General features: G+C 37.8%; 6 protein-coding genes across 7 annotated transcripts in view; 5 read left to right on the top strand and 1 right to left on the bottom strand.

The window, feature by feature from the left end:
- The window catches only part of cdk4 (cyclin-dependent kinase 4), a 20,488-nt gene extending 5,598 nt beyond the window's left edge, over positions 1-14,890 (bottom strand). Inside the window, exons 1-5 of the mRNA XM_038303519.1 lie at positions 14,689-14,890; positions 3,162-3,396; positions 2,939-3,074; positions 2,663-2,830; positions 311-420 (exon numbers count right to left, since the gene is read on the bottom strand). Coding sequence (XP_038159447.1) covers positions 311-420; positions 2,663-2,830; positions 2,939-3,074; positions 3,162-3,391 — 644 coding nt within the window. The 5' untranslated portion in view covers positions 3,392-3,396; positions 14,689-14,890. The remainder of the gene's footprint in view (positions 1-310; positions 421-2,662; positions 2,831-2,938; positions 3,075-3,161; positions 3,397-14,688) is intronic.
- A 10,263-nt stretch (positions 14,891-25,153) lies between these two features.
- Positions 25,154-33,526, top strand: LOC119795480 (E3 ubiquitin-protein ligase MARCHF9-like). Its single transcript, XM_038303509.1, has 4 exons — positions 25,154-26,611; positions 32,072-32,227; positions 32,416-32,608; positions 32,977-33,526. Exons 1-4 carry the CDS (start codon positions 26,255-26,257, stop codon positions 33,294-33,296), a joined length of 1,026 nt encoding a protein of 341 aa, XP_038159437.1. The 5' UTR covers positions 25,154-26,254; the 3' UTR covers positions 33,297-33,526.
- A 1,994-nt stretch (positions 33,527-35,520) lies between these two features.
- Positions 35,521-48,482, top strand: mettl1 (methyltransferase like 1). Its single transcript, XM_038303540.1, has 6 exons — positions 35,521-35,728; positions 37,245-37,372; positions 37,480-37,664; positions 44,174-44,287; positions 46,935-47,036; positions 47,605-48,482. The coding sequence occupies exons 1-6, from the start codon at positions 35,646-35,648 to the stop codon at positions 47,719-47,721; spliced, it is 729 nt and encodes a 242-aa protein (XP_038159468.1). The 5' UTR covers positions 35,521-35,645; the 3' UTR covers positions 47,722-48,482.
- A 13,339-nt stretch (positions 48,483-61,821) lies between these two features.
- LOC119795482 (25-hydroxyvitamin D-1 alpha hydroxylase, mitochondrial) lies at positions 61,822-81,328 on the top strand. 2 transcript variants are annotated; one of them, XM_038303511.1, is made up of 10 exons: positions 61,822-62,194; positions 70,924-71,243; positions 74,282-74,472; positions 75,359-75,549; positions 75,732-75,932; positions 76,376-76,539; positions 76,632-76,798; positions 76,890-76,971; positions 78,223-78,420; positions 80,401-81,328. In XM_038303511.1, the coding sequence occupies exons 2-10, from the start codon at positions 71,016-71,018 to the stop codon at positions 80,512-80,514; spliced, it is 1,536 nt and encodes a 511-aa protein (XP_038159439.1). In that variant the 5' UTR covers positions 61,822-62,194; positions 70,924-71,015; the 3' UTR covers positions 80,515-81,328. The 2 variants fall into 2 exon arrangements, with proteins under 2 accessions (XP_038159439.1, XP_038159438.1); XM_038303510.1 differs by having other exon boundaries at positions 70,755-71,243.
- A 2,881-nt stretch (positions 81,329-84,209) lies between these two features.
- Positions 84,210-96,203, top strand: mcrs1 (microspherule protein 1). The gene is made up of 14 exons (XM_038303541.1): positions 84,210-84,374; positions 85,925-86,090; positions 86,184-86,322; positions 86,418-86,582; positions 86,713-86,822; positions 86,918-87,026; positions 91,349-91,487; positions 91,643-91,718; positions 91,804-91,832; positions 92,442-92,534; positions 94,234-94,316; positions 94,392-94,479; positions 94,628-94,755; positions 95,854-96,203. The coding sequence occupies exons 2-14, from the start codon at positions 85,936-85,938 to the stop codon at positions 95,938-95,940; spliced, it is 1,401 nt and encodes a 466-aa protein (XP_038159469.1). The 5' UTR covers positions 84,210-84,374; positions 85,925-85,935; the 3' UTR covers positions 95,941-96,203.
- Positions 96,204-102,909: 6,706 nt separating this feature from the next.
- On the top strand, positions 102,910-111,141 carry suox (sulfite oxidase). The gene is made up of 4 exons (XM_038303535.1): positions 102,910-103,141; positions 103,329-103,500; positions 105,495-105,764; positions 106,740-111,141. The coding sequence occupies exons 1-4, from the start codon at positions 103,059-103,061 to the stop codon at positions 107,949-107,951; spliced, it is 1,737 nt and encodes a 578-aa protein (XP_038159463.1). The 5' UTR covers positions 102,910-103,058; the 3' UTR covers positions 107,952-111,141.
- The last annotated feature ends 886 nt before the right edge of the window (positions 111,142-112,027 follow it).

Genomic DNA, 112,027 nt, shown 5'->3' with positions numbered 1-112,027 from the left:
TTTTACACAGAAAGCACAACTTGTTTTGTTATTTGACTGCCATTTAAAATTCGGACACAATATTAATGTGAAACAACTTTAAATAAATCATCTCCTATGATCAGGCCACACAGATGATCAGATGCTATGCAGTTTTCACAGGTGATCCAAATTTTCCATTTCTTTTTAGCAAGCCTGAGCAGCCTCTAAAATAAATGAGCTATGTTTTAAATGATCAAAAAAGAGGACAAACAGGTCCTTCTGAGATAAAAATGATGAACGATTAGATTCTACCAAACTAAAGAACACAATTAATTCACAGGTTACTCACATGCGTCGAAACATCTCAGCAAAGATGCAGCCGGTGCTCCAAATATCAACAGGGGTCGCATAAGAAGACTGCAGCAGGACTTCTGGAGGGCGGTACCACAGAGTCACTACCTAAAAGACATGGAGCCCAGAAACAATGAGCAGGACTGTTTCCACACTCACTCTGCTGGATATCCAAGCATGAACTACAAACGAGAAACTATTTAAATGCTCGACATTAAAGCTGTGATTTATAAGCAATGATTTTTGAAAGTGTAGCGCCAAATTCTTTACTTTGGAGGCATCTTTATTTTCTAATGTATACATATCACTTTTTACAAGAAAATCAGTTTTAATATTACACTGCCAATCATCGGCTGGTAGGTTTCCACATGTAAGCATGCTAAAATGCTGAGGGTTGCAGTTGATTGCAGCGCTACCTAGCAGAGCTGCTGATTTGGCTGTCAACTGTCATTTGTCATCATGTGAAAGAAACATGAGCAACATGTGACACTCGATTTGATTTGTTCCAGTAATCAGAGTAATGCACACATCAAACATCCTGTGTGATAGATATATATAGGAATGTAAATGTATTTTTTCCCCATATAGTTGAGTCGCAGGCCTCAACTCTAAGCTTAACGCTCTGCAGACAGAGACTGTTTAACCAACCCATCTGGAAATTTGATAGTATGTATAAATGTGATACATGCACATAGTTGCATGCAGGAATAAAATTCGAAAATGGGTGGGCTTTATTGTATTGTTTATCATTGTCGTGATACATTTCCACTCAAAACTATTTTGATTTATTGTCTAAACAATAACCAATTTTTAAAAAGTTAAGAGTGAATTTTTTTTTCTTTTGCTAATTAAATATATGTTTAATGTTCTTTATTGATCTAAATAACACTTCTTTATGTAAAAAGTATCTTAAAGAAGCATTTTTAAGTGTTTGTAAATTACCCAAAAACAACCTCAAATAATTAATGAAGTGTTTTTAATCACCAATTTAATCACTATCATGAAAGTACCAAAGAAATATGTGGAATAACATTTTAAAGCCGTTACAACCTACCCTAATCTATACAAGATACATTTTATCACAATTAACCTCTGTGTAGCATCTTTTTTTATTCCATAATTAAAACTATATAATTTAGCCAACTTTCCCCATAAACATTTATTAATAAATCCAAGAAAACTTAAATGTACAGCAGATGAAAGCAGCAGTAAATATTACATCTTTCTAGACCTCAAGACATGAAAGGAAGAGAAGAATTACTTTATTCTTATTATATGGACTACAATGAGATTAAAAGCCACCAATATTAGTGTAAAGGTAGAATAGAGAAATATTACCAATATATGAAATATATACATTGGAAACATGTGGACATTGGTGCAAAGTTCAGTTTCTTTAGAAATATTTGCTGTTTATTTTGATATAGCATAAATATACATTGCACATAAATGTATATATATACTGATAGACAATATCAGGGATTGGAACATTGCATATGGTTAAGGACTGCAGAAAGAAAAAATCAGAGCATGTCAGAGTTCAGAATGGTTAGAGCTTTTAGAAAAAAAGCTGTTCTTGATACTGTTTGTCCTCATCCTAATTTCCTTCTAACGCTTTGCTGGGGGCAATGGTTCAAACAGATCAGCGCCAAGGTGGGAGCAGTCTTTACTGATTGCATTGGGTCTGTTGAGGCAGCGGGACTCGTAAACGTCCACCAGAGAGGGGAGAGGGTGGACGATGATCTAGGTTGCTGGATCCACTAATGAATCAGCAAACAATTGCATGTATCGGCTGATATGGATACAAGAAAAAACAAGAACTAAAAACGCTAATGCTGTTTGTTTATTTTTGTTCAAACATCAGGCGGCTGATATATTGATCTGTCTCTAGTCAGTTTCCTGTCACACTTACCCTTTGATAACATATATTATAATGAAAGATATATGATCCTATAGTCGGTATACAGATGACCAAAACAGGCAGAGATCAAAGGTAGACATGTAGTACAAAAAGAGCATCTGAGGAGACGGTAATGAAACCAATAAGGTAAAACACAAACGGCAACAGGTCGTAGCTTCCTAACTGAGGTCTGTGATTTGGGGGCTGCAGACTAGGGTTGCCCCGCTTTCAAATGGGCTGGGGACACTTCCCAGCTATACATAATTATTGCAACACCCATGCTACAGAGACTGAATCTGGAGTACATCTAACTATGAGAAGGAAGGGTGAAATAAACCAAGCAGACAAGCTGAAGAAAAGAATGCAATCGTAGTCACAACTGAACATTACAAAAGGTTTGAAAACAAAACATATCTGTAAAGAAAAAGAAAGAGTGTAGGATCTGCTTACCACAGGAGTGAGAGCCATGTGGCAGCTGTAGATCTTGGCGAGGCCGAAGTCAGCCAGCTTCACCTGACCCTGGCTAGTCACTAGAATATTCTCAGGTTTCAGGTCTCTGTGCATCACATGGTTAGAGTGAAGAAACGCCAGGCCAGACAGCAATTGCCTCATTAAGTCCTGCAAAAATAACCAGGTCTTAGTGCAGTGCAAGTGAGAGGTGGGGATATTTTTTAAAGGGTTTTGAACTTTCAGTAAAGTTTAATTATGGTGTCTGGCAGTTCTCACTTTAATACGGTCAGCAGATAATCCAGGAGCTGGAGCTTTCGCTAAATACGTCTTCAGGTCTTGGTCCACATGCTCAAACACTAGGGTGACTTTCGTTTCCTGGTCCGACCTCTGAGTGGCGCATACGTCCATTAGCCTGATATACACAAAGAAGATATGTTTCCTATAAGAGCTGATTACAGTATTTACAAAAAACAACAGGATTATTCAGCAGCAGATTTACCTGACCACGTTGGGGTGATCAAACTGCTCCATCCGTTTCAAAAGAGCCACCTCTCTAACTGTGGACACCGGGAGGCCATTTTGGTCCGTCTGCACACGAACGTTCTTCAGAGCAACAAATTTCCCGCTCTCCGTATCGCGGGCCTTGTACACGGTCCCATAGGCACCCCCACCAATTTCTGCCACGGGCTCATACTGGACGCTGGTGCAGTTGGCCATCATCACGTTCATACAGACTGTAAGACAAAGGATCATTTAATATCAACAACCTGAAATAAAAATTCTGTTCATTAAAAAAAAAAAAAAAATTTTTTTGCTTTTCTTGGATGTGATCTGGAGGTAAAATTAGAATTCCAAGTTAACTGGAAAGTCTTCTGACTCCGGAAGACTGGTATCTCACCAAACCTGAAAGCTGCTGCGTATACAGAACATAGTAGGTGAATTTAATTTACCTTTTTCTAATACTTATTTCAAAATATTGCATCGGAAGAGTTTGATGGAAATGGCAAAATTCGAAAACTTAAAAAAAAAAAAAAAAAAATTTTTAAATAAGGTGATTTATTGCTTTTGCAAAAAAAGGATAAATTTAGAAAAAGGGAGGTGGAAATTCTTTTTTGAATCAGCTTTGACATAGCAAACCTTTACCTGACATGACTGATCAGCTGTTTTTGCTGTCAGCATCTTTCTGGATGTTCCCATTGTGCACGTAGACATGGCTGGAAGCAGCATTGCCATTACTAAGTGACATGTTGACGTAAGAACAACTTGATTAAAACCTTCCTCCATTACTGATCTGTGGTCAGAGAGGCTACATTGCAGCACCTACTTCCTGCTTATTGAGCCGTGACATGTTGACGGCAATGTATGACAAGATTAGGTTTTGCGGTGCTTGGTTAATTTGGTTTAATTTGCTTTTTCAATCCATAGGCGGAGTTTCACTGGTATTTCCAAGAGAAATAAACACAGGGAAGAGACATGCAGAGACATGCTGAAGCAGAAACATGAGTCCACATTCTAGGTCTTATTTACACTGTTTAATGGTGACAGGTATGCAGAATGCACTTTATTTGGTTCCATTTGTAAATATAAATACTGGATAAACTACTCAGGTTATCACCTAAACAGCACTGATTTAGCTGAACTGCATGGTGGAGCTGCCTTAACTTCTCTGCTGTGTGCCGAAAGCAAGGATTTGATGATTGATAAGTGGAGGACATCATGAAAATCAGCTGTAAAGAGACATACTATTAATAAGCATGGTAGATGGGGATGTATTTTGTGTGTTAATGCCCTTTATGGGGCCAAGTTCTTACATTCCTAAGAGAACAAGAACCACCCGTCTATTAACACAAATTACAATGTGAAGTCTCTCCAACTGCTGGTTGTTAGATTACACTAAAACAGAGAGATACATGATAATTGCATAAGCTGGTCAGTCTTTTATTGAGTTTTACATTTATCCTCATTGGGTTGCTAGGTTGCTGTTTTTTTACGAAGAAAAAAAGAAGGAAATGTTTGCTTATTGATACATCATAAGTCAATAAGATCAATCAGCTTTATATTTAGCAATTAATTGATCATTTGCATCCCAAATTGCTAAATATTTTAAAGGTACAAACTGCAAAGAAATACAACATTTTTATTAGTATTGTTAATAGTTGGAGTCCGTTCACAAGTTCACAACCAGAAACAACAACATGAACAATTGTGAAGTCAGCACCAGGTGAGAGTTAAGACTAATACACTTTAAAAAAAGAACAAAAATGTTTTACCATCCCAGTAGAAGAGATAAGCAATGTTTCCCGCCAAAGCACAAGGGGGAGCCTATTCGAGAACTCGCCAGAACTTCGGCGGATGGTCACGAGAACTTTGTTTTGGGAGAGACCTTGGCATCTTTATATAATTTATCTGAGGCATCGTACAATTGGTTGTACTTCCAAACCTCCTCGATTAATCTTTCGTCATAGTTGTCCATTGTAGTTGTTCCTCAGTCTTTAAAAATGCCGCACCCCGACACCTGATCGAGAAGGACAACCACACAGACAGCCGGAAAGGAATACCAAGGACCATCGCAGCTGCTTGTTGTCTGCGTACTTCCACTTGAGGTCTGCGTGGGTTTGTGACTGTCCGACATATAGTCAGGATTGTTTTGAGGTGCGCAATGACGGTTGCAGAACCGCTGCACAGAGACAGATTTGACGGTTGTAGAGGCTATGCATCAGAAGCATATATTGGTCTTTAGCCTTGATAGCCTCAGTCAGCTATCCTCAGTGCTCCTCCCCTCTCCTCTTGAGCTGCCTTCTTTCCCCAGCAGGCTCCTCCAACCTAACACTCTGGTTCCTTAACACCAGAAGAGCTGGTCTCTCTCAGCCGCTGTTCTCATACTGATTCCCCACTGTTTCTGTCAAAGTTCAGAATGCTGTCTCCTCTTCTACTATGACTAAAATAAACAAGTGTAGGAGAAAGAGAAAATCTTGATGAGATGACTGTGCTACTGCTTGGTTGGAAAGAAAACCAACAGCCACATGGCCCTTTCAGGAACCGGTTTGACACCCCTTTATTAAACCGCCTGCTACATAGAAAAATTTTTTTTTTTCTTGGAATCTCGATAAGGACTTTAATTTGTTTGCTTGCTATCAAAATACTGCACTACCTGAAGCGGCAGAGGCGTTTTTCTGAAATTTAAAGAGCATTAAAGCAGGAAAGACAGTGGGGGTGGGGGGGTAGTTTGAACACGTGATTCTTGGTGCTAGATGGGTGGGTCAGAGTATTTCAAAAATGTTGATGCTAGAGGTCACCGGACAATGTGCTAACTTGTTTTTGATGTCCAAGGGGTAACTGTAGCTCAAATGGGTCAGTGTTAAAACCAAGGTATGAGGAACAGCATCAGTGACTGAGAAATGGAGAAAACCCAGGAGCAAAAGGTCACACTAGTTTACAAACCAGTCGGCTTCAATTCCCACAGACCTAAAACCAGGTGGCAACACACTAGAAAAACGACCGCTGGTCTGGGTCTACTGTGTCCATCTTAATTCCCTTCCTTTCTTATGTCCTTTTTTTTCACTGTTATTACCATTAATAAATATTCTTCCCATCTTCCTGTTGTCTCGCTGTGCTCTTGCTGTGACACCCACATATTTTTGATAAAGCCGGTTACAGCATTATCAAAGCCTCTTCTTGCCGTTTGAGCAACAGTCATCTTCTTCCCTGGAGTTTTTTTCTACAATGCGATGATAGTGGCTAATTTATGAGCCAAATCACAAGATACCTGTAGATCTCTACATTCCCTCGCCATCAGGAGCTGCTGCTCGCTCTCCATGTTTTCCTTGATGATCTGAAATTGTATCCGCACGGGGGGAGTGGAAGCCCAAAATGGCGTAATTTCTCGCGGACGTGTCAAGCATAAACCAAGCGTAAGAATTTCAAGCAAACGTGGAATCATGGATCCAGCATTGTTTTACTTTAATGGTATGGGTAGGAGAATGCATAATTTCACAATGCTCAGTTAATCCTCAACTTCTTTCTTGGGGGTTAAAAGCTCATATGTGATTAGATGGAGAGAGAGACACAATGATGTTTAGCAAACAAATGTGGGTATTTCATCATTCAATTTTTGTCAAGGAGCAATATTTCCTCTGTCCAACCAGTTTAGTGGCGTTATGGCTCATTCTCACCCATTCATGCCCCATCCGCCTAGTCCAGGAGGACACAAGATGAATCCTGCATTAGTCAGCCTGCTTTACAATAAGTGATGCTTAAATAATAATAATGCTTAAAAAAAAAAGCCAACATACCTATGAATGTGAGACCCAAGGTTTGAACCTGTTGTTCAGAGCTTTGTATCTCACCTAATCACCGACAACAGTCATGCTGCTGCGTTAAAGAGTCACTGATAAAGACCAATCCACGTAACCAGTAACACCGAGCCTTTCAAGGGATCTTATCTTCTAACAAATTATGACCCAATGTGACACTGTGCAAAAAAAGGGATAAATTTATAAAACTTCAGCAGAAAATTTGCAGGAGACGTTCCAGGGGTGATTTGCTTCATTCTAAGATAACCGACTGCTTTCCATCACTCCCCTCTGCACAGCGATGCCATGTTCAGTCTTCAGGACATGAAGCACTGTGCAAACATGTTGAGCTATTGTGCTTATTATATTTCATTTATTTAGCTCCCAGGGAGCTGTACTAACTTGTAAGCACTGGTAGCCACCTAAGTATTTCAAGAGTTTTGAGATATATCTTTTTTTTTTGGCTTCTTTTTACTTTGTTTCTTTTTCCCTCTTCTTTTTCTGTGGAGTCCTGCAGTTTCTACATGTTTCAAAACATTTCCAGCCTCAATATTTCAGGCCTTTATTTCCATTTTAAAGTTTGAAACCAAAAAACTAAAAAAAAAAAACCTCAGTGGAGTTTTGGATTTTGCATGACAGGTCAGCAAAAAAATATCTAAATCACAGGAGAGAGAAATAAAGGATATTAAGGGATAGAGGAAAGGGTGAATTGAGAGAAGGGAAGGATGTAGGACATGACAAAGAAGACAAGGACATAGGGAATCAAAGAAGGGCCCAAGGAAGGAGCAAGGGCAAGAAAGGTGGAATAAAAGAAAGAAGGACACAGGGAAGGGTAAACAGTAGGACTGCAACTAATGATTATTTTGCTAATAGATTAATCTGTCAGTTGTTTTTCTGATTAATCGATTAATAATCGGATAGCCAAATGTTCCTTAGGAAGACTTTTTACAAAGATAAAACGGGTGAAATTTCCACTTGAGATAGAGCATATTGACAATTATTATTGTTTTTAATCTTAAATGTAAAATTTGTATAGGTTTTTACAATCTCGGTATAATTGCTGCTCTAAGTGGGTCGCTCCATCAGATAATGGCATGTTTTAGAGTCTCTATACAGTTAACGATTAATCGATTACTGAATTAGTTGCCGATTATTTCAATAATCGATTAATCACAATAAATCCGACCAAGTAAACAGAAAAAAAAAATGTGTGGTTAAATCCTAATACATCGTTTTTTTTACTTCCTCCTTGTGTTCTCAGCTCCTATCCCTTTACCTTTTGCGGGATTGGGACAACAGCTTTCCAGAAAACTAAACAGTTACAAGAAACCAATGAAAAGTATCTCCTGGTGGCAGATAGGAATGCCAGGAGGTCTCTATGCTAAATGAACCAGCAATAGAAAGCATCATGCTTCCTTTTTCTATCCCACTCCTTATTGCCAGCACTATTTGGAAAGCACTTAATCACTGTAACCACTAACACACTTCAGCTTTGGCTAAACAGACCTTACAATCTGAACTATTCAGAAGCAGCAAGAGTTGAAGGAGATGATGAAGATAATGAAGAAAAGACGGACATTGGATAAAAGGAAGGAATGGAACGAGAAACAAACAAGGAAGATTAGGAATAACAGTCATGAGTGCTTCTGAAAGAACATAAAGAGAGGAAGGACTGAACAATGGACACGAGAAGACAAACAATCAGAAAGAAGGAATGATATAAAGGAAAGAACAATCCAAGAATAACATTTAGACAATGACAAACTCTGGAAAAGCAAATATTTTCTGTACTTATCGAGGGATTAAAACCACCACAATTAAATGAAGTAGACTGTATAGGACTGAAAGCTGCTCTGATGCAGCTCTTTAATTTTTCATAGAACAGATTTTGCAGCTTAGAATAATGACGGTACAGATATTGGACAAATACAACCTCCAAACAAATCTTACATGCTTTAATTACTCTTTTGTAGTGTGAAATATTAGCATACTTGATCAAGTAACAATACTCGAACAGAGAAAAATAATCAAGACCAACTGCTATGAGAACAACTGACCCATTTACAATTAACCAGTAAGTTACATAGAGTAAAAAGAACTGGATAGAAGTGGAGTGTTCCCTCCAGCATGCTAATATTGGAAGTTTTAGATGCCAGGTGACATATTTTTTTGGTTGATGTTGAATCGTTTTCTGGTATCATTGCTGTATCGGGACATCCATAGTAGGAACCCTGTCCTTCTTCCTGAATGATGTTACTGCACAGTGTATAAACTTTAAAATATTAGTTAGCAGTCACACAAAAATTGAGATGTACAGCTCCAAATTAAAAATGTATAACAGGTAAAAAATATGAAAAAAGTCACATTATGCCCAAATAATTCATAACAGGTTTACAAGGACAAGGAAACCAAAAACAGTCCAACATCAAACTAAACATCAATCAAAAGAATGACCTCCAGGAACCCAGATCCATCGACCAGGATCAAGACCACAGCAAAAACAGGCAGGCTCGTCCGACTAAAGACCGCCCCCTCAAAACAAAAACCCAGTGCCAGTTAAATTTTGAAACGGTCTGTGTTTCAGAACCACAAGAACATGCAAGGATTTTTATTATGCATATTTGCATGCTAAAGATAATATCTGGAAACCACAAAGTAAACTCTTGGGTTCACAGGAAGACAAACTTAGTGAGGACACCACATATCTTCCTCTTACGCAAGGAAAGTCGTGTCAGACTTGTCTTCAGTGCAGATTCAGACTGAATTCCTGTTTCTCTGCAAAATGCTAAAAAGGCATAAATCCCCCTGCAGTTAAGCCCTGAGCATATTTGTTTCCCTTAAATGTCTGAAGCCAACTATTCTTCCTGCTCTGAGGCGATATTAGTGTCCAGTAATGACACAGAATTTGTGAAGGAGCTCAACATGATGGCGATAGATATGCATATTAAAGATATTGTTCTGATGCAATGTCAAGGATTTTTGCTATTGGTGTTAAGCAGAGTTTGAACATTTTCCAGCATGCCGTTCAAAAGTCCCACCCCTTTTCCACCGTTTTATACTTTGTGACATGTTAATCTCAATTTCTATCAGAAATCAGGTTTCTGGGTTGAACCAATGTAACTGAAAATCAAAATTTTACAGGGTAATGAATAGTTGTGAACTCAACTGAAAGTGAGAAAAAGACGAGACCTGAAAGCATCTCCGTTTGAAAAAACTATGTTTTGGTGATTTTAGTTTCTTTTTGTTGCTGTGGGGGCAGTCCCTGGTACACCTCAGGCATCCCCCCCAGAAGTGATGTCTGGGCAGAGGGAAGTCTGGGCTCCTTCTGCAGAGACTGCTGCCCTTATGACCCAGTGCCCTAATGAAGCAGAAGAAGTTTGATGCATTAAATAATTTGAAAACTTTATTGTCAGATAATCTCTCATGACAAACCGTTTTTAATAATTGGGCAACGAGCTCCACAATGTAGAAAGCTACCATCATGACCATTTTACAGCTTTCTCAATTTATACCTAAAAGGTATAGAGGAGGATGTTCTTTTTTCGGGTGGATCATCAAAGTGGTCCTCCTAATTGTCAATTATTCTGGTGATATCTTTACGTAAGGACGCCCTACGTGCCACTGAGCGACTTGCCCACGACGGTCAGGACCCGGACCTCACAATTCCTGATTTGGACGTGGTCGTAAGGCTGATCGCTCCTCGTAACCCCCTGTACAAGACTCATGACGCACAATCACGCTGAAAGTCTGGCCGATGGAAAGATTCTTGCACAACTGGAAAATCACCCTGAAAATCACAGTGTACACCTGGCTTTACCAGTGGCGAGTCGGCCATAGTGGAAAAATTGCAAATCTTCTTTTGGAAAGCAAGCTTGTAGGAGCAATTAAAACAGTAACTTTTAAACGGAGCGTGCACGTGGAGCAATGGGCTTGTGCACTTTTATGCGTTTAATAGGTGTTCCCTCTCAGCAGCGAGTACAGGCTGGTGCATGTTTTGTTTTTTTTATGTGGAGAGAACTTCAGACCCAAAGTACATTCAGGAAAATAGGTTAAAAGCTTATACCCCTTTCCCACGGGCAAAAAAAAAACATGTTCCAAACCAGGAACTCGGCAAGTGACCCGGGTTAAAATCGCCTTCTAACATTCAGCTCTGATTGGCGTACAGAAGGAACATCAGAAATTTACGTGATACCATTGAGTGCAATGTACAGACGTCAACACGCTGCATGGGTCGCCTCTGATCTAACAAGCTGAAACAACTCTGTTTACATTTATTAAAGATGGTGCAGCTCTGGTAAGAGAGATTCAGAGGGACAAAAGAACGAAATGATAAAGAACACCTACTACTAACTGGCTCCCTTTCATGCTTCTCTACATTGTTTACTTCCCTGATTTCTGTCACATTGGTGACATCATCAAGTTAATCCAGCGTGATTGCGTCACCAGACATGCAGCAGTGGTTGGGCCACATCCCATGCGACTTGCATGCAAGCGGGGAATCAGACCCAGCTTTTTTTGCCAATGGGAAGGTAGCTAAATGCCGATTGTTAGGTCAACCCATGTTTGAAAAATCCCACATTAATGAAGTGATATTAGAGGCAAAGAGGCTTCATAAATGCATCAGCGGTGAACTACTGAGGTGTCATCTGCTCCTCAAACCATGTTTTAGATGTAAAGGGTCAGATAAAAATGCTATTGTAGAGAAACAGTTTAAAATATTTCAGATATTCTTTTAAAAAAACATAGAAAAAATGTTTCTAAAGAAATGCTGCAGTTAGTAGAAATTTCTAATTGTAACTATGAATTTGAGGTAAAATTTTTTTGAAAGCTTCTGATTACTGATCGTTGAAAGTAAACACTTTACAGTTCATTTGAATACTACATTTTATTTTGTTTCTGGACACTCCCTAGATGTTAAATGGAATAAAATTAAGGAAATTAATGTTGATAATAAAATAGTTATATCCTGTTACTACTGAAATTTTTAAAGAAAGGAAGCCAATAAACATTTGCATAGTGAAATGCTTTGTTATGAAAAACTCAGCGGGATATTGAAGCACTACAGAATCGTTTGGTCCCGTTTTCTAAAAAAGGTAAAGGTGTGTCAGAAATAGCTTGATCAGGTGATAATATTCTCTTCAGTGTTATTAGTTTAACTGTAAGCTGGTAACAGTATAAATGGTTAACAAAAAAACCTCAACAAAATGAGAACAATAACGATCTTAAACTAACTTAACTGGCTGAAGCAAAGGCTTACAGAGAGGAGAAATAACATGATCTTAATGCATTTCCTGAGGCAAATACTAAAAGATATGCAGCTTATATTTACTAGCATAAAACACAATCTTTTAAAGATGTTTAAACATAAATACTGCTCCCTGCATCATCGTCTGCCTTGGTTGTTGTTTTTCTTGTCGTTTCTTCATAGAAAGACCCAGAATAGTGACTTTTGTCGGGTATTATTGGCGTTTAGGTCGGATGAATGCGACCTTGCCGTTCAGACACAGATCGCATTTGAAAAGATAAGATTCGTATCGGATTACGGACCACATTGCCAAGTGGCATCGGTGGCGTTGCAAAAAATCGGATCTATGTTGCCATGAAGACCACCATGAAAAGATCAGATCCAGGTCGCAGGTTGGCCAAAATATCGGATTTGGTTCACTTCAGGCTGCGGTGTGAACGTAGCCTAAAACGATTCCACTTAAAGGAGAAGTTCGGTTTTTAACACTTTTAGCCCATTTTCTGTAGTGTCCAGGATGAAATCGAATGATCGACACCAAAATTTTGACAATTGCTCCTGTCTCTGCTTTTTGGCTCATTTAGAATCACCCCCTGGCTGCTTCAGAACGGCTTCCATTGTGCATGTCCGATAATGTCCTTAAAACAACCTTAAACGTTCTTTTTTTTTAATATGCTACTCACCGGGTCGTCAGCGCTGTTCAATGACGTTCCAAAAAAAGTTTCGTAAAGAAAAAACGTTCCTGTAGTGTTTTATTTAGCATTTTGTAAATCCCATTGAGTTCTGTTGGAATAGTCAATATTCCGCTGCCACCGGAAACGGAAATGGGGCCTGTTTACACAGTTGTAGTCTTTTCGCTTCACTGTGTACTCCGACGTCGAGAATCAAGAATCCACCTTTCGTATTCCATTTTCAGAGTTTTTTAAAGTGTTTAACAGAGACGTTAGCACCTCGACGTCGGAGTACACAGAGTGAAGCGAAAAGACTACAACTGTGTAAACAGGCCCCATTTCCGTTTCCGGTGGCAGGGGAATATTGACTATTCCAACAGAACTCAATGGGATTTACAAAATGCTAAATAAAACACTACAGGAACGTTTTTTCTTCACGAAACTTTTTTTGGAACGTCATTGAACATTGCGACCCGGTGAGTAGCATATTTTAAAAAAAGAACGTTTAAGGTTGTTTTAAGGACATTATCGGACATGCTCTATGGTAGCCATTCTAAAGCAGCCAGGGGTTGATTCTAAATGAGCCAAAAAGCAGAGACAGGACCAATTGTCAAAATTTTGGTGTCGATCATTCGATTTCATCCTGGACACTACAGAAAATGGGCTAAAAGTGTTAAAAACCGAACTTCTCCTTTAAGGAGTTCTGGATAGAGCATATTGACAGATGGAAAAAAAAAATTTCTCATCTTAAATGCAAAATGTTTATATTTTATTTTACAATTTTTCATTTAATTACTGCTTTAAGTGGGTCGCTCTGTCAGCTAAAGGCATATTTAACAATCTCTATACTCCACTTAAAGATTAATCGATTACTAAACTAGTTGACGATTATTTCAATTATCAATTTATCACGATTAATCGTCTCAGCCCTAGAAAGAGCGAAGTCATATGAGACGTAAGTTGATTTTTGTATGATTTGGTGGAAACAGGCATTCATACATTACTGTAGAGCAGCTTGGTTTAAATGGTAAGTAAAATCACTGTCAACACAAATGGAGCATGGAATAAAAAAAAAAGTAAATAATAATAAACTACAATGGATAATGACCCATCTTTTATCATAATAGCAGGAAGAATAATCTAATTTTCTATTAGTAAATATATGCATATCAAATTTGGGAGATAACCAGTAAATTACACTTTAAGCTCAGAGGCCAACTCATGTTAAGAATAGATCAATAAAAGCTACTTTTGAGTAAAATCAAAGAACATAAAACAATTGTTTAGTTTTCTCTCCTCGTTTATCTGCTTTCTGTGGGGATGTTCATGACTTCTACCTTGAAAACACCTCCAGGTTTCCTGTTGCTGAGCTCAGATCAGATTAGCAGCAACATCTGGAAGTTTTCACCCAGCTGATTACCAAAGCTGCAGCTGCTGATCACAGCGAGGCAGGACAGCAGCGGTATTGATCCTCCGATAGACGGAAGCTGTTTCACAGAGTTTCCTGGCAAATGAGAAGCAGGCCCCGGAGTGACGCTGTGGGGCCAGAGGGGCGGCCGCAGGCAGCGTGGGCTCCGCTGGGCCAGTGCAGACACGTGGTGCTGCTCCATGGCGCTCCTTTGTTAATTAATCTGAAGAAAAGTGAAGCAACAGCAGGCCGCGCACACTTTCACCTGAAACATGTGGCCTGACGTGGCGAAGCAAAGAGCCGCTCAGCCTTGCAGACAGAGGAGGCAGAGCACCGACTGAAACTTTTATTCCCCCGCAGAATAACCCCCCCTGCTGCACTGACACACATAATGACCCGGAGACAGAACTTACCGAGCGGTTCTCCTTCAGCTCAGGGAGCGGGACATACTCCGGGCTCTGCCACGTATTGATCTGGAAGAGGAGCGGGTGAGCTGGGCAGGTGGGCTCCAGGTTCCTCTGCTGATCAGAGGCCAACCGACCGATATGTTTCAGCCCCTCCACCGCTGCTCTCTATCGCTGCTCTTCGCTTTGCTTCTGGCAACTCAGCGTGGAGGCGGAGCCAAACACAAGGAGGAAAAAAGTTTCAAGTTGAGCTTCGATATCTCTCAAAAACAAAAAGGGGAAAACAAAGAAATATTTTTTTAATTTCCCCTTTCTACGGAGGACGATTAGGGCCACTAAAGAAAGATAGTTAAAGTTGCATAACAGTATAATATGAGAAAAAAGTCAGAATTCGGAATTTAATCTCAGAATTCTGACTTTTTTTTACTCAGAATTCTAACTTTTTAATCTCAGAATTCTGACTTTTTTTCTCAGAATTCTGACTTTTTTTTCTCAGAATTCTAACTTTATTCTCAGAATTCTGTCTTTTTTCACACAATTCCAACTTTTTTTCCTCAGAATTCTAACTTTAATCTCAGAATTCTGCCTGTTTTTCTCAGAATTCTACCTTTTTTTCTCAGAATTCTGACTTGAATCTCAGAATTCTGACTTTAATCACAGAAGTTTGATTTTAACCTCAGAATTCTGACAGAATTTTAAGAAAAAAGTCAGAATTCTGAGGTTAAAGTCAGAATTGCAAGAAAAAAAGTTGTAAATCAGAATTCTGAGATTAAAGTCAGAATTCTTACTTTTTTCTCATATACGGAAAAATTTTTTAAAATCAGTTAACTTTTTTTATTTTTTCAGTGGCCCTAATCCTCTTCCGTACCTTTACCCTTACTTAAAAGGTAAAAATATACAGTATGGCGTGTAGTTTAAGATTCAGAGGTCATCAGGATCATGTTGATTATCATAGATTCAATGTCTCAAGACATGCTAGACGCAAACTAACAGGTTTGACCTTCAAAGCCATCATTTTAACTTGCAGTCTTTCAAATGAAATACATGCATTTGACCAACTTTTGAAAATGCAACTTTGATTTTTGTCATCAAGAAACAATAAGAAACAAAGTCGTCATTACATTTAAGATCCTAATATGAGATTTCAAAGCATAACTATGAGACACAAGGCCATAGTTCCAATTTAATTTATAAATGATTAAGGATAAAAAGGAGGGGGGAAAAAAGGAAAAAAAATAATTAATGGCAAAAAATTATACTTCCACATCCATGCTTCAAAGATTAGGTTGTTTTATTATTATTTTTTTTCTGAAATGATTTATTTGGTTTATTTGCTTTGTTGTAAATATCCATCTGTCTGTTCTGCTTCCCTCCCCTTGATGAAGTGAATCTGCTGCTGTGTCTACAATGAACTCTGTTATAATTGTATTTTAATGTATTTTTATTACATCACTGTGTGTGAGCAAGCCAAAGCAAATTTATGCCATCATTTTGTAGACGATACATTTTCTTTTCTATTTTTTCCATTATAAAAAAAATACTTCCTCTGTTCTAGTCTCATTACAATTTAGTTTCAGATTCGTCCATCCAGTGGCAGTTCTAGATCAAATTTACCAGGACCAGTGTTTTTTTAAAGGGAACAGAAAAAAAGTACCGGTAAAAGAAAACAGGGAAAGAGTGGATTGTTTAGCTTTGAAGTTAGCCACAAAGCCAAGGTTCCAGACTCCTACTTCACATTTCCTATTAAAAACAGCATAAATACAGCTTGCATTCTAGAGAATTTCTCTTATTTAAAATACAGATTATTTGTGTCTATTTTATGTTGAAGGAATCTCAACTCAGCTTCAAGAAGGCACCTTTAATTATTAACAAGGCTGCAGAAGATGATGTCCAAACATAGGGAAAATAGTCTGTGAATGGTAAATGTGTTGTTTTTTTTATTTAGTAAAATACCCCTCAGTGTTAATTGTTGTCCTATAAATGTGTTGTTGGTTTTCAAAGCGTCTGCAGCTTCTGCCCCACCACTCATATGATCACTGAAATACATGAATGGAAGACTTGTGGTTTTCTATAAATAATCTCCCAGTTGGACAGTCTTAGTTTAAGTGCTCTGTGTCCTCACAAATCCATTAGTCTTTTGGAGCTTTTATGGTTCCTTCTCCAGTCATGGCTCATGCATCTGAGCTCCTGCTGCATGCTGGAGGGCAGAACAGAAGACAATGTGAAGGACCCTTTGAGACTGTAGTACAGTAGACCTTTCCCACAGTATTTTAACTTGTGAAAGGAAGCGACCAGTTATCAATAACAGCTCTGTCTGCCATGTGGCCCCTTTATTCAGTGTTTAAAAACATAACCGGCATATAAACCCTCAGGTGTGTTTTATTGAGAGGGATTTCTCAATAAATCTCTTCTCTTCTCCTCTTTTTTATTATTGAAATATCCAATAGAGAACCACATCACCAATAAAGCAGGCTATTCCTCCCAATTCCACAGTGAAATATTTTACATATTTCTAAGGTGAAAAGAGCTGAAATATGGCTGCTGTTTGACCTAAAGAGCCATGCCTTTTAATAAAAATGTTACTTCAGGTTTCGTGAGGAAATATTTGCAATACTAAATATTAATTATTAACATTTCTGAATGTTTAATAAAATATCAAAGGGTAGCTTTGAAGCAATATATTGGTTTTTGATTTCATGTTTGTAGCGCAATGCATTGGAACCCTGCACTGCCAATTGTATATTTTCCCAATTGAGTAGTTTATGTGAAAACCCTTTATTAAAAAAACTCACTTCTTTTAAAAACTCTTCACATACTTTGTTAAAAATTGTGAAATGTGAAAACATTTTGTACCTACCTCGGATGGACCAGCACCTCAACAGTTGATGACTTGATAGAAAATCAGCCGGATTTCCTTAGGTTAAAAACTTTTAACTAATCTGACTGCATAATATGATTAAATTGTCTCTGTAGAATGTCTTAAAATAACATGTGTTGGAAACTGGCACTACAAAAATAAACTGAATAGAATTGAGTTATTATGGATAGAAATTAAACTGGAACATTGTTTTTTCCAAATAAACAATATCAACATTCACAGTGAAGAGAAGAGTTAGGACACAATATTCTCTGTTAGCTGGCATTGCCCCCTCTGGCTGAAATAACTTGAGAGATACTTCTATTCATCTACAACTCTTTGAATTCCATGCGGAGCATATAGAGAGGGATCTTTTTACAGTATTTGCCGAAATCCAGAAGTATGCTTATTCTCTTATCTTTTATTTTCAAACTACCCTCAGGAATGTCTGTTTTGATTAGGTCTGATGACAGAAGTATGTCGACAATGTGTCTGATGAACCATATCTGAATTTATTTCTTCATATGATCTTGGGCCTTTATTTTATCATCCATCCATCCATCCATCCATCCATCCATCCATCCATCCATCCATCCATCCATCCATCCATCCTATCCGGGGTCGGGTCATGAGGGTAGCAGCTTCAATAGGGTGGCCCCGATGTCCATCCCCCGAGGCAGCTCCTCCAGGGGAACCCCAATGCGCTCCCAGGCCAGCCAGGAAATGTAGTCCCTCCAGTGTGTCCTGGGTCTTCCTCTGGGTCTTCTCTCGATTGGACGTGCCTGGAACACCCCAGCAGGGGGACGTCCAAGAGACATCCTACCCAAATGCCTCTATGTCACTGCAATTAACTTTTCTCTTTTTATTCTCATTTAATTATCTTTCCAGTGTGATATGCTATATAAATACATTTACCTTGCTATTGGTTGTGATTTTGTGCTGATGAAATACATTGCATTGATGTAAATTGCTGACTGAACAGAAGAGACATTTTTATTGAGGATTATTGATTCCAAGATATCACTTCTTCCTTCATTTCTCTAATGCTGAGCTTTGGAGATGATTTTTTAATTCCCTCAGCATTCTGCTCAATGCATGTAGAGGCAAGATTAATATGGGTCCTCATTCAACTTAATGCCCAGTGGCTGATAGAATTAGGCCTCTCTGTCACATTATAATGTGTTTTTATACAAGAAAAACAGAAAATCTTAGTTTTCTAATTATAAATGTATGGAACACTTTCTGATCAACCTTAAACCTAAATAATAATAAAATAAAATAATGTTAAAAGATAACATCACATTTGTTGCAATTATGGTAGTAAGTTTGAATTACCATGAAAATAATTAGAGTGATTTAAATCATGCATGATATATATGATGCTAAATTAATACTGGAAATAGAAGGAAAGCTATGAAAGTGTCTTTCTCATGTATTAGCAGAACAGAGATGTTTTAGATGTCTATGTTTTATCTATGCTAGATTACAGACTATTTAACTGGAAAACATATAGAAAGGTGATTCTGTTAAAAATGAATGACTTATTTTAGTTGTGAGAAGAGGAAACCATTTAACACTGTTATAAAACTGCCTGTCATAGCGTCTCCCTCTGGACTGCTGCTATTGCTGCAGCAGAGGTTCATTAGAGCCAGCAGGGCCCACAGATCAATAATTAACAGCACCTCGGATTAAAGCTCACATCAGTGGTTTCTGGGTGTCCACTGCAGTCATATCTCACTATCATTCTGACTCCATCACTGCAGAAGAACACCAAGATGAAGGGAGGAGAAACACAATTCAAGCTTTTACTCTAATTAATTAACCTGAAAGGAACATTTTAATGCTAAGCACCATGGCAACATTAGAAATAACTGGCAATCCCACCGAGCTCTACTAGTGAGAATTGAGAGCAACATTAAACAGCTTAACCTTCATGATGCCATGCATTTTAATTGTTTCACTGTTGAATGTTTTGAATATTCTGTATTTAAAGGGGAAAACTGTTTTTTTTTTTTTTTTTTTTTACATTGCCCCTTGATTTTACATTATTACATCATGTTCTACTCACCCATATGAAGCTTGTGTCATTTGGAGCTGTTCTGATGATATTCAATTTTGTAATATCCAAGTAACGTCTGATGAGCAGTTTAGTTTGTGCCTTCAAGTCGTTGCACATAGGAAGACTAGGAAGACATTATTTGGATATAACCTAACGGAATATCTTTAGAACAGCTTTAAATGACACAAAACTCATATGGGGGAGTAGAACATGATGTAATAACATAAAATCAAGAAACCAATGTAAAAAAAATGGTGTTTCCCTTTAAGATAAGTAAAATTGTTTACTGACACATGCAAACTGTTTCTGCTGATGGTGCTCTTCACAGCAGACTAACCGCCCCTGGATCTTCTGTTGTCTTACTGACTGTCCACACCTCCCTCTTCACACTCCTTCTTTCCTATCTGTTCTTTATTTGACAGATTGGAACAATGTGTCATCATTGACCACAGCTAGAAAAAAAAGTTCAGTTTTGAATGGCTCCTCTTTTTCTGTTTTTTTGTTGTTTTTTGTTCTTTCTGCATTTAATAAAGTCACGGTCAGAAGTTTGTGAATGTCCATAAATATTTTAAGCCTTTTTAGACTTTATTTGACAAGTTTCTATAGGTGCCCTGCCACAGAATGGCGACCTGTCCAGGTGTGCCCTGCCTCTCGCCTGTAGACTGCCGGAGATAGGCACCGACCCCAACGTGATCCTGACAAGGACTGAGCGGGAGAAAATGGATGGATGGATGTTTCTATTGGACACTGAAGAAGGACTATTGAGTTTCTGTTGTCTTTCTTTTCTGTTTCCATAGAAAGTATTCCTGGCACAGTTATACTGTTAATCTGCATCCCTCTCTCAGATAGAGTCTAAGATGAAATTATTGCTGCCAACTGTGTGCCTTTTTCTCTTCAATCTTATGAAAAGTACGCCAGGTTCACTGGTTCTATACCTACCTTCTGTCCTTTCAACCTTCATTTGGTTCAAGCAGTTAGTCTCTCAAGGTGATTGTAAACCTTGTAAAGGTTTCATCTGATTTAAATTGAGTTTTTCATCACAGCATGTAGAAATTGCTGCAAAGTCATTAACATAATGCAGTGAGCTGGGCGTGCCCAAAACCCCTACATATTTACAATATTAAAGAACCAGAATTCTGTAGAAGTGATCAGATGTGAATGTAGTTGTTTTGTGGCGATTCAATAGATTTGAACTGAAATTAATCCAAACCAGGTTGTTTCTAACTGGATGTGGTTTTCGTTTGGTTGTCGGCGGTAAAATAGTAAATGGTCTGTTTTTGTATAGTGCTTCATTAAGTCCAAGGATGCCTAAAGCTCTATGCAATACAGCAAAAACTATGCTGTAATAACTCTGCATTTGATAAAGCAGATAAAGGTTACTTCACAATACAATCAGATGACAATTTTAGAAAGTAGGGTTTACAAATCTATATTCTTTAGGGCTTTTTGAACATTTTGTACTGCATACGGTGCAACAGTAAAAATTGCAACAGTGTACTTTGGTGCTTCTGAATTAGGTTTCCCAGATGTAGAGTTAGTAGAATCAAACAAGGAGTCAAAAGTGATAAATGCTCATTTAAAAAAAATTTAAATCATGGCCTTATCTCCAATAATAATTAGATGTTTCACACACAAAAAGTGACTTCATGACTTTCCAAAACTTCCTGGCATCATAACATTTTTTTAGAGGTGGCAGACAAATAATATTCAGAATTTTTTTTTTATAATATCCAATAGTTCAGAGAAGCACAACCTCTTCTCTATTCCCCGTTATAGGGGCATGTTTACAAATATTAAAAAAAAAAAAAAAGAAAAACTGTTATAATGGCCAATGCTGGCCCCTCTTCTGGGATTAACTCAATTCTGCTCCAATCAAAATTATAATTACCGTATGAAAAAATCCCCTGCTGATCTAAAGAAAAAAAAATGTTATTCCTCTTAGAGATGACTCATGGCTGTGACTTAGGGACCTTGGTATTTATTTAAATTAAGACACAATAGCCCTTTATTTTATTATTTATGAAAGTAGGCAGACAGGAAAGGAGATTGGAGACAGGGGGAAGACATACAACGGAAGTCTGGCTGGCGATGGCTGTGGCAAGGACCAAAGCCTCTGTACACAGGCTGCATGCTCAACCCCTACACCACTGCCTCGCGCTGGACCTTGGTATTAATTAAAACAGAATCAATGAAGTAGTCACTTAAATTCCTAAGTAAAAACGGGTGAAAATATGTTAGAAACATTGGTAACAATTAGGTTGATAAGACTCGACGAAATCTAAAACATGTTACACTTGGTCGAGTGGATTGCAGATTCACAAAAAGATTTTTAATCCTCTTTTTTTTTGTCTGGATAAGAGTTGAGACAAAGATTATAAATATTGTCAAAATGAGGTTCTTTGTAATTTCCAAGTTTAGACCTGCAAGCTCCTACCGCTTACAGGCTCATGGAAATATAGTTTAAATACAAAGATTGCCTCTTTCATTTGGTGGGTCAGTGTGATAGACATATCCATCAGTTTTACTGATTGTGTCCATTTTGTTAAAGAAGGTTTCAGATATGTTCGTATTCATTAAATGAACCCACATTTGAACCAAATCCATTTTGACAACAGGCTACAAATATTAAAACAATGGCTTAAAATCTGTTGGTGATAAACGATTTTGAAGCTCAGGGTTGTCTTCTGGCATTAGAATCAAAGTCTTGTGATAAATGACCTGGAAATTGTGCAACATCATCCGTAAGTAGTGTTCAGCCAAAAAAAACAAAAAAACTTGTTATACTCACAAAATTGGGTGATCAATTTATTGCTGCTTTGTGCAAAGATAATACAAAAAGCATAGTAAGAAAAAAATGTTGGACTTGGCTAGTGAGATAATTAGATAATTTGCCAGGAGCCAAAGCTGCAACCTAAGCCTGGGTCCTGGGTCTGTTGGTTAACTAGTTGTTTCTAATCAAAAAAATTAACAACCAAATGGGTAGTGTTGGAAAGTTGGCATCCTGGAATCGCTGCTAGATCAGGCATCCTCAATTCTAGCCCTTGGGGGCCAGTTCTCTGCACCTTTTAGACGAGTCTATCTGAGATAAATAGTCAGGTCCTTAGCACGACTCCAAATAACCTGTCTGCATACTGAGGAGGTAATTAAGCCTTTTGATTCAGTTCTGTGAAAATAGAGACATGTTAAAAAGGAGAAGCACACCAGAGCTCGAGGGGAGGAGTTGTGGAAGGTAGCACTCTGGATCCAGCAGACCCCTGACCCTATAAAGCTGCTCGTCGCTCCATTAGAAATGTGTTATAAATAAAGGACAAATTTCAATTTAATGTATAACTGTAATGGAAAAAATGATGATTAAATTGTGCTTTTGCTAATTATAAATGTCTGGATTTTAAAGCAGACAAAATTTTAAGAATTCACATTGCATATTTGGTCCAAAATTACCACCGTGCATCCTGTTTCTCCACATGAATAATCAACAACGCTCCTCCCTCTGCTTATTAATGGAAAAGAAGAAATAGCATAATATTTAAAATGTGCATTTTTTAAATCTTTAAATTCCTCCTTAAATGCGCCCTTTTACATACTACAATTTAAATACTGTCATTCACCCCATAAAGTGCGCTTTTTACATAGCGTTCCTTTTGTCGATTATGTCTTAAGTAAAAACTAAAGGTACTGTAAATCATTACAGAAATTATAATCTTACTCAGATCAGAGAAGTTGCTTAGAGTTCCAGAAGGCAGCTGCTAACACACCGGGCTCAAATCTCATGAAATGGCATTGAATCACAGTTAGAAAAGCATTTTATACAACTCCAGTGTGCCACAGACTCACACATCATCAAGAATAATCCTTACATTTCTGTAGACAAACTTGGCAATAGTAGTCAGTAAAATATCTGTGGTTTTAAGTTTGTAAAAGTGTGTATGTATCACTGTTTTAAATTTTTTTTTTTAAACTCTTAAAAAATTAAGCAACATTACGTGAATTGTTTAATTAAAGCAGACATTTTCTGAAATGGTTCCTTATTTAAGAATTGTTTCTTTTTCAGTGTCTATATTCTATTAATCTTTTTAGTATTCAGTTAACTGTCTTTTAGTGTGTTTTGATGTGTCCTGCAGAATTTCAGCCCACATACACATTGAAAATGAGATATTGAACTTAACACGGATTAACTCCAGTTGAATAAAATAAACAAACAAAGATTTTAAAAATTGCATGCTTCCATTTGAAAATAGGAGTTTCCACCACAGAGGACAGTCCAGTGCCTTTTCCTTATACTCTTGAATTGGGCTTTGCTTCACAATTCTCTCAAGATTGGTTATCTCTGTTTGTGCAAGTTTTTATACCACACTTTTTCCTCCACCTCAACTTTCCATTAACTTTCCATTTCCATCCGTTTCAAGTAGTTTTACTTAGACAAGCTTGTTTTAAACAAATACGTACAGTTGAGGCACACTTTCTTCTTTTTTGCAATGAAGACTTGTTGGATTAATGTTGTTATCCATCTGCTGAGTCTGCCCTGTCATTTGGCAGCTGAGAGAAAATACAGTAAACAGTATACAGCTTTTTAACCTATCTATACATATCATACACATCAGGCATACATATCATTTTGTAAGTTTTATAACTTTAAGAATATTAAATCTGTTTTTATGATCATGGGTAATGTGGACCAGTTACTCAGTACTTGATATCTATTTTACCAGAAATTTTTTTCACTCTAAAAATATGATGAAGTAGTGCTACTTTTACTTAAAAAAATGTGGTTGTTCTATGCACCTCTTCAAAACATTTACATAATATTATCATGAATTTAAATGCCTTAACTTGTGTGACTTCAGGTGCTTATTTCCAGGTACTTAGAGATTCACTTCCATACAGAAAGCCTATATTCTTATCTTCAGCTACCACAGTATACATGTCAGATTAAACAGTACTGCTTATACTTTAGCGATGGTACCAAGGTGTTACTTTATTGTATCTCTTATGCTATATCCATTAGTTGTGCTGTTCTTTTCACATCTCTTTGCAGGTGATGAAGCAGACTGAAGATGTTTTATTGTTATCTCCCTTTAATCTCCTCTCTCTTTAATCTTTTCTCCTTTTTTCTGTTTTTCCTTTCCTGTTCTACTTACATTGCAGTGTCCATATAATCTGTAAAACTCCCTGCATAATTATAATAAAGCAATTTATATGCATAAAACAAGCAGAACACTATGGCAATAGCCCTACTGCTCCACTTGTGAAAGCAAAATCTGTTGGGCTCTTTTTTGGCATCAAGATAATTATTCTTATTGCAACATACACTGTTAGGGAAAAAAATGGGTGATCTATCCACCTCTGCAAAACATTTACATAATTTTAGAATACATTTAAATGCTTTGATATGTACAACTTGTGCGTTTTTAAATATATTTTATGAGAATTGCATTTTTTTTTTCTCTTGGGGATGAGATAGTCCCAATGCTGGGTTAACCCTTGGTACGGATTGCTCCGCTAATGTATCCGATCAGCGGTTAAATGAACACGTGGCGCACACGTCACGTGAATATCAGCACCCTGGACAGCGGCTCCAGCACCGCCCACAGACGGCAGGGCGACGGCCGCCTCAGAGAAACACCGCGGGCTTCTTAGATGAGGAGGAAGTTGATGTTTGGAGAATAACATCCCAGTGTCTACATCTTTAAGGATCCGGATCGAGGAACCGACTCAGATACGGATTCCAGGGAGTTCCCTCTGAAGAAGCACTTTATTGCTGCGGGCCTGAGATGATGTGCTGAGGATGGTGCTCGGCTGCTTTTGCCAAGCCAGCATGGACGGCTGCTGCTGCTGCTGCATGATTTCTGCACATTTTGTGTGTGGAGGAATCCTCCATCTCACCACTATTCTCTGGTCACGGCGCATGGGAGGTTGGGGGAAGAGTTGACGCAAAACTGATATGCGATGCTCAATCAGAGCTTGGAAGAAAACGAAACCACATATAATTGAATTTGAAACAATCAAAATAAAACTTTATGGTGTGGAGCTCATTCCGGAGGACAATGTGTGGGACAAAGCCTGCAGAGACAGCCAGGAAATGATGAATGGCTCAGCGGAGAAACAAAGGACTCCAACATGCTGCCTACCTCCTCTGTTGTGGACTAAAAAAAACTAACATAAATGGCTTCAGTCAGTCAATCGACCCTCCTTTGAGACCCATGTTGATTTTTTATCATACAGGGGGAGCATATTTTGAGGGAAACACATTGGACAGCTCCTAATTTTCATTACCATTTAAAACGTCCATTGAGCCCTTCTGGACCTTTCTATTTAGACTTTAATGGGCTCAGGGCTCTTGTTTTCAAGCCCTGTAATTGAATCCTGATAGAAAACGCCTCCATTCATAGAGAAAAACAACAAGCCCTCCTCATTGGTCAGATTGGAGTGCACATGCTATAACAACAGGATATGCAAACAGCCATGGGCTGATCCAACAGCCTATCATCTTTCGAGCATGCCTTTAAGATCCGGATTTGTAGTGTTGCTGCTATTTTTTTAATTCATCAAAATGTGAACACTTTAAGAAGACCAGTTCTATAGTAGCAGTAGTTATATTAACAGTTATGATGTTTTGGAGGAAAAACAAGGCTGTGCCTGTGCTGTGAAGCTGCTGAGACATGTTGAAGTATTGTCTTCAACTTGTTTTCAATGAACTCAAAGTGTTGCTGCTGATGCACTCAGAATCAAGCGGGAGGGCTGACCCGGTCACAGGTACAGACCCACAGCAAAACAGGATGAGAGGGTGTACCATTGGAGGCTGTGGTTGGCCCCAGATGAGCTGCTCCCACCAGGATGATGAAGAGGAGTACTACGGGTCAGCGCCCCGGCCACGTAGCCTGGCCTTTGAGGACAAAGAAGGAGCCAAATCCCAGGGAGGACAAGAAGGAGTTCTGGATATGTCCTCCCTACCAAGCCTATCTGAGAGTGGGCTGCAAGGACAGCAGTGTCGGATCTGCTTCCAGGGGCCAGAAAAGGTGAACTTTTATGCTTAAACATGGCAGGGATTGGTACAGCCAAGTGGGGAATGATAGTTTTTGCCTTAATCAGGAAAAAATTTTCTCCACATGGAAAATTTTTAATTAACAATAAGGGATTTACTTTTATAAGGAATATTAAACATTTTTTTATTCTATTACAAAGAAAAGCTGACACACACATATTCATGTGTGTTCTTACCCTTCTAATCTGATACTCCTTAAAATAAAATAAAGTCCACTTGTCTGTTGTTTAACCTCAGTATAAATCCAGCTGTTTCGTAAAGGCCTCATAGATTTGTTAAAGATAAAGCCATAAATAGGTTACGGTAATAAAACAGAATTCATAACATTAAATGTCTGGCAGACGACTGTCTAAACGATGATCTTGATGATATAGAGATCCAACAAATACCTATCCATGATCTTGAGTTATTGGTCTGTAGCGACCCCTGTAGTATACCCCGATTTCAAGGCAAAGTTATGCACTGACTAAGATAAAACCAAAACTGAGTGATCTAATAATAGTTTCAGGTAGACAAAGGGCATCTGTTAAGAATAGACTGAGGAGAAATTGCAGCATGATAGAGACCAACACAAAGCAGCTCAGAGCTGTTAAACTAAAAAAAAAGAAAGATAGGATAGGATAGGATAAGATTTTTCAGCCTCTAATATGTTTCTCAAGGATATCAATGCTTAAAATACACCCATATTCCTATTTTGTATTTTTTTTCTCAACAGTGCATACTCTGCTCCACGATCTGATCATTATTTTGAAAATGATGTAACATTTTCCTTTCACCACCTTCACATCACTCACACACACCAACATATCAAATAATGTAGAATTTGTGTCTACAACTGAAAAATATGGAAGAGTTCAAAGGTCAAACAATATATATGCATTTAGGAGGTGCTGTGTGTTTAGAAAGAGCTTTTCTAATTCATCAGAATCCCAAGCTGCCAGCAGGGGGGGACCCAAGAGCTCTGGACTTCCAGCAATGAATATTTAGAAATCAAAACCTCCTACCTTTGGTCAATTTTGTCTGCTAAAGTCTCCTTAAAGGTGTCTTATTTCTACACATATATAGAAAACCAGAACTGCCAAATTAAAAAAATTATTATTCTACTATATTAGTAAAAAAATATAAACAGAACCGAGCAAGAAAACTAAATACTATCTTGCATTGAAAACAATATTAATAGTTGATAATCAGACTTTAACCTTGCTAGTTTTCTGTTTGAGCTGAACTGTGTAACAAAGAAAAAAAGCCAATCAGCAAATGAAATGAATTGGCTTATCTGTTAATATCATTTATTTATTTTAAGAAAATAATATTACAAGATAAACATTTGTTAAACAAAGAGGATGAACTTATTAGAGTTAAACGGAGTGATGGGTTGTATATATCAGTAAATAAGTCGTGGATTATTTGCTTGTAGGTGTAATTGTGCCATCAAATCTTTAAACTGTTTTCAGTGACCACAGAGAGACGTCACAAGTAACAGTTGTGGCATCTTCATGTAGCATCTTGATGCACAGGAGCCATAAGTGTAAATACAGCAGGTGGAAGTATACAAATCTTTTAAATACCAATTCTACAAAGTGCTGGTCTGAAACGGAACTAAACTCTTAAAGAAACCTGCAGGCGTCAGAAAGTTTTTGTTTCCCCTCCAGATATGAAAGAAATCAAAGACCTCTCACATCCCCTGAAGTCAGACAGCGAACAGAGCTGTCAGACTCAGAGCCTCCAGGGAGCTGAATGATTAAAAAAACCAGACAATTAATACTCTAGATGTTTTGGTTTTTTGATTTCCCTAGAGGCCTGGGGTAAATCATCACAAGGTAAGGCTGAATACATCCAGACGTAGACATTTAGCTGCAGATGGATCTTAAACATCTCATAAAGACACCTATTTAACGGATGTGTGAATATCTGTTTCCCAGGGTGCAAATATTACTAGTTTTCAGTCATTGTGAAATTAATTTTGTTTGAGCTTAAACTAGGTCATTCTAATACATTATTGTATTTTTTGTTTTAACATTCAGTTGTAACTCAGCTGATGACCTCCAGCAGGTTTTCTTCCAGTAATGCCCCTCAGCTACACCCATCTTCCCCATCCACCGTGACCAGCTTGCTGTTTTCAGTTGCTGCTAAAAACAGGATCTTTACAGCATAATACTGCCACTGTAATACTGTAATATTACTCTTGCAACATATGGCTTATGGTCATATCTTCCACCTCAGCTACAATTCTCTGCAGCTCTTCCAGAGCTGCAACACACTACTTCTCTGATTAATACTCGTCCCACTCAGCCTATCATCAATACCCTACATATTCCTTAGACAGCTTTTCATGCCTATGTCATTTTCTTTTGTAACCTTTTTTTTTGTCACTGTCAAAGCAAGGCAATCTTATTTGTATAGCAAATTTCAGTACATGGACAATTTAAGTGCTTTACATGAATTAGATAATAAAATAGAAGAAAGGTAAAAGCAGTATAAAAGCAAAGACATAAAAAAAAACAATTGGACTACAAAAAAGCTGAATAAAAGCAAGTAAAAAGTATATATATCTATATATATTTGCTTTTACATACACCTGTAATAATATTAATATCCTGTATAGCACTTCTTGATAGATGCAAACCACATTTCGTTGCTTTGTCCTCGTGACAGTGCAATGACAATAAAGTTGAATTCTATTCTATTCTATTCTATTCTACTCTATACAAAAAGCAAGAACAAAACAGCAGGTTTGGAAATCTAGAGCTCGTTTCCAGCTCCAAAGATCCTACCCTGAGTGGATTAGGGTTACCCTAAGATATTGTACACAAAAAGAAATAAATTGTCTGGTTATAATTGTTCACCATCCTATAAAACTACTAATAAAAGACCTTATGTGATTTTCTTAGTGTAACAGATATTAAACTAAAAGCCCCAGTTTATAAAAGCATCAGAAAACAATGAAGAAATATGCTCTAAAATAAGATGCCACTGCCTTTTATTAAGACATTTGCATACAGCTTGATACTGTGATGTGCTGAAGAGTTACAGTTTATATTTGTATAACTTAATTATTTTTCTTTTTTTTGTACTAAGCACATGTCTCTGGAAATCATAATCTGTTTCATCTCCATCAGAAAATTAGAGCAACAAAACGTCTGCAGCTGTCAAAAGTATAAAAAAAACAAATCCTGTTCAAAGTAGTTAAAAGAAGCTGCACTAGACGGGAAGGAAAGTGTCAAAGAAAAGAAGTGGAGTCAACAATATCTAAGGGTTTTGAAAATAGATGCTGGAGTTACTGGATCCTGCTCATCACTCACGAAGATAATTTATTACTGTGAGTAATGGCACAGAATAACGCAGGTGTATTAAATGCAGGATGAAACTGTAGTTCACTTTCCCAAGCCGATTTGTATCCGTCCAACTAAATCAAATGTTCCAGTGAAACAGAGTCACTGAACACAGACTGAAAGAAAAAAATGAGGCAGCTGGATGTTAAAAACCCTGATTGAATGGAATCAGAACTGAATCAGCTTTATTGACTGTGTGCACAAACAGACATTTGGCTTCAAATGCCCACATCATACAGACATAACATATTAACTCTGGAGACAAAAAAAAAACAGAGTGTGTGTGGATATGTATATACATTTAGCTTTTATTAATAGAAAAGAAGAAATGAAAAACAGAGGAAGCAGCCTGAGGGAAGAAGATGACTTAATGAAGCCTGTTTTTTTTTTTTTCTAATAGTGTTTTGTTTGTCTGACCTTTAGGTAAACGTCTAAGCAGTCTGTTTCATATGGCAAATGGACACATCTCCACCATCACCAGTACCCATGTGTTAAACCTTAAAGCATGCAATTGTTGTTTTTAAGGTTGTAACTGTTTTTATTATTTCAATTTTTCTATTGATGAGTTTCTTCATAACTTTTTTTTCTCCATTTATAAACACATTTCACAACTAACCAAGGTCCACAGCTGGTAAATGTCCGTAATACCGTCCACTGGGTTCGTTATGAATTCATAGGTGATTCTCCAACTATATATAAATAATTTATGTCTAGAGCAGTCCATCTTTAGACCAACAATAGATTAGACTTCACCGTGAAATGATTGACGGTGGCATCAGTTCTTTATTCTAATAAAAATATTAAGTGCTTATTTGTTTTTTTTTTTTGTTTTTTTTTTGGGAGGGTGGGTTTTGTTTTGTTTTTTCTAAAAAAGAACACATGTCACTTGGGATCACTGTCATGTCCACCAAATAATTTTTAACAATTTTGCACCTTTGTAAACCTGCAATCACATCAATTGTCACATAGCAGGAGTGCTAATGGCAGGAGAGCAATGGTAGCTCAATGCAAGGAAGGAAAACAGGAAGAAGAAAAAAAAACAAAAACAAAGAAACCTTTGCAAAACCAAGAGTAGATTTATTTGTTATCATTTCCAAAAAACTCACATTTCCTTCGAGACTACAAATAAATGATAAATATACCATTTTATTTTGTGCATTGTCAGTATATTTTATGTTAACTTTAACACAGAGATTTGTATGCTAATGCTTCTTAACCCCTTGAACCCTACGGACCCACCGGCGGGTCCAGCCGCTACATGAACTCTATAATAATTTTACCAAACCCCCAGTATTGATGTAAAAAACATATTTGGCACAGTTTGGTGACATTTATGGATAAATGTGCCAAAATGGCCTCTCCGCCTAAGAAATTTCTCACTAATACCATTCTAAAATAAATATAATTCATCTGATTGAGTCCAAATTTGGTATATTTTTACACAACATTTAGATTTGAAAGGCTGTACTACTTTTTTGTGCTATAAATAATATTTTGGTAGTGTTTTGCAATGTTTTTTTCAAAGAAAATTTTGGCGAGGTTCAAAAAATGCAAAATATTTTGTATTTTGTCCCTAATATTTCAGGCAGGGTCAAAGCTACAATGGTGCTGACACCAGAAAACCATTCTATGACTTCTTACCTTTACAGACGTACCAAAAGTTTCTTCTTAAATCTAATAGCTTTGTGGCTATAAGTGATTTACTTTTGTGTGTTTTTGTCAGGCAGAAATTTATTTATACCCCCTTAGGGTGTAAGAGGTTAACATTTTAAAAGAAATGCTCAAAACTGTGATTTCTCCAACAATCATTTCCATCACTATATTAAAGAAATCTATATAGAATTTATATAATTTAATTACAACATATATCAGTTTTTTTAAGTAGAAATATATATATATATATATATATATATATATATATATATATATATATATATATATATATATATATATATATATATATATATATATATATATATATATATATATATATTGAATTTTCTGAAAAAAGTCATGAAATTTGTCTGCAATTGGAGAATCACCCACAGGCTTTTACAGTCTTCTTTTTTTACCCAGCAGCTTTTCCCCTTTTTGCCCTGCAGGGGGAGCTGTTGAGCCCTTGTCGCTGTGATGGCTCAGTGCGTTGTACTCATCAGTCCTGCCTCATCCGCTGGATCAGTGAGAGGGGCTCCTGGAGCTGTGAACTCTGTTATTTCAAGTACCAGGTCTTAGCCATCAGCACCAAAAACCCTCTGCAGGTACAAAAAACAGACCTAATAACAGAGCCTATCTATCTATCTATCTATCTATCTATCTATCTATCTATCTATCTATCTATCTATCTATCTATCTATCTATCTATCTATCTATCTATCTATCTATCTATCTATCTATCTATCTATCTATCTATCTATCTATAAAAACATTGTTTCTGTCTCTGTTTAAGTGGCAGGCCATCTCTCTGACTGTGATTGAGAGGGTGCAGATTGCCGCCATTGTCCTGGGCTCTCTGTTCCTCTTTGCCAGCATCTCCTGGTTGGTGTGGTCCTCACTCAGCCCCTCGGCAAAGTGGCAGCGGCAGGACCTCCTGTTTCAGATCTGCTACAGCATGTATGGCTTCATGGACGTAGTTTGTGTAGGTGAGGGAACTTTGTGTTCTGTCACCCTGTGTCTTGTAAAGGTGTTCATACCTTTTGAAGTTTGAAGAGTTATGATAGACCTTTTGGAAACAAACAGCATAATTTGGACTCAGGATGTCTTTCTCACTCAAAAAAAAAAAGTCTAGATTTGTTTACCAGTCTAAGTCTCCATTTAAGGACCAAGTAGCTCATGACTATTTATCTTTCTTTTTTTATGGATTGAGCAGTAAATCTCCAAAGCACACTTCTGGTACAGGCTGTACTTTCTGTACTCTTCTCTAATTGTTGTTGAACAAACACTTGTTTGTCTGTTTATAAGACTATTTCCTGACCCAGTCTCCCCCAACCCTTTGTCCCTTAACACCCAGGACTAATAATCCACGAAGGATCATCTGTTTACCGGATCTTTAAGCGCTGGCGGGCAGTGAACCAGCAGTGGAAAGTGCTGAATTATGAGAAAGCCAAGGATTTGGGTGACTCCAGCGGTTCCAACGATAAATCTGTCAGTCAGGTTGAGAGAAACTTTTCAGACGGAGTCACAGTCGACGGACAGAGAACAAGTCGGCATGTCAGGGCTATCCTCACCCACCACTGTGGCTACACTATACTGCACATCCTAAGCCAACTGAGGCCCTCCAACCTGCATGGGGCCAACCAGGAGATGGTCATGAGAGTCACCACGGTGTAAAGCCAAGTCCTAATCAGAACAGTGCTTCGGCCATGGCAGACGGGGAAATAAAAGTGCTGATAACAACAAATCCTAATGTGCCATAAATAAAACAGCTACGTAAAGTGACAACATATGTTCTCAGGTTTTAACTGAGCCTTGAGGAATCATCTCTTTCTGACCAGACCATTACAGTGAGGTGTAGAACATAGGGGCTGCTGGCTATAAACACATTTATAGAAAGAAAAAAACAAACATTTACTGAGAAATACTGATTTCTAAAGTCTCCCAGTCTCAATTAGAGCTAAAAATGAAAGTAAAAATTAAGTATAATATAATTTTACTTTGTATTTAATGTCCCATTAAATACAAAAAAGTCCCTTTCTTTTTCCCTTCATCCCTGTTATTCCTTATTTCCTGCCTCTAGTTTTTCCTTCCTTCCTTCCTTCCTTCCTTCCTTCCTTCCTTCCTTCCTTCCTTCCTTCCTTCCTTCCTTCCTTCCTTCCTTCCTTCCTTCCTTCCTTCCTTCCTTCCTTCCTTCCTTCCTTCCTTCCTCATAGTGTAATCTTTAACCATCTGATCATTATTTTGAAACTTTAACTTCTTCAGTTTCACAGTGAAGGTAAAGCATGGGGAGGAAAGTTGAGTCAAGAAAAATTTTGAATTTTCCCCCAGAATTTCTGGGGAACCTTTTATTTATAAAGCTTGTTAAAAATTGTGACAAATCCTCCAAAAGAACACTCTTCATTTTCCAGTTTATTTTATATAAAAAAAATGTTATGGATGTTATTTAATGCTCCCATCCCTTCCCCTCATGTACCTTCACAAAAGCAGAAACACAAATCTAGACATGCAAACGGACAAAAGTGATGATGCAAAAGTTTCACACCCACCTTCAGATAAAGGTTACTGTGGCACATCTGTTAAAATGTTTTAAAATGATGTCTGTATTAAAGTGTGATTTGATTGATGGCCAAATGTGTCTTTTCATGGTTGTCTGGCATTTGAAATAAACATTTAGATGCAGACAACTAAATATTATTTACTATATTATCAGAATATGTAAATTATTTCAAAATAAGTGTTGTTGTTTTTTTTATCTACTATATGAAATTGCCCAGAAATGTTTGGGAAATTTAAGCTTTAGTTTCCAGTGGGACAAATTTGAAAATAATTTCTTCCCTGTAGTACATAGCTACTAGGTTAGAGCTATATGCATAAGTATTTTTAGCCTTTCCTTGCTGCGGAATCGGCTCAGGTAGTGAAGAGTTCAGGCCTTTTTCTGGTGTTCTCTTTACCTTATCCTGCAGGTTACTAAAAAGATTTACAATTAAAACCAGATTTTTACATACTATACATACATACTATATTCCCATCGTAATATTTTCAGATAGAAGAGGGCTTTTATGTCTCACAGATGGATATACTGTATGTTAGTGTGAAATATGTGAATGAACCCCAGAGAAGTGTCACAGGACTTCTCTGGGGCCCAACTGAATTGAAAAGATGATTCAATTCAGTTTATTTACATAGCGCCAATTTGCAACACGTCACCTCAAAACACTTTACTATTAAACAAGATCATACAGTTAAATTGATTTAAAATTTTCTAATGCATGAAAGAAAGTTGATTTTTTTTTTTTACCTTGAAACAATTCATGCATCTCCAGTAGTCACCTAGAGAAGATCCTCTGAAAAGGCATAAAAAGACTGAGCACAGTTAGTACTACTTCTAGAATTCTAGAATTGAACATCTATGGAAGGGCTCACTCAGCTCATCTTTTTTGATATATAATTCACATTAGATGATTGCTTTTGTTCTAAAATCTGAAGAAAAAAAATGTAATTTACTTAGCTGTGAAAATACATTTGATTTAGCATAACATATATATTTTTAGTGGTCCTTCTGGCATCAGACAAAAAAAGAAGGGTTCTGATTACTGCCATTCACCTATTAAAACAGTGCAGTTTGGATTTATTTTTATCATTCTCAAAAGACTGTTTTTCCATATTGAAAGTCTATTTTCCCACTTTTTAAAACAATTGAGCATAAAAAACACATGTGTAAAAAAATAAAGAAAGCCAATTAGAGGATTCTGTCATTTGATAATAACTTTAAAAAAAAACGTCAGCTGTTGAGACCAAAATACAAAATCAACACTCTTTTATTCATTCCAGCCTTATTTATAGCTGCAGCGAGGTTCTTGTTCAAACCTGGCAACCCTGGCCTCATCGGACGCCCGCTGATGACGTAGAACTCCCGCGACTCGTCACATGTGGAAAAACTGCAACCAAACGCTCAAATCCAGAGGGGTTTCTTTTTAAATTATCTGTTAAAGTTTGGACTGCGGTCCCTTTTTTCAATTCATCATGGCTTCGACATCAATGCCACAGAAGCGTTACTACAGACAGCGAGCGCATTCAAACCCGATGGCGTACCACACCTTTGATTAGTGAGTGGAGATCCCACCAGCTTCTACTGGCCACATTCACTACTGTGCAGTCTCACTTAAGCTTATTGCTTTCTGTTTGGACTGGACAGACCTTCACTGCTCTGATTTTTGCTTTTTTTTTTATATATATATATACATCAGCAAAGTTGGAAAGATATAAATCTGAAAGGCACGCTATAGTCTATTAAAGTCAGTTTCAAGAATAACACTATATAGCAAGAACTACTTTAGTTAAAAGATCTCTCTTAAATTAAATATTGTGGAATTAGTTTATAATAAATCAGTTTTATCTTAATTTCAGTTTTTTTGGAATAAAATACAATTGAGTGAAATAAAAAAAAAAGGTTTACAGTAACCTGTGCAAGTAACACTGTGTTGAAATTAAGCTAAACCAGCATTTTATCTTGCATCCTTTAAATAAAGCAAGCTCAAGGATCTAACTATGTAAATAGTATAAATGTTAGATAAATCTGATGCCAAAAGCAGCTTTAAAGTCATTGGTCTTGTCCTGGATACAAAGATAATCTTATTTATTATTACATGTTGTGATAATTAAAAAAAACAAAAAGGTGGAATTTTGATACTTAGTTTAAAGGAAAACATCTGATCTTGGTTTGTATTTGCCCAGAAACTAGAAAATTATGTATTAATCTGGAATTTGAGGCCCCAAATCTAAAGAATAGGCACTTTTTTCAGTTTATGAATTAAAAAACCCACAAAAATTATGAATAAGGTAGTTACATTATAGATCAAAACTTTATAGAATTTAATACAGGGTGTGTGCACTTTGTAAGAATATATTTATCCATTATGTGATTAATAATTAATAGTTTATTGAAAGCATTTCCACATTCTTTGAAGCATCAGAAAGAGCCTTTGGTCTTTTTTTAGCTCCTGTCTCTTTACCCACCAGTATAGATTTTAAAGATTTCTTTGCATCATCTTCGCCGTTACTTCATCTCTTAGATCCACAACCTTATAGACGGGTCAATGCGGCTGATTAACTTTACACAATTTTGGACTTGCTCCCTAGTATTGAATATTGGTCAGTATCGGTGATTGTAAAGAGAGGATGGGTTTTCAGCCTTCTTCTGCATTAGGAGACTCTAAATGGCTCTACCAGTAGAAGACTGTCTCAGAATAGATCATTTAAATAATTCTTACATAACTCTCCTAAACTTAGTCTGGCAAAATGATCTAATTATCATGAGTTGAACTCTTCTTGGCCTGTAAGCGGCGCTCTCATTTTGTACTTTACGTCAGCTGGTTTCAGGATGCAATAATTCGCAGACATTTACCTGTTCAGAGTAAAAACAAGCAGCATTTAAATTAATTGTTTTATTCTGTGCCTCTCGAGATATTATATGAGTGTATTACTTTAGAGGAATTCATTATTTTAATAAGAAAATTGAGGCTTTGACCTTTGAAATGCTGTGATAGATTGTGATCATTTCTGGGTCTCATGCTAAGAGTCATTCATTCATTTTCAATGACTCCATGTTCTCCTCCCCTCCAGCCCAGTATGTCCTGAAGAGATGGACTGGTCCAAGCATTATCCAGACCTCATTCCCGATCCCTCATCAGGGAAGGAAGCCCCTCGAGTGGAGTTTGCAGACATTGGATGTGGATACGGGGGCCTTTTAGGTAATCAGGTCACCTTTCTGATGGCCTGCTCTTTCTCTGCTTGTAAAAGAGTTTTGCATTGATCTGATATTTGCCTTTCTTTCTTCATCCTTATTTTCTCTTTCCAGTGGAGCTATCTCCTCTTTTCCCAGATAAGCTCATGTTGGGCCTGGAAATCCGAGTGAAAGTGTCTGATTATGTTCAGGACCGCATTCGGTCGCTGCGTGACCTGAACCCTGGAAGCTACCAGAACATCGCCTGCATTCGCAGCAATGCCATGAAATACCTCCCCAACTTCTTTTTTAAAGGACAGGTAGTTTTCTCTCTGATGCATTTTTACAAAAAAACATCTGGAGTGTTCTCTAGGATGTCCTTAATTGAAAACACAAACAGGGAGGTTAATGCCAGGACCCTTCAAAGATTAGTTGTTTTAACATTCACTTAGTTTTTATACAGGTACATTTACTTTTTCTGTGTCTGTTTCATGACTGAAATCTTTGTCAGGCGATTAATGACTCCTCAGCACTTATTGGACAGCCTCTTGTACCAGTCAAATATTATTGGTTTACCTCTCACACACATGTAGGTCAGAATCAGTAGCTTTGTTTCTCTCTGGGATCAATCCGTTTACCTCCTTTTATAACATTAAGTAATACATTTTTATATGAAATATGTATGCATATATATATATATATATATATATTAGTGCTGTCAAAATTATCGTGTTATTATCGCGTTAACGCAAGGTCATTTTAACGGCGATAATTTTTTTAACGTGAGATTAACGCTATGTGGTTTTATGGTACAATTTTCCAAGTACACCCCGCTGCAGCCTGTGGGAAGGCGGGGCTATTTTCCCCCAGTGTATGCATTTCTCATAGGCTTCGAGAGCGGACCTCCTCAAGGGAAAAAGACGCTCATACACTGGGTGACGCTAGTGCCTTTTCTTTAAGCCCCACCACCAACAAACAGGTTGAGTGTCTGGTAACTAGTAGCAACCTGAAATACGCTGAGAAAACAGATTACTGAGGTGAAATGGAATCTGCTACGGCACTCTTGCCGTCTGTGTACGCCACAGGTCGGTATCGTGTGTGTGTGTGTGTGGGTGGGTGGGTGCTTGTGTGTGTGTTCTCATTTTTGTTAAGAGGCTGAAAAGTAACTTTCTAGAGCATAGACTACCTTCATCTAGTGATGTCGGTCTATTGATTTTGATGTATTGATTGAAAATTGTTCATTATTATCTTGGTTAATTAACATCTAATGTTAACTCTACTAAATTTTATAGCAGTAGGGTAAAATGCTTGTCTTTGTTCAAAAGACTGTATTAACTGTAAAGACTGTCTTTTACATCAGCCTGTTTTCAGGGCCTTTTTTTTGGCTAGATATTTGTTATTTTTGGCATAAATCAGTATCTGTGACCTGTTTTCATTTTAAAAAAAGAACATTGGCACAAACCTAGCCTGTATGTATTTTTTTGTATGTCATCGAGAGTATTTAAATGATTTTCAATCAGGAAAAAAATGTGCGATTAAAATGCAATTAATCGCGAGTTAACTCAGGCATTGATGCGATTAATCGCGATTAAAAAAATTTAATCGATTGACAGCACTAATATATATATATATATAAATGAACACTCAGACACCCACACATTGTACTTTCCAGACTATATATATGGGCCACACTGTGCTAGAAACTGCTGATATATAAAGTGTCCCACACCAAACCTGTAGGGGGAGTTCTACCTATAATCCTTAGATTAGGGACAGAGAAAAATGCTAACTTCCATTAACTTGTTGGTTGCGGCAGTAAGACGTTGTGCAAATACCAAAATGCGAAATCAAATAATTTTCTCCAGCAGGTTTGAGAAGAAGCTCAGATTTTCGCAGCATTTCAACATGCAAAACGTGTAGAGAGCTCAAGGGATACCCATAACCTAGGGAGCATCTGTGGAGCATGAGGGTGGTAGTATCATGCTGACTCTGTTGGAGTAGTAGTGGCACTGGTGGATTAAACAGAGTGGATAGAGCAGTGACTGACGAAGGATGTTTCTAAATTAGCTGAGTAGTTTTATGGTCATAATCTGAACTGATCCGATTATTCCAACACAACAGAGAACCTAAACACCAGATTAAGCTAGCTTATGGTTAGCTTCATTTAGCTGCTGTAAAGGTACATTCACACCGAACACTGAGCCTGCGGTCATTTCTGATGGCACTGCAGGGTGCTCACCTCTGCATTTCAGATAGGAACTTGAGCTGCTTGAAGCTGATGCCCAGAAACGGCTCACCAAATAGCCTGAATGGTTAGTGCTTTGTTAGTGCAGCCTTGTGCAATTAAAATGATTGTTTGAATATAAAGTTATTCCATAACATGGAACATAAATGCTTGGCTCTCCGCGCAAAGCATTTTGGGACATATCTGCCTCTTCTTAGGGCTTTCATTTCTTCTCATACACTTTGTAGACACTTATTCTCTTACGACCCTCGCCCATTTTCAAAGAACCGTGGTGGGTGAGTTTTAATGACTGTCTGAAACTGTAGCTCACCACAGATATATGCCTGAAAGTGCGCATGTTCAGTAAAACATAGCTAACTGGACGTGTACGAAGGACAGCCTTACGTAAACATATCACCAGAATGATTGACAATTAGGAGGACCACTTATTTAGATGATCCACCCCGATATAAAAGATAGACCTCTATACATTTAATTAATAATGCTTTTCATCTCAAACAAAAAAAACATCATAAATATGTTGCCTGAAAGTTAGTAGGGAATCAAAATAAATACAAAATAAAATCAGATTATAAACATGTATTTGAGTAACTGTTATGATACAGAACAAAATTTATAGTCAGAATGATGTAATTGGTTTTTCCTGAACTGCTTTCAGGAACTCTGATAGCTCAGTGTGAAAAACAGCTGATCCCAGGCTGTTCTCTACTTCCAGTCTGTTCCTCTGAAAATATAAGAATATCAGAAAATCTATAAGAAAATCTTACCTTGTTGTTTGATAAGTTTGTAAAATTTTTCAATTGGGTCATCAGAAATCAGAACAGATCCCAGCCCTATTTTATTTTACTACCTAAGAAATAAAATATTTTAATGTACCCCTTGCAATGCACTCGCAGACCACTAGGGGCACGCGTACCCCTAGTTGGGAATCACTGTTGTAGATGTTTGGATGTATCTACTAATTTCAACACAATGAGTTAATTGGCTGGGGAAGGCCATTGTGTCTGATGAGTGTAGAGACGACTCATCCCTTCACATAACATTCTGTGATTCAGGACTTGTTTGAACGGGATTTAGATTATACTGTTCAGTTTATGATGGAAAGTGTGTGTGTGTGTGTGTGTGTGTGTGTGTGTGTGTGTGTGTGTGTGTGTGTGTGTGTGTGTGTGTGTGTGTGTGTGTGTGTGTGTGTGTGTGTGTGTGTGTGTGTGTGTGTGTGTGTGTGGTGGGAGGAGGCGGCAGGTGGGGGTGAGCTAACCCAGGTAAAAAAGAAAAAAGGCTACACCTCAAATGGCCCTGACGAAGTATAGATGAGGAAATGAGCACATGCTGAGAGCAGCTGTAAAACAGGCCTATATATGAAACACACAGCACAAAGGTGTTTCATATAACTTCACACACGGAACTGATCTTCACTAACTTTGTCCTGCGGTTTGGATTAGATGGGAGTGACATGAACTTTAGCTGTGCTAAAATAATACATGAATTTATGTGAACTGAAGAAAAGAAGAAAAAACTGATTTTACTGTTGGCAAATATATATATATATATATATATATATATATATATATATATATATATATATATATATAATATATTTTTTTTTTAAATTTCACTTAAAAACCCATATTTTTATTTTTGATTAGTATTTTATCTATATTAACCACAAACGGATGTTATTTGGGGAAAAATACTGCTCTTTGAAATATGGCATTCATCTCCCTTTTCATCTGATGCATGGTGGTGGCAGCATTATGCTGCAGGAATGCTGTCTCTCAAGAGCAGCAGCAAAGCTTTATAGAAAAGTAAATGAAAATCATGTTTATCTTCGCTTTACCTCCTTAATGCCATAAGGAAGTAAAATTCAGACACCTACACGCATCGGGAGGACTGTATAAACATTCTGGAAAATCCCTGATGAAGATTTACTGTTTTATCGGCCTCTCTGAGGAGTTGATTCACAACACGATAATTGAATAAAATCTGGAGATTGTCACATCTTTTTATTTAACAAATATGTCTTGCATTAAGAATTTGTTGCATTTCAATATTTTTGTGTGCTAGTAAAATGCTAAAACGTTTATTCGTCCGGTAGCTTTCCCCCTTCTTGCCGGAAACATGGTATCCCTCCCCTCAGCCGTTTTCCTCAGTGAGCCTTCTCTATATGCTGTAATTCTGATCAACCGTGAAAGTGATATTAATTTAATGGAACATGGAAAATGCGCCAAAAATCTGAATTTTTACTATTTTTTACTATTTGTTGACACAGACTCCTTGTGGGGAAAAAGGGAACCTCATTTTAAATGAGGTAAATGTGTATTTATCTGTGTGCAGTGCAGTGGTACACGGTTAAACTTGTCCCCGTGGTTTTCAGACCAGATAATATAATCAGATTTATTATTTTTTGTGCTTTTTATTTTATATAATCACTGCCTGCTCCAAGTAACCTTACATTAAGTCAAATACAAAATAAGATCATACAATGATAATTTGCAAAAATGCTGCACTGCTCACAGGCAGAGACTGATTTTGCCCATTCTGGAGGAGTCCTGCATGGCCTTTCAGTCCAGGGCTATAGACCATTCGTCTGACTTCTTTTAGAAAAGGAAATGTTTTAATAAATACATAGATGGAGAGCTTAACCTCGCCTGCAAAGATACAGCCTTCTCTGTGGATGTTTTTTAAAGGCATCTCAAACACGCTTTTACGCATCACTATATAAGCTGTCTTCAGACCTTGCCTCAAAAGAGATCAATAAAGTTGAATTATTATTATCCACAACAAAACCAGTCGTGTTCATTTTTGCTAGTATTACTTTGATTTTCTTTGTTTATATTTTTATTTATTTATTTATTTCCTTTTAGTTTTATTAGAATAAAGTAATTTTTGCTAATTGTAAAGAGATATTAGAGCCAGAATCAACACATCTCTCAGCATTTAAAGTATGTGGATTTATAAATATTACAGAACAAAATACATTCTGTGACAATGCAAGAAAAAAAAATCAAATGAGAAATTAAAATAAACTAATGCATTTAACATGACATATGCAGGTTACTTTAGAGGTCTTAATTTAAAGTTTTCTTTGTGTTTAAAAAACTCCAACACAGTTTCAAGGGGATGAGTTTTGTTTTTAGAAATTACAAGTGTCTTTGTGTCCATTAAAGGAGAAGTTCGGTTTTTTACACTTTAAGCCCATTTTCTGTAGTGTCCAGGATGAAATCGAATGATCGACACCAAAAGTTTGACAATTGCTCCTGTCTCTGCTTTTTGGCTCATTTAGAATCAACCCCTGGCTGCTTTAGAATGGCTAGCATAGAGCATGTCCGATAATGTCCTTAAAACAACCTTAAACGTTCTTTTTTTAAAATATGCTACTCACCGTGTCGTCAGCGCTGTTCAATGACGTTCCAAAAAAAGTTTCGTGAAGAAAAAACGACGACTTAATTTTAGGTTAGCTGGAAATATGGGAAAGCAGCTAAACGTGTAGCACAGGGGTTGTAGCGTCTGCTTGTGTGGGTGTTTTGCAGGAAGGACTGATGTGTTTTTTAACTTCCTGGAGAGAAATAATTTAAAAATCTCAAGTCATTTTGGAAAATAAAGCTTTGAAACAAATGGGTCATCTATATTGACAAGGACCCAAAGCACACCAACAAAAATCATTTATAAAGTAATTTATGGTAGATGAAAATCATTTTTTGGAGGGACCACTTTATTCTGTCTCACTTAAAGACAAAACTTAAAAGTTAGCAACTTTAACAAATGGAGAACTTTCAGTGTTATGAATATATTTGCATGGGACTGTAAAGGGATTGTTTAATAAAGTCATTTAGATGCAGCTCAGTTCCTCTGAGCGGCATCTTTTATCCTAAGCAGGATAAAAGTTGCAGCTCATAATTAGCACAAACAACACTCAATAGAAGACCACCCAGATCAAATGCTAAGCATCCCCCCCTTAATCTCTCTTACATGCATGGACCAGTATATTCCAAAGTGTCAAACCGCTTTTCTCTTTTCCCCCTTTCTGGTTTGTTTTGTAATCTAAAAATAATTTGAAGTATTGAGGTTTTTCCATCTTCCATCAGCAGCTCCGAGACCCTGAGGCTGCTGACGTTCCCGGTGATTATCCCCCACGTCTCTCTGTCTATACCAGATGTTATTTATTTTAACTAATAAAAAGCGACTGGAGTGACCTTTTTTTTTTTTTTTTCTTTAATATATCAGCCAGACTAATATCAATGATGTCTGCATTTGAGCAGACGCCAGAGAGAAACACGGGGAACTTTTTGGAAAAAAAACAAACAAAATTGAGGGAAATTCCACCCTTTGTTTTAATAACCAGCTATGAAAAGTTATTTCAATAAAGAACTTGTTTCTAGCTCAGAAGCTATTCTTGTCTATTAGCTTTTTCTCCACCTTATTGTCTTTGAATATACATATAAATGAAGGAAATATACATAAAAAAAAGACTTAGTCACTACTGGGGAATTTTAAATGGGAATATCCCAAATCCTTTGTGTTTTAGCACCAATTCTTAATTTTTTTCTGTTTGTTGACCAATTGTTCCCATTGTTTGTCTTCTAGCTCAGTAAGATGTTCTTCCTGTTTCCTGACCCACATTTCAAGAAGACCAAACACAAATGGAGGATCATCAGCCCCACTCTGCTGGCAGAATACGCCTACACGCTGAGAGTCGGGGTATGTCGAAGCGATACCTCTGTGAGGAGAAAAGAATAACTAGATATGCTTAAAGAATTTTGATCTAAACACATGTTGGTGAATAAATCAGAACTACAACTAGGGTTTTAAAATGAGCGATTCAGTTCAAAAATAGTCATAGATTCGTTAAATCGAAATTCAACATCTCAAGCCTATTTAAAATGAAATATGGCTGATAAATCATACAGATTAAATTGGATGAAATATTACCATATTTTCCAGACTATTTCCTACTTTTTTTAAACGCTTTGAACCATGCAGCTTATAAGAAGGTGCAGATTTTCTGTGGATATTTCCTAAACGCCAGAGGGGGAAGTCAAAGAGGAAAAAATGTCCCAAATTCAAACATTTTGACATTTTGCTGCATTAAAGTTGCCCAAACCAATAAACAGACTAGGCTCAACTCCTGCAGAGCTGAAATAACGAGCTGACGAAGCCCCAAATCTCAGTAGAAGCTCTTACTGCTGCGAGCCAACAAGCTAGTGGGAGCATTCTTCTTTGTCCCTACTCTAGGGGTGATATGTAGAGCTCCCCTTACAGGTTTGGTGGGAGACAGTTGAGTAGATATGAGCGGCTTATAGTTAGGAGCAGCTTATATATGTAAGTTTACTTTTTTTTTTTTTATTTAATGGGTGCGGCTTATAGTGGTGCTCTCTATACTCCAAAAAATACGATATTTTCCACCTTAGGTGTCATGGTGCATATATTCATCATGTGAAGACTGAAGACTTTCACAGTTGACCTGCAGTCATTAATTGCATTAAAGGTCTAAAAAAGTTTCTAAAAACAAGCTGGTTGCCAAAAGGTTGAGTGGAAGGAAAAATGTGGCGGTATAATTCAGTGAAATCAGGTTAAGCAGGTAGCCCAGCATGCAGCTGGTGGAAGTCCAGCCCTGTCAAACATGTGTGCTGGTGTTGGTTTCTGAGAACAATAGGTGGCTTATGCCTACATTTTAATTTGTTTTTCCTCCACTGACAGATTTGTGCGTATCAGTGGCGATTTCTCAATTAATTCTAGAGAGGCTAAACCTCCCCTGTAAATTTGGTACAAAATTCGTAAAATATGAATCGTCAAACTTCATAAATATAGTCATTAAACTGCATTAAAAAGCAGCAGGGCGCTGCCTTCGAGCCCCTATGAGAAATCCCTGTTTAGCTTTCAGCCTCAGTCTGTTGAAGTAAGCAGTGAGAAAGTAGAGCAATGGCTTCAAGTGAGGTTAAACCTCTGGTTAAACAGCTGGGCAGACACTATGATTTTTTTTTTTTGCCCTTTTAGGGCCGATTCTCGAATCGTGCGAGAATTTTTCGACTTTTCTCCCCGATCAGGAATCGTAAGGTCAGGAGAACATCAAAGATGTTTTAAATTCAGTAGGCCATCTTAAGGTTGCTTCGGAGCATCAGGCTGCACAGGGTGAGAACATGCATCGTGAGCTGTGAACTTTTAAACCCTCCGGTTTCGTCTTATAGTTTGAGCTGTAGCTGCATGCAATGATTGGAAATATCAGTCTATGCCTGGCTTAAGGGGATCTATGGAGCAGGGGCGGGTCATGAAGCTGGTTACTCTATCCTGATTGGCCAACATAGTTAATGTTTTGTGACTGACAGTGGCCAGACAGTGAGGTTTTCCTCATGAGTCCAGAGGGCAAAGTCATCATTCAGGCAGAACTGTCATCTTGTGCTGAACTCTTGCAGTAGTTCCTGGAGTTTATTATTTCAGAGAGCTTCACCGCAGCTATTTTCACCCGTTACAGTGATGTATTTGATGTATTTCAACATTTAATGCAATATGTGATGTTGAGATTAAATTAACACCATTGAGCCTCCCGTTTCAGAGAGCAGAAGCCGCTCCTGGTGTGTATTTTGGGGAGTGTGTCAGTGTGGCCTTGGGCGCTGGCGCACCTCCATGCCTTCAGCGCTTGGAGGAGAGACAGTCAGGAATCTGCCTATTTATAGAGCTCCTTGCATACCCTATCATTTAGTCGTCCCTTTGGGTTGAATTTTTAATGGTACCCCAAACACTAAACAGTGAAGTCCTCCAGATGGGTTCCTCTCTGTTGAAATGATTCAGAAGAAAACAGCCTGATAAGCAGGACATTCACACAGTGGATCAAAACCCCTTTTTACACAACTTTTTTCCAATTAAGACGTATTGTGATGGTAATATTTGAGCCACAGGGATTTATGTGTGACTCTAGTGATGACACAGTCCCTTAAATCATACGTGCTGAAATGCACCGCTGTGCATTTTTTTTCCCACTGATCAGTTTTCTAAGAAATCCTCTTTTCTGGTTATTTTATCTTCCCAGTCTCCAAAGTAAACTACATTGACACAGGTGATTCACCTCTGTCCTGTGTGTTTGCTATTTTTACCTTCTTTTTCTTTTACATAAATTACTCTGTTAGGGTGGTGAAAGCATCAACTTTGAGCCCACATACGTAACTTTTCAGAAAAAAGAAAAAAAGAGAACAAATTGTATTATCAGGGTAAAAGTTTGCTTCTAAGATAACTGAGTCGTTGTTTGAACAACAGTAAAAGTTTGTTAACCTATTTTGTTCCCAGAAGTGTACTAATGACCTATGTGTGTGTTTTTCTTTTCTTTTTTTTTTTTTTTTCCTGGTGGTGTTAGGGTTTGGTGTATACCATTACAGATGTGGAGGAGGTCCACCTCTGGATGGTGAAGCACTTCAGCGAACATCCACTGTTTGCACGTGTCTCAGATGAGGAGCTGGTATGTTGACCTGAAGCTGACAATTCATCGCATAACATCCACAAGCTTTAGTGTGTTTTCAAGTTTTTCATGCAATAGAGCATAAAACAAACATGCAGCTGAAACTTTTCGTTAATATGATATCTGTCCGCTTTATTTTGCATTTCTCCCACCTAAAATCCTAACATAACATGGTAAAGGTTGTGGTTATAATGTGAAAAAAATGGGTGATGTTCAACTGCTGGGAATGTCTTTGTAGGCTTCTGTATTTTGGCTTTTTTATTTTCAGAAATAAGCAAACTGGTCTCGCTTTTATCAGCTGTTAGCATCTGATGTGAATTATAATATCTGCAAGTGATCTTTGAACAGGAGTGTGGAAAGATCACAAAGTGTCAAACAGCTGCAAAGTCCAAATGAACACTGATTCTGATGTTTGTCTTAAACGCAGCTCCTCTGGGGGATGTTTGGGGGGTTTCAGGGCCAAAGTTGTTCAAAGTGGACCAACTTAGGGCAACTTTCACTCTGGTGTGATTTAGTTTTTTTCCCTCAGACCTCTATTCCTAATAAGTCTTCCGTCTTCTTTTGGCAGGTCGATGACATCATTATAAGCCGTCTGAGCTGCTGCACTGAGGAGGGAAAGAAGGTGCAGAGGAACGGCGGGAAGACTTTTCTCGCAGTTTTTCGGAGGATTGAGGAGTCATTTTAAAATCATACACTTTGGACTTAAATCAGATCCTACCTGGACATTAATCCTCATTATCCTGTCTGGAGCTTTCTGTTGTTAAAACACCATGGGAAAATTATAGTTTAACACAAACCTCACCATATTCCAATAATTTTTATGTTTTTTTGTTTTTTTTTAAGTTAAGTTGAATAGTGATTCAGTAAACTATGCAGCTATTATAAGAGAAGACCTCAGTGTTTTCTTTAAGTTTTAAAGCTGCTTTAAATGACAAAAACTGTCTTCCTGATGAGCAGACTGATCCTTCTGCAAACTGTGCTTTGGATTGTTGTCTGGCTGCAAGACTCTACAGCTAAGACAGGGAGAGAAGTCAGATTTGATATAATGAAGAATCATTCTTATCTGTTAGTGCATCTTCAAAGTGAAGTTCAAATCGTAGCAGGGTGCAGCAGGAACAGTAGCACACAGTGTTCGTTGTGTGATTGTTAGCTGTATATTACAGGTCGGTATGCGGATCTGTCAGGAGTCTGGAAACGGGACGGCGCAGGTCTGGAAAGGCTTTCTGCTGCTTCAGGCTGTGGTGATTATCAACAGGACAGCACATGTCGTCATGTTCATAACCCAAACACAAGCAAAAAATGAGCTAATCAGAGGATTACTAGACTGTAACAACTAGAAATCCTTCCTGGGACTGTGATGGGTCCATTTTATCAGATTTTGCTTTCCATTTTCTTTTTTATATACTGTTTCATTTAAATTAAACTTTTTTTTACACAAGATGGTAATGAGATGTGTCAAATGTGCTATTTCTTTTTACAGCCAGGTCACTTTTAAACATATAAAAACTCCTGAATGGCAAATTAAATGAGGAATGTTTTTAAACCTCTGTATACCCTAAAAACAGAAATGTCTTAACCAGAATACCTTAAATGTAATTTAATGGGGAACAATGTTCTAGCTGCAACTCCAGGGAAAACCCCAAAGTTAACCCAAATTGACATTGGAGAACAAATGCTTCCCACAGCTCCTGTGGTTTCAGTTTTTCCAGTTGACTGCAGGATTCTCTGCATGTGATGTTGCACTTTATGCACGGAGTAAAAAAATAAGAAAACATAAAGGAATAGAGAATGACCCAGTGACGCCCAAGGCGCTGACCTGGCCTCTAAATTCCCCAGATTTTAGCCCAGCGAAGCATCTCCAGGATAGGCTGGAACAAGTCCCGATTGACAAGAATCCCACCTGTCGTTCCACAGTACCCAGTGACAGATGTTTGGTAAATCCATAAATTTCTCCCCTTGCAATGGGTCAGAGCTGTTGGAGAAGCATGACTTGGATTTGAGAGAAACAATCCCGCTCTGTCTGATACTTCTGGCTTTGGTCAGTCCCAATTCCTTTGCTTTGATAGCGAAATAATCTCAGGGGAATGGTCCCATTTAACCATAACAGTTTTTATTGATTTTCTGAATACAATCCATCCTCAGTTATTGCCAAAAAATATCTGCACTGTCTTTTAATTCCTAAGACAAAATAACCCCGTCTTTAACAGGTTTTAAGACTATACATGTTACATAGATGCACAAAAAAGACATCAGATAAAACAAAAAATCCATAATGCTGGAAAAAAATGTACTTATTGTAGGGAAGACTCTAGAAAGACACTTGGCAGCTATTAACCTTTAAAGAGTAATTTCTATGGATTCTGTACCTCTTAATTTAGAGAAATGTTGGCCTACAGTTTCTCTACTAGTTGCATGACTCTGCATCTGGAAGGAAAGATGGCCTCAAATTTGCATGAAGAACACTTTCACGTACAAATGAGCTTCTGGTCTGATCCTAGACTGCAAGGCAGACGGATCTGGTTACTGTCTAACAAGCCCTCACCATCCCCTCCCCACCACTGTGATTGACAGCATGAGATGTTTGTGCAGATGACCCTTTTTTTTTCTCAGATGTCTTTTGTTTAGTCTGATGGGTCTGAATAGCTGTTGTTTTAGAATAAGACCTGCTATATCAGGACAGAAGATGCTGAGTTGCAACTTTTCAGTTTCTGTGAGTGCATGGTATGACCTAAAGGGGAATTAGTTGGGCCATCAGCGCCTCAGGTAATTGGTATCTTGCTGTTTTAGCTAATGTATAGATTGTTTGCATTGTTCTTATGTATCATCCCATGTGCTCTTCTTAAAGGTATGCATTCAGCTTTATGTGTTCTTGCATTAATTCCTCCAAATTCTCAGATTATATCCTTATTGATAAAATAGCATCACGGTTTCTGCTCATTTGTTGGCCATCCATCCATGATTTAAACTTCTCAGACCTTCTTCTTTTGGACTGATGCAGCACATTTAGTGGATCCATACATCAGTGTCCTTTATACCAGTTTCCTGTGCTTGGCTAAGAGGTGGCACCTAGTGTGGTTTCCTGTTTCTGTATCCTATCTCCTTCAAGTCTCAACATGGTATGCCTTTAGAGATGGTGGTATGAGTTACCCTTGGCTCTCTGTTGTCTCAAACCAGCTGGTCCAATCTCCTCTGAACTCTGACACCAGCATTCACTCAGCCCCAGCTCAGATGGTTGTCTGTGAAATTCTCAGACCAGCACCTCCTGAAATGTCTTTAAACAAGTCACTTAAATTCTCATTTTTTGCATTGTTTGGACTTTAGCAAGTATATGTAAGCTTCATTTACTTAACAAGGTCAGGAAATATCATGCTGAGAGCATCAGGGTATTGCTGCTTGAGCTGGAATTATTTCATCCTCAAACACTTATTGAAAACCATTTAAAATGCCACCCGTCACCATATGGTTTGCTAATAACAAACTGCATTCATCAGATTCTCTTGGTGATGTGGACATTAATTGCTTCAATAAAGCCTCGATGCCGATGACGTACTCCTATTTATTTCACTTATTGCTACCACGTGGCAACAAAGCCCTTTCATCCTGCAGAAACTGCGTCATGCGATGGCAACATTAGGTCATCAATGAGGACTTTGTGGGGTTGCTGTGCATGGGGATCTAGAAAAGCCACCTAATAGGCAGCAGGAACGTTGGCTGAGACTATTGTCTTTGCAGAAAATTCATCACATCTGGATGTCTGAATGTTGTTTAGGTCAGGGGTTAACCCCTCTGAATGTGTTGACAAGGGCAGCTGCCTGCTGCTGTCATCATTACGTAATCATTACAGCTCGACTTGGCCTTTTTTTACTAATTGGGGAAAATAAAGTGTGGTCACCTGTACGTGGAAACCTTCCTGACAAATGGCTTTGGCTTAAAGCTTCATGGATTTTCACTACAGCTAGTTAAAGTTAGTTTTTTTTTAATGTAGCTTTTATGGCTGCTCAGTGCGCAGTGGTTAGCACGGCTGCATTACAGCAAGAAGGTCGCGGGTTTGATTCCTGGCCCGGTGTCTTTCTGCATGGAGTTTGCTTTTTTCCCTGAGCATGCATGGGTTTTCTCCGGGTACTCTGGCTTCCTCCCACAGTCCTAAAACATGAATTTTAGGTTAACTTCTCTTCCTCCATAGGTGTGAGTGTGTGTGTGAATGGTTGTTTGACTTGTTTGTCTCTGTGTTGCACTGCGATGGACTGGCAACCTGTCCAGGATGTACTCCGCCTCTCGCAACCCAACTTGGGATTAAGCGTGTCGAAAAATGGATGGATGTGGCTTTTATTTAATTAAGTGTTTAACCATAAGCTTAGCCTGGGGGAAAAAAAGCCTTTTCAGATTTTAACTGTTTGGAAACCATTTTTGATATCTTATTTTTTTTTATCTCTTAAATATTTTAGGCCCTTAAAGTTCTAAGAAATGCTTTGCACTATTTACTTTATTCAACAATAATTTGAAATTTTTCAGGGTGCCGAACAAAAAGTCACAATAGCCCTTCGGCTTTTGGTGTTTTGTAGAAATTTTGAGGAGGAAAGATGTCAAATTATCTTAGTGTGCATTAGCAAGTAGTAGAAAATAAGTTAGTATTTTTATTATTATTTGTATAACACATTTAAGCAGCATGACAATTGAAAGTGCTTTACGTCATAAAAACATCAGAAAAATGGGCTGTAAGATATTTAAAAAATATAACTCAAATATATATATACACACACACACAAAATCACTACAAGATGTTTCTGATAAGGTTTCTTCTTTAATTTAAAACATTCAGTCAAAATGTGGTGAAGCAATAAAAAAAAAAAGAGGACACCGGGAGTTCAAAGCTTAGTTTGATTTACGTAGAAGTTCAAATGTTGGATGTAGAGCAGGTTTAGAGTGAATTAAGATTACTCAGAAAACTGAGCTGCTGGAACAACCCGACCCAATCAGTACTTCAAAACAGAACAAACACTTTTTAGTGGTCTTCTCAACCCCAATGAAAGAAAGTCAGAAACAGAAGTCAGAGAACAAAAAGATGAATGTCAATCATTTCAAAAAAATAAAATAAAAAATCTTAACCAGAAGTACATGACTAGCCTGATTGGCTCCACAGTTTAACAATACACATCAGACCACATCCTTTTTCCTCCCCTAGGAAAACCTGCTTTAGACAACTACTGACATAAAGCAAAAAACCCTTGAGTGTCCTTACATTTTTAGTATTGATCACAGAAAATACAATGAAATAAAATGTCTGCACAGATAGATTTGCTCTTCTAAGATAATTAAAATTACTATCTATTCACTTCAAATTATTTCTTCAAACAACAATTTTCAAACATCAGTCTTTAATCATTTTTATTTATTTTGGGGAAATTAAATTATTTGGACACAGTTAACGTAAATAATCTTGTTACACTTTTAGCAAAAGACAAAAGGGAATTTTTAAAAATAGGAAAAGGTTAAGACACCCTACCCCTAACACCTGGTCTTCCAACTCTGGTTAAAATAACAGTGAGATGCTCTTTGTACCCATAAACCATTCTCTGACGGCGATCTAAGTTTGTCCCACTCGAAAGCTCTTTACAAATCAGACCCACACGCTGTCCTTAAGATCAGGATGTGGAGTTTAACTAAGCCCAGGACTTTCAGTTTTTAATTCTCAACCAGTTTTTTTAAATTGAAACCGCAGCGTTTTTGGTCCATTGTCATGTTGCAGGGTTCAGCTCTTCTTTATCTGTGTTTTTATCTGTTTTCTTGGTCTTTTTTTAGATTGTCTGCAGATTTGAGTTGGGAATTATTTGAGTTTGTTTTTTGTTTTTTTTTTTGGGGGGGGGGGGGGGGGGGGGTGCCAAAAAACACAAATAACACACTATAAGTACATATAAGAAACATCAATAAAGATAGCCCAGAAAAGAAGAAAACTAATATGCCCAACTCACATTTAAAGAAAAGATTATTCTTTTCTTTAATGTAGCATTTTCTTCAAACTTCCTTTGGTGGAGACTTGTTCTGCTCTTGTGTTGCAAAGCACACCCATACCATGATGCTCCTGGCTCCATGCTTTATGGTTAGTATTGGTATTTTTTTCAGCAATGCTGTTTTTCCTTCTCTGTCTTTTTTCCAAATATTAAACTTAGTCCAGTGTCAGATTTTTCATCTTCCTTCCATGCGTTCAATAAAAAAAAAAAAATACTATTGATTACTATGATGAAATTTTAGGGTTTTTGAAAACTTCTTAAAACATCATATAATCTAATTTTAGGGTGGACTTGCTTGAGCAACTAGACACGTCTCAAAAATTGCTGCAGTTCTCTTTCTAAAGGTGTCAAAATAAATGCCAGAGGTTTGAACAGGACAAACTTCCTAAAATGCAGAAGTTACTTTTTCACCACAAGAACCTGATGTAATACAGAATGTGCGAGTTAAGTCATCTTTAGTCAGAGTAAACAAAAGAATGTTTTAATTTTTTCCTTAACAGAAATACTCTTATTTTACCAAAAGGCTTGAGTCAATCTGTGTGTTATTTACTGTGTTATGCATGTGTCCAAATTTGCCATATATTTGTCCCAGACTTTTTACATGACAGTAGCATTATAGAGATGGCATTTGTTATAGACCTGTACAGTGCAGTAACCAAGATGTAAGTTGAATATTAATGCATGTAACTGTCCATATATGCTCATCCAGGAGGAGTGAACTGTGCAAATTCAATGACATTATGCTATCTGCTGGACTTCCTTAGATAAAAAACCTTTTAACAAATCTGTCTTTATGATTTGATTGAATTGACTCAATAGCTTGAGATGCCATGTGTTGTAAAATGGTGTTATGTTAGTAAACTGAATTAGATATGATTAATATTCTTTCTGCAAGAATATTTTAAGTACATTTTCAGTTTTCTACTTTTTGTATGAATCCATAGTATCTTTATAATAACTTCTTAATGAGAGAGAAGCATATCACCAGACAAGTTTCTTTTGTTTTGGTTTAAATAATCCACAAAGTTTGTCCAGTAGCCCTACCTCCATCACCATTGTTCTTTTATAAATATGGAAATTGAAAGCTTTTGATTTATTTTCTACTTTACCACAAATTTTCGAGATAGCTTTTTAAAACTTTGACATAAGATATTTAAAATACCTTTTTTTTATTTCCATACACTACTTCTATCGTATTTGTTGTAAATTTATAAAACAACAAACAGCTGGTCCTAAATTGTTTTAATAAGTAAACAACAAATTAAAAATTTTTAATATTTTTCTTGAGGGGCTAACTTGATGTAATCCAGATTGATGTTTAATCATTGCTTTTATCTGACTCGATCATGTTGAATGGTTAGTCTTTAAAGCTCAAATTAAGAGAATAGATTTATTTTGCCTCAAAAAAAAAAATAATCAGGGTTTTGAAGATGCAATACAGCTGATTATCTTCTGAATAAAAACTGGTTGGCAGATATCGTATTTGTTAATGGATTATCCAAAGAGGTGAGAATATTGCAAAAAAAAAAAAAGAAGAAAAAAAAAGGAGTGTACCCAAACAGAGGCTTAGAGTATCCCACTTATTAACTCTGCAGATTTTGACATGCTGCAGTTTATTTACTAAATATGACGGGTCAGAGGTCTTCACAGCTGGCTGTTGACTTATAACTCAAGAACTTCTAAGGCTCTGTGTTTTCTTAAGCTGGGTGAAACCATTTTTTTCATCCTTTACATGAAAGAGTGAAGACAGGTTGACAAATGAACTTAAATATATGAAGTTTCCAGTTTGCAAGCATCAGAGGACATTGTGGGAACTGTGGCTGAGAATGCATATAAATGATGCTTGTGCAAGTGGACGGATAGTAGATTTGCCTGACGGTTGAAGTGGGAGTGTGAACAGCAACCAGAGGAAGGGAGAAACGTCTCAGGTAATGGTAATTAAGTGTCATATACAATTCAGTTTATTTATATCGCACCAATTCACAACACATGTCACCTCAAGGCACTTTACAGAGACAATTCAACTAGATCATACAGTCAGATTGATTCAGAGTGTTATATCTAAGGAAAAACAGCTGATTGCATCAACTCATTGACTTGAAGGCAATCCCTCACACCAAGCATGCTTGTAGCGACAGTGGAGGGGAAAAACTCCCTTTTAACAGGAAGAGTCCTCCAGCAGATCCAGGCTCAGTGTGAGCGGCCATCTGCCGAGGCTGACTGGGGTTCAATGAGACAGAAGCAGAGATACAGAAAGAAGCAGAGATACAAAAAGTAACTGTTAATCAGCTCCATAGGCCGCCCCATCAAGGAAACACACAGCCAGGCAGGCAAGCTCTGAGCCACCTCCAATGTCAGAGGAGAGCACATCCAGTTAGTCAAGGTCAGAGAAACAGGACTACACCTAAATAAACAGCCCAAGCTCCAATATCTATAAACAAAGGTGTTGATGGCAGCAGCACAGCCGATATTTCTCTCCAGGATGGTGTCACAGCCAAACAGGAACAGACCACGTGAAGATACTAAGAGAAAAAGCAGAGAGAGCTTAGGCAATTGTGGGGGTTGGGGTGCAGGACCTATTTTGTCCTGGGGCTGCTCTGGTTGGTTGGCTGATTCAGATTTTGTTGGCTCCAACTCTAGAAGGGGACTGGGTCAGTTTGTTGGGGTTAGGGTGGTCCATGGGCCTGGCCTCAGCTTGTAGCTTAGGCATTTGACTCTTCGCTAACCAGGAATGAAGGAGGTCAGTCCAAGGGGACGCGGGCTATTTGCCCCTCTGGGGTATAGCCTCCTGGACCTGGGAGTTTGTTTCTTTGGAGAGTGCAACTGAATGTCCATGTAGTGTCCATTCCTGGGTATAATTTTATATGGATGTGACTGTATGGGTGCGAATGTGTGACTGCGTGCCTATTTGCGTTCACACCGCAGCTGGCGCGACAGCAGCGAGTTTACATGCAAAGTCAATAGTTGACGCGCGTCAAGGCGCAGCAAAAGGTCCCGCGGCGCGTTTTGAGCAGCAGGCGCAGCGCGTCTGAGCAGCTGAAGCAGTGCGTCGGGCGCGTTTAATCATCTGACGCAGGGAGAGAGACACAGCGCTGATGATCACTCCTCTTAAACAGTTTATTGACGCCTAAATTAACTTAAAATGCAGAAATCTGCCGGCAGAATATGCAGTTTGGATTATTTAGATGAAAAACACCTACCAGCTGCCGCGGTGAACCGCGAGGAGGCGACCCGGCCAGAGGCTGCTGATGAAGGGATTCCGACTGTCGGCGCACCGCTGGTATGTGGGGGTCTGAGCGGCTCCGACAGAAAAAATATTGAAGGCAGGATAATAATCTGAATGAAATGACGGCACTGATTACGTTTTCAGGTATATTTTCTCACTTAAAAACATATTAAAACTACTTTATTCCCACTGATCACAGCAAATATAGCTGCAAGGCAGAGAAAGGATAGAGTAGCTCCGCCCAACGCGCGTCAGACACACTTTTGCACCGCGCAGCCAGAGCAGCAAAGCTGCTTCAGCCGCGCGTCAGAACTAACTGGTACAAGCAGCAAAAATGAAGCAGCAGACGCGATTTTGATGCTTTTGCTGCGTGAACGTAGCATAACTGCACAAAGATCGCCACTGTGCTAGCAACGAGAATGCTTTTAACTGGGGGGTGTGTAGCAGTTCTCGCCGTAAAGCAAGACTGACTCTCGCGAGACTTCTGAGCCTGTGGGTGCGGGTCGGTGCTCCTGCAATTGCAAGTGCGGTATTTCCCCCACAGACCACCAGGGCGGCCGAGAAAACCTTTGTTCAACCTGAAATGACTCATTTAATCATCCAAAACGATATGGAACACATTAATTAACTGAAAAATGTTGCATAGTGTGCCTTTAAATTAGTATATAGTGTAAAAAGTTAACATCACGCACACTGGTGTTCCCACTTATCAATGTTTAAGGACAAATATAGCTGAGTATCACAACTTCTCTGGGGCATGCTGTCAGAAGCAAAGCTGGCCCTCTGAAAACTCTCAACACTAAACCAAGGCGGGGACACAAAGACTGAGCTGCGATTCAAACAGGCAAACTTCAAGTTGCAGCACAATCTTCTGCCTCCTATGCTGATATTTTTCTTAGCTCATATGCTTTAAGAAATAAGAGTTCAGAGATGGGCTGGCAGTCTTGGAGAAAGTTTGTTCATTGTTTATTTTAAACAACCCTTAACAGAGATGCTTGAATTTAACACTGTGGGTTGACATCAACTCTTTGGAGGAACTAACTCTCATATAAAAACACAGGAAATTTAACACATTGATTCTGCTGTGCACCTAATGGAAAAACAATTAAATGGTTGTTATATTTATTTTGTAAATGTCTTCTCAACTGAAGAAGAGATTTCACAAAGAAGCATTGCTACAAATTGGTTTTCATCTTGAATAAAGGTGCCATTAATCCAGGAACCCTAGCTACTCAGCTTAGCCATCGCCTGTTGAGTATTTGGCAATCTAGGATTTAATTCAGGCAACAAAGAACAAGGAATAACACCTCATTTCTCTACTGATACCTTTATATTCAAAAGCTGAGATTTTAATGTTTCTGGAAAAAAATATTCTAAATGATGTACATGGTATTTGATGATTGAAAACGATATGTCATATCAGGGCTACAGGGAGACCAAAAATACCATACTTATAATAAAGAAAATATAAAGAAATTTACAATTATAAGCAATAAACTGTTTAAACTAAACAAATATGGCTGCAGTTTTCTCAACAGGTGTGATTTAAAGAGCAAGAGTGCTTAAAACTCAGCCACTTCTTTGTTTTCCATCCAGATTCCTTTGTGACTGGTATTTACAGATTTAATTGAAGGCAGTTAAGAAAAAAAAAATTATTTGTGATCACTCGCAGCATAAGCGGGTTGATGCCTTGCATCAAGCTCAGAAGTGAAGACGGATCATTACCCGTTCCACGTGTTAACTCCCCGCAGTACGTCATCCAGAGCCCAGATGAACAACCTTTTCTCTTATGTCAGACACATCTGCTGCCCAGATGTGCTCCATCCAGCAGATGCCTTTTCTACACCTTAAACACCTATTTTATATCCAGCGCATGAAAGACTTATTCTTTTAACTCAGCAATCTTCATAAAGTATTTCATAGAAATTGTATTGCTCTATGGTTCACCGTGATTTATTAAATTTTTATATAATTTGGCAAAAGCTGAAGTCAATGCAATTCAGCATTTTTTTTTGTTTGTAAAAACTATGATTTCATCAATAAAAGCAACAACCATAAAAGTCATTATGATTTGCTGATATTAATAATAATAAAGCATCTCAAAGTGCTGCTCATGGAGATGCTGAGAAAATATATATGCTTTCTGCAATTTTTACTAAAATATCTTGATAGGGGTTGTGTGTAACTGATTCCAGCTCCCTTAACGTGTTTATCCCTAAACAAGAACGAAAGAAGAGGGTTAACCTTTTGTCCTGTTTTGGTAAAATATGAGAGCAAATCTTACACACCACTCTGAACCCCAGCCCCTGAATGAAACATGGAAATGGAGGCATAATGTGGCAGGGACGCTTTTCTGCATTAACAGAGAAGGTGGTTATAATGTATGATAAGTTGGATGGAGCTAAATAGAGGACAATCCTGGATTAAAAAAAAAAACAGGTTAGAGGTTATATAACACTTGATACTGGACACTTTTCCTTCCAGCAGTGAAGCTACCTGCATAAACTGGACTGGAGTGGACGTGCAGGTGGCGCAGTGTTTAACGCGCATGACCCATGTGGCCTTAGTCCTCGACGCGACCTTTGAAGTGCATGGGGGGGGACTCTGTGGCTGCATTGTTGAGCAGCAACTTGATAACAGCTGACAAGAATAGATTGTTTAAGCTAATTAGGAAGGCCAGCTCTGTTTTAATACTGAGAATCTGTTCAAACCTATAAAATCAATAATTACAGACAGGTTCAATTTAGTCTGATTAAGAGTGAGGTATTTTGTTAAAAGGAACAGCATATATCTCAGTCTCTATATGTGCAAATCTGACAGGAACAAACCTCAAAAGTTTTTAATGTGACCAAAGCTACAGGTGGTTTTTCAAACATTGGGTCAATGAGGTTAATTACAAATGCAGATCAGTGCTTGTATCATCTGTCCTTCCTTTTCAAAATGATGTACCACATTGCGTTGGAACATAATAGGACTACTTTCTAAAATAAAATAAAGATCTGATGCATAAAACCAAACAAAGTTGTAAAATATCTGGAAGGGAAAAAGGCTTTTTATATTTCCACCACTACTAAAGAGTCCATATCAGTATTGTTGTGATTTTGTTTTATTTAGTAACAGATACTAAAACGTCAATCTATCTTTCTTTTTGGAAACGTTGTCACAGCTTGGAGATTTGTAATCCACTGCTTCAATACAGGGTTGATGGAGCAAAATGAGTAAGAAAGTTTAAATTAACCTACAATCATTCCCATTTGCCATCCAGAATGGAAGTAAAATCTTCTCCTACGGCTGAGTATTTTAGCCATAATAATATTTATGTTATCATAAGTATAAAATAATCGTAATGGAAATTGGAATAGAATAAGACAGAAAAAAATGTTTTGAAAAGACGAAAGGTTTGATAGAATTAATCTAAAATGAGAATTATAATTGGGGGGAAAACTGCATTTGTTAAAGTGGACATTAAGATCGGCTACTTCTTAAATCTTTTTACTTTGTCACTTTATTCTCACGATGTTTTAATTTTCACCTAGCAATATTATGATTTTATTGTAATAAAATAACTTATGACAATATTTTCATATAATTATTACTTAATTTTCATAATTTCATAATATATATATTCCTACGGCCCTAATGCTCCATTATACTCTCCATCAACAACGTCTTAGTCAAGTATTCACCTTTTAAATCTAGAGGTAAGGTGCAGATTGTTGCAGTGTGTAGCGCTTGTTTACTTCCTGGTTCCTGAGCCAATCATACAGAAGTTCAGGATTTGGTATTTTATATTAGAAAGCAAGCAGCTGCCTGCAAGCATTGTTCAGGGTGCTACCTACTGTATGTGTTTTTTCTGTTGTTCTGATTTAAAAACACTAGGTGTCATTATTATTACTTATTGCTCCTTTAACTGGAAAGCTACCACAAGGTTCTGGTGACACTTCACGTAAAACACACATTGTCTTATTTTTTTCCAAAGAAATTATACATGGGATTTGACATATGCACTTTTATACGATAACAAAGCCATTGCTTACCCTTGCTGATTATATGGGGAGAAGTTGGTTGAATTACTGGGGTAACTCCCGCATAATTACTATCTGCTTTGATATGACTGATTGACTATTTGACTTGTATTATATTGCAGTATGGATTGAAATACTAAATGTAATATTATTAGAGAGAGGATAAGCTATTTAAGCCAAAAAATCTGAGCAGGTAACATTAAAACAAATAGCTAACCAGGAGGACCCGGTGCAGCCAATACAGGCCCTTCCACAATCAGCATCATTGTTATCAGTGGAAAATACTCAGCAAATAACACAGCATTAGGTTTTGATTTTAAAAAGCTGTCAAAGAAAACTATATTACACATTCATATCTTTCATAGATGTTGATGTAGTTTTTTTTTTCACCTTCAGCCAAAAGTAAATGAGAAAAGCATCACTCAAAATATAATGATAAAGAATTATTTTTTTTTAAAGATGTTTTTTACTTGTAGTTTATTTTAAAAACATGCAATTGAGAATGATAATAAAACTAATCTCCACCCTTTTTTCAAAAATTACATTAATCATTCCCTTCTTTTGCAGGCTGATCAGCCTTTATCCTGTTATGATCCAGTTTCTGTCCACTAATCCTTAGCTCTTTCCACACATTCACCATCACACACAAGTCTGGACTCCAGCAGGACTGCTCCAAAACATGTTGCACTGATGATTTTGATAGATATATATCTTTCTTTTTTTTTCTTTTTTTCACCAGAGAATGAATGTCTTCAAATTAATGGTTGGAATGTTTTTTTAAACAAAAGGGCGGAAAGTAAATGTAATCCTAATTATTTTTGACAGATTTAAAGGTAAAGACTTAAATATTGACTGTAAAAACATTTTTGGAGCATTGTTTAAAATAGGAGAAATTTTAGATGTACAGTATAATACAGTATACAGTATAAAACTTTCCTTTTTGATAAAGATTATAGTCAGAGTGGCTCAGATTATCCTGAGCTATTTCTATGGTTATGCTGCTATAGGCTTAGCCTGCCGGAGGACATAGGTACCCCTTTTCATCATTCTGCTTCATCCTGTCTCTATTCTTCCATTTTGCAGTATTTGTAAGATGAACCTCTAAATTTATGCTCTCCAATTTTTTCTCATCATAGTAGCCTATTCTGACCTGTTCCTCTTTGGCTGTGACACTATCCTGGAAGATGATGAAATATAAGCTGGGCTGCTATAATCAACACTTTAGATCAAAGATAGAGTTTGGCCTGTTTTTCCATGTTTAGTAATCATTCTCTTAAAGATATAGCTATTGGCTCAGCTTTTACTGTTACTAACTGTATGTGCTCTCTTTTTGACATGATCTTGGCATAGATGCCTGGCTTAACGGTTCATTCCTTTCACCTGTCTAGCTCCGCCCTGTTTCTCATCACTGTTCATCTGTGTCACCTGCTCTTGTCTCTATTCAAATTTCTTGCTCCCAGTCATCAGTACCAGATTTTTCAAACCATCTGTGAGAGTTCTCTAAAGTACCTTGTTTGTTGTTCTTATTCCCTACTCCTGACCAGTTCTACCTTCAAACCTTTGAGCCTGCCTGTTCCTGTTTCGGATTTGTTTGCCTGACCTGCCTTCAGACTCCTGCTGGTTTCTGCCGGTGGACTGAACCTGGAACTGTCTCCTGACTTTGACTTGGATTTTCCCTTCGGAGCTCTGATCTTCTGGCCTGGACTCCTGTTGACCTCTTTTAGACGAGCTTTGCCTTCTGAAAACTCCTTCCTTCCTCCGTCCGCTTAGAGTTTCTCATCAGCCAATTTAGCAGCCTTCTAGGCTTTGGCTCCTCAAACTCTTTTGGCGGCGTCTGTGGGAGATCATCCGGCTGGATTCCACTCCTTCTTCTGGGCAGAGACAGAACTCTAAAACCAGGTTAGTGACTCAGATGTTCGTAATCGTCCTGCGTCAGATTTACATGGTCACTAACCTGATATTTCCCTCTACAGAGATTCCGGCCTTTGACGCCCTACCTGCTGAGTCACAGATCCGACGTCAATTGATAAACGCTTTTTTGAACCACATCTGTCGGTCTGCTTCAAATTCTGGGTCCTTAGTTCTGAGCCTTGAGACTTTTATCTCTTTTGGCATGAAATCCGGCTCAGGGCTCATCTGCTTAACATCAGTGCTTCTTCTTGAAACCATACTAGGATTCAACAGAAGGCCGCTCATACTTAGTCTAGTCTGTTGCTGGTTTCCTTGTGTTTTTCCTCTTCAATGTTGGTGTGAGAGATTGCTGTAAATTCAACAATACAATGCAAGGAAATGTCTACTGTCGCAGCATGCTCATCCAATAAGAACATTTCTTAAAGTCAAGGCCCTTATGCAAACAGTTGGTTACCCTTAGATAACTTTTAAAAAATCTGAATTGAATTGTATCTGTAAAATGCCTTGAGATGATATTTCTTGTGAATTGGCCCTATTTAAATAGACTAAAGAAATTATTGAAGTATTTCAGCTATTATGGGGATTTTCAGTCAAAGTGACAAATACCCCCTTAATAATTCTTCCCTGTCTTGAGCTGAGCTTGAAGCTGAGTAAAGGTGTTTTACTAACTCTATTCATTGATTTCAAATGTAGCGAAGCAAAGCTATTATGATCAATATAATTGCCTCTTTATCTAAATAAAAGCAAACAATGTTGGCTTTAGTTACCTTTTTCTGTCTCTGATTTAAGTGTTGTATTTTTAAAAATAGGATTTGGTCAGAATCTGACACTGCTGCTCCAGATGGGTAGGTTAGACATGAGAGCCAAAGGACACACTTCGTATTTTTCTGGCTGTGGGTAGCTCTGGTGTCCAGGGAGTGACAGGGGAGTACCTGCATAATGGTGCAAGATGTGTGCAAGAAGGTGTGTTATTCCATGGTTCCCTACCCACGCTGTTTGTTGCTCCTTGAAACCGGAGACCCTACTGTGTTTATAGGTGGGTCTGTGTAGGTGTGCAAAGATTAATCAACGTTGGATTTCTAACTATCTCTGATACTGTAAAACTTTTTGCCATATAATAGACAAAACAACTCAGAACAAGAAATAAAACCACCAAGTCAATGCCAGATTGTCTCTGAGCAACCGAAACGCTGTATTAACTGCAGAGGGGGTGCAAGGGCAGACCCCCCAAAACCCCCCTAAACGAGCCTGCTGAGTGAGGAAAAAGTGACAAACGGTCATTCATCTGCACCTGGGAGCACAGAAACACATCTCAATGTGTACAAAGACACTCTTCTCTGACATTCAGGCATGCAGACTGCAGACATGAACTTTAACACACTAGTCTGAGAGTAAAGCCGAACACCCCACCCCCCCACACCCCCATCCCTGGGCACATGGCCAACACAGTATGAGGGAAATACCTCTGCCGCACCCTGAAGCCTGATCTAGAACAAGACCACATCAATGCACCCCAGCACAAGGAGGCCATTATGACAGAGAATTTATGTTTCCTATAATCAGTATTAATGCTGCCATTTCATATGCAGTTGAATGGAAATATGGGATTTATTCAGTCTTTACATGCCTGTAAATTGTTTCTCGCTAAATTAAGGTTTGCAGAGCAAGGAAACATTTTTCACAATTTGCAGTTATAACAAACTTCATTATACTTTATTAGGATTTTATGTGGTAGAACAGCAAAACGTAGTTTATTTACCTAATCATTTAGAGTAATCTAAGGCCGCGTTTCTCAAAGTGTGTGGCGCGACCCACTGGTGGGGAATTGAGACGTGACAGGTGGGGCGCGCCAAGTTCCGGTGTGTGTGTGTGTGACTATAAATGTAGAACGTGTGAGAGCAAACTGTCCTTATAGCTGTATGTTGCCGCTTTTTAGACCAATCAAACCCACAAAGTAATCATTAATAGCCTACATGCAGTCTAATTAAAAGAACATTAGATATGAGAAAAATTTCACCTGGAACTGAAGTGCCAAAATAATGATTGACGTGACGTCGGCATATTATTTGTAACGGAATAAACTTTCGCGCCCCAGTGTTGCCAACTCAGCGACTTTGTCGCTATATTTCAGACCCCTTCAGCGACTCTTTATCAAAAAAGCGACTAGCGACAAATTAGCGACTTTTGGAGACTCTTACGTGAAAGCACGTATCGTTCCTTTTCTTGTCCTCCAGCGGCAGGTGCTGCCGTGGGGCGCCTCCTCCGTCCCAACCCCGTTCTCCCCCGCTATCGCAGGAGTCCCTCTCAGCGCTGCAGAGACACAGCATGTTTACCCTCAGCGTCCAGACTGCAAATAAAGCGCACATGCGCCGGGATTGGCGGCGCAGGTTGATCATAATTAACTGAATTTGAAATATTTTATCTTAAATAAATAGGACCAGTTTATTGAAATGACGTCTGACTCCACCCTGAAGCTCAGGTTTAATGCTCAGACTCATAGTGAATTCTGGTTTGGAGTGGAGAGGGAGTATCCACTCATCGGGCAGAGAGCTGTGTGCATTCTTCTTCCCTTTGCCACATCATATCTCTGTGAGATGGGCTTTTCAACTGTTGCTTCACTGAAAACAAAATACAGATCTCAGCTGAACATTGAGCATGACTTGAGAGTGGCAGTATCAAGCTTGCAACCCCGTTTTGAGAAACTGTGCAATGCAAAACAGGCTCATTGCAGCCACTAATGCAGGGATAAATAGACCTGTATTGCCAGATGGATTTCACTTCTTTTCTTTTATTAACAGATTGCAGAGTGGCACTTTAATTTTTTCTATCATGGGGCTGGATACAAATTTTGACACAGCTGCATTTTTATTTTCTTTATTTTTGAGCTTGCTGTTATTTGATGTAGATAGTTTGTATTTAGATACTACTTGTTACTTCAATAAAATTGGAACATTTTAAGATTGTTGCACATTTCATTAGCATTGTGTTGGGGCGATGGGGACAGGCGGGGCTTGAAAATTCCCCCTTGTCCAAAGTGGGGAATGACAGAAAAAGTTTGAGAACCACTGATCTAAGGTATGTTTTCCCAGCCTCTACAGACTGAACATTTTGCTATTTGTTATTGTAAAAGAGCTCAAGCTCCGGATAGAGCTCATCTATGAATGGTGGTTTTTATATGCTGGGATTGAAGTAGGTCTGGACCTTGACTGGACCGTTCTAACAAATACTGAATAAAAGATGGTTCCCCAGGTGTTTTTTTCATTAAAACGGTAAGCTGAGGGTGATATGCCTTGTTAATTTTCCTCTACATATAGTGTTCTCAATGCAGACCAAGAGGTTAATTTTGATCCCCTCTGACCATGGCAGCTTCTTCAAAGTTTTCTCCTCTACATTGTTTCTAAAACACTGGAAATGGGATCCCCTCTGGTTTGCTTTTAACAAAGCTCTTCTACTTGCCCCTCTTTTACAGAGACCAAATTTGAGGAATTCACAACAAATAACTTATCTGTCAACAGATTTAGCCGCCTGAGCAGTGTAACTCTGTTGCCTCAGCTTTTTAGGTTTGTGAGCATGTTTCAGTACATCTCCACTTATGTCATTGATTTTCAATCTTTAGATTACTGACAGGACAGTGTGGTGTTAGATGTTGAAGGTATAGTATTTTCATAAACACTGCTTTAACTTAACATATTTCCCACTGACCAAAATGCCATGTCTTCACTATTTTTATTTGTATAAGACTTTGAAAACCTTACAGATATTTCTCCAAGCATCACTGCTTGCAAGATTTCAGTTTTTAATGTGAAAAATAACTATGATTCAACAGAGAATAAGACTTAAAAGTATAATCTGAATCATAAGAAGAAAAACATATATTTATAATTTCACGTATTTTACTGCATCAGTTGCATTAGAGATAGTCAACTTGAACTCCTTTTCTCCACTTGCTGGTGCTCCTTAATGAGTCAGGAGGTTTTAAGATATCAGTAACCATACTCTCAGGTTCGATTTGTTTGCAGTTTGTGTTGTGTAAGACCAGAAGTCATCAAGCATTCGATGATCTTGTTCTAAAAAAGTTGTTTATCTGCTCAAGAAATTTCAGAGGTCACCATTTATCTCTTATTCTTTCAGATAACCAAGCATGCATATTTGTCATTATGCAGGTTTCAACGCAAATGTTTCACGCAAACTTGCGTCTTACGTCTTTGCAAAATGTGATGCTGCAGATGTGATCTATGGTGCACATTGCACGTTTGATCTCGACAGCTTTGAATCAGTTTGCATGAGAGATTAGTCAGATTCAAGTGTCTTAAGGTTAAGCACTGCAAACAGTGAGGTCAGATGTGTAAGGATTGTTCTTGTGCGTGAGAAGGATGTTTAGATATCAATTTTGCAGTCCTTTTTCAGAGCAGCAGAAGGTGCCTGCAAGTGTGCAATGACACTACTGTGCAATGTTTTTGTCTCATTCCTCTGTCATGGACTGGCGACCTGTCCAGGGTGTACCCCGCCTCTTGCCCGTAGACAGCTGGAGATAGGCACCAGCAACGCTCGCGAACCCACTTGGGATAAGCGTGTTAGAAAATGGATGGATGGTCTCATTCCTGTGATCGATGCTTCCTGTTCTTTAGATTGATTTCAGCTTCAGTTTATGATATAGATCAACCAGTTATTGAAACTAACATACAGCTGTTTGATACAAAATGCATAACGACAATATCAACTACATCAATCACTCTTAAAATCCAACTTTATATTTCTACATGGCAAATAATTGAGTAAAAAAAAAGAGTAATCATGCATGCTGCTGCTTCTGTGTAATTGAATCATTAATTGAAAGTGGCTTTCAAACCATGTTGTTCCCATTCTGACCAAACAGCAGCCATTGTTTACAGATGAGGGCAGCTAATGTTGTACATGCTTGTTATAGAGTTCACATACCAATGATTCCTGAGTGAATATGTTTCCCTGTGTTTAAATGCCATTGAAATGTTACTTTGGTCTAAACCTGACAAGAAGACACTCATGGGAGGCCAACACCATCTAATGTAGCTTTTAAAGTTTAAATTTGCCAATGCATGACATCATGGTGCTCTGTTTACCTGACATGAGGCTGAACGCAGTGAAAATTTCCCATGACCATACTGTCATGGTTTCATCCTGTCCATTCATGTTAGGATTATCAGGTTAGTGTTACTACAAGTCATTATTTAAGGAAAGCTTCAAAATGGGTTTCTTTCTGATGCACCAGCTCATTTGTATGTACATCCTTTAACACTGCAGCGTAATTTTGTTTGCAGTGTTTCGCATTTAGCAGAGCCAAGCATTGGGGGAAATAGGATTATTCTGTCACAAATTCTACATCAAAAAGAAAACATCAAAGCGGTATGACAACATAAACCTCTTACTAATACGGTTTTATGACACCAAACAGCAGGCTTATGAATTGATGCCAGATCCTCAGCTGACACCAGCTTCTTAGTGTTTCACTGGATACAAGCCATCAAGCTCCATCTTTTTATACTAACCCACTTAGCCATGAATTAAGATTTACACTATATGCATCAATTTATAAATATTTTTATTGCAGTCTTTTGAATTTGGTTTTTAATGTGTCATTCTTATCATGCAGACAGTTTGGTTAAAAGGTTTTCCATCAAAGGAAACCAAGTAGACTGTATTGTGTCATTGATTGATAGAATCAAATCCTCCTGGATTAGCATGTAGCAACAGTAGAAAGTGGTTTTCTTTGTCGTTTATTTCGATTCTCTCTTATCTAGGTATGCATGTAGCGACCGCGGCTGCAGAAATTCCTGTGCAAAATAGTTGTGTCATTGCCTACAAGCAATCATAAAAAATAAAAATCTTTGATAATTTATTAATTGCAGCTTAAAGAGCAAAGGTCTCTCTAATAATTTAGAGTACACAAACCTGTTTTACTATGCACAAGTCACAAATTAACTCCTCTGCCCTGTTTGTGCAAATTGCTATTTGCCTAATACAAACTGCATTGAACCTTACCACTATATAATCTACATAATATCATATTTGTCCTTGCACTGCTCTGAACTACCAAATCAATGCATTTTGCACCATGGTTTTCTCCCACGCTGTTTACATTTGATCACTGCTACACTTTATGAAATGAAAATATTAATTTCACTGCTAAGCTGCTGCTCATTTACTGCCTGAAAGCTGTAGAAAACGAAATTTCATTAAAGTTGTATAAGTCTAAGTCATAACTTCTGTAAGTAGATGAGAGACCCGAGCAGAACGATTAAGAGTCATGAAAATGCTATGAGATCAATCAAACAAAAAAACCTCAGTAATCGAAGTGACTTTTTTTTTTTTTTGCAGTCAGGGTCACCACCTCATCACCACTTGTTTCAGCCTGGACATGCCTTGTTAGCATCATCCATGGCTTGTGGATTGGCCTGCTCTGTCTTAAACTAGAGAAACGCTTCATCTGAGCTTCTTCTTTGAGAAAAATGTCAGTTTGACTGGATGGAAATGCTCCTGAATTGACAAAATGTTTTAAGGGGTGTTTTATTTTTTTTTATAAAAGCCAACAAGTACACCACCTTGGAACCTGTTTCTTATTTATTATTCTCTCTCTCTTAATTTCAGTCCTTATGACTTCCTTTTTACCTAAGGTTGTCATTCAGAACTCTTTTTAAAGTGCTTTATATAAATCAATTATATTTAAATCTAATTCTGTGTAGTTTTATACAATTCTAAGGATGCCTCTATACAGCCTTTGAGCTCTTTCAACTGAACAGTGGTGACTTATTATAAGATATTTAACAGCACCCCTTCCTATTTTCCTACAGGTGTTTTTGTGTGTTTTGGGAGAAAGTTGTTTACACACAAATTTCAGTTACCTTTAACTCTCAGTGTCCGGGTCTAGGATAGATAACTGCAGTTCAAACAGTAAACTGAGCAGAGACAAGCAAAAAATAAATACGACATTAACTAGATTTAAAGTAAGAAGAATGAAAGTGCCTATATGTGTCTTTCTTTGAGTTGAGTGGATCCCAGTTTTAAAGAAGTTAGATCAAGTTTTTTTTTTTTTTTTGCAGTTATTGAGGAATCAAACTTTAGAGACTCTTTTAAAATGTTTACTCCAATGAAGATAGGAGAAGTCCAGATCTAGAGGTCTAGATCCAAGCAATGTCTTTGTTTACTGAGGGGGTAATGGGAGTTTGGCTACCTGGTCCACATATGATACAGTATGTTCTTCTGGAGCAGCCATTTGGCATGTACCTCTGGGTATTTTGTTGGGTTGTTGCTGATGAGGGCAGACCAGTGCTTCGAGCCGTTTCCAGGTCCAGGTTGGACTTCAGGCATCCCTCTTGTCCCGGTTCTGTTCATAATGTTCACAGGCAGGATTTCAAGGTGTAAAGTTTGAGATTAAGGTGGGTTTTTTTGTGAGACCCTGTTACAACGGATTAAATAAGCTTCCTTTATAGGCTGGAGTGGAGTGATTGAGGTGGTAGGATCAAGAGGTCACATTGACACCTCCCTTAGGTGGTTATCTGGGTATGTCTAACTGGGGGGAGACTAAGAGGCAATCTAAGAATTTGCTTGAGTGACAATATTTCCTTTTTTACCCCACACCTATCTTTGTACAACAGCAGGCAATGTGGAGAGGTGTTGTTCTTCAGAGGTAAACTTAAGTCGTTCCATTCAGCTCTTTTAAAACAAAACTTGGAAAAGTGGTCACCTCCTTTGTTTGCATTGCTCATTTCACAAAACATTCAGAAACAACAAAAAGGCTCATTGATCCTTAAATCTCTTTTAATTTTTTTTACGTGTTTTTTGCTATTAGGAATAAAAAATGTTCACACTATTAATTTCTAAACCCGGCTTTTATACACAGCAGACATGCAGTCTAAAGTCCTAATTAGTTTGCAAACCAAGATGCCTGCACTTTAGACATTTAATGTGTCTCAGTTAGATCATATCAATGCCAAGGCACAGCAATCGCCTCATGCAGCGTGCAGCTGTGGCCTCATGCTTTCATCATGTCCTGCACCACTTTGTCATTCCTGAAACCTACAGTCAGTGCACTGCTTTTCTCTGAAACTGAGTGATCTAAGTTTTCTAGTTAATCAAATGTCAGAGCGGATCCTGATTACAGGACCCCTGGGCCAGTTACTTCACCATCCACAGACATTTGTACTTTGGACAAATTCCAGTACAGATGAATTGGGGTCAAGATTTTCTCCCTCTCAATAAAATCCAACAGGTTGATCCAAGGGTAGGCATAATAAGCACAACCAACACTGGAATCCTAATTAATTTCTTTTGTTTTACACATTAGAGTTGTGTAGAACGTATAGCAAAATGTAATAGGATAAGAGGCAGAGCATTTATTATAGGAAAATACACCTGATTTCAGTCTTTTAGGACATTTTGACCTAACAATGGCCTTGGAAGGAGGGTGGGTCACCAGAACCCTATCGATTTTTAGAATTATTGGAGAACAAAGTGCCTCCCAGGCGTAGAGATAAACCTAAGTGATTTTAGAAGTCATGCATTATTTATTCAGGTCTTCCACGTGTGCTGTTTCTGGGCTGGTCTGACTTCAGCTCTCTGATTGGACACACCTTCTTCTCAGCAGCAGTCCCCATCCAAGCGGGGCGGGACCAGGCCGGCCTTCACACCCATGATTGGTCCAAATTAAGAACATTTTGCAGCTTTTTCTGCTTGGCTTCCAGGAGCACTTTGTGCGTTATAAATACAGCCTGCAGCCGCGGAAGCAAAATGAGCATTAACACCCGAGGGATCGGCGAACAGTCTCCAGCGCTCCATGATCTTTGTGAGGAGGATGCTGCAGCAAGCGCTTCGAGTGTCCGTCCGCAACGCCTTCCCTCTGGTCAAGTGGATGGAGAGGTGGGCTGAGGGCGCAGCTGCGCCTCAGCTGGGGAGCCCGCTGCAGGCGGTGAAGACCCTGGACGACATGCCGGGGCCCACCGCTGCAAGCTTCGCCTGGGACCTGTTTGCCAGGGGTGGTCTGTCCCGGCTGCATGAGTTACAGGTAAGGGGGGAGAGAAGAATGACGTTCATGCAAAGGTGGTTCTGGCTCAAAAGGTGCACCAGGAGAATCCCTCCTTCATCCTCCAGCACACTCAGGGATTACTCTGCATCTTAAATTTGACCAAATTATTTGGTGTAATAGTTTCATTCACCCAAAATTATATTTAAAACTGATGAACATGGCCAGGTGTTAAGGCTGGATGATATTGGCCAAAACTTTATCACAATACCATCTATTTCTTCATTTTATATTGGTACAAACAAAAACTCTCAAGAAGCCTGTATGAACTTATGACATTTATTTTACAATGTTTATAAAACTAATCCAATATAGCAGAAATATTTTCTTTAAAAATCAGACCACGTAAAATGACAAATGCTGCAACCAGAGCCTGTAATGTATACTGAAATATCAAAAAATATCATATTACTGTTGGTGAATAGAATTATATTCATGAGTATATTACCATCTTTTGCTTTTTTTGTTTATACTTTATCTTATAATGGATTTTGGAAGAAATACAGATTAATAACCTCAGCAGAGCTTAACTTAGACTTAGACAGATTTTATTTGTCATTTTGTTTACGCAAGTGTAAAACAAAAAGAAATTTCGTTTGGAACAGCTCTCTGGACAATTTCATCTTTCTTTTTAAAGTGCAGCCTTAAAAAAAATATATATATATATATAAAAAACTGTAAATTTACAGTTTTAATCTTTTAAAGATGCTGATGAGGGAATTAAACCATTTGATGCAGGTGTATTGGAGAAGGGATGTGTCTGTGGCTTTCAAAGATTGGACTCAGGTCCCCCTGCTGAGAATAATTTAGTTTGAGCTAAAATTGAGGTATTTGAAGCATGAAAACAAGCTTATAATATGAAATAACCCCCCTTTTTAACTAAACATTACAGATCCCATTTAAGCTGCCAAAAAAAAAAAAAAAAAAACATTTATTGAATATTTACTTAGAGTATTTTTCTTTTTAGTATTCCTGGTGCTCCCTGGGTAATGTTGACCTTTGCAGTGAACAATATTGCTTATATTTAAAACTGACAGTAGTTGAAATCATAGTCTAAATGCAACTTAGTCATCTGGTGTAATTTTATTGTGGTTTGGTTCAACAAAATGATAAGTAGATTAGTTAACTGAAGGAGTGGGTCATGGAGGAGTGCATTTCTGAAACCCTTACAACTTTTTTTTAAGGCTCTGTTTAAAATATATTTATTTTTGAAGCTGAGCTGCACCATTCATATGTTGGATATCAAAATGTCAAAAAAATTTAGTTGAATACTTAGAAAATCTGGAATTTTTTTGTCCATTTCTGTAAGAACAATAAAACTATGGATTTCAATCTTTTTGGACTAGAGATGCTGAATGCCTTGCATTTCATCTGATATGGGAAAAGAAACAATGCTTAAAGTCCTGTGCTTTGATGCAGAAATAGGATAGATCCTGTAAGCCTGCTTATTTCTGTTAGTTAAAGCTTCTAAATGGATCCAAAATATTTAAAAATCAAAAATGTATTGAATGAAGTTTATTCATTCATCCATCCATCCATTTTCTGTCCTGCTTATTCCTGCTGGGTTCGCCAGGGTGCCTAGCTCCAGCTGTCTATGGGCGACAGGCGGGGCACACCATGGGCAGGTTGCCAAAAAATCATTCACACACTTTTTTTTTTTTTTTTGGGAGAACTGTGAGAGGAAACTGGAGTACCCAGAGAGAACCCACACAAGCTCAGGGAGAACATGCAAACTCTATGCAGAAAGACCCCAGGCCGGGAATCAAACCCGGAACCTTCTTGCTGCAAGGTGGCAGTGCTACCCACTGTTCAGCAAGTTTATTTAAATTAAATTTAAAGTTGAAAGAAAACCTAAAGTGGTTTTAGCCATAAGACACAAAAACCAGGCCTTTACAATAATTAATAAATCAATAAAACGCATAATAAATTGAAATGAGCTCAATCATTTGTTTGCATACTTATTTTTCCATGTTTTCCTCTCTTTCAACTAAAGAGTCTGGATGAGAGAGTGTTTAACTATGCTGAATCTGTCTCCCCTAGTCATTTCTTCAGCATAGCTATTATACTAGAGCCTTGTGTCAGATGAGTATAAAGCCAGAGCAATGCTAACTGAAATTTTGAGAAACTGAGATGGAATTGGTTTCAAAGCAAAACGCAACAGGTGCAGTATGGGATCACTCTGGATTTAAACCTGAATAACAATATTATTATTTATTGCAATAATTTCTGGGACCATTGCTCCTCCGGCTAAAATGTATTATCCTTACAGCCCTACACGCAGATGCACTTTTATTTGAAACAGTTTCATCTTGATATACCTTTTCGGAAAACTGAAATTCTGAACAGGAAGTGTTTTATCCTTCATCAAAGTAGTAATTGTGAAATAATTTCTGCAATGAGGGACTCAAACTGTCATTCACTTCCACACAGATTAAGCCTCACAGAGATTTTTATAATTGCCCCACCTATACAAAACAACTTATATAGGTCTAAAAGGTTTTCATTTCTATAAATGTACAGGTGTGCTTTAAAGTTTACATACCCTTCCATTAAACACAGAAAGAAGCATATATTGATCAGATAATTAAATATTTATATTATTCAGATATCAGAAGCTTATTTGCTCCTTATTCAACTCCTTTATCAAAATTACTATGCATTTAGACTGTTTGGGTACTGGGGCCAAGCAATGGTATTGCTCAAACTAGCCCACCCTTGGTCCTGACCCAGGACTCTCCTGATTGTTCTAAAATAAATTTTTATTCCAAGCTGTGAAACGTGTTCTTCTGCAAAGCGCTTCTTAACACAGAATTATGCCAAAGACGCCATGCATTTTTTAAATACAAGCTATTTAATCTTAGCCCCCTCCTTTTTTTTTTTTCACTAAAGTCCCCCAGGCATCCAATTTTATGCACTGCTTTAATCTAAGAGGGACTGCAAATCAAAAGAGCGCATTAAGAGAAGACGACAATTATCTCATAGCCTGCAGGCTTTTTTATACACCTCTCTCTTTTTCCCAGATGGAAGGAGTTCAACGCTATGGCCCTATGTGGAAAGCGAGCTTTGGCCCCATCCTGACGGTTCATGTGGCAGATCCGGCCCTTATAGAGCAGGTGCTGAGGCAGGAGGGCCAGCACCCAATGCGATCAGACCTGTCATCCTGGAAGGACTACAGAAAGCTCAGAGGACATCACTTTGGACTATTGACAGCGTGAGTGTTGCAGCTTTTGCAGTCTCACTTTTCTACCTCTTGTAAACACCAATGCTTCCAGTTAAATTTTACTTTGAATAAAATTAGTGGCTGCTTTGTACCAATCAAAGCAGCTAGGTATAATTTATTGGAGAAAAGTTGATCAGTGTAAAAAAAAAAAAAAAAAAAAAAAAAAAAAAAAAAAAAAAAAAAAAAAAAAAAAAAAAAAGTGCTTGTTGCAGGAAGAAGTAGTAGTAAATCACAGATATCCTTTTTATTTAGGCTTCATAGGGATCTAAAAAAAGATGGAAATGGTTCCTACAGAGGATTGTTAATGTACTGCATCATGATAATATTTTATTTCCCTCAAATTTTTGGGTAATATCCATTTTAGGAAAGGAACCCCAGAGCAGGAGGACAGTACCGCCATTATTACGATCTAAAATAGAAGTTTGTTAATTCAGCTGAAATTTTTCATCTTTTTCTTTAAACTCCTACTATTTCTAATCTTAAGACAATTTCCAGTTTTGATTTAAATTCAAATTTTAAGCATCATTTCATAAAAGACCCCCTAGAGATTTTCCTTGTTTACTTGATCGTCTATATTTTTGCCTAAAAGGTTTTGTCCAACTAAGAAAAAAAGTCCACACCTGTAGTTTTGAAGGAAACTTAAAACTTAGTTCCAAAGACTTATTACCTGTGGTTTATCTGCTCCCCTGACGACTTCTTGCACAGTACTCTTGCATATCAGACCCAACTAAGATTAACAAACTGGACTCATGCAAGAATCCTATTCTCTATGCCCCACATAGAACAACATCCATTTTAAGCAAAATTAGGCCCACATACACATACTTAGCTGGATGTTATCCTTATGTCAATATTAATGGTGTCTTTATGCCTTCAGTGAAGGGGAGGAGTGGCAGGCGGTGAGAAGTCTCCTAGGGAAGCACATGCTGCGGCCGAAGGCTGTGGAAGTCTACGACACAACCCTAAACGGCGTCGTCAACGATTTGATTGCCAAACTTCGCCTTCGCCGGTCTCCCCAAGGCCTCATTACCGACATCACCAGCGAGTTCTACCGCTTCGGCCTTGAGGGTAAGGTCTCCCCCTCTGTTAGAGGGAGAAATGAACTACCATCCCTGACCATTAAACCCACATAGATGTTGCAGTCATGGGGTGAATGTTTAAATAAAAGAAGCTAAATACCTGCAAGGTTATATAGATATAGTTAATGTAGACTGAGCTAATTCAATCTTTTTTCTCTCCCTCTCTTTTAGGTATCTCCTCAGTGCTGTTTGAGTCCAGAATCGGGTGCCTGGACACATTAATTCCCGAGGAGACAGAGCGTTTCATCCAGTCCATCAACACCATGTTTGTGATGACTCTCCTCACCATGGCCATGCCCAGCTGGCTCCACCAGCTGTTCCCTAAACCCTGGAAAATATTTTGCCAGTGCTGGGATTACATGTTTGAATTTGGTAGGTGAGGCAAATAGAGGAACTAATCTTAACCAAGAGCCTTTTGAATATTCCTTTAAAACAATCTAACAGCTAAGAGGCTTGAACTGATTCTTGAGGATATTGTAAAGAAGGATCTAGATAAGCTTCAGCTTGAAGGGGAAAACATAAGCAAATACTTAAGTACAACATTGTGTGTGTTGTTCTTCCCAACTCCTATTGGCTGTTGAAGACTTGCACGGGACTTATGTAGAGCTGGGGGATCAAACTTTTTTTTGGAAATAATCACCCTAGATCAAGAGTTGACCGATTAAAGTCTTAAACCCTCACGAACTACAAGATCATCTACCCTGAATTTCCAGTCAGTGTGTGTTTTCAGGATCACTTTATCTGACGTGCTAGAGAAACTTTAGTAAATCCACCATACCCTTGCCTTAACTGCTTTCGTGTCCTTTCTTTTGCAGCCAAAGGTCACATCGACCAGCGCTTGACAGAAGAGGCTGAGAAGATTGCCAGAGGGGAGAAGGTGGAGGGCCGATATCTCACCTACTTCCTTTCTCAGACAGGGTTACCCATGAAGACTGTCTACAGCAATGTCACAGAGCTGCTTCTTGCCGGTGTCGACACGGTAAGACCGTTTTTTTTTTCCTTCCTGTTTTTTGTTTCTCTCTCTCTTATTCCAGACGTAGTCTTTAACAGCCCTGCTTATTTTGGTCTCAGATCTCTAGCACTATGTCATGGACTCTGTATGAGCTGTCCCGGCACCCAGAGATCCAGGCTGCACTCAGGGAGGAAGTTTTGACCGTTCTGGATGGTCGGACAGTACCAGACGCCACTGACGTGGCTCGCATGCCTCTCCTCAAGGCCACAGTCAAGGAGGTGCTCAGGTATACCACAGTTTTACCGATTTATATACTGATAATATTCCTTGTAAATTCCCTTGTTCTGACGTTGTTTTGTTTGTTTTTGTTTTTTCAGGCTATATCCAGTTATTCCTGCTAACGCTCGCGTCATTGCAGAAAAGGACATCCAGGTTGGAGGCTACCTAATTCCTAAAAATGTGAGTCACAATACAACATCTCCCATGAAATCCAATGTGAAGATACCTTTAGTGTTTAAACAAACTGGTTTAGCATCAGATCCACAAAGAGCAGAGTTCTGCAACTTTTAGATGCTTCCCCAGGTGACCGTTATCACAGATCCTTCCTCCCAGCAGCTGTAAGACTTTATAACCATCACTGTTCCCAACAACTTCAAAAAGTTGTTACATTCATTCTGATTTTGCAGTTTCTACCTTAGTCAGTTAAATAACATACTGCTGTCATTTTGCACATCCCTGATGTTGCTATTTTCCACCATCCATTACTGTAAAAATGTCCATAGCTGTATATTGATTATTTATTCTCCAGGTTCACAGTGTTTTTATTGTTAAAACACTTTACAGTACAGTAGTACAGTACAGTAACTCTTCACTATTATGTTCTTATAAATTTTTCTAAGGTCCACATTAGTGTGGCCATTTTTTCTATGATCTTTTTGCTGCTTTAAAACAGCAGAATTTCCCCATTGTGGGACAATAAAGGAATTTTCTTCTCTATTTTATTTTGTTCTAGTACAATACAAATGAACTAGAAATATGAAAGGCCTCCTCAGCAATCTGTCCACCTCTACAAAGTCCTGATAATGACCCAAACATTTAATTTAGGTGTGTTTAAGCATTAAAAAAAGTTGCATTAGTCTGCAACTGGAATAGAAGGACCCTAGATTAGATCCAAAGGGGGCAGTTCAGCTCCTAATGTACCAGCGTTCTGCATTTATTTGATTAAACCAGGTGTGTCAAACTGGTTCCAGAAAGGGCTGTGTAGCTGCAGGTTTTCTTTCCAACCAACCAATAGCACACCAGACTCCAGTCATCTCATCAAGTGAGTTTAGTATTAACCTGATGACTCTCATTACCTCAACTTGGTGACTAATTTTATCAAGCTTCATGATCGAAATTGAAACAAGCAGGATAGTGACTCTTTATGGACTGGAGCTGCACATCCTGAGCTAATTCCACTTCATTGCCACAAAAACAGGGAATATTTTACATGCACTGAAGAACTTCATGCCTAATATGAAAACTCCAACAGTAACTATAGGAATGTGATGATCTTCTGAATCTTGATGTAGATGACATTAATTGTATCACCACCTGCTGACAGAGCTACTGGACAGAGTAGGAAAAAAAAATCTGTTTTTAGAGAATATCCTGCGTGATCTCACCTTCTACCATTTATTATGCATCTGACTGTATCTTCTTCTCCTCCAGACCTTGATCACCCTGTGCCAGTTTGCTACGTCACGCGACCCGGCCGTGTTTTCGAATCCAGATGATTTCCATCCCCATCGTTGGTTCAACAAAGATGAGGCTCATCACCCGTATGCCTCGGTTCCCTTCGGCGTAGGAAAACGCAGCTGCATAGGTCGCCGAATTGCTGAGCTGGAGCTTTACCTCGCTCTTTCACGGGTAATTTAGCTTAGCTTGTTCCAGTGTTTTCCCTGCATTAATGATAGGTGACTTGTTGTGACTCTGTGACCTGTTAAGGTCCTCTCTTGCACAAAGCTTTAAAGGTCCTTTTTTTTGGGGGGGGGTTCGCTGGCTGAGTTCTATATATGCCATAAATCAGGCATCTTCAATTGCAGTCCTTGAGGTCTCATCTCTGGGACTTTTTAGATGTGTCTCTAATACACACAGGATTCTGTGACTGTTTACTTGAAAAGATCTTCTGCCATTTCACTCAGGTGTGGAAACAGAGACATTAAGCATTCAGAGATGAGTTTCAGCACAAGAAAACCAGTGGTGTCCAAAGTACTTAACAGTAGTACTTGATTAAAATCATTGAGTCAAATCTTACTAAACTACAAGTAAAAGTTACTCTGTCAAACATCTACTCAAGTTAAAGTATTTAATTATTGACTTTTAAAAATGCTTCCTCAAAATGTGCTGGAGTAGAAATTGCAAGATTTGATTAAAATGTACTTAATTACTTTCCAACACTGAAGAAAAACTAGCTGACAATACTTCAGTCCGTTTCTAACAGCAGTTTTACTATCATTGCCTATCATCAAGTCTATAGTATGGTGTAATGCTTCAGTTTTTCTTTGACTTATTTTATGGGAGCAGGTAAACTATGCTAAGTTGCATTAAAGCGTCTCTTTTGGCTCTGCCTTTAAAAGCCTTTCAAGCTGCTATAGCTGTTTGTGGAATATGGACTGAAAGCTTATTGAACTCCCATCTGCTCATTTCTGCAGGGAGTTTTTTTTCCTCCAATCTAGTGTAAAAATGATTGTGCTAAAGCTGCTTGCTAGATGCTTACTTCAATTAACTGTCATCTGTTGAAAAGTTATTATAAATGTTACAGAAAAGCTTTATATAGCTTCTATGCTAAAAGCTGTTCAGACACTGAAGCAGAGGCTGTAAGATGATTTTTAGATAATCAATTTGTTTTTTCAAATCATGCTTATCTGTAATTTGATAATAGTTAATCTGAGCCAACCAAATTACATTAGGTGTACCTCAGGGCTCCTTTCTAAGGCAACCTTCAGTTAACATTATAACTTTTCTTTTCTATAGGCTATTCATTATTACAATCCAATTCTAATACACTTGATCAATCCCAAAGTTAATCATTTTTAATTTCCATACATGTTTTACCTATGGAAATTATAATTCAGTTTTTTTTTCCATTCTGTTGCTATATCAATTTGGGCTGATAATATAACAAGAGGCAGCAAAGTTTATTGGCAGGTTTTGTTGAAAATAACGAATAGTCAGTAAAAATATACAGCAATATTTTATATCCGTGTCATAATAAAACAACCTCTACATATACAACAATATCCGTGCAGGGTAATAGACTACTTTATATCATGGTGTCACTGTGGGACCAGAGTCCATTGCTGTCATGGAGTCAGTTTTTTTCTTTTTTTTTTTGTACCATCAACTTTAGGTAGACAGTCAGTTTATTTGATCCCAGATTTTAAAGGTTAAAGATTGGGAACTGAGAACTAAATCATGAAACAGTGGACCAGGAAAATGGTTCATATCTCCCCAGGTCTAAAATCGATACCCTGGCTTATCTTCAGCAGCAGTAGGTGTTGCAATATTCTAAAGTTTTGTAATAGTTCATTATCAGCTTTTTTCTGCTAGGTTTATTTCTGAGTTTTTAGTGGACCATTTTTCTCTGGTTGCCTAATTAAGTTTTTTTTTTTTTTTTTATGATTTTTTCCTATTTGTTGACCTGTGTTAACTCTGTTTGACAGAAAATAATAAAAAATTAACTACAATTAGAGGATTTAAGTAATTAGACAAATCTCCTTTCTAATGAATGAACTGGATATATTCCAGGGATTTCCCCGTGACTGCCCAGGACTTGCTTGCTTGTTTCTGTACTTATTTCGAGTCACTCTGTTCCTAATCCGCATATTCTGTTCCTGCTCCCTTTAGATCCTGACCGAGTTTGAGGTGAAACCGGATCCTGAGGGTGTTTCTGTGAAGCCGATGACTCGGACTCTCCTGGTTCCTGAAAATGCCATCAACCTGCAGTTTGTTGAACGATGAACTTCTCTTCTGATCCCGACGAGTGAACGTGAGCTGTCCCCTCGCCATCCAAGCTGCCCTTTACTCGGGCCGTGTGGGGAGGACAGGCTGCTCAGGCGCAGCGCTTCGTGTCAGAGCGGGTCTTCGACCTTTGGCACAGTCTGGAGCAAAGCCCGCCTAACCTGAAGCCTGGTGCACGTCGGCCGGCACATAGCAAAGAAGAGGGCTTAACTGGCTTAGGGTTAGCAGCACATTTTGTGCTGAGAAAGATATGAAAGAGCAAACGGAAGCTTTATGTCTGCACTGTTTCTACAGAAAAATCTTTAGATGTCTAAAGTTGGACTTAAATGCTATCAGTTCAGGTTACATTTTTAAGAATGTGAGCTGTGCTCATCATAGATAATTTTCCCCAAATCTTGTAACACTTTTTTTTTTTAAGTCCAATTGGAAAATCTTGCACTATTCAGCACATATGGAGAAGAGTTTACTGCGTGCCTATTAGACAAATGTTTTATTATGAAACATTGCAGCTGACTGTATTGCAGTAAATGATGGTTGATATACTAGGACCATTACTCTTCTTTCTGTCAGGGAGGATGTTCTAAAAGGCAGCTATATAGAATATACCTGTGTAATGTTGCAGAATTCATAGGCAGAATGTCTTCATGCAGCAATTACATTGCATCAGTGCAACTGAATGATTTGTTTCAAGTTCTTTATTTTGTTACCGATATCACATTATTCTGCAAAACCACATGGATCTTACCATGGTATTTATTATGTTAAAAAAAGCCTGGTGCTGCTACTGTAAATGTAAATAAAATCTTTAAAAATAGTCTTGTTCCTGCTTTCTGTGTATATTTGGTTGTGTTGGATATTTAAAATAGAAAGTTCATTTATTTCAGCCAGTGGATTTGCTAAGTGAAACATATAGCTTATTTAGATGGATGTTTTTTGACCTTCTTTTTATTCTTATAGCCAATTAAATATGATATTTAAGTGTAGAATATTTTAATATATAAATATGGTTTTAATGAAATATGTATTACCCTTGTTAAGGTTGTTTACAAAACACTGAATCTGACACTCGAGCCTTATGGAAGCACATATTCTAATTAATTAAATCATAAGTATAGTATTTGAGTGTATGTATCTGCAGCTGATTAAGTTATAAGCCCTTTATAAATTTTTTTGATTGTCCTCAAGAAAAAAGCAGATAAACAACCAAATATAAATAAAATAGCAGACGTTTTGGGGAAAAACGTGCTTACAAGGAGCAGTTTTGTAAGTTTTGTGCAAAAGTGAAACATTTCAAGGTATTTTCAAATGAACTGAAGAGAGGTAATTGTGTGAAATGAGAATGATGCGCTCAGAAGAGTTGAAAAATGTGCCATGCATTTTTATTGCCCTTTCAAATTAAAAGCTGAAATATTTTCCCAGTTTTCTATTTCAAACCTGCTCAGGTTTAATGAGATGGGTAAAGATTCAGGGAAGTGTCTCAGATTTACATCTGGAATTTGACTAGATCATAACCCATTCCTTGTTAGTTCAGCATGTATGTTTAATGCTTTGTAAACCAAAAATTTTCTCTTGTCATGGTCCCTGATCTGACCAAAACAAAAGCTGTTCTAATTATATATATATATATATATATATATATATAATTTTATTTTATTTTATTTTTTTACAAATTATAATAGTTCTAATGTTGGTTTCATTTTTGTTGGTTTTGTCTGCGAAAGGCGCTTGTTAAATAAACTTTACACACTTACATTTTGCAGAGGATTACTTTAAATGGAAGTCCTCTTAACCATTTTTCTGTAAAGACCAAATTCTTAGAGGGCAAGCTGAATATGCTGCTCTATGCATCTCCACGGGTCGCATGGGCTCTGCACTGCTTTTCTTATAAATGTTTTTCTTCCTAAACCTATCCATACCAGTAGGCAGTCATCTCGTGGTACATTTGCAGTTTTTATTAGTATTTTTTTTTGGGATGAGGGAATACGATGTGCTATGTGAGATGTTAAAATGGTTTGGAGGACTTCAAAGCCATTTGCAAACTTCTCCACACTTTTCTCCATGACCTGCCTGCTGTGTTTATTGAATTCACAACGCTCCTTGGTCACTGATGTTTTCTAATGAATCGCTGAGAACAGCTGGGCTTATACTGGTTATACATTACACACAGATGGTGTGTTTACTAATAAGGCAACTTGCAAAAGCAATTGGTTTATTTTCTGGTAGCATTTAAAGAGGGTTGAATACAAACTTTTCAGAGCTATTTCAGATCTAGAAAGGATATTTACTCAACCTCGTATCTTTTGGAAGTAAAGTTTTGTGTATTCAGTATCTCCTCTGAACTCACATCACATTTCAAAAGAAAGAATAGAACCCCAAAAAGATTCAATACTAATTTTTTCTCTTAGGCTTCAAATAAAAAGACTTCTGACTATATTTTGAATGTTGGATGTACGTTATCTTTGGATGTTGTTATAAAATCTGCAAATAAGGTTAGCAAAGTCTAAACAAAACATTTTAAATGAGTTAATCAAATCCACTGGGGGAAAAAACAACAAAAACAAATGAATAAGACAAATACAAGCCATATATTTCAACCTCTTTTCACGGATTACAGTAAAACTATTCATAAAAAAATATATATATAGGCTATGAAGTATTACATCCCTCTTCAAAGAAATGCTTGTCATTTTTAACCATGCAAATTAAAATTCAGCTTTTTCCAAATTGTAGCGATATCAGCTTGAGTTGAAAGTGTCACAGTAGGCAGCAAACACTATACTGTAGCTTCCAATAGTCAGTGCAAGTTTTTACAAAAAAAAAAACACTGCAGTGAAAAAAAAAGGTTCAGTGCACTGAAAATAAGGGATCTTCTTTATTTTTGCGAAATGTTTTTAATTAGGAAGAATATAGATAACTTTGGTCTTCTTCTGTTCTAAACCAACATTTCAGACAGGATAATATAGATTGAATTGAAATTGTGTCCTGCATATGCAGCTAAATGCTTCATGATTCACGGCATTAAAATGGAATAAAAGTTAAAACATAATCAACATGTAAATTTAGAACCTAATAAGGGGGGGAAAGATGGGAATCTCTTGCGTCCCACAGTCTTATCCATTATCTGCAATATTTTCCAGCTCTCTGTCTTCATTGATGTCGCCAGCAGTGACTTTCTATAAATGAACTGGGCTCCAACTGAGAAGATTCCCTCTGTGCTTTTAATTTTCCCTCTGTGGTTGCAGCTTTTTTATCATGTCTTTATCAGTTTATATAGAAGTTTTTATATAGAAGTCAGAACATATACATATACATATATATACATATATATATATATATATATATATATATATATATATATATATATATATAGATATATAGATATATAGATATATAGATAGATATCTATATATATATATATAATATATGTATATAGATATAGATATATATATATATAGATATAGATATATAGATATCTATATATATATATAATATATATATATAGATATAGATATATAGATACAGATATATATCTATATCTATATATATAAAGGTTTTAGAAAAGGTCAAGCATGAAGAAACGTTTTTTAGATATAATTTAAACCCGATAATTAACTTTTAAATCTTAAACACGGAGTGTTTCAAAACCGCACACGCCTGTTACCTTCAATTCCACACGGTGGCGGTAGCGAGTCTCGAGGCTGTTTGCTAAACCGTTTCGATAAATCCAAATCAGGAAGAAAAAATGAGCGGCTAATGCTAACTGGTTAGACGTTAAACGTATCATAGCAGTTGGAAGCATACATTTTGTTTGGAGTTATTTTAAAATTCGGAGTTTATAAAATTCTCACACCGAGACACAGGTAAGACACGAGTCTCGTCGCAGCAACTATATCCCACCTAGCTCGGAACTAAGAGCTAGTTGCTACAAGCTAACTAGCTAACATTATCCATTAAACAGAACCTCGCTGCTGTTTATGATACATAGCTAAACAAATTGTTACAAATATTCCTCCGCAGTTGCTGCTACGTATATTAACTGTTATATCCATTTTTAATTTACTTTTTGAAAAATTGGGAATGCAGGCCTTTTGCTAACATCACATGTAAACAAAGGGGAGAAAAGCTACAAAGATCATTTGATTATACAATTATAGAGTTACTATCTGGCGTTGTGTATATTGCTTTATGACTTGAGACACATTTGTCTTTAATAATCCTTTCGATATTTTTTTTAATTTATTTTAAATTTTTTATTTTACTTCTTACTGCTTAAAACTGTATCTGTTTTATCTGCTTTAAATGTAATTTAAGGTTCCTACAATAATAAGCATTTTCTACCAAGCAGTATCCAGTACTAAAATGTGTACTGGGTGGTAATTGCAGAAGTTGTTGAATCTAGTGGCTTCTATATTTTCTTAGCCTATTGTAGTTTTAAATATTAGTCCTATATCAACATAAACTTTCAATTTCAAGTCACGGGTCTATGTCCTGCAGAGTAACCCTTTCTTCTTTAGTGGTAATCACTTTAATTAAAAATTAATATCTTCAAAGAAAAGAGACAGGAATTCAACTTATACATTTCCAAAATAAAATGACACCACTGAGTGTAAGTTTCTGTCATTAGGCTGAAAATAATAGGCTCCTTGTTTGTTAAACGGGGCCAAATTTCCTTTAAATGTGGAAATTACTCATATGTAGCCTAAAGTAGTTTTATTTTTTGTTTCTACCATTGATGTAGATTTCCAAAGTTTTCTGATTCGATATTTAATTTTACAAGGTAAAAATACCAGTAAATATTAGTATCAATAAAACAATTTAATAGAAATCACTGTAAAAGAACAACATTTTGCAGCTGTTTACAAATTTTATTTGTTAGGAGGTGGACAAAAGTGTCTCTCTAAATTGCAAAGGCTGCTCACCCTTATTCTGGACACATCAGCCCATATAATAAATCTACATCTGCTTTATTTCAGATTATAATGTAAAATAAAAACTGACTTTTTTCATATATATCTTTAGAACATTATGGAAAGTGTAAGTAAAACAATACCCTGATATTCAAATGCTTTAGAGGAGCAATAAGCAAAAAAATCACTACAATTATCTCAAATCATTGTCATTTGGAAGTAACATTACCTATAAATAATCGATTATCCTCATCAACAATATATTAGTCAAGTTTTTCTCTTTTTAAACCGGAGCTGCTTGGTGCAGTGTGTAGCTTGTGTTTACGTCTAGGATCTTGAACCAATCAAATGAGGAGTTCCCAGCATTGCCAACAAAGAGCACAGCATCTTATCATTCATGATAAAAATACTAAACCAAAATACTTATGTTGTTAATTGTATGTTTCAAATACACCTCACAGTACAAATTTAATACACTTTTCCATTAATGATGCTTCCCTCAGTAAATGAGGAGATGCAGGCCAGCGAACCAGTGGTTGGTGCATCAGTGGGGGTGTCTGGTGTTCAGAGTCGGTCGGAGGATGAAGAGTCACTGAGCATGAAAGACGTGAAAAGGACGGCAGCACAAGCGTTTGGAGGCGGTGTTCCCAAGAGGAGAAGTTCATCCAGGTATTGTTCCACTTTAGACAAAACAATACTTTATAAAAAAAAAAAAAAGGATATTAAAGAGTGTTTCTAATTATGATTTTTCTGAAATGAAAGATCAATAAAAAGAAAGAAGTTTGATGACGAGCTGGTGGAGAGCAGTCTGGTCAAGTCGTCCAGCAGAGTCAAAGGGCCTCCTGTCATTGAACCTATACGCTGTTTGGGCAGTGAACCTTCATCCATTGAAAAGAAAAAGGTACAAACCATTTTAAAGTATTTTAGATGGTCAGGAGTGAGATATTAAATAGGTTTATATGCTGATGGATTTTTTCCTTATTATTCTTATGTGAGGTGCCCAAGTCAGGAACTGCCCTCACACCACCTCTCACTATGGTATTAAACCCTTCACCTCTGCCCAAAAGAGTAAAGAAAAGCAAGCAGCCTTTACACATGACTAAAGACTTGGGACGCTGGAAACCCACAGATGACCTTCTGCTAATTAATGCTGTGCTACAGGTGAGCACCAAAAACACTAGTCAGTGCTCATTTGCTCACTTGTTTATTGCTTTTGTAGTGGTTTTATATTATGTGACACCAGAGTGAAATGTGGAGTTAATTCATCTGTGTCTTTATCTCACGCTTCCAGACTAGTGATCTAACTTCTGTTCATCTGGGGGTCAAGTTCAGCTGTCGCTTTACTTTGCGGGAAATTAAAGAGAGGTGGTACGCATTGCTGTATGACCCTGTCATCTCAAAGTAAGAACTTGGTTTGGTTCTGATTAGTTTTTTTTAAATCATGTTTTCCACTTTGGTGCTCTAAGCATATTGCTGGTTTTGTGTCATTCCGGCAGGCTCGCATGGCAGGCAATGCGGCAGCTTCACCCAGAGGCAATAGCAGCAATTCAAAGCAAAGCTCTCTTCAGTCAGAGTGAACAGGCGCTGCTGGCCAAGATCGGTTCAGTAAGTGACTCACTGCATTTTTTTTAATTTATTTTTTTATGAAGGTTAAGTTGAAATTTGATCAAGTAAATTTTAAGGAACATTAAATATATTAGAAAACTCCAGTTAGAGATTCTCTAGTAGATTTCTAATCACTGATTTTTCAAAGCTTTGTCCTGCCATTTACAGTGCATTTAAAATGTGCTGAAAATGTTTGTTTCTAAGTTCCAAAACTTGTGTGCTGATTTATAATTTTGTAGCATTTATTTTTAGATTATTGAGTATTCATCAGACAGTGGATCCTGAAGACCAGGGGCTCCTAAACTGTTGATTGGTTATACAGATATTATACAAAATCAATTAACCATGATTATGATCATTATAATACATAAGCATCAACAACCACTTTGTTTTCTTTTGCCTATTTCTGAGACATTTTTCTATATCTGTTAGTAAAAAAAATATAAATATTCTCCAAGTTTCTGTGGCGGATACCAAGTTTCAATACTTGCATATCTATGACTCCAACTTTGGGAAGCAGTGTTATGGACCAGGAGTTCCCAGTCATTTCAGCCTGAGACTGATAAAGTAAATTTATCAGAGGCTGATTACTCTCTGTTGGCGACCCCCTACATTGCCAGTGATTGGACTAATATGTGATTGGACTAATATTATGCATTTTACAATAATGCGTATTGGAAAATGGAAAAGGTTTTTATGAAAAATGAAATAAAATTTATATTCATATCAATTGTAAGTTTAATTAATTCAGTATGTAAAAATACATGTCATACTTTAATGGGGTATTTATTTAGTTCTTGAAACTAAATAAATACACCATTAAAATACACCATTTATTTCATTATATGTTTATTGACTTTTGACCCTTTTTTCCTCCATACATCTTGTGGATTATTTTAGAGGGGCCCAGAACCCCACTTGGGGAACCCCTGTTGTAGATACCGTATTTTCACAACCATAAGGCGCACCGTACTAAAAGGCGCAGTCCCAGTTATGTGTGCCATTTCTGTATTTAACACACACATAAGGCGCACCGGACTATAGGGCGCGTTTTTTATATACAGGTACATGTTCTATACTACCTTTAAATACCTCTACTGTGTATTTAAAAATAGAGTTGGAGCAAAACTGAGTAGAGATGTCCCGATCCAGGTTTTTGCACTTCCGATCCGATACCGATATTGTTTTTGGACTTCCGATCCGATACCGATACTGGCCGATACCAGCCTATCCGAGCATGTATTTAAGTTTAAGTTAAAGTATTTAGCCTTAGTTGTAAGACTCATGTTGAAAAGGGTTTTAGTACTCTTGATAACATCTAGCCAGCTAAATTAGGTGAGATTGAATAAAACACAATGCTTGGTAACAACAAACTTATCTGTTTATTAAGAGATAAACACAAACTGGACAAAATTATGAATAGCAATCTGAAATTGCACAGTGAACAGTAAAACCGTAAACAGTTAAAGGTGCAAGTATTACTGTAAGTTTTAATAAAAATGCAAAACAGGGGAACACTGGCGCAAAATAGATGAATGGATCGTTTCAATCGGCGAAACTGGAAAATACGGCCCGGTTTTTTTTTTAAAAACTGGATCGGCAGTCTGGATCGGCATTTTACATGCTTTGCCGATACGCATTTTTTTGCCAATATCGGCGTCCCGATCCGATACGTGGATCGGATCGGGACAAGCCTAAAACTGAGTATGATTGTGCTTTATTCATGTATTTATTACAAAGTATTAATCAAACCTGGGAGCTGGCTGTGAGACAGACACATCGCAGATGACAGAGCTGTGATCACTCCTAAATTAACTTAAAATCCTGAAACCTGCCGACAGAATATGTTCGCTTTTATTGCCGGTATCCTGGTACCTGCAGTTTAAATTATTTAGATGAAAAACACCTGCCAGCCGCCGCGGTGAACCCGGAGGCTGCCCAGCCTAGAGGCTGCTGTTGAAAGGATTTCTCCTGTCGGTGCACCGCTGGTATGTCGGAGTCTGAGCGCCTCCGACAGAAATAGTATAGGCAGGATGATAATCTGGATGAACTGACTGCAATTATTAAGTTTTCAGGTGGACTTTCTCACTTAAAAACATATTAAAACTACTTTATTCCCACTGATCACAGCAAATATAGCTGCAAGATTTGGATTATTTAGATGAAAAAACACCTGCCAGTCGCCGCGGTGAAGAGAGACCCGGCCTAGAGGCTGCTGTTGAATTAAGTTTTCAGGTAGAAAAATAGAGCGGGAGCAAAATTGAGTATGATTGTGCTTTATTCATGTATTTATTACAAAGTATTAATCAAACCCATCAAAGTCATCATCCTCTGTTTCTGAATTAAACAGCTGCGCTAAATCAGACATGCCAGTTTCCCCTTCTTTGCTGTCAGAGTCACTTTCCGTGCAGCGCGGCTCCTCAGAAATAATGCCTGCTTTTGCGAAAGCTCGAACAACAGAGCCAGCAGACATGTTAGTCCAAGCATCTACAATCCATCCGCAAATGGTGGCGTAACTTGCCCGGCGCTGCCTTCCACTTATCCTGAAACTGGGGTCTCCGTCTGTCATGCATTGCTCCCACGCCGCTCGCAGCCTTACTTTGAACGGCCGGTTCACACCGATGTCGAGCGGTTGAAGTTCCTTTGTCAGACCCCCCCGGGATAACGGCGAGCACAGCGTTCATTCGATTCACGTTTTTTTTTTCACATCGGCTGTGAGATGGGCACGCATGGAGTCACAGATTAACAGCAATGGTGATGCGTGGAAAAAACCACCTGTTCTCCTCACATACACCTGCCTCAGCCACGCTTTCATCATCTCCTCATCCATCCAGCCCTTTTCATTGGCGTTAATATCATATGTCATCAGAGCGCTGTGTCTGTCTCGCTGTCAGCTCCCAGATCAGCTTCTCTGATTGGTTGATGCGGCGCTTCCAGCAGCAAAACTTAAATTTTTTCATCTCGAGCAGCAGCAGCGCGTTGGCGGCGCGTCAGAGGCTTAAACGCTCCCGACGCGCTGCGCCTGCTGCTCAAAACGCGCTGCGGTACCTTTTGCTGCATCTATACGCGCGTCAACCATTGACTTTGCATGTAAACTCTCTGCTTCTGCTGTGTCCGGTTCACACCGATGTCAAGCGGTTGAATAACAGCGAGCACAGCATTAATTTGTTTCACCATGTTTTTCTCATCAGCTGTGAGATGGGCACGCATGGAGTCACAGATTAACAGCGATGGTGATGAGTGGAATAAAACCACCTGATCTCCTTACATTCACCTCCCTCAGCCACTCTTTCATCATCTCCTCAATGAGGTGGTCTCAAAAGTAGCAGTTACAACACACATAGGGCGCACCGCACCAAAGGGCGCACCGCACATTTTGAGGGAAAAAAAAGACGTTTATGTGCGCCTTATAGTCGTGAAAATACGGTAATAGCTTGTAGATGAACCGATGAACCCTCCAGAGATCTAAAAACGGCAGATCAAATACAGAAAAATCAGTTTTCTTTCTTCCATTTTCTAAAACTGGTTTAAATTAAGAACTTCAAATGTAATGGTGTATGAATGCATCAACCCACATCATGATGGTTCATACACTTTTGTGAGTTTAATATAAATCTGATAAAGATTAGGGTCCTACTGATGTGAACAAGCAAGGATTATCCTGTAATTTCTCCAATGTTCTGATGGATTTATCTGCGGTAGATTTTCTATATTTAAAAACCGACTTTCAGCCTGATCATGCATCGTGTAGTCTAGAGGGGGTAATGAGGGGTGATCAGCCACTCACGACCACCTCCCGATCAGGAATCGTGAGGGCGGGAGAAAAAATCAAACATGTTTGATTTTCAGTCGACCGTCGTGGGCAAATCACTGAGTGGGCATGCTTGAACAAGGATTCTTCTTCTTCCTCTGAGATGAAAACACAAAAGCATGTTGGATGTGCGAGTTAAATGGAGTTCTTTCTGTAAAATTGACAGACCGTAGTAGCCATGTTTGCTCAGCCATGTCTTTGTCCAAATACGTTGTCGCCTTTTCTTTTTAGGGATTTCATAACACAAAAATGCACAAATTGCTAAGGCTTCACTCTAGTGAGCTTCATATTCCTCTTCTACTCATTGGCTTCCGGATAGAGATCTCGCTGCGGGGCCGAGTCCACCGTAGTTTTTAGATGCACAGTTTGAGCACAGTGTGAGAAGATACACTGTGAGCTGTGAACTTTTATCCCTGCAGTTTCATCGACAGTGTGAGCTATGGCTGTGTGCGACGATTGAAAATATCTCACAGTGTATGCCCGGCTTTAAAATAAAATTCTCCCTAAACAGACCAGTCAGCCCAAAATGGAAGTTTTCCTGGAGCTTCTGAGCAAACACCCCGGCATCTTTCACCCATCTCGCACCCCGAAGAGCCTGATGGTTCACTGGCAGCTGCTGAAGCAGTATTACCTGCTAGATGACCAGAGTGGTGAGTTTTGTTACTCAATTGTTTCACAATACGTGATGCACCACCAAGTAATAAACGATATTGCTAAAGGTTATCTTGGCTGATATCTTTATTTTTTTCAGGGAGTTGTGTACCAGAACCACTAATAGTTTATTCGCCTCATTTTTGTCTTGCAGTTCAGCCGCTTCCTAAAGGGGATCAGGTGCTGAACTTTTCTGATGCTGAGCAGATAGTAGATGACATAAAATTAAAGTGAGTCTGTTTTAACTGTGTATTCACAGTCTCATTTTTTAAGGTGTTTGATCTGCTTTGCTAAAAGCTGTTGTTTTTCATGCAGGGATAGTAGAGACGAAGCACTGGAACACGGTAAGAAACCTGGTTGTACATTTCAGCTGTAGGGGTTTGACTGGAGGGGTCAAATATCCTTCTCGGTCAAATGTCTTCATTTCAAGCGTTACATCAGTCCAAGCTTTAGTTACTCATTTCTTCAGCTTCTTGATAAGGAAGTGAATATTTGGTTCTTTGCTGACAGCAGCTATTGACAAACACTTTGTGTCTTTCTTAAGTTCAATATTATATATCTCCTGTTCTCACGAACACATTTTTGGAAACCCTTTGAGAAAACATTGTTTTGGTGCTTTTCTTTTTTTAACTTATGCTTTGATAATGAATCACATTTTCTGAGCTGGATAAATGTAGAAAATTACAAGAGTATAACTTTTTTTTTTTCAAAAATTATCTCCTTTATCAGTGTCTCAGCTGTTTTCCTTCCTTCCTTCCTTCCTTCCTTCCTTCCTTCCTTCCTTCCTTCCTTCCTTCCTTCCTTCCTTCCTTCCTTCCTTCCTTCCTTCCTTCCTTCCTTCCTTCCTTCCTTCCTTCCTTCCTTCCTTCCTTCCTTCCTTCCTTCCTTCCATTCATCCAGGATGTCTCTCCTTGGTGAAACGTGTCATTGTTTACCTTGTTGTCTCCTCCCAGAGCTGATGATATCAGATCGTCACCAGAAGAGGGAGATCAGACAGCTGGAGCAGGAGTTACCTCGGTGGCAAGTTCTTGTAGACAGCATCACAGGTATGTACAGTGCCAAGCAAAGGTTTTAAGATACCCGGTTCACATTTTGTCATATCAGAACCACAAACTCCAGAGCTTTTTGTTGGTGATTTATAGGGGTGTCCCAATACAATTTTTTATTTTCTAATACCGTGCTGATATTTCAGCTTTGATAATTGGCGGATACTGATATTGACTTGATATCATATTTGTATGAATCATACATGCTTCTATTACATATTTCATACTGTATAATGTTAGAAAAGGCTTCATCAAGTAATATTACTAAAAGAGGGAACAAAAGTCAACTGCTGACCCATGTAAAATTAACCAATGAGTTAGAGAAACTTTTAACAGAAGCGTTAGAAGAGTGTTTTAATCGGCATGAAAATATTGGAGATTTTAAATGCCAGCCGATAAAATCAGATATTCATTTTTGGCTAATATTGGACAGATATCCGAAATTAATATCAAATTGGGACATCCTTTGTGATTTTTACATTAGACCAGCATCAAGTAGGAGTTTCTGATACTATGATAAACCTGTGTTTGTGTGTGTGTGTGTATGTGTGTGTGTGTGTGTATATATATATATATATATATATATATATATATATATATATATATATATATATATATATATATATATATATATATAAATGACGGTGTTTTTTCCTGAATTTGAACTAGATAAAGCTAAGACTATTCCACCGGAAAAGTTTTGTATACAACAGATTTACTAACAAGAAGCCATTCTTTCTGCAAACAACAAATTTTATTCAGTTAATGATTTGATAATCCGATTAGCTCACTGCTGTTTCAATAAACGATTTTTCTGATCGTGTACAGCCCTACTTTACTTGTTTGTAATAATAATAATTGAACTTTATTGATCACACATTGGACAAATTTAACTCTGCTTTTAACCCATGCCCTTGGGGAGCAGTGGGGAGCCATTGTGCGGCGCCCGGGAAGCAATTTGGCTTTAAGGGTCTTGCTCAGATACCCAGAGTGGCAGTCTGTAGGAGTGGGGCTTGAACTCAGAACCTAAAGTTTCCAAGCTCTATGCCTTAACCACAAGGCCGTCACTCCCAAGTAAACACCTGCCACTTTGGGAGAACCCTGTATATCAGCTTGTTTCATTAAAACCCTTTAGTTAAAATACCAAGTGATGTAGTCCCAAGTTAGGATCAGCTGCCCTCTACTGGCTCTAGCGAAGTGATGTAGTGAGGATATATGGTCACAGCAACCAGAACTCAGAGCTAATTTTTGATAGAGTTGGTGAAATCTATTTGAAGCATTTAATCCACAAACAGCAGGTTTTTCTTCAGACAGTTTTTTCACCAATATTGTTTTGGAAATCATGCCATAGAGAGACAGATTTTATATAAACTACCTCTATCGATGGCACATAGCACCTGTCATCCTACACTGCTGGCTTTTGAACAGGTACGGCTAAATTAGAAATGCTCAACACACCTTTTATATTTTGAATTTCAATTTCTGAAAGTGTTTCACTACATTACACTAATGTTCTATTTTTATGTTGGTCTATTACATAAAACCCTGTACAAATGCAGCAACCTTTGCCCTTGTAGTGTAACAGGGTGTAGAAGTAGTTCAGGGAGCATGATTATCTTCTCAGGCTTATGTAAACCGTGTCAATTGTGAATGGAAAAAAAAACATAAATGCTTACTTGTTCAATCATTCCACCGGCAGGGATGAGCATGCCTGACTTCGACAATCAGACGTTGGCAGCGCTGCGGGGAAGAATGGTGCGGTACCTCATGAGATCAAGAGAGGTGAGAAGAATCTCCTGAAAGCACTTGTTGACATGTGCTTCTATACTGGGAGCCTGATTAAGTGTGTTCACACAGATCACGCTGGGGAGAGCAACAAAGGACAAACAGATAGATGTAGATCTGTCACTAGAGGGACCCGCTTGGAAAATATCCAGAAAGCAAGGTAATTCAAATCTAGTTTCTTTTACTGTACCAGGATCAATTAACATTTCAGAGAAAAGAGAAACAAACACCAAAATTGCAGCAGTATTTAACCTTATTTAAACATTAAGGACACAGACTTTCACACTAAATGCTGTTTGCCTTCACAGGAATAATTAAACTGAAGAATAACGGAGATTTCTTCATTGCTAATGAGGGACGGAGACCCATCTACATCGACGGCAGACCGGTCCTGTCAGGAAACAAGTGGAAGCTGAACAACAACTCAGTGGTGGAGGTGTGTAGAGACATTTAGCTACCACTGGTAAAGATGGGTGAAAAATCTTACAACTCTTCTATAGATGTTTCTCAAACTGAGACATAACTCAAAAAATTCTTCCTAATTTTACACATTTTTATTTTAAGCAACTCTAAGAAATGGGAAGATAAAAGAACACGCCAGTCAAGTAATGCAGATATCTGTTAACATTCTTAAAGCAATGTTGCAATTAGCTCAATTTGAGATATATAAAATAATTTCTGGCACTTAGAGCATATCGATGGTCCCAGCAGGCTGCTCTTCTCTGTAACTTAAGAGAATAGGATCCACCACCGAATGAGTCATGTGACCCAGAACACTGCTTTACAGCGATATAACGTATGTATTATCGGTGTAGGGATGAATGTGGTCTTGGCTTTAGTATTCATCCTTATCACTTGCCGCTTTCACTCCCTTCCCTGCGTGGGTTACATAGGGATACTATGTATCCACCTCCCTCGCCGTGGAAACCGCGTTTGGTCTGAATGCACCTTGAGATTTCATCATTAAAAGATGAACTGAAAGAGTTTGATATTGTAAGTTGCGGTTTCTCATGTTTTCTGCTGCCATTTCATTTGTTACTGTGATTGGCCAAACCGAACTTTGGTAGGCGGGCTCTAGGTGTCGGTTTACCCAATCATTTCTGAAGGTTCTGCTAAATGTCTTTTCTTTTCTGGATTCATCAGAGGAGACCCATATTGATAACGTGTAGAGCTAAACCTGAATTCTGCACATTATCAACATGACTTGTCAGGTTGGCTAAACCTGGAAGTCTATGCCCCTAGTGGCTTCAAGACAGAATGCACTACACTTAAGTTTCTACTTGCTTAAACTCTACATATTGGTAGAATGATAATTGAACCCTTTAAAACATTTGATTGTGAGAAACGAGGCTGAGTCATTGCTTCAGTTTATCCTACCAACACAGGCAGCCCAGAGGTTCAACTTAATAGTTTATCATTGTGATATGCTGCAGCAGCTGAAGGTGTTTTTCTCACATCTTATCAGAGAAGTAATAAACATGAAGGAGCTGCTTTATCAAAGCTGAATGACAAAAAACTGTTTTCTTCTGTTTAGATCGCAGGTCTTCGTTTTGTTTTCCTAATAAACTTGGAGCTCATCTCACTGATAAAAGCTGAAGCGGCTAAGATGTCACAGCAGTGAAAGGTCGGGTTCTGTCAGCTGACAGACAGTAGCGTCCGCCAGAGCATCGCCATGGAGACGAGGACTCCATATAACCTTATTGTGACTCTTGATGATTTACATCCTGGAGCAACATGTTTAATGTGGTGTATGGACATTTTATTCTGTTATGCCGACACTCGTGGTTGAGTCCTGTTGTGTGCAGTTTTGCAGAACATTGTATTTAAATTCTCACACCAAGCTTTTGTTGTTTTTTTAATAATAAACTTGTTTACTCTGTCTTCTTTTGCGTCTTAGGTGTTTTTTTGTTTGTTTTTTTAGTCAGATAATGTCTGTCATACTGATTTATGGGAAGATGCCAAGATTAAATACATTACATCAATTAATAGTATGATAAAAATGTATTCCCTTTTTTTTCCCCTGTGTGTCTTGCTCTCTTTGTACTCACCCCTCCCTGACAGAGGAGTAACAAGCAAGAGAAATACAGGTTGAGGTTTGGAGAAACTCAAAATTTGTTTTTCAAAGCAGAACAGGACAGTTGCAGCATGCGAGCACTCTAGATTAAAACAGTGCTATAATTTATCTAAATAATTTCTGGGAAAATTGACCATCTGGGAGACCTTTGTTGTTACAGTATTGTTTGGACTGGTGGGAAGATTTTCTTGTATAAATTGATATTTTTATCCAGAAATTATTGCCAATCCTTTTTGCTGTGAATCAAGCCCCTACATATGCTCATTTCTCTTTTTTTATGTATAGCTATACAGTATTATTGACTAAACTAAAGTGTAATTTTGCTTATTAGAAAAAAATGTAGGAATTGATTTATACAAGTTTTAGCAAAGCTCAAATACAGGTTGTTTGTTTTATATCGTTAATAATATATTTTATTCATTTTTTATGCACACATTCATCAATTGTCCTGAGAAAGCATGCTAATTTTGTTTCAGTTAGGTAATTGGTTTTTCCCTTAGACCCCATTTCCAATAGATGCTTTGCCAACGGCCGCTAGATGGCGCCAAAGAAGAAATTGGTTATAAATCCAGTTTTAAGCCACTACTGGGAACATTTCTCTTGAGAAGCTAGGGCAACAATAAACAAGATATTTTCACAAAAAAGGTAAATTAAATTCATACACACATCTTAGAGTAAAATGTATTAAAATGTATAAATCAGCACCATTACACTATCTGATTGAAGGTTTAGGCAATTTAAAAGTTAGCTTTGTTTATCCTGTATTTACAGCTGCATTAAAAAAAATTGAATACAATTACAAAGAAAAACAATCTAACCTTACACCGAATTTAAAAAAAATTCAAACATAATGAAGGCTCACAGCTAAATATGGGGTGGGGGGGTTATACTTTGACAGATTCTATTTTGTATACACAAGTGTAAGCTAAAAGCAATTTTGTTAAGAACAGCTCTCTAGACTATTTCATTTTTTTTAAAGCGCAGCCTTTATAAGGCAAGCAGCAGTGATTAATAAAACAACAAATGTGATGAAAGACAGTAATGTAAACATATGTATGACTATATAGTTACAGTTCTAACATTCAATTAACATTTTTTTTCTTTTTTTTAGTTACAGTTCTAACATTCAATTAACATTTTTTTTTTTTTTACCCATTTTACATAACGTTCAGCAGTCAAATGGCAGTGGGATGCTTTGAAGCCTCTTTCCAGAGGGCTACAGGGAGAACAGTCCATGGTGGGGCTGTGAGGGGTCATTGAGGATGTTTCGGGTTCGGGACACGCAACGCTGGGATGAAATGTCTTTAATGGAGAGAAGAGGAGCCCTGATGACCTTCTCACCTTCCAGTCTGAGGCACTGCAGCCTCCACACCACACAGCGAGACAGCTGCTCAGAATGAATCCCAGCTGTTCCATTTTGCCCATCAGATGCTGTGGGATGATGGTTTTGAAAACTGAACTGAAGTCCAGGAACAGCAACTTTCTTTGTTCAATATTTTAATTTCTCCAAGTATTTTAACTGTTTATTCATGAACAGTTTAAGGTCAGTATTTCCTTTATGAAATAGACCAAAAATTACTTTTTTCTACTTTCAAAAAAGTAACTAAATAACTTTTATTTAAAGTTACTTTTTGCTTGGGTAATTTTCACTGTAACTTAAGTAACATTTTGAACTGGTAACTACTTGTATTTTAGTCACATTTTTATCTGAGTTACTGAAATGTTTTTTGTTTTAGTCTGTTTTTTGCACTCTTTCCACCTCTGCATAGCATCAACAACCATACAGAATTACTGCTATGGTGTGTCATGTCAATCATCTGAGGGCGGTGATCAGACTTAAGGGGATCCAGTGCTTCCCCTGCAAATATGAAAAAGAATATGTTATAGGTAGCGACTGCTAAAATATGTATACTTCTTCCCACTCCTCTCTTCGAACTTGTTAATACTACGATTTCACTTTGAAACAGTATTAATATTTTTTTAATTGTTTTCTTTTATATGTATTTTTTCCCGTTTTTGTTTTCTGTTTGCTTTATTTGTTTTCACACACAAAAATAGATACACATTGAAGTACAGTGGCCGAGTCAAATGACAGACCTAATTCAAGTGGGAATCTATGGCAAGACTTGAAATGTGCAGGTCACAGAGGATTTCTGTTTTAATTATTTATTTTTATGGCTCATTTTCTTCAAAAGGCGGTCATACTTCTCACTTTTTTCTTCTCAGATGTGTGTCATTCCAAGTCACTGAACTTTTAGAAATAAGCAGTATGAAGTTGCTTTTGCAGCGGGTTAATATAACAGATTTATGTTCTCTTATACTAGTAAGAATATATTGTTTTTTTTAGCTTTAGAAATGAACTAATGTACTATAAAACTAACTTTTTGTGTAAAGAAGCTCCTTTGAAATTCAGCTGCATGCCTTAAAATAGCTTTTGACTGCTGCTCTTTTCTGTCCCTTTTATTATCCCAAGGGTATTGTGCTTGGAGGATTATGTAATAACTCAAACTCCTGTAGAAAGTAAGTAATTGTAATAGATCTGCTGGGGCAGCTCCATGTGATTTTGCCAAAGTTTAAATTTTTTCTAAAACATTATAAATGCTTCTCCACATTTTGCCTCAGGAGTCTACAGCTCTAAGCATTGACATATTTTACTGAGATTTTAGTTGGATGAAAGAAAACATAACAAGCAACAAATAACATATAAAAACATATCTTTAAAAGATCTAAAAAATCCATTATTGTAATCATGTATATCATAGCTGTATGCATACTTGTTTTCATGACAGCTGTTTACTCCCTTTTGTTTGTGCATTCTATCTGTCTCTATTAAGTAAACATCAGTGTAAGCATGTTTTATATATTCCAAAAAATTACATACCACGCTCCTCAGTTTTTTATATTTTGCTCTCACATCTAAAGGTGTTTTTTTAAATGTGCAGTTAATGATTCATTTGAGCCTTTGGTCCCTAAATGCAGTTAGCCAACCCTTCTTGCTAAACCAGGTCCTGGCGACGCTAGATACGGGGCCAGGGCTGGTCATGGTCACCCTTATCCAATCATTGGCCACCACATGTGGACATATTTCACAAGCATTTTCCCTTTCAAAGAAATGGTGGTAGCAATAATACTGTTGAGTGGAATGTGCTTACTAACTTTAAATTTTAATATTTCATATATTAACTGATAAAAAAAATACAGTGGTTAACTACAGTACTTATATCAATATACTAACATTAAAGATGGTAAATACAGAATTAATGCTCTTTTCAAAAGTTTGTGTTTTATAGGTTAAAGAGAAAATTATGTCTCTACAAATTATCTAGGAGTCTTCAGTGTAATCAGAGATAAATAACAGCTAAATATATTTGCAGTAGTTATTAGTATATTAAAATATTGAGATAATAGAAAAATTATTAACAAGTATTATTAATCTGGACATTTTCTTTCCAGAAATGTAGGTAAGAAAAGACACTGGATAAGATGTTCCCCACAGAGGTGAAAGCTAAAAGAAGATTATCCTGTGTAGCTTTAATTTAGAGAGCAAATGTGCAAATATATGTCCATATATCAGTCAAATATTTGTCTGTTTGTTAGCTAGGTCTTTAGGAAAATATAGCTTGTGTTTATTTAGAAAATATAGATTTTTTTTTCATTTTCCTGTTTGAACAGTATAGACTGACTAAGGTGTTGCGCTTTCACTAACATTGGTTAGTGCCTGGTCACCCCTGTTAAAATTTTCCTACAGTTCCTCAAAGGCGTAATGACACAACAACAGGCCTGTAAGCAACATTATCTGCAGTTGCTTAGTTGCCCCTAAGCAACTGCAGTCTCTGCTTACCAGTATTTACGCCATTGCTTTGGCTTACCCTGAGGTTCTGGCACCTATCCACTTTCGGCCACCCCTCAGAGTACATTGGTTATTAAGGAAGAGTATTAGGGCCACTGAAAAAAATAAAAAAAGTTAATTGATTTTTTAAATTTTATTTCTGTATAATATGAGAAAAAGACAAATTTCTGACTTTAATCTCAGAATTCGGACTTTAATGTGGGACGGAACAGTCATCACATTTGGGATGGGATGGCTAACTTTATGTTAGCTTAGTTAGCTATGTTAGTGAATATATACATCTGACCAGAGACGTTAGCCACGTCAAGCTTCCTCTGCAATCATCAACGAAACCGCAGCTTTGTAGTTCAGATTAATATTAATAATGTCAGTGCAGCTAGTATATATTCAGACTGATATTTATTTGGATTTATAGTGAAGCAAATGCTGTAAATACACCAAAGGCTTTGCAGCAAATGCTCTAATCCACACTGATCAGTTTTCACAGCTGAAGCTTGTTGGTTTGATTTAAAAACCTCAGGAAAATTTAGAGTATCAATGTAAGATGTTGACTGTCTGGAAAGTGCAAGCTTTCAGCTCATGAAATGGAAATTAACAAAATAATTAATTGTATAAATCATATATATTCAAGAACAACAAGTAATTTTAGTTGTTTCTGATTTTTTATTTTTTTTAATGTTGTATGGATATTTATGTGCAGTGAAACCTTATATCAGTAGAAAAGCAAAATTCTAATGAAAATACATTGAAACAGATTTTGGTGGAGGAGGTGTGGTGCTGTGGGCTGTCAAGGCTTGCTTCTGATAAAAGCAAAGCTTTGGCGATATTGTTCAATTTGGATGTCCAGTGGTGCACAATATGAATGTAGACCATCTTAATGGTTTCAGCCACTTCAACCTTGTTTTTAAGATTTGAGTTTAAATGTTTAAAGATTGAGCTCCTGTTTTTGTTTATCGGAGCTCTTGCATGTTTCCAGTAGAACCCTGAGGTCAAGCAAGCTGCCTCTCTTTAATGGAGTGGTCTTGTGAGGCGAGGAGACAGAGCTTTCTCTGTGGCCGCACTTTGGAATGATCTTCACTCATAGACCATATTTTGCTTTTTTAAATCTCAGCTGTTAACTTTTTGTTTTTTATAGATGTATTAGGCTGTTTTTATCTAAACTTATTAAATTGTTATTCCAGATTTTCTGATTTCCTTCTACTCCATTTGTTAGTTTTTTATTGCTTATTTTATGTGTTTTATGATTTTATATAATTTATTATGACTTCAGTCGGATTGGGTGTGTAAAACTCCTCCTAGAAAAAGTTTAGATGAAATGATTGATTACCTGGCTCTTAGTAGGGTGTTTTAGACCTCAGCGTTTTTTTCTCCTGGAGGCCATTTTATTTCCAGATGAGGTCTCAAATGTATTAACGTTTTTTTTTTTTAACACAAGAATATCCAGTTATCCTTTAACTTTTTTAGTTGGTCTCTGTTGTACTTGATTGTTCCTGAGCATCCTTTTTATTTAATTTTTTTAGAGGACAGAGATATGGATTATCTTGCAAACAAAGAGGCAATTCCTCTGAACCACTAGTGTCCATCTCTTTAAACTGATGACTCCATTGTCTGCAGTGTATCAAAGGCTAAAGAGGATTTTTTCAACTTGATTAATTCAAATGTCTTTTGTCTTCTTTTATCTTCACTGATTTACATTTTTGATTTCCTACTGTTTAAGTAGGGGTAAATGCTGTCATACAAACCGTCACACTGATCAGGACATTCAACACATTCAGCACCACTTATTGAAACTCCCAGTCAGACAGATTTCACAGATCATCTGAGAGATTGCAAATCATTACAAAGAATCATAAAGAACTTCCCTGCCCACTTATTAACTATAATGGGAAAACGTTGTGGTGTTCTTGAGGATCTGTACATCAGCAGGTTCAGAGCGACTCTGCAGGACAAAGTGTCGATGAACCGGTGGAGTTAATATTCAATCCTTCCACTTGGAGCCGGTCTGCGGTTTTTATTTCTTATCAAATGTAATAACTGGTAGCTGCACATTTTCTCACTTGTTGTAAAACAGATTATGGTTTCCCTGCCGTAAAGTTGAAGGGAGATATGCTACCTCAGTGAAAACAGTTTGTAGATAACCTTGTCTAACCTTGTAGCCGACAGTGATAAGACTGGGTGATTAAGAAGAACTCATCTTCCTGTGGGTTTTATTAGAGAGGTGGCTTTAGGAAGCAATTGCTGTCAGTTTTATCAGTTTTTGTCAGAGAAAATAAGTCAAACATTGATATAAGTCTAGTGAACCTCAAATCTTTGATCATAAATAGGCCCAACCTAACTCATAGAGATTTCTGTACCGTCCTTTTGTTTACTGTAGACCATGATGTGTTTAAAGCTTGAATCCTCCTCCCTCCCTGCTGCTTCCTCCCCTTCAGCTGGTTGGCTCCACTGGCTGGTTAAAATAACAGCTGATTGGTTTGCTAAGTAGGAGGTAAAGGTTTAAAGGTTCACTTTGGTTAATAGGAACACGTTGTTCAGAATATGGAGGATTCATCCTGAGCAAAATAATACATGTAATATAAATGATACCAATATTTAACTGCAAAACAATTTGGACACAAGTGTAAAAAAAGTCACTTCTATCTTTTTCCATCTTTGTTAAGTGGATCCCCTTAAACCTCTCTGTTTTTTCTAAGAGTTCTTGTTCCCAGTAGATGTTTATTATTAGGTGCAAAGTAGAATCATTTAAGCTGGAGACCATGAGCCGTTCTTTAAAGCAAAGAGTGTTTGCATCTCTTCCCTGACCTTCATCGACTGAATGTTTCCCCAGGAAATTGATGCAATGCTGCTTCTCAGACGCTGTCACAGCCTGACCCGACTTGGCTCTTTAGGCCCTCAAAGGTATGGCACCTTGAACTAATAGTTAACTGTTCAAAGGCATTCATTCCAGGTTATTTTATCTAATTGTTGCTTTACAGTTATATTTTTTAACTAGTTAAAAGATTAAGATTTATTATTCAGTATCAGTAACATTCAGTTCTAGTTACAGTTCACTCTGTAGTGATTTATTTTTTCTTTTATTTTCAAGGTGTAAGGCAGCTTCTCCTCTTGCATCCCTTGCCGCTCGTCTGTGCAGCAGCAGGAGGGAAGACCAAAGATCCTCCCAGCATGTCAACAACAGTGCCAGCTGGAAAACTGTAGTTGCTGGTCTGCTGACTGGTACTGGTGCTGTGCTGGCTTATACTTTGCACCACCAAAAGGTGAGAGATGCATTGTAACCGGCAGTTAGCAATTTTGGCCAATACTGATGGTTGTGCACTATAGGTAATATTACGTACTTATTGACATGATAGGCCATTACTTATTTTAAGTAGTGATGCAGACAGAGGAGGCTTGCCTTCAAACGTGCTGTGCTGTGTCCTTAGATTTTCTTCCTTTCTCTTATCACTTTCCATCAAGCTTGACATTTAATACCCTGTGCAATAACCCTGTATAATAATCCTGTTAAATAAGAGAGTTCAGCTGTTTATACTGTAAATGTTCTCCATAGATTATAAAGTTTCACTTTTTTCTTTTTCTGGATTTCATTTTCAAGAAAAAAAATTTATTCAGCAAAAACTTCTACACTGAAGAGTGTTTCTTTTTTTTAAAGACTGACCTGTTAGCACCTAAGCGCGCTGCATTTAGAATGAAAAATGTGGAAAACATTTCTAGCTTTGTTCAGTATAAAAATTGTCCTATAAACATTTTCTTTTAAATGTAATATTTCATTTATTTTCTATATATTATTTATGCTTTAGATTTTCTTTTAGATTTTCATGTCCTATGGTCTACTTATATCAGGGCTCCCCAAAGTCCCTCGAGGGCCGCTGTCCTGTAGGTTTTAAAGGTTTCCCTATTTCAGCGCAGCTGATTCTGATGATTCCAGTTCAACAGAAGCCTGTTAATCAGCTATCAATTGAAATCAGGTGTGCTGGAGCAGTTAAAGCTCTAAAACCTGTCGGAGGGTGGCCATCAAGGACCGACTTAGTGCAGGCCTGGTCTAAATATTTTCACCTTCATTCCTTTATTCTTGCTGTGCTGTCCTGAGTCGTAATATTTTCTTCCTTTCTCTAATCACTGTTTTAGTGTGTTCTTCCTTCGTTGTGTCTTTCCTTTTTTCTTTTTACTAGTGATGGCTTTATGAGGCGTCATGAAGCGTTTCCACACTTTGGCAAATTGTACGGATATTGTGTATGATGCTGTGTCAATGAATACTGACACCTGCTGGACATTTAAAATCACTAAATGATTTGATGAACTATAATGTGATTTAGTGCTTTAATCTATTATTCATCTCTTGGTGGAGTTGAAAATATGTTCGATCATTGATATGATGCACAATCCAAAAATGTGAACATATAACGGGAAATTTTAGTCTAACATGAATTCGAATTTATTTATTTATTGATAAAGTAAGAACGTCAAACTAAGAGTCAATTTGAAATCAGAGGAACAGGATGACACAACAAGAAAATGAAAACAAATATGAGATGAAAATGATCCCAATCAGCTGAAACCTTTCTTTTACCTTCAGACTGCTCCATATTTCTTGATTGATTTGATGATAAAAATCAACAGATCCAAGATTTTTTTTTTTTGGCAGATGCGTTGCATTAACAGATGCACTTATAAACACAGTTTAGTGCATCAGTCAGTTTGAAACAAAAAACTGTGTCGGTCACGTGACTTTCGTAAAACGAAATGCGCTGTTAGAGCTCGACACATGCGCCTGCGCATCGGTGTTGCTGGACCATCAATACTTTATACTCACCCTCCTTTCCTATTAGTTTTTTTAGGTTTCATATTTAAAGGCTACTCACTCTTTGAGTATATTTTAGAAATCCATAATTTTATGTCATTCAATTTTAATATGGGTATAAAGGATAAAGAAGCCTGAAGATTTCTAGATATTAAAGTCAGAATTGCGCCTCGCAGCATGTATGGGAACCTTGCACACATTATTGTGGGGTAGGGTCCCAAGCAGAGGTCCGATTTTCCTCTGTAACTAATTAAACAGCCTTTCTGTTGTGAAATCAATAATCCTTGTAAAGCATGAATTTGCTTACAGTGCTCCAGGGCATACATAGGTTGCAAGATTTAAGCAAGGAGAGGTTTATATGTTAGATATTATTACATTGTATGCCTGTGTGCAGCACTGAACAAAGCACAAGTCCATGCTGACCTTTTTAATGTTTTGCTCTTTCCTTTGAAGGTTGAACGAGCAGATGCTGGTTTACCCAGCGAAGCAAAAAGCTCCCCTCTTCCTGTCTTTAACTACGATGAAGTCACAAAGCACCGCTCTCTGGAAGATGGCATATGGGTCACTTATAAAGGAGGTGTTTATGACATCACTGAGTTTGTGGCGATGCACCCTGGTGGGAATAAAATCTTGCTAGCAGCAGGTGGTGCCCTTGAACCTTTTTGGGCCCTCTATGCTGTTCATGACCAGGAATATGTGCTGGAGATCCTCTCGCAGTATAAGGTTGGTAACCTCTGCGCCTTTTTTTCTTTTTTCTGATAAATGAAAACACTGTTAAAGACTTGAAATTTGCTTTTGCTTTTAAACCATGCAAGAAGGCTCATCATATGACAAAATAGATTTTAAATTATAACTGTGTGAACATGGTTGAATTTTTGGGAGTTTTCTACAAGTCCTGTTTTTACAGTTCAAAATTAAGTTTTTCCGTTTGGAGTCAGATGCAGAATTTAGCACCATTACTCAGGTGAAACAGGTCCTGGAAAAACATAGGCTGAAAGGCCACTCAGAGAGGAAGAAGCCATTACTCCAAAACCACCATAAAAAGGATAGGTTAGAGTTTGGAAATGCTCTCAGGTTCTCTGATATTTGTGTGGACATGCTGTATGGTCATGAGACTAGACTTGTAGCTTTAAGCTGGCTGGATTCCTGCCACTGGCCAAGAGTTGAGGTTTTTACACAAACCCTGAAGCGTTATTCCAAAAAAAATATCTTGATAAATTGTTTGGACCACTTTCATGTTGGAATACAGAATTGTGTTAAACTATCACGAGGGCTGCTTGAACACCAGTTTCACACTGAGGTGAATTTAGCATCAGCATGGCCCGTTAGTGAAGAGGGACCTACTCCAAATTTAACCTTGAAATTTGCAGTTAACCTCACTGACAGTTCAGCATCTACTCCCTAGGCGCTTAGATGGATGGAAAATGTCGAAGTTTCTCACCCGAATAACTAGAAAAATCGTTTGAAGGAGTTGAAGCTCTAGCAAAGAGCTTCTGTCACTGTTTGACACGCAGTAGAGGAGGATGCTGACCCTGAGCGTACCTCTGAACTTGTTTGTATTTTTACTTTTGCTTTATCTGTTTCTTAAAAAGCGGTTTTAAATGTTGCCACATTCTTTTGGTTGAGCTGTACTTTATGTTGGAGGATCTTTGGTATTTACTCTAACTCTAAATCTCTCTGTTTGTGGTTAATCTGAAGGTTGGCGAGCTGAGTGTGGAGGACCAGAAGAAGCAGGAGAACACCAAGGCGTCAGACCCCTACGCCTCTGACCCTGAGCGCCACCCTGTGCTTCGAGTTAACTGCAAAAAGCCCTTCAATGCCGAGCCTCCTTCAGAGATCCTGACAGAAAGCTACATCACTCCTCATGTGTTTTTCTTCAAAAGAAACCGCCTTCCTGTTCCTCAGGTTGACACGGCTTCATATCGCCTCCAAGTGGAGGGCCTGTCAGGAGGAGAGCTCTCTCTGTCTTTAGAGGACTTGAAGACGCAATTTCCCAAGCACACCGTTACCGCTGCAATGCAGTGCGCAGGAAACCGCCGCAGCGATATGAATAACATAAAGGAGGTGCAAGGACTGAACTGGGGCGTATCTGCCATAGGGAACGCTAAATGGGGCGGCGCAAGGCTCAGAGATGTGCTCCTGGCTGCGGGGTTTGGGCCAGAAGTAGCCAAATGGGCTCGCCATGTCCACTTTGAAGGACTGGATAAAGATGTGACGGGGACAGCATACGGTACCTCCATCCCTATCAGTAAGGCCATCAGTGAGGAGGGCGATGTGCTCTTGGCTTATGAAATGAACGGTGAGGATCTTCCCCCTGATCATGGCTTCCCGTTGCGCGTCGTGGTACCGGGCGTAGTGGGAGCACGCAACGTGAAGTGGCTGGGGCGGATTGTGATCAGCGCAGAGGAAAGCGCCAGCCACTGTCAGCAGCACGACTATAAAGGTTTTTCTCCTGGGACGGACTGGAGCAAGGTTGACCCTAAATCCGCTCCGGCCATCCAGGAGCTTCCCATTCAGTCCGCCATTACCGTCCCGGCAGACGGAGCTGTGATCGACCGCAGCGAGGTAACGCTCACCGTTAAAGGCTATGCATGGAGCGGCGGCGGCAGAGAGGTGGTGCGTGTGGATGTGTCCCTGGATGGAGGGAACACATGGCAGGTGGCCCAGCTGAGGAATGGGGACGAAGGGGAGACTGCTGAGCCGTCACCTCCTCCTGGTCGAGCCTGGGCCTGGAAGCTGTGGGAGCTGACGGCTCCTCTCCCGCCACAGGCTGAGGAGCTAGAGATTATCTGCAAGGCGGTGGATAACAGCTACAACGTGCAGCCAGACACCATCCTGCCCATCTGGAACTTGAGAGGCCTGTTGAACAATGCCTGGCACAGAGTGAAGGTCAGAGTCAGAGAAGATTAATGGGAGGGACAGGTTCAGTGGTTCAGATCCATAACTGAGTCACCATGAGGGAACTGTGTTTACAGAGTGACTCAGTGATAAACAGGAAGAGGAATCGCTGCGTATAAAACATTTATGTGGTGTTTCCTAGAATATAACAGAAGAAACTGAAGCATCTCAACCGTATGGGATGTAACACTGATGTTCAGGTCTCTGAAGTCTGAACCATCAGTTTAGATTCTCTGCAACTAAAGGAAGGTTCCTGGATAAAAGTAGCCTTGTTGGTTCATGCACATTTCTCTGAAGCTATGTTTTAGAGTATTTTTTTCTGCTTGTTTGAAGAAAGTAATGGCATCAGGCAACCTGTGGCCTGTGGAGTCCTTTTTAGGGAGATGGTCCTTTTAAACAAATAAAGCACATAATGAAAGAATAAGGAAGAAAAATATCACTTGTAGAAATTTATTTGGGAGTTATTTGCTGATTTTGGAAAACGGTTATTTACTAATGCCTTTCTTTGTAATTTAAAATTTATTGATCTCACATTGGAGAAATTTACCTCTTCATTTAACCCATCCCCTTGAGGAGCAGTGGGCTGCCGTCGTGAGGCGCCTTGGGAGCAAAAACAAGGGGTTAAGGGTCTTGCTCAGAGACCCAGAGTGGCAGTCTGTGGGAGTGGGTTTCTCAGTACTCCATGCCCTATGCCCTAACTAGGCCGCCACTAAATGCTTACCTCATTTATTCCTCATTATGACTCTTGTTCCCAAGAGAAGTTATATAGGAGCTATAGGTTACAAACACCTGTTATAGACACCATAGAGAACTGTGAGAGCTACTGGTTTTAAAGTGTTTTAAATAAACGGAAGAAAAAAAACAGTAAATTGATTAATGGAAAATTGGCTGATTCTAGTCTTTAGTCTGATTACTGGATCTAAAGAAGTTTTAATTTCATAGTTTTATAATCTATAGAGAACCTTTTTTTGTAAATGAACACAAAATCTGTAAACAATTAGTTAAATCTCTTAAAACAGGAAGGTTATAGAGACATTTGATGTTATTGGGAGATGGATTGTGACTTCTTGAAAAGCTTCATATCTTTTTTTTTCACATCTTTTTTTTTCAGAATTTTCTACTTTAGCTTGCACTTTGCGATATTCATTTTAATGAGAATCAAGAAATTATGTGAAAAAACAAGTTGTAACCAGGTGAAAACATTGATCTCGGCCATTGGAGCACAGCGCTGTCCTGCAATAAAGCAGTGATGGAAACGTCTCGAGCAGAAGGTCATCCTAAAGGGTCGACTTTTGGAGACTCGACAAACCAAAACACTTTTAAAAGCTCCTTATTGTAATTCAGTCGCCCTGTAATTCCCACACAGGCAGTTTGAGAAGACTGCTTGTTAATAGTATAACTTTATAGACTAGGATTGTAGCATATTCTAATACATAGACCACTTTTTGTAGGCTAAATGCAGGTTGTTCTTTGAGCAACTGTCTGTCATCAGATTAGGCTTTCTTTATGTGAGTCAGCAGTGCAGCAGCTGTGTCAGTGAGAGTGAGAGTTGCATTAAAGCGGCGTCTCTGTTCCTCGAAGGACAAAACTGGATAAGTCTGTCTACAATAATGTATCCTAAACATCTTCTCTGGCCTTAAAATGTCCTAAAAAAAACTGGAACATGTGGTGGGTGGACAGGAAGTTAAAATATAGATCTTAATTCAGATTGTAGCTGCATTCAAACACTCATTCATTTAACTCAAACACACTGACAGCAGTCCTAGCTAATTGTAACTAAACCTACATTTAGAAAAGAGCCTCTTGAAATGTCAGCGTTTTTTTACTGACAAGGGGAAAATAGAAATAAAAAATGAGCTGCTAAGAAAGCTGTTTTCTCTTCTTCTTCAAACAGTAGTAGAGCCCTCATTTGTCCTGATGTTTACTAATTTCTCAAATCATCTGTCCTCACTATGACATAAACTGTGCTGTCCTTTTGCATTTGGTTGTGTCCTCCCTTAAATTAATTGCATCGTTTGAGGTTATGGAAGCTAAAACACCTTTAATGTGGGGCTGAAACAATCAGATGAATCAATTATTTAACTAATAACCATCTAAATAGGCTTAATCTGTAACTGGAAAGATTCTAGAAAATGCAGGACATGAAAGAACCCACAGAGCAATAATTAAACCAAAAATATCAAATGTTTTGCTGTGTAAGACAAAATCGATTCTGTTCAATTTCACCACATTTCATTAGACAATATTTGCATAGCTTCAAAATACCAGTATTATGATATTTCTTTAGATGATATTGATTTTAAATGTAATTCCTAATTGACCTTAAATGTAAAAAAAAAATTTATTATATATATATTTACGGGAAAACCTCTTATTTCATTGTCTTAGTTTTATATAATTCTGTAACCCTCAGCAGCTGGTTGGCAACAACATCTTGTGAGGTTTTCCAGAGCTAAATTATATTCTTTTAAAAATTACATATTGTATTAATCCTATGCATGGTGATACGGATCATATCACCAAATTCTCCTCAATTCAAACACATAATTTTGCATTTAAGACTTAAAAATCTTGTCTATGAAAATATTGTATACAGAACTCTCCAGGATTTGTAGTGTTAACCAAACTGAGTTTTTTTGGAATAAATGAGATTGTATCTAACACCTCTTTTTAAGAGGGTAGCTGGTTTTTATGGAGCTGTAAATATTTATATAATTTTTGTTAAATCATACGGTGTGTAACTGGTGTCCTGCTGAGTTGTCGTATTCAGTGGCATTTTAAAATGCTCTCTGTGCATTTTCAATTCTAGTATACTGGAAATGATGCAGACTTCTAATTTTACTCACTCTTTCTGCTGATTTGGTTGCTGCTTAGTGTGAACCCTGTCAAAGTGCCAGTGCAACACCGCACTTTTTGGATTCACTCGTTTTGTCATTACACCAACCGCAGAAATGTACTGGGTGCATTTTGTTTTTCACAATATCTCAAAGAGAAAATGGAGTTAATTTTTCCTTTTATACACTGATTTATACAGGAAATCCAGTTTAAGTTATTCATCTTTTTATGCCCAACAAAACGTTATTCCTCTGAGTACATGTTTACAGTAAAATGTCTGAATTTTGTTATTTATGTCATTACAAACTCCCATGTCATTTGTTTCTGTACATCTGGAAAAATAATAAATTGAATTTTAAAACATAAACGGTCTTTTAAGTGTAGTTTTATGGTTGCGAAGAGGTAAGAAGCAAAAGTTTTCATAACTCATGAGATTTCATGAATCAGACATGACCAGTAACTGAGGAGTTATAGTTTTGCTTTTTGGCCTGAATGTGATTCAGTCCAGATGTTGCTTCTGTGACTGGTAGAGATTTAAAAAATGCAATTTATCATTAAACATTTAGGAAGTTCTGTGATGTTTCTTTGCCTGACTCATGAAGAAGCAATGTTTTCGATGTTCTGCAGATAAACCAGATGAGTGATTCTGTTATGCAGCACAGTGTGGTCAAACTCTACTCCCTTATGACTGGAGTAGAAAGGGAGAGATGCTTTAAAGTAATAAGCAGAAAATATGCATGAAAATAGATGCTTTTATGTAAACTTTCCTGGAGAAAAAAACTGTTTGCTTCAACATCTCACTATTTTTTTATTGCCTCTTTTCTGCCATTAAAAGACAAATGCAGGAAATATAAAACTGACTCATCACTAAATTAAACAAATGTGTCACTTTAGTGGTAAATTCAAACTTGTAAATGCTTTGAGTGACGCAAGTTGTTACATACAAGGTTACAAGTAAATTAATAGCAGGAAAGGGGGAAGCTCCCTTAATAAAACTCCAAATTAATTTCATTAAAGGAAAGTGGGAATTAAGGTGAATTAACAAAGCCTAAAACTGACATTTAGAAATGGAAATAGGCATTTAAAGATAGGGGAGTATACAGGTGCTGGTCATAAAATTAGAATATCATGAAAAAGTAGATTGATTTCAGTAATTCCATTTAAAAAGTGAAACTTGTATATTATATTCATACATTACATACAAACTCATATATTTCAGATGTTTATTTTGTTTAATTTTGATGATTACAAAT

This window comes from Cyprinodon tularosa, unplaced genomic scaffold, assembly GCF_016077235.1.
Source record: "Cyprinodon tularosa strain WSP-4 unplaced genomic scaffold, ASM1607723v1 ctg512, whole genome shotgun sequence".
Taxonomy (NCBI): Eukaryota; Metazoa; Chordata; class Actinopteri; order Cyprinodontiformes; family Cyprinodontidae; genus Cyprinodon; species Cyprinodon tularosa.
This window is presented reverse-complemented; position numbering and strand designations above follow the sequence as displayed.

What these genes read in the sequence shown, in the direction of transcription:
- mcrs1 (XM_038303541.1), top strand. Translation starts at nt 85,936, where the DNA reads ATGCAGGCCAGCGAACCAGTGGTTGGTGCATCAGTGGGGGTGTCTGGT. An exon ending in CCTGCTAGATGACCAGAGTG is followed by an intron (nt 91,488 to 91,642) that starts GTGAGTTTTGTT and finishes TTTGTCTTGCAG; the next exon opens with TTCAGCCGCTTCCTAAAGGG. An exon ending in GAAAATATCCAGAAAGCAAG is followed by an intron (nt 94,480 to 94,627) that starts GTAATTCAAATC and finishes TTGCCTTCACAG; the next exon opens with GAATAATTAAACTGAAGAAT.
- LOC119795482 (XM_038303511.1), top strand. Translation starts at nt 71,016, where the DNA reads ATGATCTTTGTGAGGAGGATGCTGCAGCAAGCGCTTCGAGTGTCCGTC. An exon ending in GCTACCTAATTCCTAAAAAT is followed by an intron (nt 76,972 to 78,222) that starts GTGAGTCACAAT and finishes CTTCTCCTCCAG; the next exon opens with ACCTTGATCACCCTGTGCCA. An exon ending in TTTACCTCGCTCTTTCACGG is followed by an intron (nt 78,421 to 80,400) that starts GTAATTTAGCTT and finishes TGCTCCCTTTAG; the next exon opens with ATCCTGACCGAGTTTGAGGT.
- LOC119795480 (XM_038303509.1), top strand. Translation starts at nt 26,255, where the DNA reads ATGTTGAAGTATTGTCTTCAACTTGTTTTCAATGAACTCAAAGTGTTG. An exon ending in GCTTCCAGGGGCCAGAAAAG is followed by an intron (nt 26,612 to 32,071) that starts GTGAACTTTTAT and finishes TTTGCCCTGCAG; the next exon opens with GGGGAGCTGTTGAGCCCTTG. An exon ending in GCACCAAAAACCCTCTGCAG is followed by an intron (nt 32,228 to 32,415) that starts GTACAAAAAACA and finishes TCTCTGTTTAAG; the next exon opens with TGGCAGGCCATCTCTCTGAC.
- mettl1 (XM_038303540.1), top strand. Translation starts at nt 35,646, where the DNA reads ATGGCTTCGACATCAATGCCACAGAAGCGTTACTACAGACAGCGAGCG. An exon ending in TGGATACGGGGGCCTTTTAG is followed by an intron (nt 37,373 to 37,479) that starts GTAATCAGGTCA and finishes TTCTCTTTCCAG; the next exon opens with TGGAGCTATCTCCTCTTTTC. An exon ending in ACTTCTTTTTTAAAGGACAG is followed by an intron (nt 37,665 to 44,173) that starts GTAGTTTTCTCT and finishes TTTGTCTTCTAG; the next exon opens with CTCAGTAAGATGTTCTTCCT.
- suox (XM_038303535.1), top strand. Translation starts at nt 103,059, where the DNA reads ATGTTTCCCCAGGAAATTGATGCAATGCTGCTTCTCAGACGCTGTCAC. An exon ending in GGCTCTTTAGGCCCTCAAAG is followed by an intron (nt 103,142 to 103,328) that starts GTATGGCACCTT and finishes TTTATTTTCAAG; the next exon opens with GTGTAAGGCAGCTTCTCCTC. An exon ending in ATACTTTGCACCACCAAAAG is followed by an intron (nt 103,501 to 105,494) that starts GTGAGAGATGCA and finishes TTTCCTTTGAAG; the next exon opens with GTTGAACGAGCAGATGCTGG.